At 42.5% G+C, this 144,179-nt stretch overlaps 5 protein-coding genes across 9 annotated transcripts in view; 2 read left to right on the top strand and 3 right to left on the bottom strand.

Annotated features, from left to right (window-relative positions):
* The window catches only part of NPTX2 (neuronal pentraxin 2), a 13,551-nt gene extending 1,928 nt beyond the window's left edge, over window positions 1-11,623 (bottom strand). The window contains exons 1-4 of the mRNA XM_089540216.1: window positions 10,396-11,623; window positions 5,009-5,225; window positions 1,626-1,870; window positions 1-6 (exon numbers count right to left, since the gene is read on the bottom strand). The exon at window positions 1-6 is cut by the window's left edge and continues 174 nt beyond it. Coding sequence (XP_089396342.1) covers window positions 1-6; window positions 1,626-1,870; window positions 5,009-5,225; window positions 10,396-10,839 — 912 coding nt within the window. The 5' untranslated portion in view covers window positions 10,840-11,623. The remainder of the gene's footprint in view (window positions 7-1,625; window positions 1,871-5,008; window positions 5,226-10,395) is intronic.
* Window positions 11,624-50,629: 39,006 nt separating this feature from the next.
* On the top strand, window positions 50,630-91,902 carry BAIAP2L1 (BAR/IMD domain containing adaptor protein 2 like 1). 2 transcript variants are annotated; one of them, XM_089539494.1, is made up of 14 exons: window positions 50,630-51,025; window positions 62,446-62,521; window positions 66,336-66,422; window positions 79,614-79,675; window positions 79,819-79,890; window positions 80,046-80,183; window positions 80,575-80,727; window positions 81,211-81,378; window positions 83,051-83,198; window positions 84,355-84,562; window positions 85,121-85,198; window positions 86,356-86,533; window positions 89,642-89,682; window positions 90,986-91,902. In XM_089539494.1, the coding sequence occupies exons 1-14, from the start codon at window positions 50,975-50,977 to the stop codon at window positions 91,059-91,061; spliced, it is 1,536 nt and encodes a 511-aa protein (XP_089395620.1). In that variant the 5' UTR covers window positions 50,630-50,974; the 3' UTR covers window positions 91,062-91,902. The 2 variants fall into 2 exon arrangements, with proteins under 2 accessions (XP_089395620.1, XP_089395621.1); XM_089539495.1 differs by lacking the exon at window positions 50,630-51,025 and adding an exon at window positions 61,782-61,937.
* An 883-nt stretch (window positions 91,903-92,785) lies between these two features.
* BRI3 (brain protein I3) lies at window positions 92,786-102,283 on the bottom strand. The gene is made up of 3 exons (XM_089539496.1): window positions 101,931-102,283; window positions 97,223-97,340; window positions 92,786-93,174 (listed from the first exon to the last, which is right to left on the bottom strand). Exons 1-3 carry the CDS (start codon window positions 102,094-102,096, stop codon window positions 93,042-93,044), a joined length of 417 nt encoding a protein of 138 aa, XP_089395622.1. The 5' UTR covers window positions 102,097-102,283; the 3' UTR covers window positions 92,786-93,041.
* Window positions 102,284-103,604: 1,321 nt separating this feature from the next.
* Window positions 103,605-133,510, top strand: LOC149306412 (tectonin beta-propeller repeat-containing protein 1-like). Its single transcript, XM_089477121.1, has 25 exons — window positions 103,605-103,695; window positions 106,063-106,295; window positions 106,801-106,983; window positions 109,211-109,333; window positions 109,854-109,979; window positions 110,346-110,520; window positions 110,612-110,712; window positions 111,024-111,125; window positions 111,926-112,071; window positions 112,739-113,238; window positions 114,016-114,161; window positions 114,432-114,587; window positions 115,413-115,562; window positions 116,407-116,564; window positions 117,431-117,558; window positions 118,263-118,365; window positions 122,770-122,866; window positions 123,490-123,569; window positions 124,534-124,590; window positions 125,865-126,039; window positions 126,872-127,007; window positions 127,215-127,307; window positions 127,638-127,744; window positions 128,679-128,798; window positions 129,533-133,510. Exons 2-25 carry the CDS (start codon window positions 106,065-106,067, stop codon window positions 129,725-129,727), a joined length of 3,588 nt encoding a protein of 1,195 aa, XP_089333247.1. The 5' UTR covers window positions 103,605-103,695; window positions 106,063-106,064; the 3' UTR covers window positions 129,728-133,510.
* Window positions 127,727-139,344, bottom strand: LOC149306411 (class A basic helix-loop-helix protein 15-like). Of its 4 annotated transcripts, none has more exons than XR_016271729.1 (3): window positions 139,230-139,344; window positions 138,138-138,269; window positions 127,727-127,844 (listed from the first exon to the last, which is right to left on the bottom strand). XR_016271729.1 is itself a non-coding variant. In XM_089477122.1 (3 exons), the coding sequence occupies exon 3, from the start codon at window positions 136,220-136,222 to the stop codon at window positions 135,698-135,700; it is 525 nt and encodes a 174-aa protein (XP_089333248.1). In that variant the 5' UTR covers window positions 136,223-136,298; window positions 138,138-138,269; window positions 139,230-139,344; the 3' UTR covers window positions 134,656-135,697. The 4 variants fall into 4 exon arrangements, 2 of the variants coding, with proteins under 2 accessions (XP_089333248.1, XP_089333249.1); XM_089477122.1 differs by lacking the exon at window positions 127,727-127,844 and adding an exon at window positions 134,656-136,298; XR_016271730.1 differs by lacking the exon at window positions 138,138-138,269.
* Window positions 139,345-144,179: the final 4,835 nt, after the last annotated feature.

Genomic DNA, 144,179 nt, shown 5'->3' with positions numbered 1-144,179 from the left:
GGCGACCTGGGCAAAAAGATCAATAGAAGTGATCAGGAATGCCAGACTTGCTGCAACCAAGGCACACAGGTCAGTCCTGTTGGTCTTTCTTGGAAGATGGCCTTCTCTGTGGCTACTCCCACATTTGGAGTTCCCTCCTTAAGGAACCTAGGATGGACCTTCCATGTTATCTTTTGAGCAGCAAGTGAAGATCTTTGTTTTCAGTTAAGCTTATGATTTGTAACAAAAGGAGGGCTCCATCTCTCCTCCACTATCCCACCCTAAACACACCAGTCTTAATGCACCAAATCAGGCCAGGCCAAGCTAGATATTGGATGGGAGACCACCATATAATACCAGAGATCTCCAAGTGAGGTGAGCACAGAATCTGGCCTGAACCTCTGCCAAACCTCTTCCGATCAGAGCTGTCAATACTGGTCTAGATATATTAAAGCATGGCTAGGTATAAGGCAGCTTCCTATGTTCAGGGGAGCTCTGATCGGCCACTGCTCCTTCTGGTGCTTGTTTGCTTAAAGCCCAACTCAGGTTTGCAGCTACATATTGTAGAAAATGACCCCCAAAAGCAATTTGAAAGTGGACAAAACTCCCATGTTCTTTGTCCTAAAAACTCATATAGTTGGTCCTGCATATGCAAGGGATCTTTGTGTCTACCCAGTGGTAAAAGCAACACACTCTGCATAAACTCAGAGGAACTCTCCTTTAGCATTGCATATATCCTTAAAGGCAGCGCCTTGCATTCAGATCCTGGAGCCGCACATGAATTACGCCCTGCATATATGTATATTTGCAACTTCACAATGTCTCTTAGCAACTCACTTACAAATCCCTCGGGGATTTAGTGTTGATGAGATAATCACAACATAACAGCATGCCTTGGACATTTTTCTTGCTACAAAGCCCCAAACACACACACACAGTTCTGACAGATTATTTTTTTCAGCTACACTTTTAACAGAACAGTTACTGTTCCGATCAATAGTTAAGTGATTCATGGCCCAATTTTAAAACAGCTGAGCCAACAAGTTGTGCTCCAGTAAAGAGAGCTTCTAGCAGCAGAGCAATATGAGAACTGTGGCTTTCCAACAGAATCAAACAGTTGGCTTAAACTTCGGCATGAGATAAGCAGATCAGGACAAAGGCCTGTCCAGCTCAGCATCTTGTTTCATACAAAAGCCCACCAGATGCAGATAGAGAGTCCACAATAAGTGCAATAGCACCCTTTCATTTGTGTTCCCCAGCAACTAATATGCTGATGCATATTCTCTCTTGTCCTTCTGTCTTGACAGGTGGCCTCTGGGGTTCAAAACCTGAGAAAGCTCCATGTTTCAGTGTTTCCAAACAGTGGTCTTTCTGGTTTTTTGGATTTCAACTCCCAGAAGCCCCAGACAACTAGACCAACAGTCGACAATTCTGGGAGCTGAAGTCCAAAACATCTGGGGGTCCAAATTTTAAGTCCCACTGAATGTTTGGCGGTGGATGCACCACCCCATAGATATAGAAGTCACCAGCCACTAAGGGATGGAACCTGCCAAAAAATAACTTTTCCAAGCCTGAGCTATTTGGAAGTGTCTTTTTAATCTTGGCTGGTCTGGATGTTCCCCAAAGGCATCCTGTCTTTTCCTCACCTTGTCATTGATCAGCAGCTCAATGGGGTTGTTCCCCCATTCGATCAGCACCACTTCATTGGCTTGGCCAGGGACAGCATAAGAGAAAGGCGTTCCAATCCCAGGGGATGCGCTCGACTTCAGCCACAAGCACACAGTGAAGGCGTACAGTTCTGGCAGCGTCTTCTTGATTTTCCCATACAAGTAATTGGTGCGGAGAGGGAGGGAGACTTTGAATGCATCTGGTGCCTTGAAGGCACTGGTACCTAGGGTGCAGATCCAAAAGGAAACATCAGCATGGATAAATGATGCACATAGAGAAACCGTAAGACAGTTTATTGCAGGCATTTGCATTGATTTAGTGATTAGACTTGCTCAAAAAGGGGACCTTTTAGACTTTTCACCCTGTTTCTAGTTGAAAAAATGTGTGTTCTGATTGCAGTTGTGTGTTCTCCAGGCAATTCTCCAGGTTATAGTTTCATGCAAAACGCCTGGGTCTGCACAGTTCCAAAGCACAACCATTAATCTGGTTAACCAAGTTGTGATCCAGATCCATCAGTCCTGGCAATATAATTTAAGAAGGCTTTGCATTTAAACAGTCCACACTACCTTAAAAAATTAAAAATGATTATGCAGAGCGTTCCATGCTATACCTCCCTCGCCATATGCACCGGAAATTTAAATACACAAACTCCAGCCAAGCGTGCCGTTTCCCAGTAATTAAACCTAAGGATCTGATTAAATGATTAGGATTAAGAGTGTCCCCCAGTGGCACCAGGAGTAATCCACAGGAAAGGTTGCACATTTGAGACAGGACACTGTTGCCTCAAGGTCTGTGGAGTCTGCAGAAGGGAAATGCAACCATTAATTAAAAGCAGAAAGGGGGGAGAAATCTCTTGTCTCAAAGGCAAGGAAGATAATCTGGAAGAGGGTGGAAATAAAATACCATCCACCATGTATTTCTTATTTGTTACATTAAGACGCTTCCTTTTCTACAATAAGTTTAACAGCATCGTGCCTGGCATTCTTCTTCCTCCTTCCCCACTCTTGTCTCCTCACAACAATCCTGTAATGTAGGTCAACTTGAGCTTGAAACTGAGAGAGAGAGGTCCTAGAATCCTGAACCACAGGGTTGTGTCATACACACACATACACACCCATATGTGTGTACGACTGGTCCGAAATCATCTGGTGAGTTTCGTGGCTCAAAGAAGACTAGAACCTCAGTCTCCCAAATCCCAGTTCAGTGCTCTCACTACTACAACCCACTGTCCCTCTTCTCCCAATTCATCTCCCTCTTTCTCCATCTGTTCTAATGCAATCGGCTGATGGCAAATCCAGAAGAGAGAAGATGTAGTCCTTTCTTTTACACAACACATGCTTTATCTTAATGGTATCCTCTGCTCCGCCATGCAGTGATGGCCAAGGTGGTATTTCAAAATAAGTGAGCAAAGTGTGGCCCCCCTAATCCCATTTTCATACCCCACAAGATCCCATGACTCTTCCAAATCCACAGCCACAGGTATATAGAGACACACAGTTGCATATAATGCAGTTATCTTATTTTCCTTGAAACAACCCTGTAATGAGTTCTAAAGAAGCATTAAGGTAGAGGAGAGGCTTAGAGTAGTGAATAAGAAGTAACAGTCTTGGCAGTCAAACTGGAAACGACTTGAGAGTTTCAATGCTGTGTGTCAGAGAAACCTAAAGAGACTGATCCATCCACCCAAACCCAAGACTCTGAGTGCTTGACTTCACTGTTTTGTGGATTTGGTCACTGCATGACCAGCATATTCAGTTTAAAGTTCTGGATGCAGGGCCATTGTATCCAGGGCTGTGCATTGCTGTTTAATGCTCATGAATTTGCATTGTGCATGTATATATGCACTGCAAGTTATTCATGTGCATAGCAAAGCATTAATGTGGTGGCATTCTGCAGCCACCATGTCACTCAAGGAGTATTAAGTTACCTTCTGCCATTTCAAAGTAAAATCTCAGCCCCTTATAGTGATGTATATTTCATGACTTCACAGAGAAGGGGAAGAGGAAAACCACATAACCACAGTGGCAACCTCTTCTGCCTCTTCACCAGTGTTTCATTAAACCAACGCATAGGACTGTCTCATAGGACTTGTGCAGAACTTTCCTCCAAGAGGCAGGGTTTTTTCCTACCCACTAGACAAAGGGTGCTGTGTAATACTGTGACACTCGTACACCTACGGCAACAGATGCCTCCCTTTCTCCCATCTTTGGTACCCTTTTAGAAAATAGAAAGCAGTGGGAGTTGGCACCGGCCATCTTTACTGCAAGAGCGGGAAGAAGGTAACAAACTGAAGTTATGATTCACGGATCTCGGCAGCTGCAAGTCGGGGAGGAAGAACTGAGGGCTGCAGTGCCTTTGGTAACATTTCACTCAGGGATGCTATTAGCTGCATAATGAACTTTTCATTGCCGGTAGGTCCAAACTGATGCATTGTGCCCACCTAGACTGAGTGGGTTTGAGCAGATCAATACGCATTGACTAATTCCCTGTCAAGTTGAGTTTTGATTGTTTGACTGGTTATTTCAAAGTGACATCCTGTAATATCTGGAAATATTTAACCTTTCCCAGTTGAGATCTGACATGTATGAGTAGCTCTACCTACACAATTCCATAGCCTTTTGTTGCCCAAAAGCTGTCAAGTCCAGGGATGGGCCCCTACTGTGGTCACTTGGTTGTTGTATGCTTTCAAGTAGTTTCCAACTTACAGTGACCGTAAGGTGAACTTTTGTTCAAAGGAGGTTTGCCATTGCCTTCCCTTGAGACTGAGAGAGTGTGACTCATCTAAGGTCATCCATTGGGCTTCATGGCCACATAGGAATTGAACCCTGGTCTCCAGAGTCATAGTCCAACATGCAAACCACTATGCTACACTGGCTCAGTGCAGAAAGTGGAGGTGATTCAGACAACGCAGAAGTTACTGATCTCAGCTCAGTGGGCAGAAAGAAATAAGGATGTACTCTCACATAAGCATACCTCAGTTAACAAAGCCTCTGATAAAGACTAGATCAGTGACTAAGGTCCAAAACACACTGCAGAAATAATCCAGTTTAAGACCTCTTTAAGTGACCTAGCTCAATGCTTTGGGAATTCTGGGAACTGTAGTATTGCGAGACCTTTAGTCTTCTGTGTCAGAGAGCTCTGGTGCCACAACAAACTACAGTTCCCAGGATTCTCTAGCACCAAGCCAGGGAGATTAAAGAATTATTTCCGCAGCATGTTTTGGACCTTAGATACACCTTGATCTTAGGTTGCATCTGCACTGCAAAAATAATAGTCTGACGCCAGTTTAACTGCCATGGCTCAATCCATGGACATGGATACATACAAAGACATCTACAAAGCTGGCCATTGGGATTATTACCTCGTTCCAACTCAGCCACCCGTTCCAGAAGCGCGTTCAAGGCGGCCTCCGTCTTTTGCCGGTGGGTGGACGTTTCGTTGTGAAGCTGAGACTTCTCGTTCTCCAGATCCGCAACTTTGCTCAACAGCTGCCGCTCCAGCTCTCCCAGCCTCCTCTGCAGCATCTCTCGGAGATCATTCGGCAGGGCTGCAAATGAGACGTTGGCTCGGAGCTGGTGCTTTAGGAGGAGGGAAAGAAAGCAAAACCATATGCCAGGGATTATTATTGCCATTCTCATGCATTACGCTTAATTAGGCACTTGTCGATCATGTGGGCATAAGCATCTCAAATGCCACCATGCCACCATTTTGGGAAAGTTATTTTTTGGACTCTCAAAATCCCCCAGGAGTTGTAGTCCTTAAAAAGCTATGAGCCTGAACAGACAGGCCAAAATAAAGTGGCTTTGGGTCACTTTGGAGGTATGCTGTTTAAATGACACACACATCTTAGGAGGCCAGAAGCTGTGCCAAAGCTGCCCTCCAGTCCTTAGGACTGAAGCATGGCTTTGGTGCGGCTTCTGGCCTCTTGGGACACAGGCATCATTTAAATAGCATACCTCCAGAGTGACCCAAAGCAGCTATATTTTGGCCTGTCTGTTCAAGCCCTATATTTCTTAGATGTATCCAGGGTCTAGTTTCTGAGTGCATATCTAACAGGCAATTTTTAATCTTCTATTTTAATCTTCTATTTTGAAAAGATCAGCTAACTGGAAATAGGGGGGAAACATCCTCCTAAGACCCCCCCCCCCCCCGCACAACTTCTACTAGATTGTGCCAGGATGGATGAAAAAATAATCGGAGCTGGTGGGAAGTGGTGGCCTAGTGGTTAAGGCACCAATTCTGGCGATTGGAAGATCGGAAAGTTGGCAGTTCAAGGCCCAAGTGCTGCATGATGGGTAAACTCCTGTCACTAGTCCCAGCTTCTGCCAACCTAGCAGTTCAAAAGCATGCAAATGCAAGTAGATAAATAGGTACCACTTTGGTGGGAAGGTAACAGCATTCGGTGCAGTCATGCAATATGAAAAACAATGAATAAGCATTGTATCAGTCACAACAACACAAGACACAGACTATTTTAAAAACGAAAGAAAGTCTCATTGCTGCAGACTTCTCCTTAATAATTATAGCTTTGAAATGGTATTACTATGGGACCACCTTCATGGTGACAATGTCTCAAGCCAAAGCAAGGACTGAGTTTTGCATTGATTCCAAAAAGCTTTTAGGTCTGTCCTTCGAACAGATAGGGAAAGTAGGAAAGGAAATATCCACGGCTGTAAACAATTCTGTCTTAGTGAGCCTTGGGAATGGGAAAGAATTATTATCGAAATGTTATATTTGGCTTCATTCTTTCCAGTTGTTTGTGCATTGCGCTGCACCTGAAAGAGCACTGACTTATTAGCAAAAGAACTTGGAATTGCACTTAACACTTCTGATTCTTGTTATTTCCCCTTTAAGCACCAGATGCCAAAGTCACATTATCTGCGATGCCAAGGTTAGATTGCAGCCTCTTAAGCGAGTCTGTTCTTAAACAGGGCACAGATTAAGGAAAAGAAATGAAAAAGCACCGAGGCCGGAATATCAAACCCACAAATCTCTTCTCAATCCCTTCGGCCAAGACATACACAAACACACCCTTTAGTCCTTTCACATTGCTGCTGAAAAGGAAAGACGCTTAAAAACAAAAAGCAACTAGTTGTGTTGACTTTACTTGCTGCACTCGGCGTCTATAACAGAAGAATTGGCTCCAAAGCTGACATTGGAGCTAGAAGTTTGGATTTATTCATTACTGATATTGGATCTCAGCCCATCTCACCATCCATCTCCATGCCTGGCATAAAAGGTAGTGCTTAACATGATAATATAATGACCCCTTATAGTATATGTCAGGAATATGATTAACCTAAGACTTGTGCAAGCTTTCCCTCCCCCTTCTTTTTAAATATACCAGTAACAAAGAAAGCTAGAGGTTCTGGGAAATGACGGTTGTTTGTTGCACGATGGCATTGAGATTTCACATCACTAATTGTACCCTTGATAATCTATTATGAATATATTTAGCCGGTGACAATAGTCCCCTGGTAGAAGAAGCACCTTCAGCTGACAGGAATACCAGAGTTCAAGGTAGAAATATTGAACAGCCATTCATACCGTGAAAGAGAGAGAGATACCGTGAGATGCTGGAGATGCTCTGTATCTAGTAACCTTATCACTGAATCTAAAGTAGCTCCATCGCTTGTATACTGAACTCGAAACAACGACCGAAAATCAGGCTATCCAACATATTGCTTTGCATGCAAACAGCTATGGATTGTAGCAAGCAAAGGTTGCAAATCCTCACAAACAGGATCTGAACCCTCCTTCATAGAGTAATACACCAAACCTTGTTTTCTAATCAATCAGCCATGATAGGTGCTAAGGGCACTACAGATATAATGCTACCATTCATGAGGAGAAAGCGTAAGCTCCCTAGATAAGAACAGCGAGGCTTCTTTCCGCTAGTCCTAGCATGGACAAATGAGGAGGTCCAGGGGCCAACGTCTTGGTCTTGGAAGCCTCTAGGTCTGCAAGAAGTGACCAAAAATAACCCTGTGCAGTGGCAGAAATCCCCTTCTGGTTTTGAGAAACAGATATTTTCAGATGCTGAACAGTAGGGGGATAAGGTAACCTATTTATTTGCCACATTCAACTACATTTGGCTGGGAGAATTGTGTTGTTCTTTTTTGTAAGGGTGGAAAACTGCAAAAACAGGGCCACATGCAGTCCCAGGTTGCCCTTTGCCTGCCCCACATCTAGTCCAAGAGTTTGGACCTTCGTTTAGATTAAATTCAGTATCAGAAAGGTGTGGCTTTTCATTCCCGCCCGGAGCAAAACCAAACAACACAAGAGTGGGATGAACAATACCAGGACATTACAGCCAGCCCTCCCTATCCACAGATTCTTTATCCACAGATTCAACCATCCAGGGCTTGAAAATATGCCAAACATATCTAAATTCCAAAAAGGCCAACCTTGATTTTGCCATTTAATGTAAGGGACACTATTTTACCACCCTGTTATATATTATGGGACTTGAGCATCCAGGGATTTTGGCATTCAGGAACCAAACCCCAGCAGATACTAAGAGCCCACTGTATTTAGTTTAAAACCCATCCTGCCAGTTACCAAGCCTTAAGAGAAGCATTATGATGCTTTTTAGAGTGAGAAAAGGGCTGTATTAATGTTGGGCAGCCACCCAAGTACTAATATCAAGTGTGATCCTCTGGGAAACCCCATGAGCGACAGATTCTGATTCCAGGAGGATCTAGTCCAATATAGGGCAATGGACAATTAGGTCCAAATGGGAAAGCTGAAAGCAGAGCGAGACACTTACAGCCACTTTCTGCTGTTGCTTCCCAGCAAGCGACATTCAGAGGTTCACAGTTTTAAATATGACAACTCCATTTAGCCATTTAATGGCCAAAGCTTTCAGTTTAGATTGGAGGGAGCTAGGTTTAAAGCTCAGGACTGACTTTAGCATCAGCCGTTGTTACAAGAATCAAGAAGGAAGGCTATTGGATTCTAGAAGAAAGAGGGTGGCTCACAAAAATAATAGTTAACATAATAGCCCTTGCAGATTTAATAGAAGTCCCCATTTCTGTTAGGGCTCTTACTCCCAGTAGAAATGTTTAGAGATCGCATCCTAAATCTTAGTATTGTATTTATAGGGATTTTATAGAGTCTGGACTCATATAAGGATTATTTTAATTTTTTTACTCCCAGTGTGTGAAAATGTCAGCTACCAAATTGCTTCCTCCTTACCAAACCCAGGTACAGTGGGATCTTGGTATCCGCTGGGGTTTAGTTCCAGGACCCCCCTGTGGATACCAAAATCCATGGATGCTCAAGTCCCATCAAACACAATGGCAAAGTGAAAATTGTGTTCCTTATATCATATGGCAAAATCAAGGTTTGGTTATTGCGCCTTATATATTTCTGGAATATTTTCAAGCCGTGGATAGTTGAATCAGTGGATTAAAAAAATCTGTCAATGCACAGGGCTGACTGTATACATTTTCACCTTGTAGAGAGCTAGGGTGAAGTAGTGGTTTGAGCACTGAACTATGACTCTGGAGACCAGGATTTAAATGCTGGCTCAGCCATGTAAACCCACTGGGTGACCTTGGGCAAGTCACACTTTCTCAGCCTCAGAGGATGGCAAAGGCAATGGCAAACCTCCTCTGAAGAAACTTGCCAAGAAAACCCCACGATAGACTTGTCTTAGGGTTGTTCTAAGTTGGAAACCACTTCAAGGCACACAGCAACAACAACTATCCCCTTATTAATCGCCACCAAGGTTTCTCTTCCATCTTCCAAGAACCCATTTTCAGGAACACTGAGAGTCCCAGGGTGGCTCTCTAGTCCTCACAGGTCAATATTCCCTGCAAGATATGGGACTCTCTCTTCCTAATGCCAGAAACTACATTTCAGGACCATGCCTAACAGCCACCATCCAATGTGTAGAGAGATTAATTGAAAGAAAGCAGTTGGCAGCGTGAGCTTTCCTAGACTTAAATGGATTCCCTCAGATGGATTTGGTGGATCCACCAAAGGCATCTGAGGAAGTAGACTGAAGTCTATGAAAGCTCATGCTGCCAACTTCTTTCAGTTTCAGCACCAAGGAGAGTCCGCCAGCTGTTCTGGCTGATCCTTCCCAAGCCCCAACCAGATGTTGGGTTTCCTCCATAGAAAAGCCATGTTTCAGCACCATGGATAGTCCCCATGGTTTCCTCTGGTCTTGTCCATTCAGCACCAAGGAGAGCTCCTTCCCTGGGCAACTCCTTCTCTTCTCCATCCCTCCAGGGGCCCCGATCTAACTCCTTTGGCTGCATCTAGATTGCAGAACTAATCCAGTTTGACACAGCTTTAACTGCCATGGCTCAAGGCTCTTTCATTCTGGGAACTGTCGTTTTGGAAGACATGGCGCCTTCTCTCTCAGAGAGCTCTAGTGTCACAACAAACTACAATTCCCGGGATTCCCTAGCATGGAGCCCGGGCAGTTCAAGCGGTATCGAAGTGGATTATTTCTGCAGTGTGTTTTGGAGCTTAGCCTTCCTTGGCAGAGAGCACTCTCCCAATAAACTACAATTCCCAGAATACCATAGCACTGAGCCAGGGCAGTTCAAGCGGTCTCAACCTGGATTATTTCTGCAGTGTGGTTTGCGACCTTAGTGAGAGTTTGAGCCTTCTCTCAATGAGATCACTGGTGCCCCAATAAATTCCCAGATTACAATAGCACTGAGCCAAGGCAGTTCAAGCGGTGTTAAACCGGATTGCTTCTGCAGTGTGGATGCCTCCCTCCTTTCCCCTTACCTCCAGATTCTCCAGCCGGTCCTTGAGGGTCTGCATGGTGCGGCTGAGCTGGTCGATGACCTGCCCAGGGTCCCGAGGCAGATCGCCCATAGTGTCCTTGCCCTTGGCCACCTCCTTCCCTCCTTTCCAAGGGCCCCCTTTGCCCTCGGGGCCCTCCTCGCAGCGGCCCAGCTTGGAGGTCAGCTCCCGGATGGCCTCCCTCTGGTTTCCGATGGTCTCCTTCTGCTGGAGGATGGTCTCTCGCAGCTGGAGGACGGTGGCCTTCAGCTCCTCCTCGGAGGCCAAGCCTTGCATGGGGATCGGGGGCAGAGGGCAGCCCGAGCTGGCAGCCTCCGGGGGCAGAGAGGTGCAGACGAAGCGGCTCCCAGGGGGGCTCTCGGGGGCTGCCCAGGCCCCTCCGGCGGAGAAGGAAGCCAGGGCAGCCAAGAAGGGCAGCAAGAGCATCCTTCCCAGCCAAGGAGGGGGGCTCTGGGCTTCAGGGGAGGAAAGGGATCGCTCTGCAGAGGGGTCTTCTCAAAGTCTGTGGAATCACTCTGTAGAGAGATCTTGGAGATCTGAAAGAGTCTGTGGAATCGGAATATAGAGAGATCTTGGAGCCCCTTAGAGAAGAACTGGATGAAAGTCTGTGGAATCAGTCTGTAGAGATCGCTTGGAGTCCCTAATACTGAAAGTCCGTATCACTATGTAGAGAGAGCTTGGAGCCCCTTTGAGAACCGAAAGTCTGTAGAATCACTCTGCAGAGAGATCTGGCCGCCCCTTGGGGACTCACTGAAAGAAAGTCTGTGGCATCAGTCTGCAGAGAGATCTCAGCGAAAGCCAGAAGTTGGCAGCAGGAGGAGCTTTCTTGGGACTTCAAGCGACTTTCTCAGATGGAGGAAAGCATGGCTAGGATCCGAGTCAGTTCCGTTCTCTCTGGATGGAAGGATGGATGGAGGAGAAAAGGAAGGGAAGGGAAAGCCAACTTTCTGCCTGGGGCTTTCTTTCAGCGCATCCCGGTTGGCAGTGCCTCTTTGCTGAGCTCCCTGGGTGCTTTTGGCCAAGGCAAAGTGGAGGGAGCGCTCTTTAAAAAGCCCGGAGCCCAAGAAACTGGGGGAAGAAGGAGGGATGGAGGGAGGAAAGAAGGGAGGGAAGGAAGGAGGGAGGAGGGAGGGAGAATGAGATCTAGGGCAGCCCAGCTCTGGTTGGTTGGTGGCTTGGTTGGTCGGAAACCTCCCGATCCTCCCTCCTGGATCCCTGGACTGCGAAGAGAGAAGTGCTTAGAGGAGTAAGAGAGGGAGGACCAGGGAGGGGAGGGCAGAGGGGAAGAGGGGAGCCTTCTGATTGGCTGCTGATAGGGAGGGGAGGGAGGGGTGCAAAGGAGGCTGGAAAATGTGTGTGACTCTGATTTGATGCAGGAGGAAAGGCCGTTGAGGGTGGATTGCTGTTCTCTCTGCTTGGAAGGAGGGTTCCCAGGTGGGTGCTGTCCAAGGTCTGGTGCTGCCTGAGGCAAAGATGGAATACCCCTAGGCAGTGGCCTCCCTTGGGTTGGGGTCACTCATGGTGTCTCACACACACACACACACACACACACACACACACACCATTGACCTCCTCCTCCTCCTCCCATTTCACCCAATACAGAATCCTAAGTACTGCTTTTTGGCACTCATGCTACTTGTCAATGGTCATTCCCAGACAGCACTGAGTGTCATGCTAACAGTTGTGACATAAAACACCTAGCAAAATTAATATTAGACCTTCGAATCACACTTGTTTTCTGCTGCTCCAGAGGATAAGATACAGAACAATGGATTCAAAATACAGGATAAGAGAATCCACCACCACATTCAGAGAAAGCTCCTGACGCTAAGAGCTGTTTGACAGTGGAACACATTCCCTCAAAGAAAAGTGGAGCCTCCTTCTTTGGAGGTCTTTAAACAGAGGCGGCATGGCCATCTGTTGGGACTGCTTTGACTGTGAGTTCCTGCATGGCAGGATGGAGTTGGACTGGATTGCCCTTAAGGTCTCTTCCAACTCTATCATTCTATGATTCTGTCTTCATCTCTTACCCATTCACTGTTTATTTCTCTACACACTTTGAAAATATACACATTTGTATGGACACTCCCATAACCACACAGCCATACAGATTCTGGAACAAATAAAGGCCCAAATAGCAATAGCATTTACATTTCTATACTGCTAAATAGTGGACTCAGCACTCTCTAAGCAGTTTACAATCTGTAAGCCAATTGCCCCCAAAAAGCTGTGTACTCATTTAACCAAAATATGAAAGGATGGAAGGCTGAGTCAACCTTGGAGCCCTCAGGATCGAACTCACAACATTGTGGCTGCAGTAGCCACATTTAACCACTACGTAGGACTCCCTCCTATTAATCCCAACTACAGTAGACCCATTGACTCATGGCATTCATGGGATTTACTTAGGTATTGACTCACCATTCCACAACTGATTCAAAAAGCATCTGAGGAAGTGGATTGGAGTCTACGAAAGCTCACGCTGCCAACTTCTTTCTTCCAGTGAGTCTCAAAGGTGCTACAAGATCTCTCTACATACTGATTCTAACTAACATGGCTATATCTTTGAATTCTAACACAGTTTATTCAGTGGGTCTTCTTTGGTTTAAACACAGCTAAGCACTGGATCAATTGTGAACTGGTAACAGGATTTCAGCCAAGGAGTGCAAGTTTAGTGTAAGTCTCTTACACATCCCTAAGGACTAGGCTGGGCTCAAGTTAAACCTGCCTGCCCTCTAGTGGGGAAAGCTACAGGTTCACACTCCTTCATTGCTTCACACAGTTGTTTCCTGCCCCTTGTGGGGATGTGTCCATATGTTGGCTCACCATTCCACAACTGAGTCACAATTGAATGAGGCTTTACTCATGGCAAGAGCCGACTGTATTCAGACTTCAACAGAACTTGATTTTGGACACTCACCAAATGCATGGAGGACAAGCCACAATGCCGAAAGTGTATGTAGAGAGACCTTGTAGCACCTTTGAGACTAACTGAAAGAAAGAAGTTGGCAGCATGGTCTTCCATAGACTCCAACCTACTTCCTCAGATGCTTTTGGAACGCTTGAGGAAGTAGACTGGCCTCATTCCCACTACATCATAAACCGGTTTTCAAACCGATCTGAACTGGTTTAAATGGCCCTTGTTTGCACATGCATTGGATAGATGGATGAGCATTCCTGGGAGCAACATTTCCTATCATCAGAGAGCAGACTTTGCTGTTTGTGAATGCTGGGTGTTATAATCTAACATATCTAGAGGGCATCAAATTAGAGGAAGGTAAAGCATACCTGAACAAGAAGACAAAGTGGAACAGACGGTCACAGACTGAAACATCAGATTGTCCCAGACAGGGAGAGCCAGACAGGTTGGCAGAAGAGGCATCTGAGGACAACTTCAATGGCTAGGTGGCAATGCAGAACGGATCAGAGCAGAGTGGGTAAAAGAAAGCACACTGAGATGCTGCTTTGGAAGGACAGCAAATGAAATATATCAGGAGGCAATTGGCAGTGCAATGTCCCTGCTGTGTATATGAAACTCACAGCCTTTTGCAAGATGTCTTCGAAGAGCTTTGTCAGGCATGGAGATGGCAAAGAGGTGTGTGTGGAGATCTTCACATTGCTGTCAGTTTATGGTGACCATGTGAATTTCATAGTTTTCTTAGGCAAGGAATACTCAGTAGCTGGTTTTGCCAGTTCCCTTTTCTGAAATGCAGCTTACAACTGGTATCCCTTGGCAGTCTCCCATCCAATTGCTAACCAAGAGTAACCCTTAGTTTAGCTTTCAAGAACAGATATGATCTGCTTCCTTTTGGGTACTTAGACCACCTCAGCATAAAACCACTTAAATAAATTCAACCATCATCACCAGGTAGATTGGAGACGATTCTTTTATTACGGGTTGCATTTCATCCTGGCCATGCCTTCTACAAAAGGGGCTTTTAAACTGCTGTGGTGCAACTGCTAATCCTAACTAGAAATTGTGGAATAGCAAGTAAATGCTTACATAAATCCTCAGATAGGCCTATTCTAGTTGGGATTAGAAACTGGAGTTTGATGGTTTCTTTATTCATATTTAAGTTTTAATTGCCCTTGCACTGCTTAACTAAGCTGTTTGAATCCCATTCATGGAAGTAAAGATGGAGAAATCAAAGCAACCAATAAATAAAATCCTGCCATTCTTCCAGGGAGATCATATATGTGGGAGATATGTAGGCCTCCAAATGTACTTGGACTACAACTCCCAACAGCCCTGGATGGCATAGACAGGGGTAAGGAATGCTGTGAGTTGCAGTTCACTAACACTGGGAGGACTGCAAGATCCCTGTTCCATCAAACATGGTCCTGCCATGCACTAAAAGAAAAAGCCAAATCTAACAAAGACAACAAGCTCCTTTTGGTTGCCTAGATCTTCACTTAGGAGGCATTGACGCTTACATTTTCATCCCAAGGCAATTCGGATCTCCGTGTTGATGCAATCCCAGATTCGTGTCCCCACCAGGTTTTACATTACCGAATCTCTCTGTGGCATTTAAACCCTGTCCCCATTTCAAGTTAAAACGGAAGTGCCTCCATTTCCGGGAACGATGCAGCATGATCCAAATCGATTCGGTAGCATAGTCACACTCCCAAAGGTGCGGATCGTTGCGGCTCTTAAAGATGCATGAAAAACCCCAAGTATCGAGTGTATCAGGTTAAAAGTGTTTTTTTTCAGTAGCCCCCACCATGCAAAGTGCAGTTGGGGCATGTATGAACGCCACAAAAATAACCCAGTTTCACATCAGGTTATTTTCATAGTGTGAATGAGGCCTTAGATTAATAATCTGCATTCAATATAGTACACTGCTTGTGTGTGTTGGAGAGGATGCACCTGATGTTTCGGTGCTTATGAACACATACATCTTAATTTTGTCCTTTATTGGATGTTGGGGGACAGAAGAACTCTCCAAACAAATACATACTGTTTTGATGCTCACTGATAATGAGGCCGTAAAGAGAACTAGAGTTCTTCCATTAGCCTTTTTATTATTCGCTCAGGCCGTTTTCATAAAGACGCTGGCAAGTGAAGAGATTCCTTGCAACCATAGGCGGCTCTATATTTCATTACGCGATAAATACATTCCGAAAGCAAGCTTTACAATTGTAGTTGGGAGGAATGGGGGGAGCGGGGAAGGAGGAGAGAAAGAGAAATGCTTCCTGACCCTAAGGGCTGCCTGGCAGACTCGCAAAGTCTCTCCAGCCCACAGAATGGGTTTTTTAATTTTTAATTTCGCATTGACAATCCCAGCCGCCTTCAAAAGAGCTTTGTTCCCTTTGGAAACAGCATTTGTATTCTAGCTGGTGTCACTGGCTCTCTTTGATGCCCGGTTTTAAAAAACGCCTAACCTTGGAACTTAGTGAGAAAGATTTAGGGCACAGATGGGCTGGCAGGGTTGGTACTTTCTCGTTCTTTCGCTCTCTTTTTGCTCAGATGCTGGACGGATCCTACAAAATTATAGCTAGTAAATGCAAGTGAGGCCTGCAACAAAATGTTGCAGTATATCAGGAGATCCTGCATGGCATAGTGGTTCGAGCGTTGCACCACAACTCTAAAGACCAAGGTTCGATTCTCAGCTTAGCCATGAAACCCACTTTAAGTCACACGCTCTCAGCTTCAAAGGGGAGCAATGGCAAACCTCCTCTGAACAAATCTTGCCAAGGAAATCCCATGATAGGGTTGCCTTAGAGTTGCAGTAACTTAAAGACACACAACAACAGCACCAAATGTTGGAGATGACTTAAAGACACATAATGACACAAAACAGCACTGAACTATTATAGTGGTTTGCTTTAACAGACTAAGGGCTATACAGACCGGCCTGTGGGCAGAGTTAATGTCCTGATGCTGGATGCCCTAACTGCGCCCCTATGGTGCCATTTTGGTGCATGCCGATCCAGACAGTGCACGCCACCATGACACACTTCCGGCGCTGCATCCACATGATACAGCACCAAAAGGGCATCACAGAGCTGCACTGCCATGGCTATGGCACCCCTTGGAGGGCACAAAAAGGAACTGCTTTTTGCGGCTCCTTTATGCGCTCTCCAGAGGCCAGATGGGGGCAGTGGCATGTCCACCAGTTTACTATGCAACTGAGAAACAGACCAAGGCTGCATCTACACTGCAGAAATAATCTGGTTTGACACCACTTTAACTATGTAGTTAAGTGTAGTTTGTTGTGACAGCAAAGCGCTGAGCTGTAGCGGATTAAAGTGGTGTTAAACTAGATTATTCCTGCAGTGTGCCTGCAGCCCAGGTCTATGAAAGCTTATGCTACCACTTATTTCACACAGTTAGTCTTAAATTAGGAGATTCAGAATACATTCTCTGCACCTCTTTCCAGCAGGCTTAGAATTTCAACTTCAATTTCATGAAGCTCAAGGGTGTCTATAAAGATTCCTGAGTTGAACTGGGATGTCATTTTTATTCCTCCATGGAGGGCTGCCAATTAAAAAAAGAAAGATCTTGGCGGAGCACAGGAGTGAGATCAAATTCTTTAATGTGCCATTATCAAATTCGCTTCCATTTGCAGATGCTGTTTCACAGGGACCACATTTCCCAATCGCGCAGCCAGGAAATGAGAACCACTGTCTGTCTGAGCAGAATTCCATTTTGGCTTAAAAGCACCAGGCGCCGACAAATGCAGAAGGAACAATTGCATCCGTAGCATTAGAGAGATGCGACAAAGACCACTTACTAACATTTGATAGAAATTTGGGGATGAGATCTGGAGGGCGTTTAAAGGGGGAGGTTATCAAATATTCTCAAACAACAGGCTTTCCCCATCTCACTAAGGACCTTATCACACTAGCGAAACCCCGCACAGAATCAGGACTTAAAATTTTCACACGATGTTCCCATAAAACTGAAATAACATGAAAATAAAGCGAACGTAAAGGGGACAAAAACAAGACCTTTTTTACTTTCGGAACTTCCCGAAAGTAAAACGGTCTCGTTTTTGTCCCCTTTACGCTCGCTTTATTTTCATGTTACTTCGGCTTTACGAACATTAACATGCATTAATATGTATTTTGTTAAATGATTTTAGTAGCATGTGTGCATTAGGCAGGTTTATTTTATTTTATTCTATTTTAACTGTATGTATAAATAAAGCTTAATAATAATAATAAGGTTTTTCCTCCATGGGGCAACCAGCCAATCTGATCAATCCGAATCAAATGTTCTGTCCAGTTGCTCAGTTTACTTTCTTTGGCATTTTGTGTTGGTTTTGTGGTTGTCGTCACAAACATCCTCCAGTCCTGATATATCTAAAGAATGTGAAAACACACACTCACACTGCTATCCCTCTCACGCCAGAAAGAGATTTCACTAATTTCAGCTAAACTACAAAGGGAATACTTGAGAACATCTCTGAGCTCAACCTTCCCAGAGCTTCTTAAACAGCCAAGCTCTTTTCGGTTGAACCTTCAGGCTTCAGGTTGAAACTGCAGGTTAGATTCGCTTTTTAAAAAATTAAGGGACGCTTTGAATTTAGAGTCTAATGACCTGTTTTGTGAAGGGAGGGTTCATAAATATGCATGGACCAGCGACTGGCTAATTGGGGTTTCGGAGACAACATTTCTCTAGCCTCTCCTTCACAAATACAGACAGAGAGACGGAGAGAGTGACCTGTCTGGAGGAGTCTCAGATACTGTAAATCAGACACCATCTGCATCTTTATGAGCAAAAGGATTTAGACGTTTCACCCCGGGTCAAGCTACGGTGAAGTGCCGGGACGTTCTTAAATACTGACATGAGGTGATGTATGTGCCACGTTTTTTAATTTGCAAGGCAGGGGTGTAGCTGCAAATCTTGAAGTGCAAGCAGTTGCCATGGACAGGCTTCCAAAGAGGTTTCTTTTTAACAGAGCCAGAAGAGTCCATCTGCATCAGTGAATTGGTTTCTACCAGGTTTTAGCTGGACTGGTGAGTGCCGAATACAGTTGACCCATGGAAACATGGAGGTGCATCTGAGGAAGTAGACTGAAGGGTCCATGCAGACAGGCCAAAATAAAGCTGCTTCGGGTCACTTTGGAGGTATGCTGTTTAAATGATGCATGCATCCTAAGAGGTCAAAAGCCATGCCAAAGCCATGATCCAATACTAAGGCCTGGAGGGCAGCTTCTGGCCTCTTAAGATGTGTGTGTCATTTAAACAGCGTATCTCCAAAGTGACCCGAAGCAGCTTTATTTTGGCCTGTCTGTAATGGGCCCTGAAGTCTACGAAAGCTCATGGTGCCAATTTCTTTCTTTCAGTTTGTCTCAAAGGTGCTACAAGACCTCTCCGTCGAAACGGCTGTTGAACGGTGAATCAACACATGGGTAGACCTCCTTGACTCAATAGGTCTACGCTGGTTTCTTTTACTTATGTATTTTGTTTTGTCACCTCTGAGCGAACCAGGATTTCTGAAGGAATGTACTGAAGTGATGATGCCAACCTGGCTTTCTTTGGGAGGAGGTTTCACAGTCAGGGTGCCACTGCAGAGAAAGTCCTGTCTTATGTACCTATCGACTCATTTCTCAGCATGGCGGAGACATCTCTGTACTCCTCTACTCCAGGCATGTATTATGTACTGCACTTTGAGTTGCTTCATTCACAGACAGCCACGGCTTTGTTATTCTGGAAAAGGATGAATGGGAAGAGCTAGAAGTGGGCATCTTTCTTCAATGAACACACAGCTCAAGCAATCCACTGTGCTGAGATTTGGATGGACACTCCGGCACACTCTGCAACAGACATAGACTTACTTCCCAACTCAAAAGGAGAGTGGTCTTGAAAGAAGTTGGGCAAAAGGCTTCCTTTTCAGTTGACTACATCAATCAGCTATTGTCTATCCCCACCATTGTTATCTTGCTGGGATTTGCACATCTCTCAGGTCTCTAGCTATGTAGCAAAAGTGGTGTAGTGGTCTGGGTGTTGGACTACGACTCTGGAGACCAGGGTTCGAATCCCAACTTGGCCATGAAACCCAATGGGTGACCTTGGGCAAGTCACACACTCTCAGTCTCAGAGGATGGGAATGGTGAACCTCATCTGAAGAAACCTGCAAAGAAAACCCTGTAATAGGGCCTCCTTAGGGTCACCAGAAGTTGGAAATGACTTGAAGGCATGCAACACACAACATCTCCAGCCACACACTTTCTCTCTTTCCCACCTCTCCAGCTGAGCCATGTCCATTGCCATCAGGAAATTTCCTCTTGTGATGTGGAAATCTGTCCCTTTCCCTCTTATATTGTACAATATACTCTACTTCCTTGGAAGTCTTTCAGCAGAGGTTAGAGGGCCATTTCTTGGGAATTCTAGGTCTATGATTCTTTGTATTTTAATCCTGTCTTCAAATATTAGGTTAACCAGTATTTAAATGTAAAGTAACACCCCCTTCCCTTCCTATTTTGTGAATACTCATGTTGACATTAGAAAACCTCAGAGAAACCATCTGGGCATTGTAATGCTTCACAAAGCCCTACAAGACGGATCTCCTTGCCTCTGAGTTTCGGGGGTCCTTGACCCAGCCTTTATCTTGGTGGAGCTGCCATCTGGCATTTCAGGGACCAGTGAACCATAAATATGGATATATGCAAATCATAACCTGGTTCATCAAAATGAGCCTTTTAAAAAACCAGGAACAACCTTACGCCATAACCTTGAGCCATGGCGAGTGTCTACCAAATGTCAGCACATGGAAGAGTGGCGCAGTGGGTGGTTGTTGCTAAATCTCAAGCACCTGCATTCGTCTTTGACCCTTCGCTTCCAATTTACATATTGCCTCTTTACTCTTTAAACTGAAGGATGAGTCCTTCCACAAAAAGACATTGCAGCCACATGCTTAGTGCTTAAAGGGACCAGAGCAATGTGGGTAAAGTTACACATGTTTCTCTCTATCTCCCTCTGTGCCACTCTTTATTTCTTTCTTCCTCCAACATTCTATCTGACACCATCTCCTTCCTTCCTTCCTTCCTTCCTTTCTCTCTCTCTCTCTTTGCACCCCATCTGTTCTCCCTCATTCTCTCTTCTCTCTTTCTCCCTCTCTCCTACACATTTCATTCCCTTTTTCCTGACTTTCCCCCTCTTTCCCTCTGCCACATTCTTTCTTTCTACTTACTGTCCTTTGCACTCTCTCTCTTCTACCCCCTCACTCTCCTAGACTTTCCTTTCTTTTTTATATCTCTTTCCTCCTCCTTCTCTTCCCTTCCCTTCCCTCTGGAGTTTATCACACTGGGGCTAATTTGGTCATTAATAAAGAGATTAAAGTGCATTTAAAGCATCCTGCAAATAAAGCAAAAAGAGCAACACAGTTGCGCAAATAAAGTAATAGCGGGAATGCATTGTCACTGAAATCCCGAAAGTAAAAATATGTGGGTTAATGCGCCTTATTATTATTATTATTATTAGGAATATTTATATGTATTTTACTTCTTTTATGCCATTTGTCATTGTATATAGTATTTTGTAAGCTGTATTTTGTTGCTCCTATGCCGGTCTGTGACCGTAATAAATATTTATCTATCTATAAATCTTCGAATCCATGAATGAGATCCACTTTTGAAAAACAGCCGTCATGCTCCTGAGTGTTATGAAACCGTCATGTGCCTGTAATGTGTGCGCACACAGGCATGAGTATCTCTTCTGTGCGTAGGAGTCTTCTGTGTAGCAGGTACAGGTTGTGGCATTCTGGTTGGCAAAGTGAGAAATCCCAATGATCAATTGACAAAGAGCAACTTGTTGACTAGATTTCGAAGGCCTGCTATTTTTATTCCAATAATAATGGTGCAGTTCTTGTTTTCTGTTGTGGGGAAACAGGACAAAATGTTCCTCCCGAGATGTTTCACTGGTCCGTCACACTGACATAAATGAAATGCACACTTCATTTATGCGCAGGCCTCTAAACCCTCTTCAGTGCATATGCACTCAGTGGAAGCCAGAGAAAATGAAAGGTGAATTTAAGGGTGAGAAACTAGAATAACATTACAATTTCTTTGGACTTAATGATGGTGCCTATAAAAAACAATTTAGCTCCTTCCCTCGTGGAAAAAAGAGGAAACAGAGAAAAGTTAGAGGGAGGAAAGAAGAGTTCAAACCAATGAGAATCTGATTGATTGATTGATTGATTGATTGCTATGCAGGATCAAAGGTCTTCTACTGCATTTAAAAATACAAAGTACAGTTGAAACATTATTTATACAAAAGTTATAAAAGAATGAAATAGTAGTTCAATTAAAAGCAGGAAATTAAAACAATATACAAACATGGGTCATTGAAAAAAAATTTAAACCAAGAGTGGGGGATTTGTTGAGTTCCAGATCAGACCTCAGAAAAGTTACTTTTGTACTCCAACTTCCAGACTCTGAGGCCACAGACTGACCATGCCAGCTGGGGGAATTGGACGTTTTAGCCCCAAAATAGCTTTTCCAAGCTCATAGCTCACCCTGATCCATGGTTTCAGTTGGAGCATCTAAAAGCACATCCTGAAATGTATCCTAAGAGGTCTCTGTTGCCTGTCACAATAACAACAATATTCAAAGTGAGGCCTGGACAATGCATGGCCCTCCAGATGTTGCTGAACTGTATTTCCCATCAGCCCTTGCTGACTTCCAATGAGAGGGATGCTAGGAGTTGCAATCCAACAACACCCAGATGGTCACACATTCCCTATCCCTGACCTAAGACTAACTCTCTTTGGGGCGCTGCATCATCACCAGATCCTTATTAAGTAAGAGTTCTTTTCAAGTCTGCTATATTAAGTGAAATCATTAGCGTTTGCTGGTGAGTGAACTGCACTGTCCGTTCTCGCCTGCCACACTAGATAACAGTATAACATTCTAATTCTAATTTTAAAGACAGGCTTTTATGTCACATCAAGTCCTTTTTTAATATATATATATATATATATATATATATATATATATATATATTTAGGAACCTGGAACTCTGGAAAACTTTTTCACAGCAGGCATTCGCTGCACCAGGTTTCCATCTTGGTAACCTTGAACCTCATTCACAACCGATGTATCGTTCTTTAACATTTATGATTGTCATTACAAGGGCAGGCAATGCAGGAAATTCAAAGGAGGGTGTCTAGAAATGTTACTATTCATTGATCCTGAATCTTTAAACGATGTAATACAGCAATGCAACTTATTTTTTGCAATCACTACGGTGGTGTAGTGGTTTGGGTGTCAGGCTATGACTTTGGAGACCAGGGTTCGAATCCCAGCTTGACCATGAAAACCCACTAGGTGATCTTGGGCAAATCACACTCTCTCAGCCCCAGAGGATGGCAATGGCGACTCCCCTCTGAACAAATCTTGCCAAGGAAACACCATGTAAGGGTCGCCTTAGGGGTGCTATAAGTTGGAAACCATTGAAGGTGCACAAGAACCTTAGGATTTGAACCCTGGTCTACCAGAGTCCTAGTCCAAAACCTAGACCACTGCATCATTCAGGCCCATAATCCCCATAAAGGTATCACCTACTTGTATCTGATTTTTTTGCTTTTGTTCTTATACCTAGAGGAAGAAAAACATCAGTGGAGATGGGATTTCTCTCTTTGCTGGTCCAGCTATTGGCAGCGGTGGCTCCCATTTCCATTCTGGGTTGAACTCCAAATTATAAGGGAGCTATCCAAGATCATGAACTTCATCTCCAAACTATTTTCAGTCCCATGGAGAGAATCGCAGAACCATTGAGCTAGAAGGGACTGCATTGGTCATGTGGTTCAGCCCACTGTCATGCAGGAATACATAGCTGAAGCATTGCTGAGAGATGGCCATCCAACATCTGTTTAAAGACCTTCAGAGAGGAAGAGCTGAACACCTGCTGAGGCAACCCATTCCACAGTTGAATGGCTCTTACCAACTTAAACATTCTTCCTAATATTCATAGGGAATCTCTTTTCTTGTGAATCTGCCAGTTTGTATGCTAGACTTTGGAGTAGCAGAAAATAAGCTTGCTCCATCTTCTACCTATTGTTGTTGTTGCTGCTGTTGTGTGCCTTCAAGTCACTTCTGACTTACGGTGACTCTAAGGCGAACCTATTATGGGGTTTTCTGGGACTAAGAATGTGTCGCTCACCCAAGGTTACCCAATGGGCTTCCATAGCTGAGCAAGGAATCGGATTCTGGTCCCCAGAAGTATAATCCAATGCTCAAACCACTACACTACTCTGGCTTTCATCTTCTAGATCAGTGGTTCTCAACCTTCCTAATGCCGCAGCCCTTTAATACAGTTCTTCATGTTGTGGCGACCCCCAACCATAAAACGGATAGAGGAGGAGTGTCTCAGTTCCTAAGACCATCAGGGGAAAAGTGTTTTCCAATGGTCTTAGGCGACCCTTGTGAAAGGGGTTGCGACCCACAGTTTGAGAACCGCTGTTCTAGATGAAATCTCTTCTAACATTTAAAAATGGCTATCGTGTCAGTCCCACATTTTTCTCTTCATCTTCAAGCGAAGTACCCAGAAGACGGGACTCACTATCCCACTGACCAGGAAGCCCATGAGATGCCACCATCATCCCCATATGTGATACAGCTACAGCCACTGAAGGATTAAGCTATGCTTTCAGTACAACGTAAAGGAGAGGATCTACTTTTTAATATTTTGAAACGTCTCTGGGTTTTCGTCCCACTGAAAGTGGCTATGAAGGAAGGCACGGCGGGGATGGAGTGGAAGAGCAGAGGAAACCTGGTTAGAATTAATTTAAAACTCCAGTATCTGATTTAAATAATACCAGCACAAGTTCTTTATACTAGATTATGTAAACATTTCCCCCCCTGGTCTGACAAATCAGATTAAATGTTTTTAAGCACTTCCCTTTGCTGAAAGGGGAGGCCATTCAGGAGGGAGATTAGTCTCCAAAGTCAAATGAGGGCTGCATTACAATAAGTCTTAAGTAATGCTGCGTGGGTGTGAATAAGGAAATGGATTCTGTAATGTGGGATTAAAATATTAATGGTGAGGATGGATGGAGTGGTTTCCAGGCTTCCAAAAAATCCCTTTCTGCTGAGCAGCCCTTTGCATGTTTGGACTGAAGGCTTTCATCCTCCTTTCCTCAGCTTTTTATTGCAGTGGATGGGTTTTCAGGTTTTGCAAGGTGAAAACAAGGCATGGGGAGGCATGCATCTGGTTTTAGAGCAGTGTTTCCCAATCTTTGGTCCTCCAGATGTTTTGGACTTCAAGTCCCAGAATTCCTGAGTGCTGGCTAGGGTTTCTGGGAGCTGAAGTCCAAAACTCCTGGAGGACCAACGTTTGGGAAACACTGTTTTGGAGTGCTTGCTTCACAGGGCTTAACTGGAGAGCAGTGTTTTCTAAAACAAGGTGCACGCTCTTCGCATGCCTTGTTCCATCAAGGAAAATCACTGTGCTACTTATATTTGATATTAGGACATCTGAGGAGAGCATACATGATGCATCATTGAACTGTAGAAGGCCTAGGAACCAAGGGACTCAGTCGGTTGTTGAATCGCAGCTCCCACCATCAATGTTAGGCACACTTGCTGGAAGAGATGGTAGTTGCCTAGCCTCCAACATCTCACAGGTGAAAACCAGGACAAATTGTCGCCACGTAACATCACAGCATTGTCAAGATGAGAAAAGTCAAAAGGTATACTTTACTATACTCAAAAGAATATAGTCAAAAGTTGTAGATCAATAGTATCCAAAGGGCACAGGTTCCCTATCCCAGGACTAAAACTGTACTTAATTAATGGGAGACTTTTTAGGGAGGAAGGGAATAAAGGTAAAGGACGTGCCTGTCTAATTTTGAAGCTGTTTTGGAGTCTCCCGCTTTCCTTTTGCTGTGCTGAGATGAAAACGGACAAGACATTATTAAAGACGGACTTTCAGCGAGAGGAACCCTTTGTTTCCCAAATTAAGTTCTCACACTTCCTTTGATGTCCTCAACAACAAAAAAGGCACTTAACTTGTGAGGCTGGCAATGTGAAAATTTATTTAAATGAAATCAGCGAAATGGCAAGCCATTCATCAATTAAAAAGTCATTAACTTGTCAGGCGCCTAACTATTTGTGTTTCTTTGTTATGGAGTTCCAGAGGGATCCGTGTGTGACTCTGTTCCAGCAAAAAAAGGAGACTTGTATCGTCTTAAGACTAGCGCACTGTTATTATGCCATAGTAAATTCCTTAAGTCTTTTAGATACCTTACATCTCTTTGCTATATGGGTTGTTATGATCTCGATGTAAGCTTCTTTCCCAGAAGATCAAGGAGTGATCTTTAGAGATTTGTGGCTTTTCAGTGGTGTAGCTACCAAACGATTGAGAAGAACATTGCTCCAAGCTTAGGATCAATAGCAGGTAGTTCCACTGATCCTAAGCTTGGAGCAATGTTCTTCTCAATCGGCCCCACAAATTTCATAGGATTTTCTTAGACAAAGAAAGGTGGTTTTGCAAGTCCCTTCCTCTGAAATATAGCCTACAATGAACGCCTGGTATTCATTGGTGATCTCCCATCCAACTATTAACCAGGGCTGACCCTGCTTAGCATCCAGGATCAGACAGGATTGGGTGCATTTAGGGTATTTATGGTGTGTGTGTGTGCCTTCAAGTCAAGTAGATACATCAAATCAATGGAAATTAGTTAAGTCTTGACTAACCAAAAGATCACTGATTCAATAGGTCTACTCTAGTTGGGACCAATAATAGGAATTAGGCCAGGGATTGTCAAATGCTCAGGGCTGGTGGCCTACATTAGCCTCCTTTGACATCTCTGGTCCTTTACTGCACACCTTGATTTATTGCATTAAATATGCCCACTTACTCATATATCCCTCTCCAAAGTAAGTGGATCTAGGATTGTATCCTTTGGCAGAATCCTATTATCAGTCTCCACTAGAGTAGACTCATTGAATCGATTAGATTTACCTAATGACTCACCATTCAATGGGCCTACTCTAAGTGAGACTCCCCAACAGGATCTGGGTCTTAGTTTCCAGTTAACGCCAAAAGGTTCCATGAACTTGACCGACGATCTCTATAAACTTGTATTAACATGTTTGTTTGCATCTAAACAAGCAATTCGTCACAGTTCACCAGACACAATTAAAATTCTTTACTAACACAGCCGCATTGGAACGAAGTCCAATTCAGTGTCATTCAGGAAATATGCTGGAACGCCTCGATTATCTATTAGCTTCTGTAAGTCAATATTTTCTGTTGGCCTTGCTGCCCAGATGGTTTTTTTAACTGCATCCCAATAAAAGCTGTTTTAATTATCATAATAAGAGTTGCCAAAATGAGTCAAAGGCTAAAGAATAATGTTCTTCATTAAGCCCTTCATGAATAATTAGGTGATGTTCATGTACAGATATAAGCCTCTGAATGTACTAAACGCCACCAGTGGCAAAACACTCTTACTTTTAAGCATGTCGTTCTCACATCTGTCAAGAAGGAAACAACTTCCACCAAGTGAAAGGAAGAAACTATTTTGTGACTCAGGGCCCATACAGACAGGCCAAAATAAAGCTGCTTCGGGTCACTGTTTAAATGATGCATTTGTCCTAAAAGGCCAGAAGCTGTGCCAAAGCTGTGGTCCAGTCCTTAGGATTAGAGCGTGGCTTTGGTTGGCATGGCTTGAGATGTGTGACTGCTGGTTAAGAAGTGCATCTAATTCTCAGCATTGTGCACCATTGGGCTTCCTGAGAGTAGGGAAAATCTTTGTTGTTGTTGGGTTTTGTCCAAATAATGGTGAATGTTCCTTGCATCCCTACACTCCTGTAATGTGCATTTATACCCAATATGATCCTATTTGTCTCCAATTCAAATAAAAGAACCCCTAAAGCACCCTGGTAATTCCGGGTAGACTATGCCCTGTATCCTTTTTTGAAATGGTGGTGCACATGTATTACTATTTCTATGTCATTCCCAGCCTTGCATCACTACCAAATAATCCGTCATATTGAAATGGAGAGAAAAGGCTTTGGGCTGCTAAGAAAACAATCCCATAAAAAAAGTGTGAGCAAACTGATCACTCACTTGATGGAGTGTTATGAAATCCCCTACCGAGAGAACGAAAGGGAGAGAATTATGTTGCCACCGTATTGCTTGCTGCACACAAGGGTGCATGGTTTATGGGAGTATTAATCTGAGCCGAATAATGAAATCTATAATTTAATATCTATTCATTAAATTAGCATTGGGACTTTTGGGCTTCATGGGGTTCAGTCATTACTGATACTCCTTTTCCTTCTCGCACAATTACTAATATTTCCTCTGGCTAAATTATATCATGATCCATCAAAGCCCTGTATTAAGTATGACCTACATGGAGGCTTCCAGAAACTAAATTGGATGTGTTCCTTGTCAGCGGTGGTGAAGTGTTAAATTATGAAACGGAGGGACTCCACATGACAGTCCCCATAGCTACACACTCACAAGAATCCAAAAATCCAAGCTGATGTGTTTGTTGAACCACAACAATACAGTTCAGTTTCATCTCCATGAGGTAGGTTCTTCATCAAGACTGTTGTTGCGTGCCTTCAAGCCATTTCCAATGCATGGCAACCCAAAGGTAAAGCTTTCAAATCTTGTTGTTGTTCAGAGGAGGTTGTCCTTGCCTTCCTCTGAGGCTGAGAGAGTGTGATGCCACTAATTATTTCAGAATCGGTGCTTGTGTTTTATCGAACAGTTGTGAGCCTCATTCTTCATGTGAAGTCGAAGGCTTTCATGGCCGGCATCCTTAAAAAATGCACCTAGGAGGATATTCATTCCACCATCACTACTGCAAAGGTTTGCATATAAAGCAGTACATATTTAAATGAGCTGAGCTGGGTGTTTTCTTTCAAGCCGGTATTAGGATTCAAATTATGCAGACTTGTTGTTTGGAGACAACCCTCAGCTAAGGCTCTGCCTGCGTTTTTGATATGGCTTCTCCTGTTGCGCACTGCCTGCATCGGGAGAAGGCAAGTTCCCCAGGTCTAGTGAAATGTGTGCCTCCCAAATGACTTGGGAGGGATGCATCTGCATGTGCAAAACCATGCGCAAATGGTTTTTTAAAAATCCTTGACAGCCGCACATAGAATAACATTGGGAGATAGAAGTGGGCAAAGCATATCTTAAAGGCTGCTTGGCCCGTTCCAGTTCCCAAGAGAGGACTTTTTCTAAACAGGACTGGAAGTCTCTCTCTCTCTCTCTTTCTTTCATAGATATGTATTCAACATAGGACCTCTAATTCAATTATACCTATACGTTCAACTCAGTCAAAAACATATTTGAATCCTTTCCAAAGGGCAGGGATATCTACAAAGGTTAACCATCTGTCCTAGAGTAGAGATGATGCCATCAGCAGGGGAGAGCCTTATTTCCGAATTAGCTAAAATGATGTCAGATCAGCCTCGGATCTGTTAATAATACACTCGAAATGTTCCGTACGCAAAGCATGGCTTCTCCTACTAAGCTGCAGCCCTTTGCCCAGATAAAATTGAGTGTAATGCATAAGCAAACAAAGCAAACTGCTCCAATGAAAGCCTGTTAGCCAAGAATCATTGTTAAAAGATTTGTCAATACTGCAGATTACATTATTGCACTACAGTGCAGATCTAGTTTTGTTATAGCGGAAGTTGGTGGGAGTACTTTCGTACAGCTTGCTATAATAAAACCTCTAAACCGTTATCATTAAAATTAATTTATAATACAATATAAAATTACAGCTTTTAAGAAGAGAGTCCTGAATAAGTACATTGATATGCCCAGATAAACCATGGTGATCTGTGTTGTACCTTATGCCATGAACTGCACATCATTTGACCAAACAAACTGGCTTGTGCTCCCCTCTATTTGTTTCTTTCTCTCCCACTTATTTCCAGGCAGCTAGGAAAACAAACTTGGGACAGGTTGCGGGTTCAAGCATCACAACAAGACAGTATTTTTTAAGAGTTCTTTAACCTACAATGCATCATAATATGTGTGGTTTATGGCTAGTTAACAAACCATGGTTTGTTAGCAAAGGAAGGTTTATATATCACAACAAGCCAGATTTCAACAAACCATGGCTTATCATGGTCCATAACTGGTAACTCAGGCAGCTGGGGAAGAAAGGAAATGGAGTAACAGCTGAATAAGAAAGAAGGAACGGGAATCCTGGTACAATCCATCATTTAATCCCAAAAGAACCCCACAGTTTTGAAGTTAGAAGCATTCCAGACTGGATTGGAGCATCTAGTTGGAAATCATTTGGAAGCCCCCTTCCCTGTTTGGCAGCCCTTCCAGACCAAGAACATGCAGAAGATTTTTGGCATTAACGGGATTTAATTGATTTATTTAAACAATTAAACCATTGTTCTAGTCCAGGCTTTGCAGCCAAAAATAGCAGTGCCAATAAAGTGAATGAGAAGTGCCGCAGAGCCTTAATAGGGAGAGATTTACAATAAGGATGAGTATGACAAACTTGTCAGCCTTAATAAACAACGGCCCACAAATTAAATGGTGAAACAGCTTTCACGGCAAACAGAACACTCAAGGAGAAACAGATGAATGTAGGAGGTTTGAGATAAAGGAGCTGTTAACGTCTTTCAGAAAAAGAACCCACTTATTTTATATAAGAGGATAAAAGGACTTCAAACTTGGGGGGAAAAACTTTTGCAGATCCACCTCACTTTCCCAGAACAACATTTAAAGCTAAAATTAAAAGCCAGACATCTGTATTTTGCTCTCGGGGATAAAAAAAAAGCCCACCTCTTTCTATCTCTATCAACCTTGATTCATGGTGACCTTGTGGATGAGACCCATCCAAGACCCCCTGCCCTCCGCTGCTTTGCTAATAGGGGTGAATCAAATGGACAAAATAAAATGGCTTTCAGTGCTTTGAAGGTGAGGCACTTATATGACGCATGCATCCAAAGCATCTAGAAACCAGAACGAAGCTGCACTCTGAGGCTAAAAACAAGAGCAAAAAGAAGCCAGAAAATGCACATCTTCACATCTGCATATAAAACCTCGATGCGAGTGCAGAGCTGTGGCAAAGCAAAGGAATGAAAGTGCAACAAGTCGAATGGATGTAATTTCAACATACACAAACCAGGTCAGCCTTCAAAGGTCAGGGCTCTGGGCAGATATTCAGGGCTTCACACAAACAGAAAGGATGCAGCAGGACTGGCTTAACATATTTTGAAGTGAGATAATGCACATTAACAGCTGAAGCATTCAGACCCCACCTTTAAGTCCAGAATCTAATATGAGCTGCTTGCACTGGTGTGTCTAGGTTTAAATGAGAAAGGTTGAACTCTATTCAGATGCAAAGTACTGGTGAAGCTTCTTTTAATTCTTTACCTCTGCACTTTTCTCAATAACTCTCCTCCCTCCAAAACTGGGTACTTGTCTCCTACAGTAAGTTCTCATGCCTGCTATCAAAAAGTGTTGAGAGACATTGACTTAAAATTGGGTAAAACAGGGGTGAGAATCAAGCAGACTTCCCAATGCCATTGGACTGGAGCTCCCAGCAACCATCGCCAGAAGGCCCAATGGTGAAAAGTGATGGGAAATGCAGTCCAACAACGTCTGGAGGGGCATGAGAGTCCCATTGCTGATACATAACAAGCCTTTCACTTGTTGCTTGGGTGGAACCAGTACTAAAGACAGTAAGGAGATGGGTGAATAAAGACGTGAAATTCAGTAGAGCTCCCTGCCCTTTCAGCATTGCTCCAGGGGAGGATTATAAATTCTTTGGCTGTACAAAATAAAAAAGAGGGTGGTGAAAATATAGAGGAAACCTTCTGAATTAAGTGAAGGACAAGGCACAGGGTCATAAGGCAGTAAAACTGATTGAAAGGGTTAAATTTCAGATTGGAATTTATTGGATAACTTTGGCATGGGGCAGATGTGCCGGAGATTTGTAAAGCTCTCCAAATCCCGATAATTCAGCCATCGGTAGGAACCGCTGAATGGCATTTCGAATTCCTTTGACCATTTCATTTTCATCTGGCTTCACGCTGTTGAGGTAAATGGCTTTATGGGATTGGTTTCCAAAGCCCCATGATCTTATCCTAGGACAAAGTGGAACCTGAATCATTTCGCAGCACAAAGCAGAGTCAGTCCTACTGCAAAAGTCATTTCTTTTTCTTGACAACAAAGGTGCCAGTAAAGTTACATTATAATTACAGCATAATGAACATAATGTACCTTAGTTCAGGGTTACATTAACGTTTGGGAGATCTAGATTGCAATTCTGTCCCCTCAGCCATTGATCGGCTGTAGCGAGGATGCCTGGTCCTGTTGTGACTGTTCAGAAAGGAAACAACTTCTTCTCATAGCATTTTGATGTGTGACAGCAGCCAGACACATCGTCACAGCCATTCAGAGGCGAAGAGGATGGAGAGGCACCTAAATGGTGAGTTCAGCAGCAGGTGAAGAGAATACCAATATTCATGATAGCCACAGAGAGGGGGGTCTGCATCCACACGGCAGAAATAATCTGGTTTGACATTGCTTTAATTGCCATGGCTCCATGCAGTGCAATTCTGGGAACTGTATTTTGTCGTGGCACCAGAGCAGAGCAGCAGAGATTATTTCTTGCAGTGTGGATGCAGCCAGAGAGAGAGAGAACCATCTGTAAAGTGGATATAAGCCTACATATGTGATAACAAGATGCCAGCACCAAAGTGCAGGGAAACGGTGAAAAGGTGGCCTTGACACCCATCATTATGTTGTCTTCATGCCACGTGTTAATGGGCAACTGTTGTTGGTGCCATGTGTTGATGGTCAGCCTCTGCTCACCCTTATTAGTGTCCTTTACAATTAGGCTCTTTCACACTACGCAGTTAGCAGCACTTTCAGGGAACGCTGAGATTTGCAGTTTCGGGGGGCTCTGGAGCTCTCTGGAAGAGAATTATAAATGTCCCCAGAAATGACAAACCCCAGGATTCCCTAGGATGGAACCCATGGAAACTAAAGTGGTTCCAGAGTGCTATAATTGACTAATGTGAAAAGGCTCTTACACCAAACAGCCTTTCCATAAGAAGACTTTTTGAGTGGGCTGTCCTCTATAAAGTAGGACACATGCCTACCCTGTTAGGGAATGAAAAGTCAGCCAATTGCTATGTCATTTTGGTGAACTGAAAAGATGCAAACCCAGATGGAGGTTTACATAGAGCAGAGCTGGGCCTGGGATCAAATTCTGGCCCTTTGGGATTCCCAAGATGGCTCCGTACATTACTTATGACATCAGTATTAGATGGTCTCCCAGCTTTTGCATATATATATATATATATATATATATATATATATATATATTTCCAGTACTTTCCTGCGCAAGATAAAATATAATTGTATATTTTGTATATATTTGTATAGCTGTACATTGTAAGGCCAGATCCTTTTGCCTTTGTCTCCTAACACCACTGACATGTGGTCCTCAGTAGCATCTCTTAAATTTGGCCCACACTCTCAATGGAGAACAGCAGTTCTCAGACTTTGCCTTCCAGATGTTTTGGAATACAACTTGCAGAATCCCTGAACATGGATCATGCTGGTATAGAATACCCAAGATATGCAAGATGTCATTTAAATGCCTATCACATTTTGTAGCGTAGAACTGTAAGTAACCAAAGCAAGCTCCAGGAAAAGAGATTCCAGCTCAACATTAGAAGGGACTTCCTGACATTAAGGGCTGTTCGACAGTGGAACAAACTCCCTTGGAGTGTAGTGGAGTCTCCCTCCTTGGAGGTCTTCAAACGGAGGCTGGATGGCCATCTGTTGGGGGTGCTTTGATTGGGATTTCCTGCATGGCAGAATGGGGTTGGACTGGATGGCCCTTGGGGTCTCTTCCAACTCTATTATTCTATGATTCTATGATTCTATGATTCTAAGCTGATCGGAAGCTCATAAAATAAAATGCACCAATGATCAGGATAATACCAAGAGTAGCATGCATATAATCTTTGCAGAGTAAAGCATCATTCACTTGTAATGCTAGCTGCTATCATACATGTGATACTTATATAAACGCAATTTTGTAATGGCTCCGGTAAGCTATTCATCCTGACGATATTTATATTTCAAATTAGGTGCATTTCAGGGAATGCAAAAGGAGAGATCAGAGAGTGAAATGCTTTCAGCATTTCTCTATTTCCTAGGAACGAATTTCAAGTAAATAAATGGCTGGCGAGAAACAAGCAACTGCAGCCCCAGACTCTTCTCAGCAGCAAATGAAAAATCAAAGGGAATGCATAAGTAACTGCCTGCTTATCTTTATTGCTTTATGTATTTATTTTCATGAGCTGCTACAGCTTCATTATTCATGTTTGCCCATGGTTCATATCTATCCGTGCCTGGATGTGAGCAGAAAACATTAAAGAAGACGAGATAACAAGTGATACTTATGGGGTTGTGCACCAACAGCCTTATTTAGGGTCTTCATTATATTTTGATGCATTCAGGGGAATGCTTGAACATCTGGGGTTGGACTGGGAATCTAGTTCAGGTTATATATGTCCATTTCTCAGGTGACTTCTAAAGGCACAGTACAGGTGCAAATCAGTGTCTGTGATTCAAAGGCAATGCGAAGTTTCAGGAATGGCCAGACCTACCATAAATGTTGGCACTGCCAGCCCAGTACATCATGCTGCCTTAAGCAAAAGACACAGCATTCTCTGTTCTACATACAGAAGCTGCCCAGACTGGCAGCTGAAGTTAGCTTCATCTCTATGGACAGAATAGCATCCATGGTTGCTGGTGGTTTCCATTTCAGTGAAGGAATGAGTCTGCTTTGGGGTTTAGTTCGCTGTTTCACCAACTGGACCATTTTATGTTCTCCAAAAAGACCTCTTTTTTAATGAAACGCACCTTTTTGCCAGCCATTATAAAACATGCAAATAAATGGAGATCTCTTCAGTATGCAGATTTGTCTCCGTTGTTTTGGAACAGCTGGATTAAGTCCAGAGGCAAAATAACAACAATAAATAAATAATGGAACGAAGGCCTGCAATGTGCAATTTGCAGCCTCAGTGTAGTGAACAAACAGAATGGGAGTTACTATAATCTTTAAGAACATGATTACAATACAGTTTCTCTGGATAATAATCCAATCCAACAAGCAATTCATTTTCTGCAAGGACATGCGATTTAACTTCTCTCTCTCTCACGGTGGATTTGTTCAAAATTCAATTTAATCTGACACTTCAGTGTCTTCAATCTTCTGGAATGCTACCAATTTTCTCATTTATTTTGTAAAACCTGAACATTTTGTGCCATCAACATATTTTGATCCTTTTATGACAGCAAAGTACTAACAGCCAAATCACACAACCATTCCAAATAGTATAAAAATGAGCCAAGATCTAGCTCATGTTACCATGTACTGGGCTTGTCATGTGATTGCTTCCAAACTGTGAACCAATCCCCCCCGAAACATGTTTCACACACATTCATAATTCAGAGATGCACTGAACACATTACATAACTGCTATTCTAAAGGGCTGTTCACCGCATCTTGAATGCACTCATTGTACAGTGGGCCCTTTCCATCTATGGAGGTTTGGTTCCAGAGGCCCTTGTGAATGGGAAAAAACATGGGAGCTCAAGTCCATATTAACTGATGGACGGTGACATGCGCATGCTCATGCTAGCACACCAGTGAGCATAATGGCACCATTGGCTAAAATGGGAGAGGACAGTCCACAACAGCTCCAATCCATGGATGGCAGCCCAACAATATGGCAAGCTCACTGTATATACATAAGAGGGGGTTGGATGACATCCACTGCTCTTTTCCCCACATGCTGATGAACAGACTGGATAACCCTCCACTTAAGAAACCCCCATGATAGGTTCGCCATTAGTCGGAAATGACTTGAAAGCACACACAACGCACACGGGGTCTGAGCATTTGGTCTTCATGAAACAGGTCCCTAGGCCTACAGAATCAGAGCTTAGAAATATTAGTTTGGTCTTACCCACACCAGAATTTCCCAGCCAGTATGGCCAACTGCTTTTAACATTTTCTGGCCTTCACCTCCAGGAAACGTCCAGCAAGCATCCTATTAAACTTCAAAACCTGTCTGAAGGTGAAAGAGACACCAATCCGTGGGTCTTTGTTCTTTTTTCATTACTCACACAGGAGCCTTCAGAGATACCCACTCTCTGATCCCTTAACTCAGGGTTCCTCCATACAGCTTTGAGCATGACTATGTGTGGGACTATTAGCTTGTTGTAACTATGAAAACTAATTAGTTGGCCACCTGTCAATCTTCTGCTATAATTAACATTTCCAAATGCTAAAGGACATGATCGTGAGCTCAGGTAACCTGTTCCGATCTGAATGTCTCACCTCGCCCCAGCCGACATGCCAAGATGGGCTTCTCAACACAACTTCTCATTGTTATCTCATCTCTTGAATGTTCCTGAGGCCTTCTTGGGAGAGGGATGTCAACCGCCTGGGAGCAGCCACCAAGATGGCCCTCTGTTATGCTGGTGAAGGTGGTTTCTGATGTAGACAGATCAATACAGCTGCCTGCATTGGATGTGTTTCACAATGGCACCTGCTCTTCAAGATCTACCACCGTTCCAGGAACAATCCATAACATCTGAAACCATTCTTCATTCTCAGCTGCCGTTGCTGGAAAAATTTGCAGTACTTCTGTTCAACATTTCCAAATGTTCCCCTTCTAGGAAACTATCTATGCTGTCCTTATGAAGTCGCATTAAAGCATCGTATCGTCAGCAATGCTGTCGCTGCAACGATTATTGGTAAACACTTCAGCCTGAAGGAGCCCAAAGAACGCTGCTTCTCTATGTGTCTCTGCAAGTGGAAAACAACTATTCCTTTGCAGAGCCATTGAGACCATAAACAAATTCAATCCAAGTAATAGGTTATCTTATTTTTAACAGCTCTCAGCAAAAGACCCGTTTTCAGGATTCAAAGGCAACGGCACAGTTGCATTATAGAGAAAGAAAAAGACTTGAGTGACGAACGTTCAACATTCGGAGGGGAGGAAATGCAAAAAGGGAACACACAAAATACTACCGGAAGGAAAGATTCCTAGCAATCCCTAGCTTAATTCCTAGATGAAAGAAGGCTCCAAAAACCACAGCATCTTAACTAGGTATTAAAACAGGGCCAGCCCAAGATGCTTTGTTGCCCGAGGCAAAGGACAACATACACACACCTTCCACACACAGAAGCAAACTAGACTGCCAGCTGAAGTTTTCTATGACACCAGACAAAATAGTGTCCTCCATGGAGGACAGCAGGCTACTTTAGGAGGTCTGAGGGCTACACAATTCCCATCTCTGCTGTAGGGCTGAATCCCATCACTCTTGTTTTATGGTCACTGTAATTGAAATGCAGCTCTGTCACAATCTCCCAACTGGTAGTAACCTTCTCATCCATCGGAACATATGAGGAGCCACACTGAATCAAATTGAAAGCCTGCGTAGTACAAGAACCCATTCCTTAGTGTCCAACCAGCTGCCTCTGGTCATTGTAAGGCAGAGCAAGGGAAATGACGGCTGTCCAAGTGTCAATGAACTGCAATTCCCATCAGCCCCATTTAGCCTGGGCATGACTGAGCCATGATGGGGCTACTAATTCATCAATATCTGTAGAACCAAATGATGCTAGCCATACTCTTCAAGAAGGGATGAGATCCGTTTGTGATATCACTTCCAAATTTTGTCACACCTCAAATATTTAAGTGGCCTTTTCTAAGCGCTGGAAAGGGCCATGCATGTTAGCTTTCAATGCCCACCAAGGGATTTCCTTTGTCTCTGGAGAAAGCTATCTTTTTCATAGGCCTTTGCTTCCTTCCCCGTCGGCTTCAGGGGGCCAAGTTCTCTTTCGCAGCTCTCGCTGTTTTCGGAGATACTAATTATGAACATTGGCTTCCTCTAGCCCAGAATCCACCGACTGTGTCAAGGTGAGAAATTTGAGGAATGGGAAACGGATAAGATGACGCAAGCAAAGCTTTAAAGATGAACAAAGCTTATTAGTTTCTCACACTTTGTCCTGATCTGCTAAATTGATTCTAGCTGTGAAACTGAAGGGAGTGGAGGAGCTGTTCAAAATCTCTATTAGACAGAGACAGGCTTCAGAAGGAAGTGTGAATCAACAGTCTGCTCAGGCTTAAGCTATCGTTCCCCTTTGGGAAATAAGGCTTTAAAATCCAGCTTGTTTAAAATAATACAAATATTACTTTTGCTCCATCGTTTTTTATGATGACTAATCTACGGCGAGGGCCACAGTTCCTACAATTACAATCCTAAACTGAATTATGAGTCCCAACAGGAGTAGACCCATTCAGTCAATGGGATTTGCATAAGTGTTGACCCATCCTTCAGCGATTAATTCATTGATCATCTTTAGTTGCCATTAGCAATTAGATTTGGGTCTTTCCCATTGCCGAACACTATCCCCCAACCCCTCGACAATGACCCACCTTACATTTAGACAAAATCAGAGAGAAGCAGAGAATCATAGAGTTGGAAGAGACCTCAAAGGTCATCCGTTCCAACACAAGACACAAAAATGAGGCAGTTGTTTCAGATGGCAGTGCCAAGGGAAGCAAGAAGTCTCCTAGCTATTCCCTTCTGTTGGAGGACAGACATACCATGCAGCCTGTCCTATTAACCCCTAAACTAGCATATTGCCATTGAATACGGTAAAGGGTACACTCCCAATGCCAGGATTAAGCTGGCAGTTCAATCAGCTCCACTGTGTAGAACAGAGGAGGGGTGCCATCTTGCCTTATGCCTCTAGAATAAAAATGTCTTGAGGCTCACAGTTCTTACATTAGTACTCAGCCTGTCTGGATGGTACATGTTAACTATACTGTAGCTTGGCCATTATAAGCCTATAGCAGAGTGGCCATGTGTCCTACTTTATAGACAGTAGTCCTTTATTTGAACAGCTCTTGTATTTGTGGGCATATGGGACTCAGAAGTAGGCAACGTCCAAAGGTCCCACCCTCGTCCTTTGCATTTTGCCCTTGCTCTGTTTGAATGGCATCCATTTCAAGTCCAGTTTGAAGAGGAACAACATTGAGAAGGGAGAACATGAGCCTTGAAGTTCTTCTGGTGTGGCTTCCAGTGTATGATGGAAGCCGCATAAGGCGCACCCATGTATGACGCAGGTGCACCGTATATGTAATAATATATATAATTCAATACCAACATTAAAAACCGGATGAAGAGAAGCCATTGGTGAGTACCATTTGCTTTGGTTAATCAACTAATTACAAATCCAGGAACATTGCCTAGCCCTCCTTTTAGTAGCCTGTTTGCAAGGGGAACCTTGTCAAAGGCCTTGCTGAAATCGAGATATGTTATATCCACAGCATTCCCTTCATCTACCAAGATGGTGATTTGATTTAGAAGAGAAAGAGAGAGATGAGATTGGTTTGGCATGACTGTATACATATGGCTATATACATGTCTTGCTAATATATACTGTTTCCAGGCCACAGCTGCATCTGAAAATTCAGAGACGTGTCCAATTGAAAGGAGAAGTCCTGGAAATGCAAATTACATTGACATAAAATGTGGCTTGCACAAATTTCTCCCCAGCAATGTCATTATCCTGCTCCGCATTTCGGACTCTCCCCGCTTTCCATCAGCCAGAATTTTAATAGCGTCGTCCTATTTCATTGCGTCACGCTGAACTTGTAAAATATAAATCAACATCATCATTTCTGCAGAAGCTGATTTGATGAACCCAGGATTAAAGGAGTGAGCAGACAGCATAAAGCAAAACAGGAATGGAAAAAGTTCCAAGTTTCACAGTCTCCTGCATTAAGATTTCTTTCTATCCCTTTGGTACAGTCTTCAAATCAGAAACGGAAATGAAATTCCCCTACATTTGTCCCAGCCAAATTCTTCCCAGGAAGGTAAGTGAAAGAATAGTGTAGGCTACTACTTTCTATAGGTACATCTACACTGTAGAAATAATGCAGATTGACACCACTGTAACTGCTATGGCTCCTGGGATTTGTAGTTTGTAGTGAGGCACCAACATGCTTTGGCAGAGATGGCCAAAGACCTTGTAAAACTGCAAATCCTAAAATTCAATCAGATAGGGCTACAGCACTTAAAGTGGTGTCAAACTGCATTATGTCTACAGTGTGGATGCACCCCATGTTAGTGAAGCAGCGAGTCTGCTTCAGGTTTTAACCTGCACTTGGAAAGGAGTGACCCAAAGTGCCCAAACCCATAAACCCAACCGATAATAAAACCTGGAGAGGATTCACCGCCCCATCAACATGGAGTCACCAGTTGCTATGGCAAAGGGATTACTTTTTTTCCCCTAAGTTTTTCTATTCTATTGCATTCACCGTTGCGGTAAAGGCCTTTCCGGCTCTTACGCTGTTCCCAGGGCAAGTTGAAACTCAATTGTCACATGCCTGAAATGCTAATAATGAAAAGGGCTTTCTGATGATGAGCTCTCATTGTAAAGAGTGCGAAGCCTATTCTCTCCTTGGTGTTATCATCCTCGGGTTCCAGAGACTCCATTATATTCCTGCTGCAGTCGCAAAGAGAAGGCGAGACTGAATCATTCGCCAAGGTGGCAATGGCCCCCGCTAGAGATTTCATGGGGAATCTTTCCATATCAATATATAGATGTGCCACTGCTCCTTCGCTTACAACATTCAGCTCCCTCTCTCTTACTGTGAGTAAAACAAGTTACCAAAGTAGTGTTGAAGCAAATGATGAGCGCCTTTATGGGTTACGGAGAAGGACACCATTTACTGCGAAGGAAACCAGACAACCAAAATAGTGCAAGGTCTGGAAACTATAAGGAGCATCTTAGGGAGATGAGTATGTTTAGCCTGGAGAAGAGACGGTTAAAGGGTGATGTGATAGCCATGTTTAAATATTGGACCCATTGACTACCCCAGAATCGTAGAGTTGGAAGAGACCCCAAGAAGGGCCCTGATCCAGTCCAACCCCATTCTGCCATGCAGGAACTCTCCATCAAAGCATCCCCATTGACAGATGGCCATCCAGCCTCTGTTTAAAGACCTCCAAGGATGGAGACTCCATGTGCATACATGTGCTTATTCCCTTTGTAAGTGCATAAAAATGAATGAATCGGAATAGAAAGAATAGAAATATTGCTTACGAACAGCCTTGGACTCTTACAAAGTTCAGATGTATTCGAAATTTAACTTTCGTGGTCATTCATCTTTCCTTTATTAGATAGGTCTGAGCATCCTTTTAAAAGAAACTTTTAGTTGCTAGGAAACATTATAGCAACAGGAACAGTGATGGAGAACAATTCCTTTTACTCCGTCTGATCTAAACTGGAAAGCATCTACTATGTGAAGAGAGACTAATGGAAAATGACTTTTTGACGGAGTTCCATTGAAAGCAGAGGAATCAAGCCAGTGCTGTTCAATAGCTGATGGAAATGCAGAAACGTCCAATACTCTCTGTTGATGTTTTGGAGAAAGGTTGGAGGGGCTGGAAGCAACATATGCAATTTATGTTCCTTGTACACTTTTTTCCATTAGTGGACCAGAGAGCTCTTTTGAAGATGTTTCCCCTGAAAGTAGCTGTCAATATAACTTGGGAGCAAATTAAAACAACTAGAAGTATTATGGAACAGCACTAGAGTCATGGAACATATTCAGAAAACAGATAGTACCTGCTTTCGCATCACTGTGAGTAGAAGCTAATGCAAGGTTGTTCATTATTATTATTATTATTATTATTATTATTATTATTATTATCGTCCTTTCATCCATCCTCCAAAGAGCTCTCAGTGACGTAAATGGTACTTCCCTGCCTGTGTTCAAAACAATGCTACAAGGATGGTTAGGCTGAGATGCAGGAGCAGCTCCAACGTCATCCATTGAGTAGCATGTCTGATGAGTGGGGTTTTAAATCCATGTCCTAGGATAGTATAGGACTGGGAATTGTATGGAATCATAGGCCCGTTACAGACTGCCAAAATAAAGCTGCTTTGGGTCTCTTTGGAGGTATGCTATTTAAATGATGCATTGGTCCTAAGAGTCCAGAGGTCATGCCAAAACCACACTCCATTCCTAAGCACTGGAGGGCAGCTTTGGTGCAGCTGCCGGATTCTTAGGAGGCATGCATCATTTAAACAGCATACCTCCAAAGAGACCCGAAGCAGCTTTATTTTGGCAGTCTGTAACAGGCCATAGAGTTGGAAGAGACCACAAGGCCATCCAGTCCAACCCCTTTATTCTGCCATGCAGGAACTCTCAATCAAAGCATCCCCATTGACAGATGGCCATCCAGCCTCTGCTTGAAGACCTCTAAGGAAGGAGACTCTACTACACTCCAAGGGAGTTTGTTCCACTGTTGAACAGCCCTTACTCTCAGGAAGTTCCTCCTAATGTTGAAGTGGAATCTCTTTTCCTGCAGCTTGCATCCATTGCTCCATTGGGTCCTGTTCTCTGGAGCAGCAGAAAACAAGCTTGCTCCCTCCTCAGTATGACATCCCTTCAAGTATTTAAACAGGGCTATCCCATCACCTCTTAATGTTGGTGCTGACCTTAGCTCCTCCATTTTTAACCTTCACCATGCAGACCTGGGGGGATAACTTTCATGAACCCTGCATTAGCCAAGGAACAAGTCAATATACTTAGTACATTATGGGAAACGATTGGGACAAGTTTAATAGTGAGATGCAGGATAGAGGGGGGCAACCAAGATATACAAGATATACAAGTTATCTCCCCAGGTCTGCATGGTCAAGGTTAAAAATGTAGATTTGTTTTCAATGGTATTTACTGCACCGTTTTTTCCATTCTGTCACATGGAAGCTTTAATTAATTTTCCACGGAAAAGTATTTATAACGTAAAGGATTTATTAGCCCCTTGTCAACTTTTAGCCACGGAAAATGTCAAGAATGCCTTCCAAGCTATAAATAATCGATGCAATTTTTAGAAGCAATTAAAGAATAGCAAAGCTGGGATACGCAACCGAGTCTCCCTCCTCCGGCGAAGCGTACTTTTTCATTATGCATGTACACACCGGGATTTTCACGGCAGGAGACCTTCATCTCCGACTGGCATTTCCATGCGCCATTGCAATGCCAATTATTTATTATCCCACCCCTTTGTTGTAGTAGCCTTGGCGTTTCTCGTTTTAACGGTAGAGAGTCGTAAATGCTCTCATGAGATGGAATGCCTCTTCTATGCCACCGTACAAGTTCCTCCGCTGATATAGCCATGTTAGTCTGTACGATCAGTACATAGAGAGATCTAGTAGCAGCACCTTTGAGACTAACTGAAAGAAAGAAGTTGGCAGCAGGAGCTTTTCTATACTTCAGTCTGCTTCCCCATATTTCTCCACCAAATGCATCTGAGGAAGTAGATTGCATTAACTGCCCCTGGCTCAATGCTAGGGAATCCTGGGATCTGTAATCTTGGTGAAGAGAAGACATATTGAGCCATAATAAACTACAAATCCCAGGCAGGGTAGATAAAGTGGTCTCAAACTGGGTTATTGCTGCAGCTACAATTGAATGTTTTAATAATAATAATAATAATAATAATAATAATAATATAAGCATACACCTTTTAATGGATAAAAAGAGAGAGAGAATTGGGGGGAGGTCTTAATCTTTGGAAATGCCAAACATTGCTGATCTCAAGTGTTTGGTTTGGAGAAGGGAGGCCCAGGCACCTTTTGCCTGGGAAAAGAAGAGAGGAAGAAGGCACCCAGGTGCATTTAGTGCAATCATCATCATCACCAACACATGAGTCTCCTCTCCATAGACTTCGTTTTGATCAAGTTCTGCCTCTAAAGGACATTCCTAATACAAGGGCGCCATCTGGTGGCACTTCTAGAGCACTGCAGCTTCTTTGAGCTTCCTTCCAACTTCTATGGATCGACCTAGAGAGAGAGAGAGAGAGAGAGAGACCCAGGGGCCGAGCAAGAGATCGACCCAGAGAAAGAGAGACCTAGAGATCTGCAGCAAAGCAAAACCTTTGTAAATGGAGGGAGCTGAAAGGCTCCAATGCTCCTTCCCTTCCTCCTCCTCCTCCTTCTCCTCCTCAGTCCAGCTATAAGGCTTTCCAGCAGCATTGGCATCAATGGAGGGCCATTGTCTGCAGCAATGGACCTTCTGGGAGCCTCCTTTTCTCAAGCCACTGGCCACTGCTTCATCTTCTTCTTCCCTCTTAGGAAGTCAAAGGGCTCCTTGCGACTCCCAAGCTACAACTCCCAGAATCCCACCCACGGATTCAAGGACCATGGGACGAAAAGTATTCCCAAAACTATAAATTCCAAAGAGCAAACGTTGATTTATTTCTTATCTTTTATTTGCCATTTCGTATATGGCACAGCTACCCTTGAATGTTTTCTGAATAATAATAATAATAATAATAATAATAATAATAAATCATACATCTTTTAAATGATAAAAAGAGAGAGAAGGGGGGGTCTCAACCTTTGGAAATGCCAATCCTTGCTGGTCTGAAGAGCTTTGGAGAAGGGAGGCTCAGGCACCTTTTACCTGGGAAAATAAGAGGAGGCCATTCTCCTCAAGTGCATTTAGATGCAATCATCATCATCATCATCATCATCAGCTCAAAAGTCTCCATAGACTTTGGTTTGATCAAGTTCTGGCTCATAAAGAGCATTCCTAATACAAGGGCGCCATCTGGTGGCGACTCTTGAGCGCTGCAGCTTCTTTGAGCTTCCTTCCAACTTCTGTGTATCGACCTAAAGAGAGAGAGAGGCGCAGTGGTCGAGCAAGAGGTCGACCCAGAGAGAGAGAGTCTGACAAGGCGAAGGGGGCGGGGCCAAAGTGGAGCATGCGCAGAAAGGGAATTGAGGTTTCTGCCTGTGAGGAGTCCTGCCAGGAGTTATATTTCAGGCTTCTGGCCAAGCTGAGTCCCAAAATGTCCTCCACTATGAGGACGCTTTCTATCCCAGAAGTAAACTCTCTGCCCAAAAGGAGGGTGACCCAGCTTCCTCCATGGCTGAGAGGTCATCAGAAATGATTCAGTTTTGACACACACACACCCACTTTAGCTGCCAGGGCTCAGTGATAGAGGATGCTGGGAGATGTAGTTTGTTGTGGGTTTTGAGCTGTTGGTGCCTCAGAGCCACCACAACCGTTCCCAGAATTCCATAGCAGCAGCTGAGGGGGTGCCTGAGAAAATGAATAATAGGTTGGAAAAGAGAGAGGAGGGAAACAGAGCAGAAGCTGAAGGGAGAAAAAAGCACAAGGAAGGTGGGAAAGTGTCTCTTTCTGAGGAAATAAAGCCAACTTTTTACCTCAGGAGAGGGGCTTTCCTCTCTTCCCTCCATTTTTTAATTGACATTTTGCCCCTTTTTCCAACATAGGATTCAAGAGAGAAAGATAACGCTGTGGGCTATTCCTTGCCGTAATGAGAAATATTTTGGAGTAGTCTTGAACATGCAGTTGAAGTACTATTAGCTTTTCTAAAGAGTTGTTCCTGGTGGAGATAAAACTGCTAGAACCCGTTTGTTGACTTTATAGAGATAAAACTTTTCTTCCTGGTACTGGGGAAAAGGATTGCTGGAATAAGTTTGAGTTTGCGTCCTTATGCCGAGGTTGAGGTCTTATTCTGATTGGAAACATTTCCTTTCCCTTGCCTTGAGATCTCTCCAGCCAAAATCTTACACACGAAATACTACGCTGCCCTTTGGCTGTTCAGTTTTCAGTTATGATCAAGCGATCCTCCAAAACTGACACTTGCATCTTTCATGGTGTGTAGTAGTAACCAATAGTATATACACAGACACATATCAACACATGGATTGTCCTTTGGAGACTGTCATTATCTGACGCTGCACCTCAACATTAACTGCTGCATCACTTCAGGCTTATCTATTGTTGTAGTTGTTGTGTGCCTTCAAGTCCGTTTCCAATTTATGGTGACCCTATCATGAGGGTTTTCTTGGCAAGTTTCTTCAGAGAAGGTTTGCCATGGCCATCCTCTGAGAGAATGCGACTTGCCCAAAGTCACCCAGTGGGTTTCCATGGCTGAACCGGGATTCGAACTCTAGTCCCCAGAGCCCTAGCCCAACACTCAACACAATGCTGGTTCCATGTAGGTTTATTTGATGGGAGTACATTAATACAAGTCTATATATGTTTCTGAATAAATCTGAAATCTCAACCGTTTCTCTTTACGACTCTAACTAGAGTTGGATGTTCTTCAGATTATCCAGAATTAGCCGATATAGCAAACAGAAATGGTGGTCCCTTGGTATCTGATATGGTTTGGTACCAGGACCCCCTTGGATACCAAAATCTGTGGATGCACAACTCCCATTGAATAGGTATAGGTTACATAGGCCTGTTATAGACTGCCAGAATAAAGCTGCTTTGGCTCTCTTTGGAGGTATGCTATTTAAATGATGCATGGGTCCTAAGAGTCCGGAGGTTGCACCAAAGCCACACTCCATTCCTAAGCACTGGAGTGCAGCTTTGGTGCAGCTTCCGGATTCTTAGGATGCATGCATCATTTAAACAGCATACCTCCAAAGAGACCCGAAGCAGCTTTATTTTGGCAGTCTGTAACAGGCCATACTAGAACATCTTCTCATGGACACTTAAAGTTCAAGCCACAGCACCTTTTGAAAGAATGGTTAAAACCTAACTATTTGGATTAGGTTTGGGAGGATTTTACTGACATCTTAAATGTGGTGGACTTTGCTTCTGTTTGGCCCGGGGTTTATTATTATGTTATCTCTCCTGATTGAATGGAGCAGGCTATAAATCCCCCCAAAAAACAGGTTCTGGTAAAAGCATGCAAAATGTTTACACAATGTCCAGAACAAAGTTAATCGTCTTTATTCTTCTGTCCTGTGCTTTCTTGAGTAGAATGACTCACTGACTCAGAAGTGACCTCTTTCTGGGAGTCGGAATCCTACTACCAGGAGTAATTTCATAGATGGTTTTTTAAAAGGTTTCAAATGCCCTGCCGGTTAGTATCTTCCAAGCTTTAGCTCAGTCCCTGTACACTTAATGGACTTCTTCTCTTATACATACCTCCTCTGAACAAATCTTGCCTAGAAAACCCCATGATGAAACTATAGTTAGGGTTGCCATAAGTTGGAAACGATCAAAGGCACACAACGGCAACATCTGCCATGCATGCTTAGTTCAAAGGGAAAAAAGCACACATCAAAACCAATCCTTAAACTATCTCTTTGGATTTTGGCTCAGTGTTTAATTGTTTTCATTTTTCTCCTTTGCATTACCTTTTGACAGTATTCCCTTTTGCTGAAGGTTGTCCTTAGGACTGGAGCATGGCTTTGGCATGGTTTCCGGATACTGAGGACCATGCATCATTGAAACAGCATACCTCCAAAGTGACCCAAAGCAGCTTTAGTTTGGCCTGTCTGTATGGGGCCATAGTAAAAGGATCTAGGTCTGTGTTTCGGGGGAATTATTTTATCAACTGTCAGGATGCTAAATGTAAACTTCTCTTAACGCTTTTAAGGAAGAGCAGGGCACAAATGCAAGGAATAAGCTGGATCTGTCCCTTCCATAACTGTTCTTTTGCCTTCATCTACATAGGATTATGCACTCTGTTTATTTATCAGTTGTGGTGGCCCTGGGCGACCAGAAAGAAAAGCTGTGTCTCAATCGCTGTTGCATGGTTTTAGGTGTGCCCTGTGTCATGTTCACGTAGCACATAAATCTGAAAGCAATGAAGACAGAAACACCTTCATTTCCATCGAAATAGGCTTTACAGTTCCTGAAACCTGATATCAACCTTCACAGCGATTATGAAAGAGAGTCTTAAGTTCACTTCTTGTTTTGTGGCCCCAGTGACTCACCGCAGCAACCGGGGAAACAGGGAAGCTCAGCGTTTTCGGAGGCAGAGACGGCATATATTTCGTGAATCAATGTCTCCGAATTAAACCATACAGAAATAGGTGTGGTTCTCTTTCTCCGAACGCCCCTGTACGGCGAGTGAATGAAAGGCTGATTCACATCAGCACCAACACATTTCCCCAAAGGTTGCATCCAAGTGTAGCAGGGCACACCACGGTTTTATGCGCTGCCTTGAGGACTCCATGGACCAGTTTCTAATAGGGTTTATAATAATATAATAAAACAAGAACTTTACTGTGCGTGTCGGACACCACAACCACCCACATGAGAAGAGGAAGGTGTAAAATAGCCTTCCATTCACTATTGAACACATAGGAGAAGAAAAAAGAACTACCTGCCCCTCTCTCTTGCGCACAGGTCAATGAGCGCCTGGGTGTCACTGTCTCTCGCACGTCAGTGAACCAGAAAGTGAAAGGAATTAGCACTAGCAACTCAAGTGTGAGAACCTCTCAAGTTTGTTCCAGCCTGGCAAATCATACATCAATTATCTCCCGATAAAAGGCAGGCAGCCTCAGCAGAATTCCTCGACCCATGGCAAGGACTAAGGGACGTTTCCCCTTCAATAAAGCGAGGAAAGAGCAGAGGGCACATGGTTCACGGAGGGTCAGCACATGCTGACAGTGCACTGCCCCATTGCTGAGATCATGATCACAGACCTCTGATTTGTAGCTCATGGCCACTGCCTCGGATCATCTTGCTTTGCCCTTGGCAGTCCTTTCGTTCTCTCAGATATCGGAAACACGGTGTCTTGAAAGAATTCGAAGACATAGCCTTGTTAGTCCAGAAAATCAGTACACAAAGGGATCTTGCGGCGCCTCGGAAGCAAAAGATAGAAGTTGGTAGCATGTGCGTTCATAGACTTGAACCTGCTTCCTCAGATGCATTTGGTGGAGTGGAAAACCCACCTAACCTATATGGCAGTCTGTGTGTGAGAATCCCCATAGGAATGCAAAATTTTGTGGGTTTGGAGATGAGGTGACAAGGCCATTCTTAATGAGAGTCGTGTTTGAAAAACACCAATTTTGAAGTCAGATGCAAGGCCTCTCTACCATGCCACATTTCATATACGATTCACACATGGCTTAATGAGAATCCACATTGAACACCGTGCATTGGTGAAGTCAGTGTTTATATAGTTATTTGTTATTAGGTACATTTAGGTCCTGCTTTTCCTCCAATGAGTTGAAGTAGAGGAGGTGTAAATCTGCCCTCAGCTGCAGTTGTTGCTGATCTTGACATCAAACCATACAGAACCCAAGATCCTGCAGGCATCTCCTACAAACAATTTCCTTTCACGGAATTACTCCTAACTATACAGAAAGAGTCTTGAGTATCTTTACTCAATACTTCTGGCACAATCCTTGTGCATCTGCAATGCCAATGAATACTTACTTAGAAATAAGAACCACTCAACTTAAGCCTCATCTGCACTGCAGTAATCATGCAGTTTCATATCACTTCAACTGCCACGGCTCACTTCTATGGTATTCTGAGGTTTGTAGTTTGGGGAGATGTTTGAGCTTCTCTCTTGGACCACTCTGGTGCAACTAACTACAAATCCCAGCATTCCATAGCATGCAGCCATGACACTTAAAGCAGGGTCAACTAGCATTATTTCTGCAGTGTAGATGAGACCTTAGTGAGATTTACTGCTGAATAAACATGTGCAAGATTGTCCCGCGACAGACTTAGGCTGCAATCCTATATATGTATCCAGCTACAAAACGCTTCAAATGCCTTTGTTAGTCTTCCGGGTGTGTTTTGTGTGTTTGCTGTGACAAACGAACATGGCCAACCCACTAGAATTTGTACTTGCCTTGTATACATTTGGGCTCAAAAGGAATCTCCCAGACAGCATACATACCCCTTGCACTCCGAGGCCTTTTGGCCCCACTGCTTATCTTTTCATAGGCCCACTGCTGATAACAATACATTTCATGCATCTGAGCAAGTGGCCTCTAATCCACAGAAGCTCCTGCACAGTAAATACGTTACTAGATAGTCTGATTCAAGCTTACTCAAAGTTAGTATACCTCATGGAATTCCCAAGTTAGCCTGCAGCCTTACAGTCAGGGCATGGAGGAAAGTTATTACTAAAATGTAATTTCCAGTGAGTTCATCTGTATGTAACACACTTCTGAGAAGTTTTGGAATGTTTGCCAAGGCCTTGCACCACAAGCAATAAAAATTGTTGCATTGAATTGGGAGGCAGCCCAATAGAGCTCAATGGGTTTTGCAGAGGCATACATGCACAGGCTTGCTCCGTATTAGTAGCTTAGCACCCATTTGTGTGTGAGTATCCAAAACAGACCGTGGGAAAGTTACTTTTGGGGATGACAAGTCCCAGAATGCCCCAGCCGATGCAGCCAAACATTTTTCCCATCTCACACTTTGTACGCGAAACTCAACCTGAGCACCAAGTTTTGGGTTAAAGAACAGTAGAGACAGTCAAGGGATGGCCATCTTTTGTCCCAAAGCCTGTGAAAGTTATGGCCTAGTTGGGTTGGGTGGGGCATTCTGGGAGTTGCCATACAGAAAAAGCTTTCACAAGCCAGGCACATAACTATAGTAATAGTACTATGAGAGCATTGTCGAGAATTCTGCTCCCTATAGGAAATTCTTCCCAGGTTTCATTGAAAATTTGATCATGCCACAATGCCACGTTGTGGTTGCGTGTCATTTCCAGCTCACCTCACAAAACTACACCTCCCAGAATTCCCTAGCACTGAGCCAGGGCAGTTAAAGTGGTCTCAAAGTGGGTTATTTCTGCCGTGTGCTTTGGACCATATTTATCCTTCTCCAAGCCATGACACAATGCAGAAATAATAATAATTCAGTTTTAAGACTGCTTGAACTGCCCTGGCTGAGGGATAGGGAATGCTGGGAACTGTAGTTTATTGTGGCCCCAGATCTCTCTCTCTCTCTGACAGAGAAGGCTCAATGTCTCACAAAACTACGGTTCCCACAATTCCTAGCCCAGAGAAGGCTAAATATGGTCCAAAACACACTGCAGAAATAATACACTTTTTGAGAGCTCTGGCTCAATGCTAGGGAATGCTGGGAACTGTAGTGTTTTCAGCCATTGAGCCTTCTCTGTCTGAGAGGGCTCTGAGGCCACGACAAACTACAACTCCCAGCATTCCCTAACACTCAAGGGCAGTTAAAATGGCCTCAAACTGGATGATTATTATTATTATTATTATTATTATTATTATTTCTACAGTGTGTTTTGGACCATAATCTACTTTGAGAGCACTTTAACTGCTTGGCTCAATGTTAGGGAGTGAGTCTTTGTGAGGCACTGAGCCTTCTTTGTCAGAGAGAGCTCTGGAGCCAGGACAGACTACAATTCCCAGCATTCCCTAGCACTCAAGGGCAGTTAAAATGGTCTCAAAGTGGGTTATATATCCCTGCAGTGTGTCTGAGTTTAGGGACCTGGAGGAGGAACCACCTCTAGCTGGGCTCCTCCTCCCTTCAGGGCTGGGGCTGAGAAGGAAGGGAGGAGGAGAGCCTTTGCTGCTCATGCTGCTGCTGCTGCTGAGCCTGAAGAAGGAGAAGGAGAAGGAGAAGGAGAAGGGGCCGGTTCCACAAGTTTTGACAGTTCAGAGGAGGAGGAGGAGGAGGAGGGACTGGCTCCCTCGAAGGCGACGAAGGGAAGGAGCAGAGTGGCTCAGGGACTCCCAATCCCCCCAGATTCTCCTTCTCTCAGCCTGCCTCGCCCTCCAAAGGAAGGAAGGACCATGTCTCGGGACCCCGAGGAAGTCAACAAACTGACGGAAAGCACCTATAAAGTGAGTGGGGCTTTTCACACTGCGGGATTAACCCGCTTCCATACCGCTTTTGGCTGCCCTTGGCTCCAGGCGATGCTGGGGTTCAGGGAATGGCAAGGGAAGATAGGAGAAAATGAAACATTATTATTATTATTATTATTATTTTACAGATGCATTGGGAGCAAAGTGGGATATAAGAAAATAATAATAGTAATAATAATAATAATTTATTTTATAGATGCATTGGGAATATGGGGGGATATAAGGAAATAATAACATTAGTAGTAATAATAATAGTATATAAGTCGACCTCATGAATCTTCTGATTTCCTGACTGCCGTCCCCATTTCTGTCAATCTTGAATTCTTTTACTACACTCATCCCTCCATATTTGCGGATTTGATTATTCACAGATTTGGTTAATATGTCCTCTCTAGGCATATCTAGGTCCTCCAGTGCCACTCTATGGTCAACTTTAACCAAAAGTCACACTGAAAGACCTAGAGATTCCTAGAGAGGACACTCCTCTAGGCGTCTGAAACTCCTCCAGCGCAACTCTATGGCCAGTGTCTGTCGGACTTTGAGCACAGAGTTGCGCTGGAGGACCTAGAGATCCCTAGAGAGGTGTCCTCAAGTAAAAACAGGGTGCTTTTGTTATTTTAATATGCTTTTTCCATATTCACGGTGAATACAGAGAGACAAGTGTATTTCTATTTCTTCATTGTCGAGGTTGAACTTGTGAAGGTCCTCGGTGGTCATTAGTTTGGTTTCCTTTATGCTCAGCATTAAGCCTGCCTTTGCACTTTCCTCCTTGGTCTTACTTAGTAGTTGTTGCAGGTCTGGGACTTTTCCAGCTAGTACTAAGGTGTCGTCTGTGTATCTTAGATGGTTGATATTCCTTCCTCCTCTTTTCACTCCTCCTTCGTCTGTGTCCAAGCCTGCTTTTCTTATGATACGTTCTGAATGCAAGTTGAACAAATGGGGTGAAAGGATGCAGCCTCTTCTGACCCCTTTTGACAATTGGGAACCATTCTGTTTCTCCATGTTCTGTTCCGATAGTAGCTTCTTGTCCTGAGTACAGATTCTTCACCAGGACTATCAGATACATTTGCCTGGGAGTAAAAAAAAAACAACAGCGAATTTTGTTGGACGTCGTTTGGAACAAAGGTGGGAATTTTGTTCAACCTTCCCAATGTTGTTGATTTCAATTCCCAGCCTTCCTTACCTGGAGTGGTCAGGACAGCTGGGAGTTGCAATTCCATCCGGAGGCCTGAAGAATTCCCACCCAAAGGATTACATTATTATGACTGCTGGGTTTCAGGATCAAAAGAATAAGTGACTTGGCCACCATAGGTAGAGCCACCACCCCTGTGTAAGTAAGTGCTCCACACCTACTCTGTTGCCTCTGAATTGTGTAGGCAAATGCCTACTATCTATAGCAGAAAGGAATTTACAACTTGAGTTTCCCTCTTGACCCGGTCCACAAAAATCACAGGGACACAGTCTACAGAAAGTGGCTTTTCAAAAGCACCTACAAGGGATTGATGCTTTGCCTATTGCTCCAAGTGCTGGCAATAAATGAGATGTTTCATTGCATATTTGCTATTCTAGCAGCAGGGGCAAGCAAAGAAATTTTGGAGCATGCTAAGACAGAGGAAAAGATGGCACTTTATATTCTGTTGTTGTTGCTGCTGTTGTTGTTGTGTGCCTTCAAGTTGTTTCCAGCTTATGGTGACCCTTGGCAGGTTTCTTCAGAGCAGCTTTGCCACTGCCATCCCCTGAAGCTGAGAGAGTGTGACTTAACCCAAGTGTGTTTACATGTCCAAGCAAGGATTCAAACCTTGGTCTCCAGAGTCATGGTCCAACACTTAAACATCACACTAATATTAGGAGGAAATTAGTATGGATTTTTCTTTAATCGACTAAATCAGTATTGTTTTTCTTAATCAGGTAAAACCAGAATAAAACACAGTTGAATAAAAACTGATTTCCGAACAATTAAAAAGCACTCAGAGGGGCTGAAAAAGGGCAGCATCCCCTTTACAAGGTCCTTCCTCAATAGCCAGTCGGTTGCCAAAAGCCTGCCTGAATAACCAGTGTATTTGCCTGCCAGGAAAGGACAACAAGGAAGGATCAGCCTGGACTGCATCTCTGTGAATGTTCCAGATACACCCCATAAATGCAAATATGGACAGAAGAGGTGGAATCATTAATGCTTATAGTCCATTGTCTGCTCTGACACTGGCAGCACTCTCTAGGAACTTAAGTGGGAGACTTAAGTCAAGGTGTTTTAAGAATCATCTGCTACGTGATCCTTTTAATTTGAGATGTCAAGGGCTGAACCTAGGACTAATTCCACAGAAGGCACCTTTGCACAAAGGCATGATCCTTCTTTCTTTATCAAGTAGTTGAAGCCCAAACTTTCACTCCAAGATGGATTGTGTTGCCTTCACTGCTAAGCCTTGGGTCCTCTTCTGTGTAGTCTGACTGATCTCATAAGAGGGATTCTTCCCCATCCCTGGATCCTTTCAGCCTCAGATGCCAGGTGTTAAACCCCAAACATCTACATGCAAAGCATTTGCTCTATCGCTGACTGATCGATAGCCCCTCCTGTACCAAGTGAGTCAGCAGGCACATTTCAGTGTGTGGCTTGGCATGCCAACTTTACACATGAAGAGAGCTGACTCACATGTTTATATGTGCAAGGGCATGTGAGCACTCAAGCGGGGTGTGGTAAAGAAGCCTTTTACCTCTAGCTGCCCAAATCATTTCTGTTCTGAACCTGCGGACTCACAGTCAAGTTGGTAAAATGGCAGATTTGATGTATCTTTGGAGGATTTAAAGGGAGAAGTCTAATTTATGTGGTGATTTCAATTGTCACAATTACAAGGTGGAGGTTATTCCAGAGTAACACAAAATAGAAGGCCACATTCTCAAGATCACTTAATGTAAATTAGGTAGCCATTAATATCATCTCTCATGCTTAGTGACCATAATGTGGGTTGTTTTTCCGTGCAGTGGTTGCTTCTAATCCATCTTATTTATTATGAGTGCTTGACAAGGTAGTGACAGTTGTTTTGTATTTGTTAAGGAGAAACTCAAGAGGTTTGTCATGTGTGTGTGTTCATATAATTCTTTATCATCATTCGGCTCCAGGTAGGAGCCAAAAACTGGAGTCAGATATTGAAAGGACAAAGAACTCTAGTCTTAATATTGACTTATCTGAAGAAGTGTCTACCTAACATAGGGGCTGGCCTGATAAAGTATGGACCTGTAGTCAATAGAAAGGTTGGATACCTAGAAATAACATTAGAGTGCTTGTTAGAAAGAGATGCTGCTCCATCAGACACCTCTTTGGCGTAGGACATGGGGGTCCTTAAAGTGGATGGGACGAATAATCTATGAGTAGTTTTATGTCAAGGTCAGGTGTCAGTGTAATGCTGAAATAAGAAATCTGTTTTAAAGAGGAGTTGCCAGGATGTAGAATAGTAGGGATGCTCAGAGAAAAAAAGAGTGAGTCAAAGGATGGAGGATGCCAGTATACATCTGTGTAGGGAATCTGCCTTCCAATTCAGATGGCACAGTATTTTTGTCAGGGATATAAACAGCTAGGGCTGGCATGGTTATGACTGTCTGAGCTTTGGACTACAAGTCTGGAGACCAAGGTTTGAATCCCCACTCAGCCATGGAAACCTGCTGGGTGATATTGGCCAAGTCACATGCTCTCAGCCTCAGGACAGACTCACACTGAGCAAATCTTGCCTTGCAAACCCCATGATAGGTTTGCCTTATGGTTACCGTAAGTTGGAAATGACTTGAAGGCACACAACAACAAATACAAACATCTGAGAAACCTGCTTAGCATTGTCAGCATAATTCTACGGGAGACTCTGGAGGGATAAGAAACTAAATAGTATCAGTGTATGTTGTGCTTACATCAATGCATCCAAGGCAAGGGGATAGTGCTTTAGTGTCATATTGTTAAAAGAATTTAAATGGCCAAGCAAAATGGGGAAAGCGCACATGCTGATGTATGAGAATAGTAGCTTGTTGTTAACTGCCCTTGAGTTGGTCCCGACTCATGGCGACCCTGTGGATGAGACATCTCCAAGACCCCTTGTCCTCCATTGCTCTGCCTAGATCCTGTAGATTCAGTCCCATGCTTCTCTACATGAGTCTATCTATCTGGCGTGGAGTTTTCCTCCCTTTCAACTCTCTTCTACCTTCCCTGGCATTATCATCTTTTTAAGGGGTCATGCATTCTCATGATGTGGCCAAAGTACAACAGCTTCCGTTTCGTCGTCTTGGCTTCCAGGTTTAATCTATTCAAGGACCCATCTGTTTGTCTTTTGGGATGTCCACAGTATCCTCACCACTCTCCTCCAGTACCAGCTCAAATGAGTTGATTTTCTTCCTATCAGCTTTCTTCACTGGCCAGCTCTCTCATCCATAAATGCTGATGGGGAATACAATGGATTGGACGATTGTAACCTCAGTGCTCAGTTGTATAGATTTACACCTTGGGATCTTATCTGGTTCTTTCATGCCTGCCCTTCCCATCCCTAGCCTTCTTATCTCTTGACTTCAGTTTCTGTTCTGATCATGATTGATCCAAGGTACAGGAAATCTTTAACTATTTCTTTTTCCTCACTATCTAGCTTGTATTTATATAGATCCTCAGTAGTCATTATATTTGTTTTCTTCATGTTCAGCATTAAGCCTGCCTTTGCACTTTCTTCGTTGACCTTCCTTAGTAATTATTCCAATCATATGATGTTTTCCACTATTAGCCTGGTGTCATCCGCATATCTTAGATTGTTGGTGTTCCTTCCTTCTGTCTTCACTCCTTCTGAGTCCAGACCTGCTCTCCTCAACTTAAACATGAGGCTGACTTCTACTCTGCTTCTACAGACTAACGCAGCTATATCTTCGGTATATTAGTACAGCATGTGTATTGCAGTGAGTTGTCAGACATAGTTATATATGACTACATTGAATTTGTTTTGGCCTTAGGCCATAACAAGATAACGTCGCCATGAACAATAAAGGACACAATACCACTATTAAAAACAAAACACAGGGTTTCAGCAGTATAGATTCAGATCAAAACCATCATGTGTTTAATATTCAATTACCTAAATGACAGTCAGTTGCACAAACACTACAATAATTTATCTGGATGTTTGTTAATGTCAAAATTGGAGGGTCTTTTTTTATTGTCACACTCCTATTGCTGTTCATTAATACATGCTCTGTTTTCTGTTGCACAACTTGCAAGTTCTTCATATGGCGAGAGGAAAGACTAGAAGTGAATTAACCAGCTTCCAATGTCAAGAGAGATGGTCATTCCACTTCTCCCAGAAAACCACAAAAAACAACAGAAGCTGTGTAGTCTGTGTTGTCTGACAGCTGGAATATGCAGACGCAGCCATTTCTATCATCTTGCGTCCAACTTTCCAGAGCTCTTGGCTGTATTTTTCTTCTTAAAAGTACATAAGACAGGGATGATCCTATTCCTGCATCCACTCAATATAAAGAAAACTCGAGTGGTCGTGCCATATGCTGTTTGAAAACTACCGAGTTCCTTTGTACCATGAGAAATCTGTTTACAAATAATAATAATAATAATAATAATAATAATAATAATAATACAGTAGGATTGGCAAGAGCAGAATCCCATTCTTTCCCAGCTCAAGCTCTTATTGCCAGGTATCAGGACTTAAGATACTGAGCCATTTGGAAATGTTCACATGGGGACAGGATCGCTCTCCTGTTCTTATCCCATCCTTAACCTGCCCATGACTGCAATGGCATGAAAGGCTTTCAGATTGTAGCGCCGATCCCACCACTAACCTGTCATTAAAGTGGCATTGCATTAACGCAAACTTCCATTAATTCAAACTACCGGACAGTGTTGCTTTAATAACAGGTGAATCACGGGATAATGATGAGATTTGCACGACTTCATCTGAAAGCCTGTTGCTCGATTGCTGTCATTCACGCTTCCCGGATGGGATAAGCTTGAATGCCATCTGAAAGTCCTTCCCACAATCGCATGGGAAAGCTGGGAACATGATGGGACAGCGACGGGACATCCCTCATCTGATAATCTCCCTTGTCTGGTGCCCAGCACATATGGCACTACCAATGCCATGCTTTTGCATGGGATCACCCAATGGTGACAGCACTATAATGGACCACTCTGTAGCTATTCTGCTTCTAGACTGTTATGGTGCTTTCACTCAAGCACTTTATGAGGGGTGGGATAGCATGGTGGTGTCTGGGAGGGGTGACAATAGGTGCCAATGGCCTTGCAAATGTGATTGACCCAAAAGGCACATTAGAGGCACGGTGTTCTGATCCCACAAAATCTGAAGTCAGCCTAGGATTAGGGCTGATTGTGTTGAACTATTTTGTGCCACACACAATACATTGTGCTGGGCAAGCCACTTTTATTTCCTCAGTTTCTGGAAGGAAGGAAGGAAGGAAGGAAGGAAGGAAGGAAGGAAGGAAGGGATAGAAAAAGCTGGAGTTGGTGGACCTGTGAAGTCATGTGGTTTACATATACTGTACAACATATAGTACAACAGTATATGTAAGCGTCTTTAAATTCCAGGTATTAAAAAGATTTAGGAAAACTGTTTTAGGAAAAATTGTGTTTGCACTTGACCTCATGATTCCTTCTCCACACAACCACAGTAGTTGTTTGCCTAAAATAGAATCCATTTATTGGATTCCCATCAGTATATATTTATACACATTGCATAACATTCTTGAATATACTTCCACAATGAGAAGCACACATGCATAAAGAGCCTACTGTTATTGCAGGATTGGTCTCAAGGTTCACTTTTATACAAGAAAGAAAGCATCTTCAAAACATTTAAATGTATGCCATAAGCCAAAGTCCATTTGACAGAAATTAACAATAACCATAATAACATGGGTATGTTAATATCCAACATAATTTTGTACATAAACTTGTATTTATACAAAAGATAAGCAACATGCTGTTAACTTATACTGTATTATAGTTGATATGGTTACAGAAATTATGCATTTTACATACATATATATATATATATATATACATATTAAATGATATATCCATTAAATGATGTAGGTTGTTACTTTCAGAAACTCAGAGATAATAAACTAATTTCATTTCTGAACTATATTTTTTCATATCTAGGTCTATATTAATGGATGTGATGATAATTTGCCAGTTTTCACCCATCTTATGGCCTGCTATGCAATAAATGATTGATATACTGTATATTTAAGTTCTTCAACATGTTTGAATAATGGAAGTATATCTACTCCCTGCTGGCAGGTTCTCCAGCAGGTATTTTTAGGGTGAATCTGCTTGCTAGATACAACATGATAGTATTAGACAATAAATACTGCAGTGCCTATGATTTTATATAAAAATATACTTAATAAACTTCTTTGCAAACAGTTAGTAGCGCAGTTTAGTTAAAGTGCCTTTGTAAGCTTCAGGATGTAAATATATAAAGCAGGATGTAAGTCTTATGGCTTATACATTGTTGATCCCTGCTCAACTTTGTTGAACTAGTCATGTTCTCATAGATAGAGTAAGCCATGCGTTAAAGACTGGAAATGAAAATGTTACAGTATCTCATTCTTCTAACAGCTTTTGTTTGGAAAGTGAAAACTGTTTTGGGGTGCATTTTTTAATGTTCAAAGAGGAGGAAGAATGGGTGTCTATAAGTACATTTTATCTTTTGTGTGAACATGTATATGTTCATTTGTGTTTATATATAATGTAAGTATAACTGCAAAGCAGAAGGCTTATTCTGCCAGGTCATTTGTATCAGCCAGATTTGTTGTTGTTGTTGTTATTGTTGTTGTGTATTTCTCACCCGACGATGACCTTAAGACAACCCTATCACAAGGTTTTCTTGGCAGGTTTCTTCAGAGAGGGTTTGCCATTGCCATCTTCTGAGCCTGAGAGAGAATGAGTTGCCAAAGATCACTGAGTGAGGATTCATACCCTAATCTGCAAAGTTATAGTCCAACACTCAAACCACTATGCCACATGGCAAACTGTTTATGCATTCGAGGAAATAGTTATGTAAGCCATCCTGAATGTAAGACAGGGATAGGGAAGAAAGGGGGAATCCAGCAACACCTTTAAGACTGATATATTTCAGCATAAGCTTTCACAGATTCCAGTCCACTTACTGAAGAAGTGGAGTGGAGTCCACAAAAGCTTATGCTGAAGTGCATCAGCCACAAAAGAAAGCGTTCTTCCACAACTCACTCTTTGCTGGAACTCTTTGTTCTCCCGAATTTTCTGATGTTATAACTATTGAGGTTCTCAGCTAAAAATTTCAATACTAGCTCTTTTGAGGATTAATCTGTGAAGGGCATTTGCTCTTCTTGGTCTGTTTTGTAGAGGTTTCTGGGGAGCCAACTCCAGAGAGCATTGAATGGGGCAGTATCTTTATTTTTGTGGGATTTCTGGACATGGTTTGTATGTGAGAGAGGAAGGGAGAGGACGAGAGGGACAGAAATAGAGAGAATTAATATACGTTGTCCCTTTGTTTTGGTAAGCTAGATCTCTGTTGCAGAGATCCGGATCTTGCCCATGGTGGAATGCAGCCCTTGAGCAAAGCTTCTAATCCTAGTCTGCAAGGTCATAGTCCAATGTTCAAACCACTACACCATGCCCCCATTCCCAATTCTTTGGGCAGCGTTTCTCTCTCTTTTTCCATTTTTCTCTCATTCATTCTCTTCTATGCATACTTTGTCTAAGTACATTCATCATTTGCGTTCTCCTTCGCTACCTCTCTGCCGCCTCAGTTCTTCTCCATTTCCCCATCCAGAATAAATCTAGAAGCCATGATTGGAACGCATTCAATTTTTATTAACATTGTAAATTGCATCAAATTCAGTGCCACTTGTTTCTGAATTAGGCAAGCATCGATAGGATTGCCCAATTGGTACCTACCTATCATTATTGTGGTCTTTATCATCATCACTTCCCTCTTCCAATAATCTGTTGTGGTTATTTGTTGCATAATTATGTTTGTGATTATAATTGTTTGGAAATTAGAAGGGTGCTTGGATCCTGATTTTGATCCATCATTCAAGTGAGGCATCTGTGCGCTCCAAAATATCATTGTAACTGTCCCGCATATGGTTAACCATATAATGCTCACAGTATTCTGAGATGAGATACTAAACAGGTCGCAAAACCAGATTCCTCAAAGTGATTTTGACACCGATCCACCTTGATCATGGAGATAAGCCTTGTGTTTACTAGTCCTCTATAAGAGGAGAGAGTGCTAGTCTTTTTGTTTGAATACTAAGCACCACAGCATTTCAACATATCGGCTTGTCTGCGCTTGTTTTAAGTGACCAAAAGGATAGAACAAAAGTCATGTTAAAACTATGCTGGCAAAAGAAATCAACAAGAGAAAAGGAGGAAGGGCCGAAGTATGTGTATCGCTAATCCGAGTCTTCCTAACATTCAGAATTCTTATGCACATTAATGTAAAGATGAGCTAATTGAATTGTTTAACAATTTAAAGATGTACATATGTGCGAAAGACATTTGGGACTTGTGCTTGAGCCTTTCAAAAGAATATGATCTAATTAGCAAGGTATAACATTTAAAGTTCTTCCATGGTACAACCGTAGCCCAGAAAGTCTCCTTAGGAAGAGAAGCCCAAGGGTATATAGGAGGTTTCCATGCCATTGGAGAACCATTGAGATGGAGAAGGTGTCATAGGCAACTATGGCCCCATACAGACAGGCCAAAATAAAGCTGCTTCAGGTCACTTTGGAGGTATGCTGTTTCAATGATGCATGCGTACTAAGACTCCGGAAGCTGCGCTAAAGTTGCGCTCTAGTCCTTAGGAACTTGTCCTCCACCATGTATTTCTGTATTTCAGTATTATAGTGATAGGAATTTACTTGCATTAGCAATGATTGAGTCAATCTAACTCTGCAATATTTAGGTAAATTATTATTATTATTATTATTATTATTATTATTATTATTATTATTTGAATCCTGCCCTTTTTTCCAGAACTGGAACTCAGTGCGGCTTCACAATATTAAAAGAACAATACAATTAAAAACATAGAAAAGAGGTGCATTAAAAAATTTAAATCATTACAATGTTAAAATAAATAGCTATTAAAAGAATAAAATACATTTTAAAAAGATAAAACTGTATAAAACATTTTAAGATGAAACAACAGTGTCTCTTCATGTGTGGTTTTGTTTTGTTTTTACATTTGGATGTAGGACTCCATCACTTTAGATGTTATATATATATATATATATATATATCCTAAGAAACTTACATTATTAATAGTTTATCAGGTATTCTAGACATATTAGACAATGGATTTAAAAGTTGGATTTCAGTAATTTGAGTTGTGTCAATCTAATTAATCCATTATTTTATTAAGATAGGCAATTAAACCACATCAAAACCATGCTTGAAACCTCCTCCGACTTAGGATGCATGCACACTGTAGGCATAATGTGGGTTGACACCACTTTAAAGCTTTAGCGAGTGGTATCAAACTGCATTATTTCTACAGTGCAGATGCACCCTTGGCCTTTATTTTGCAACTGTCGCTATTTGGAAGCCTTTTCCTGCATTTCTCTTTAATCCAGTGGCGATTTTTCCTAATGATAAAGATTTTATATTTGTGAAGATATCGCTTGGATCGTGCAGCTATTAAATGAGCAATATTTTATTTCAGGGACCAAAGAGCATAAAACTAGTTCTGTCGGATCTGTTTTTCCTCAGACAGCACTCCCTCTCAGCAAAGCCAATTGCTTCTGAAACAAGAAATATTGCTTTGGGAGGAGTGATGACTTAACAAGTCTTATTCATTCAGTGGTTTTGTTCTGACGGAGGAGACTACCATTTGCCTCTATCCTAATAACAGTATGTATTTCAGTTGTCTGACACCTGTTTAAGGATTTCTGTTTAAGCAAAAATTATCATTAGAGAAAACCAGTTTGGCTTGATTGAAGCAACAAAATTTCAGACAAACATTCTGAAACGTACCTTTCAAAAACCGACAGCATTACATTTAGAAAATGAAGCACTGGAGATAACGTATTATAGTATTTGATGACCGCATTGCATCCACATTGCTCCCATTTTCTACAATGCATTTGATTTGAAAGAGAATATCACATAGCAATATGGAAATATAAGAAAAGTAGCATATAAAAATTCAACAGTAATAAAGTAAATCAACATTAAACTTCCAAGATGAGTGTCAGTGAGCCAGAGTAAGACGCACCACGGCACTTCGGTTTATCTGAATGCATCTTGCCATGTGTTATCTAAGTCCTTATTATGGGTCATTTCGTTGAGCTATATATTTATGAAGGTCCATGAAGAGGTTTAATAATCCCTCTCATACTTTCTTGTTGTCTTTCACCAGAATGTTATGGAACAGTTTAATCCCGGGCTGCGGAATTTAATAAATCTGGGCAAAAACTATGAAAAGGCTGTTAATGGTAAGTCTCCCGTACTTCTAAATTAATGTATTCATTTAACAGATCTAATATTATAACTGTATTGAAGTATGATGTCTTCCTCACAATTAATTTCCTGCAGAAGTTATTAACCCATCTGCTCTTGCATGCCCACATGTGTATGTTTTGAATCAGTTAGATTAGCAGAAAGAAACCAAAATCAAGCCCACAATCTTACATAGACTCAACTATGCTTAAACCTGCTTATTTCATAGTGGTAGAATTCAAAGATATAGCCATGTTAGTCTGTAGAATCAGTATGTAGAGAGATCTTGTAGCACCTTTGAGACTAACTGAAATAAAGAAGTTGGCAGCATGAGCTTTTGTAGACTTCAGTCTACTTCCTCAGATGCATATGTCTATCTTTTTTATTTCAGTTAGTCTCAAGGGTGCTACAAGATTTCTCTATATACTGCTTATTTCAGTGAGCTTCAGTCCACCATTCTAGTTCCAGTGTTCAGATGTGATACAGTGCCAAAATGGCACCACCCATGTGCAAGAGGGAGATGTCATCATGCTCAAAGGAGCATTGAGGTTTGCAGAAGTACACCAATCTCCTGGAAGGAACCTTTCCAGGGGCAAATCATCCCAATGAACCAGGCACATAAACATAATCAGTGGCCATAGGATACTGATTTAAGATGGAGAGGTGGCAAAAGAATATTTGATGTGAGAGGATAGAATAGAATGCATTGGAGGTGTGCATGGCTGCTTAGCTGTGACAGTCAGCACCACTCAGTTTGCACAAACTGCATTTACTTTAGTAGCAGTGGTGCCAGTTTTTCTTCATTAGACCAATACTTGTCACAGTAGCTTTTCTCTACTTCATTCAGATGGACACTTTACACCCCATTGGAGGAATGTTTCTTTTAGAGATGGCCTTGTTTGGAATATCTATGACTTTTCCTCATTTCCCCCCATGGTACAGTCTGGAGCCAAAGTAATGCATTGTCAGAAGTCATGTATGTGGCTTTCGTCCAAGGAGCCTGTGGGACATATTTTTCCACTCATATTTTTTGGAAACTAGTAAATTAAAACAGGATGAGAGAACCCAGTTTGTCTTAGAAATCTCCATTTATATCCCAGTAGATTTCATTTTATTTATATCCCACTAGGGTTTTGTTTTTTTAACTATAAGCTCTGCAGTTAAATATTACAAAGATGTGTTGAAACGCAGTTTATTTTCATACCTAAATATAACACGAACCATTTCCATTATATGTTATATGTCCAGAGTTGATGTGCAGCCACTTCAGTGCACATTATATCTGGCTATGTGATGAAAGAGTTTTGCTCTGTTACACATCCAGAACATAGTTCAGTATTTAATGAGTCAAGTAATATTTTCCATGCCCCTTTTTGCCCATTGAATAGCATTCTTCAGGCATAAACAAGAAACCAAAACCTCACTTCTTAACCACCAATAACATATATTAGTTTTCCTTAAAATGACTACAAACCAGGGACTGATGTTTGGTCATGTGAACCAAACATCCGCATCCTGCTTCTGCATTCAAGGAAACTAATGTACCTCTCTTGCTTATTCAGAAGTTGGTTTCTCTGTGATCAGTAGGGTTTGATTCCCAAAAGATCTGTGCATTTAATTATTGTCTTAACCTATTTGGAACATACTTTCCATTTTGCCTAGGGCCACAGGCTGTTTTCTAGCTTGGTTTCCTTACGATAAAATTAAATCTGGATTTTAAATATGACTTTGCTCTTGTTAATTGCTATCAATTTGGCTTCAGTTTATGCCAATCCTGTGAATCTGAGACTTCAGACACACCCTGTTAGTAACAGCTGACTCAGGACCATGGCTTCCTTGATTGACTCTATCCATCTGTAATATGGTCTTCCTCTTTTCCTTCTGCTTTCAACTATACCAAGCGCTGTCATATTTTTGAGTGAGTAATGTTATCTCATGATATATCCAAAAGGGCTGTTCGACAGTGGAACAAACTCCCTCGGAGTGTAGTGGAATCTCCCTCCTTAGAGGTCTTTAAACAGAGGCTGGATGGTCATCTGTCGGGGATGTTTTGATGGTGATTTCCTGCATGGCAGAATGGGGTTGGACTGGATGGCCCTTGTGGTCTCTTCCAACTTTATGATTCTGTGATAGCCTCAGTTTAGTCGTTTTGGCTTCCATGGAGAATTCAGGCTAAATTTACTCTCAGATCAAAGTGCTGCTCATTGTGAAAGTCCGCACTATCTGCAGAACTCTTCTCCAGCACAACATTTCGAATGAATGGGTTCTCATCCTGCCAGCTTTCTTCGCTGTCCAGCTTTCACAACCATAGATAGAAATCAGAAATGCGATGTCACGAATGATCCCAACTTTGGTATTCCTTGAAGATCTTATCTCATTCCATCATAGCTGCCCTTCCAACCCTAACCCCTTTTCCCCCCAGAAATAATGCAGTTTGACGCTGCTTTAACTGCCATGGCTCAATGCTATGGAATTCTTGGATTTGTAGTTTTGTGAGATACTGTATTCACCTTTCTCTGTCAGAGACCTATGGTGCCACAACAAACTACAAATCCCAGGACTCCATAGCATTGAGCTATGGCAGTGAAAGTGATGCCACATAGCATTATTTCTTTTTACAAAAGTGATGTTAGAGATTATTGCATGTGCTTCTTACAAAGTGGCTGTTAAATCTAGATGTTGCACTTCATGCTCTATTTTACAGATCTTTTTTTCAAATACCTGGTGCCATTTTTTTACAGTATAATAGCATATTAGCCTATATAATTATTGGCATCTCTCCAGTTGGAAATTCGCTTCCGTGTCCCATCTAGAAGAACAGGTCTTGGTATTTAAATTATAGATGCAAAAATAGCCTGGAAATCATTAACAGGAGAGGAAAAAAACCAAACCCAGTGATACCTCATATATATTCATGTTTCCTTGAAAAAGTAGCATTGATTGTCAGATTATTTGGACCAGAACTATGCAAGAAGAGAGAGAGAGAAACGAAAGATTATTTTACACTTCCCTTCTAGTTCTTTGAAGGGATTTTAGTTTCTAAGGACTTTATCGCATGTGTCTGCTGTCACACCATAAACATGCTTATTTTAATAGAAGTACAGTATACCAGTTTTGCATCATTTCTTTCCCACACATTCTCTGCATTGGCTCTTTAGTGCTGCTTTGGTGATCCATGGCCATGCAATCTGATTTCATAATGGTAGTTCTCTAAGGTTTGAAAGGTGAATAAGTCACCAGTCTGGAATTAGATACAGTTATTTACGTAGGCTGTCCATGTACTTTGATAACTATCTTGTAGCTGTTTTCTGTACACTGCAAGTTCATGTACAAAGAGGGAGGTAAAATCTGTGTTGGTACATTGGAGGCAGTGATTTATGAGTCTCCAGGCAGTCAGACAGTAGACTGTGATTCATTTTGACTGTCTGAATCTGAGTCTCATCTCACTGGAAAATAACCAAGCAATAAGTTCATGCTGGGTAAGTATACTGATCCCATCAGGGTCATTCTAGTACCACCTTGGTCCAAAATGAAGCAGTTATTAGTTACTCCCACCACTGTATGCCATTACAATGATAAGCTGCTGAGGGAGAATCTCATTACTATTATGTCCATTTTGAACGGTTTAACGGAAACCACTGTAAGTCATATGAAGCATAGCTTCCAAAATCAAAAATCACATCTATATGCTCTGTCTTACTATTAATAGTCCTTGAGGTAACATGAGGCTAATTAATAAAATGAATAGTTGATCAATAAGTTTGCTGCTCTATTACAGGATGTATCTAATTTCTTTACCCCTTTCTGTAGCTATGCTTGTTGCTGGAAGAGCCTACTATGATGGTGTTGCGAAAATAGGCGACATTGCAGTTGCATCACCTGTTTCTAAAGAATTGGGTAAGTAATACCAGATTATTCAGATGCACCATGTCATTTTTCTTGATTTTCATTCTTGAACTACTGTGAGATCCTCTGAATTTCACAAATGAATCTAATTTGTGGTCAGTTCACTATATGGCCAACTGGACTTAACTGTACATTGTTTATGAGAATACTCTGAAGCTTTACTATTTCCAACCATTCCTAAAATGCTGTTTCTTTATCTATGTTCATGAAAGATGTAGTCAGTGTAATCTATTTTTGTAGATTACCATTGCTGTGATCTAGCACATCAAATAGAAGGATGGAAGAACGCATCTCCCCTACCCAGAATTCCCTAGCACTGAGCCAAGGGAGTGAAAGCGGCCTCAAACTGGATTATTTCAACAGTGTGTTTTGGACCCTAGAGGCAGACGTGAAAACTGAAATTTGTTCAGCCAACTAGGGGTATATTGATCCAGTTTTTCAGCTAGTTGTCATTCTGATATTGGTCTGTAGGGGTATGTAGGGTGAGAAACAGGCTTGGGATTGTACATACCCTCTGGACCTCCACAGACTCAAAGTGAGTCCTGGAGCACTTCGACGTCATTTTAACCTTGCTTGAAGCCTTTCCTTGAGTGAGGCTTAGTCATTTGCAGTCGCTTAAATTCTTTGTTTCCTTCTAAAAGGCGTCATTGTGTGACTTTGCTATTCCGCCACTCCTCTAGGTCGAATAGCAAATGTAAACAGCAACAAAGCAAATAAATCGTAATGTAGTCACCGTATTTGCTTTGCAAGTTAGTTTTCAGCAGGACTAGCTCAGCGTAATAAGAATTTTAACATGCTGATATGACTGATACGCATCAGTCCTTCGAGGTTAGAAGAATAGCAATAAAACGGCTGACAACTATTTATTGTGCTCATGCTAATAAACTTTGTGAGCAAAAAAAAAAAAAAATTCTCACAACTTTGTGAGCAAAAAACAAACAGGTTTCTGGCTTCGAGGACCTTAAAGTCTATATTTGGACAGCAAGGAAGACAATACGAAAGAGATGAGCAGGAAGAAGAGGTTAGGCAACAAATAACTAAGTCGTTTTTTTCCTTTTGACTAATTGAAACTTCATCCACATCCGTGTCTCCTGTTTTGCCAGAAATGTAAAGCTTTTCGTTGGGATGTCCCTGGGATCATTTTCTAACAGAGGACTGAAAAATAACCCATCAAAGTTCCTGTGAAAACCATTTTTATGGTCATTGAAAAGATGGTTTTGGACTCCTTCCAGTTTAATCACAGATAAAGTGCTTGCTGTAGAAATACAAAAGGCACAAAAGGTCAAAGAACGCTGGACGAAGCACTGAAATATTTTTAGCCGTTTAAAAAAGTCCTTGAGACATTAATGAAACAGTCCTCAAAAGTCAGAACTTCCAAAGCCAGAACTTCCAAACCAGTATTTAAAGTAGAAGGGTTTAAGGAACTCTCTTTCTTTATTTATAGCATTATTTTTCAAACTACAACAAAGAATTTTAAGGATGCTTATCAACACCGTTAGAATCTATTTTATATTTCCCACCTATTTGGGTAATAGATAACCTGTTTTATGACCATGTTCTGGTTAACTCCAAACCAGACTACTGCAACAGGTGAGAGTTCCTTCTAAAGGTGGTCCAGAAGGTTCAGCTAATGAAAGTACAAACACCCAGATTCAATGAAGTCTAGAATATCTGTGCCAAGGGAATTGTGCAATACTACGTCACCTGCTGCTGAACAGAGATGGACAAAGCTGAGAGGGATCACCCCAGCTCCAGCCCAACCAGGTCTCTGTGATAGATGCCAAGTAGGCATGACCATCCAGGCTGAAGTCCTGAATAGCAGAGCTGTCTTCCCATTCACTGGCCTGGCATTCACCAGCAACATTTTTAACCCATGGATTCTGCTGCCAAGACTATCCAGGTTCTTTATGTTGGGGTACAGTTTAGGGACAACTAACACCTATTCCTTCAATTAAATTATAACTGTGAAGTCGAAGACTATCATGGCCAGCATCCATAGTTTTCTGTAGGTTTTTTGGGCTATGTGAACATGTTCTGGAAGAATTTATTCCTGATGTTTCTCCAGCAGCTGTGTCTGGCATCTTCAGAGAATGCTGGCATGGAAGAGAGTGTGGTATATATACTGTTGGCTGATAGGAAGCAATATACATGTCGTCGTCACATTTATTCCTGATGTTTCGCCTGCATATGTGGCTGGCATCTTCAGAGGGTGGTGGCATGGAAGCGTGTGGGGTATATATACTTATGTGATCCTTAGTTGGGAGGAAGTGATTTACATGTTAATCTGTGTGTTGGTCTGTTGTTGAATGGAAGGCCTCAGGGTGGGAGGACATGCGAAGTGGATGTGTGTCTATTTCAGTGATGGTGAACCTTTTAGAGGCCAAGTGCCCAAATTACAACCCAAAACCCACTTATTTATTGCAAAGTCTCGTGTCCCTCTGGCTTTCCAATAACAAACTCTGGCAAACTCTGTGCTGGGGTGATGGCACATGTGGCCACAGAGAGGGCTCTGATTGCCACCTCGGGCACGCATGCCATAGGTTCACCATCACTGGTCTATTTAATTCGCAATCCATTACCTGCGGGGAAAACCCCTGACCCTGGGTGATGTTCATTTGCATGTGTTGAGTCTTGATTTTAGTGTTTTTCATGACTGGTAGCCAAACTTTGTTTTGGCATTTAGACAAGCTTTAAATACCTTTCTCTTCCAAGCGCTCTGTGGTAATATTGCATGTGCTGGCACAATACATTTTTTAAATAATTCTGGGTGTTGTTGTGACGTGATCATTTTTCATTTACAGATTGTCTCTCATTTCATCTGTACATCGCCTTAGAGGGCATGGGAATGAATAACAACTTTAAAAAGCTACAAAAATATAATAAAAATATATAAAGTCCCCCAGTAGATAACACTTGGAAACTTAAAACTACTGTAGTTGAAAGAGAAGAGGCTTCAAAATATGTCTGAACACCAATTAAGACAATAATTTTACATTCTTGAGGCAAGGAATTCCAGATATAGGGCGCTTCCCCAGAAAAGGCTCTGAGCCATGGCACATGCAAGGAACTATATCAGCTAATCTTTAAGGATGGGCAAATTCATACGGAAGGAGACAGTTCTCAGGTAGCTTGACCTTAAGCCATATAGGGGTTTAAAGGTAATAATTAGCACTTTTAATTAAACCTAGCAATGAACCAGTAGCCAATGCAGTTCATAAAATAAAAGAGATACGTAACCCAACCAGTTAGTCTACTTAAAATTTTCACTGCAGTCTGCTCTAATTGAAGCGTGGATTTCTTATGTGCTGTCTATATATACCAAGCATTCGGTTTAAAAATTCTCATGCTAATGTGTGGATCAGAATACGGTTCTAAAGTTGATTTTGCAGTTTAAACACGTCCTTTGCACTATTTTGAGACTCTTGGGCCTGTTACAGACTGCCAAAATAAAGCTGCTTCGGGTCTCTTTGGAGGTATGCTATTTAAATGATGCATGTACCCTAAGAATCCGGAAGCTACACCAAAGCTGCACTCCAGTGCTTAGGAATGGAGTATGGCTTTGGCGCAACCTCCGGACTCTTAGGACACATGCATCATTTAAATAGCATACCTCCAAAGAGACCCGAAGCAGCTTTATTTTGGCAGTCTGTAACAGGCCTTAAACTAGCAAATTAATTTGGAAGCAAAATGGAATTATTACTGAAACACCTGAACATAACATAGACTAAGAATAAACCAATTCTCCCATACCTAATTTAAAGCAGTCTTTGAAGAACGTTTTAGTGTGCAAATGTACCCATACTGAAGAGATGGACCATATACTTTTTAAGTGGCTGCAACTCAAAATGAGCGAATGCCGCATAGAAGATATATATAAATGAACTTTTCTGTAGCATTTCTATCATTCTATTATTCTCACAGTGACTTCTTCAAATCAGGTTAATTCAGAAAAGATACTGAGTTATTAGACACAATTGCAATTTGAATAATATTAATCTGCTCAAAGAGGCTAATGCGAAAACTTTTGCCTTGAAGCGTTTGCATAGGTTTCTGCTGATTTCTCATTACAGTCAGCCCTCTGTACCCACAGATTCTGCATCTACAGAGTCAGTCGACCAGGGTTTGAAAATATTCACACAGAGACAGAAAAAAGATCCAAAATTCAAGCTTCAATTTTGCCATTTTATATAAGGGATACTATTTTATTGAAACGCCTTTCTTCCTGAGCTCCTTGTTGGACAGCTCTCCTGGTAAACAGAACATGTCTACCCTTGGTAAGGCAGGACTTTTAACCATGCAGTAGGAATAGAACAGTATGGAACACTGTCTGAACTTACATCATATCTTAAAAATTATGTTTCACTTCAGTTATAGCAGTGCAAACCAATATCTCTTTCAATAGCCATTGACATGAGTTCTTCTGATGTGGTCACTATTGATTCTGCTCCCACACTGAAATCTGCTCAGTATGGAATGTGCATTACAGATCAGGTTAGTGGAAATATACCCACAAATCATATGCAAAATGGAATAACATCTTCCTCATTACTAGTTCTGCACAGTGTAGTAGCTTGCAGTAGGAAAGCAAAGGGCTGAAGGTGGTGTGAGATTTGCCAACAGGGTACTGCTTGGCCCTGGATGACCCACTGCTGGCATTGCACTCTAAATCACTACCAGACGGAAATCGATATAGCATTTGCTTCAGTTTGCTGTTTGAATCCAAAGATTGTCTGCACATATGGGACGCTGAACTCCTCTAAGTATAACAGAAAGTCAGTGAATAGCAAGTACAGAACATATTGAGGAAAATGGGAGAAACTTTAAACTTTCTTTTTGGGGATGGATACAGTGGACTAGAGAGTGATGTAGTGAGTGGATACTGGACTATAATGGACTAGGATACTGAGAGACCAGGATTCAAATCCCCACTTGGCCATGGAAACCCACTGGGTGACTTTGGGCAAGTCTAGCCTCAGAGGAAGGCAAAGTCAAACCCCCATCTGAACAGATTCTGCCAAGAAATACCCATAATAGATTCACCTTGGTTCATCAGAAATGACTTGAAGGCACCACAGCAGTAACAAAATAGAATAGCACAACATGAGGGGTTTCTATAATATTGATCTTGCATGGTAAATTAGTATTTAGAAATCTGTGCTTCTAAATCTGTGGTCATATTTCCATTTTCCCAGTGTCTTATAATTATTGTTCAACCCTTTAAGAGATTAAGGTTTCAATTTCAGTTCTATAGCCTTTTGGGGGGAAATCTACATAGCAGTGAGGGCTCTAAAGACACAACCAATGACACATTTGAGTTTTCAGATATACTTGGTGTGTGATGCTGCTCTTGTGAGAATGGAGTCATGTGCAAGGAACTGGCTGCGTCCAGCAAGAACACACAGCTCCCTAAATTTGTTCTGCTGGTATATTTGCAGTGAATAATACCTACTCTGAACCACTGTTTTCTAAACAACATAGTATGGTCTTCTGTTCGGTTATTAAATACTACGAAGCTTCCTGGTGACGTCTTTGGAGTTCTGTGAGAAAGCTGAACTTCTAGTACATTAATAGCAAGTTACATAATTGTTTGTATTTTAAACATTGTATTTTTAATGAATTTCCTCGTGTGCTTTAGCCTTTGAAGTATCCAAGCTGCTATGCTACAGCAATGGTGCTTTGTCCTTTGAGCCATTATTTTGTAACGGATCATAGAAAGCCAGCATGGTATAGTGGTTTGAGTGTTGGACTATGACTCTGGAGACCAGGGTTCAAATCTCTGCTCAGCTATGGAAACCCATTGGGTGACCTTGGGCTAGTCACACTCTCTCAGCCAAAGGGTTGCCATGAGTGAGAAAGGATGTGAAGGTATACAACAACCACAAAAGTCAATGAAAGTTTTTCTATATAGAAAACAATTACAAAGATATGAAGCTTTTCTGAAACTCTTCTCTGCACTTAATGTATTTATAATCACATATTTAATAACACTTATACAGATGACTCATGTTAATCTATTAATAAGAAAAAGAAATTGTTATAAGAGAAAATGAATGTAAAATCAGCCGGAGGGATGAATAAAAGAAACAGGCAGTTGAGGGGGAATAGGGTCCAAGTTAAATAGGAAAGCAGAATGGGAGAAGAAATGACAGGAGATGAGTAAGAAGGCTTTGAGAGGAATGTGTTGCAGGGAGGACAAATGTATATAATGAAAAGCTTTCTTTGTGCAGAGCCTCTGCATCAGCAAATTCTGCCTAAAATGGGGAAGAGGGGTTGAATCATAACAGGCTCCTGAGTCAATGTCCATGCTTCACTTGAGCAAAGCTGAATTGTAACTTCCACCTTCAAGGAGATAGCTGTGTTGAATAACTTCACACAGTTTCCAGAGGGGATATTAATAATTGCCAGCTAATGATATTAAATTCTTCTACCACCATCACCAGCAACAGGTTCTGAAAGCGTTTCAAGGGCCTGACACCTGTGAGTTCTTGCTGCAGTCAAGCATTGTATTAAAGCTTTCCCATCACCCTTCTGAAACAAATGAGAGTTTTAAATCTGAAATAGCTTTCCCTGTGGTTGCTTCTGACCTTTCGGAATAATCTGCGGCTGAAAGGAGACCTTACAGTCTGTCAGGATAACCGAAGAGTGAGTCTATCACCTTTCCATTAAACCAGAATTAAAATGACAACTTCTTAAAGATATTACTGTGTAGTACTCTAATTAATCCGTCCTACTATACTCCTGCTTGACATATCAGCATTACAAGGGATGTGAATTATGCACTACTATGTGCTTTACTTTCTGATGCTATTAACTGGATTTTACTGTATTCTGTAGAACATTTTGAGCAATATGATTAGAAGGAATAAAAATACAATCTTACGTCTGATTTATCCGATATCTGACAGACTTCATTGTAGTTGGTGAAGCAAGATAAGTAGTTTTGGGGTTCTTTTCAACATGTTATCTTTTAACTGCATATATTTAATGGACTTGGATGTGGTGGTTGTCTATTAGACACCAGTCTCTCTTCACTGAGCTAGATTTTCAGTTGCATTCAGTCCCTCTCATTGTGTTGGATTAGTAGGATGCAAATGTTTTTCTCTGTTCTAAAGGTAAAGGTTTTTCCTTAACAATATTGGGCCTGAACAGACAGGCCAAAATAAAGCTGGTTCGGTTTACTTTGGAGGTATGCTGTTTAAATGACAGATGCATCTCAAAAGGCCAGAAGCTGCACCAAAGCGGTATGGCTTCCGGCCTCTTAGGATGCATGCATCATTTGAACAGCATACCTCCAAAGTGACCCAAAGCAGCTTTATTTTGGCCTATCTGTTCAGGCCCATCGTCCAGTCATGACCGACTCTGTTCTACCTACAGCATTTTACCTACATACTCAAAACATTGGAAGCATTGCTAATTTATTACCAGATTCCTGTGCTGGCCGTCACATTCTTTTGCTTAGTCTGCAGTGTGCAAAAATGTTTCAGGTGAGATTAACATTACTACATTTGAATGCCCTCTCATTTTAGTGCCCTAATGAGAGAAGGAATGTGGCAGAACAACCCTGCTGGAGAGAGGCATTTACGTATTCCCCCTCCCCAACGCCTGTGGGAATTAGGCTCCAGAGTTTTGATTTTCAGCATCAAGATTCATTCCTTATCAAGCTGATTATCTTAAGCATCATGAAGAAGGAATGCCAAGATTTTAACTACATCCTGTTGATTATCTGCCTCTTTACTATGTGGATTCTATGTGGATTCTACCCAGCACAACAGTCCATGTACTTCTGGCTTGTTTCGATAACAACAGATCTCTGAAGAAGCAAGGAGCTTCTTACCCTGCCATGAATTGTTGCTTCTTTTAGCTAGCTCTACATTTTTATTCATTAGTATCCTCCAGAGAAATTGGAGGTTAATGTCTTCATGGATAGAGAGGCAGCAGCACTGTATTATCTGCCAGACAATATGTAATAAACAGTATATATTAATAGGGTCTAAAGTTTAAACTCATATCGCAGTATAGCATGTCGAACAAGACATGACAGTAGCCATGCGTTTGAATCCCATTTTTGGCATTTGCTGAAAAACCTGACATCCAGAGGTTTCAGTCAGCACTGGAACCTACTTATACCTGTACATCATGCACAGTATGTTTTGTTATCTTTGGTGTAAGGGTGGTGGCCCTCTACAAAGTAATGTTAGGGACATGCAAATTGGGGCATTACTCGTGAATGCATTCTGATCTTCTGGTTTATTTTCTGCAGTCACACCCACACAAATGGATACTGGCAGAAGCTTATGTACACAAACACACACTCATCATGGCAGAATGCATCTGCAGTCATATGCGCAATGACATACCCTCTGGGAGGGAAGAGTTGACAACATCTCTAGTGGGTGTGTTCTTAGTATTCATAGGACATGCATCTCTTTGCCTCGGAGGTGTTTTCTCTCACTGACATTTATGATGAGTAGTCCGTGGCCCTTTTTAAAAACTTGACTGTGTGCAGCATATGCTACCAGTTGTGACAAATACCATATTCCAACATTCTTTCTATAGCCAAGCAGTGCTTTGAGTAGAGGAATGGTCCAAATATAGCAAAGGCACTTAGCATGCGGAGGATTTCCAATGCTGCATGAAAAGACATTCTGGCAACCTGGTAGCAGCTCATATGCCAGCTCATATTAACTTTTGCTGAAAGAAACTAAAGTTTCATTGTCATGAATTGTACAAAATCAGTTTATATTTTAACGTAAGAGTTTACAAATCTCTTCAAAGGATTCATAGACTAATGAGGACTGAATTACACATGATAGCAGAGATCCATTTGTTTCGATCCAACCTGCCACAGTCACCTAAAAAATACAACTGAACGGAAAGGGTTTAGCGTGATCTCTCCCTCTGTGCCACTCAGTGCTTAGATGACTTCCAATGCCAGAATGGAGCTCAACTACAACAATTCATCTTCTTTCACCCATTTACACATTTTGTTTGAAAAACCGAACAAACACATCACCTGCTTTTTTTGTGCTGGTAGAAAACCTGGATTTAAACAAATGCCTCTGGAACAACCACATTTCGTTTGACTCTTGAAATGCATGTATTTTGAAGACAGTTAACCATTGTAGAATTTATGTCTCCCTTCCCTCCATCGGTTCTGCATTTTTCTCCTTCCTTGGAGGAGAGATTCCATCTCTTTAGAGGCTCTAGAAATAGCCACTTTCTAGATATTAATATCAAGAATTCATGCGGCTGGGCATGTCTGTTTGCTAAATATGTTTCAGCATATCTATTTTACATTGGTGTTCCACCACTAGTTGTACTTTCCTGTTGTGTCTTATTTATGCACAAATATCACATGAAGTAGAAAGGAGGTGTCTGTAACCTGACATTTCCGCCTTTTTTGATACGTCAGGAGCACTCCAGTGCTGGAAGCCATGGCTCAAAATCAATGCAATGAGGTCATATATGTTTTGCTTTGACTGGCTCTTATTGAACAAGCAGGGACCTGTCCACTCGAGCAAACGTCTTTTACCAACCCGCTTAAACAAAGTCCAGGTTTTGGGGCATGTTCAGGCCTGTGGTTGGCCAATAATGAGATTTACCTTTTGTTCTTGAGTTTCATTTACCTTTGAAGTATGCAGAAGCAATTTATTCATTTAGGCTTTGACAGGGCTAGCGTGGCCTGTGTTGGAGCAGTTGATGCTATTCATTGGATCTAAAACATCATGCATTTTTCTGTGAAAGGGAGTGAAGCTGAAGCTGAAGCATGGCAGGGAGAGACAACAACTTGTGGTGCGCCATACCATAGGATAACCCCCAGGTCTCAGGAGTGGCTTTACAAGAGCTGCCACAAACTGCAATAGGAAGAGGAGCAGAAAAACCTGAACACGCATAGAGTTCTTTGCATTAAAGACTTTGTGTTAAGAATTATTTTAAACTTGTAATATGCATCCATTTATTAGCATAGAATCATGTGGTGTTGTGTGCCTTCAAGTCTTTTCCGACTTCTGACGACCCATAGGCTAAGCTGTCATAGGCTTTTCTTGGCACGTTTCTTCAAAGAGGGTTTGCCATTGCTCTCCTCTGAGGCTGAGATGTGTCTTGCCCAAGTTCACCCAGTGGGTTCCCATGGCTGAGCCTGGGATTTGAACCCTGGTCTCCAGAGTCATAAATCAAAACTCAAACCACTATACCATGCTGGTGCTCAAGGTGCAGAATCATACCTGGAACAAAAAGGTAATCCATAGTAATTTCTGAAGAAAGCTCATTATAAATTAAACAGAAATAGCATTTCTCCTTCCTCATTGGCACTTGTTTGCCTTCTTCTCACTGGCATTTCCCCCCAGCATAGATCATACTTTTAGGAACGACATGCGGCGGTGACTTGGCATGTTTGTTCTTCTTTCCCAGTTCTGACCGAGTGTCATTAAATCGATTAGACACAGCTAATATTTTAGGAGGCACTGCAGTTGTTGCTCAGGCTCAACCAAAAATGCCATGTGGCCTCTTGGCCTGGTTTAAAAATAGGAAAATATGTTTTCAATGGGCTGAGCAATGCGTCCATCAACACTTTAATTTCCAAGCATTGGGGACTGAAGACAATAAAGCCTCCTTTCCAACCCTTTGGCATTTTCTTTTTGTCATTCACATTTTTAAAGTTAATTTGCAAATTCCTCCAACTTACGTGATTGTTTTTTTGAGTTGAATAAATTCCTCCACCCATCTTTGCCAACTCATGAGGTATCTTCTGCTTAGGAAATCAGTCCAGACAACCATGAAAACAAAATATGCAGTACTTCCATGTGTGAGCAGTATACTTCATTCTCTTTCATGGGCCTTGGCTAGGGATGGGCAAACCCTAGCAATCTTATCTAGGGCTAATTTTCAACACCTAGACTGGCCACTTACAATATGCAGTTGCAATATGCAGAACACAGTGTAAGAAAAGTAGACTTGGACAAAGAAGAAGGAGGAGTGAAAATAGGAGGAAGGAATATCAATAATCTAAAATATGCAGATGACACCATACTATCAGAAAACTTCTCAGACCTGGAACAACTAAGAAAGATCAAGGAAGAAAGTGCAAAGGCAGGCCTGCTTTGCAAGTGGAAAAACACTCAGAAGCGGGAGAAATGATCCTGATATATGTATCAGATGCATACGGTCATTAATTGTTTTATATGATTGTATTGTCATCTTGTTTATGTAACATTCCACTATCACATATTATTTAACATTGCGTACCTGTTTTTGTCCAGTATTTTCTGAGTTATTAATACCCCACTTTCCCACCACAAGTCTATAGTCGAAAGAGAGAATCTAGCTCCGTCCGTACTGCTGCGTTTTCCTGGCTGCAGTGCATAAGAGAGAGAGTTCCTGTTGCAAACAAAACTGCCATACCATACAATGTTTTTCTGTAAGCTTTGGCTTAATAACGTGAGTTTAAAATTCTCCAGATTTGCCAACTGTGGAAATATTTGACATTTACATAAAAGAGCCCAATTCTGCCCTGCTATTTACATCGCACTGTGTACTGAAATTGCTATGGTTTCATTGTCAAAATATTGACACTGGCACAAGAGGAAATAGGTGAGCCAAAGCCGGTATCTGCATTGTGACAATGAGACTCTTAGCGGGGGTTATAGAAATGGGGGGGGGGGGGACACATAAACAACATAATACAAAATACATAAGCAACCTCAGATGTTTGCTTTCGTCTCCCAGCCATGTTAGACCTTCAAATCAGTTTTCAGGAAATGCACCCAGTTGCTCTGAGAGCGAAGTCAGTCTGAGCGCTACTGAGACCAGAATAACATCTGAAAGTCAGGTTTTCCAGTCTTGACCCACCAGGTGAATGAGTTGTTTTATTGAACATTTACACGGTCGTGGCAGGAAAAGCCAGAGGAAGGGAGTGTCCGAGGGTGCGGAGAGTTGAGCCAGAGCGCAACCTTGTTGAATAGGTGTCAGGACTTCAAGTTCCCAATTCTCTCGCATTAATCTTTCCAAATGTGCCAAGTGTTGGTGGAGTGTGTTGCTGTGGCAGCAAATTCTCCAAAGCATGTACTGTCTAAGCCAAACTAAAGAAAGTTCTTTTAAATAGTTTGCAGGGTCTGAATCTTACTCTTCACTTAACCAATCTGTTTTACATTGTCGATTAAGTTTCCGTCGTTGCTTCGTTACGTTTTCAGATATGCACATACTTAAAGCTAACGAAGTTAATGGTCACAACCGGGATCCTCGCCAGAGTTGCTCACTCATCGTTCCCATTTAAGTAGGTGGAACTTGCCCATTAATAAACGCCAGCAGGATTACACCCAGCCTAATCCCTACTTTCACCGGCAACCTAGGTTACAAATATTCTTGTTTTACAGGTGGAGGACCCGAGGCAGAGAGACTGCCAACTAATGTGTTAGATGAGGAAAGGCAGGTATAATTTAGACCTCAACAGTTTGCTGCTAAAACAATAAGGAATATGGGAGGAATGCACTTGAAAAAGAGGTTCAGTGACATACTTCATATCATATATATACTTAAATATAAATCGACTTCATGTATAAGCTGAGAGCAAGTTTTGGAGCTAAGATTACGGAGCCGTGGATAAGTTGAGAGTAAAACTTAGGGACAAGAGCAAAGGATCTATGAAAGCTCATGCTGCCAACTTTCTTTGTTTCAGTAGTCTCAAAGGTGCTAGATCTCTCTACACATAGGAGGAAATGTATTTGTGGTGAGCAGTGCTTTGGGCAAGTTGTTTACAGCAGGAGAGTTTGTGACTCTTCAAACATGTTTGAACTGTGTACTCAATGGAAATACGGATGAGAAGGAGAATCCCAATTGTATGAATGCAGAGTATGAACAAACCCAATCAGTACATGGGATTTTGGGGAAGGGATAGCCAACGTAGTTCTACTCTGCTCATAGTATATTCAGTTAATATACATTTCGTGTGCATATAAAGAGCTATTGTGTGTGTGAAAATATATTCATATCAAATAGCTATTGCATTTAATTGAGACCAAATACTGTTGACTTGAAAGATAGTTTTGCTCTTGGTAACAAGGGATTTTGAATGACGTTCCGGATATTCTCCACACTGTAATATATTGTTTTACTGAATTTCTCCCAAAGTCTTCATCACCAAAATGCTGTCATCTCTAAAGTACACTGAATTTTGTTTGTCAACAGGTCACGTTCTCATCGAAATTTCTATTGCACAGAAGAAACTAAACGACAGGCTAGATGAAAGTGTAAGTACACACTTCTTTAATAGTATACATTGTTTCATGCTTAAAATAAAAAACCATTTACCACAGTTTTAAAGCTGCTGCTACTACTATTAATTTTTTATGTGTTTATTAACATTTTGACTGCCGTCTGTTTACTCCTAAAGTTCAAGAAATTCCATAAAGAGATTATATCTGAGCTGGAGAAAAAAACTGAACTAGATGTAAAATACATGAATGTAAGTATATTAAATTTGGATATCAGACATTTCTGGCTGGGGGGGGATTAATTCAGGAAGATTCCTACTAGTTGGGAATAGTCTCTTTTAAGGAATAACTTAAAATAGAGTTTCTGGTAGAATGGTTTTATAGAAGACCTCGATTTGAATTTCAGGCAACTTTGAAAAGATATCAGAATGAACATCGAAGCAAATTGGATTCTTTGGAAAAATCGCAGGCTGAACTGAAGAAAATTCGGAGGAAAAGTCAAGGAGGAAGGAATGCAACAAAATATGAGCATAAAGAAACGGAAGTGAGTATATACTTCTTGTTTTCAGTCTCACCTGCCCCATTTATCCAAGAGCAAGGGATGTATCCTGATGTCTCAGAATGATGTTCTCTTAATTTACCACACAGATAATAATATTTATAGATATTTTGCATATCAGCAATCTTATATCCCTTGGAAGGAAAAAGCTAACTGGATATTCTGTAGATTAATAGACATAGAAGGGAATAAATGCATTTTAAAACCAGGGATATTTCTATCATTTGCTCAAGATCAAGAGTAGACAAAATCATTGTTGGATGCTCTTTTAGACTAGATACAGATGAGATGTTACAGCTACTATTAGAATCAAGTTGTGCCGGAAGAATGTATCCGGTTTACTCTGTCTAAATCTGTATTTTAATACTTTATTTAGTTTTTGGAAACGGTCAGTTCTCGACAAAATGATATCCAAAGATTTATTGCTGAAGGCTGCAGAGAGGCTCTACTTGAAGAGAAAAAAAGATTCTGCTTTCTGGTTGACAAACATTGCAGTTTTGCCCAACATATGAAGTATTACCATGTGGAGGTGAGTATGAGAAGAGAATCACAGTTGCCAAATGAAAATGAGAGGATGCTGAAGCTATAGACCTATATGGCCTTTAACAGCCACATTGTTTTCATGGGCTATACTTTATCGTCTATGATAAGAATGCCCTATTGATAATGGTATATGAAAATGGGGGATATAGTACCTGCAAAGCAAACTCAAAACACATTGCATAAGACATGGCAGTTTTTTGTTTGTCACCCTTACTATATAATGGGAACTTATACAACACCGACATTATTATTTTTCTTGTACAGGGACTTGAATTTGAAGCCCTACATTGCTTTGTTTCCTGTACTGAATAAAGCAATATGTTGCTGCTGCCGTGTGTTGACACCCCCATAGAGTTTGACAGAAACCTTGAACTAAATATATCTGAATTCATGGATCAAAGTCACGGTGTAATTTATTGCCATTTTAAATACCGAATCTGAAAAGTATATACTTTTGTATTGCTTATAGTGCTCAGAGTTACTTAATGCCAAGTTACCTGGATGGCTGGAAACCTGCAGCGATGCTACCAAAGTGCCAGAGAAAATCATGACTATGATAGAAGAGATAAAGACCCCTGCCTCCACTCCAATATCTGGAACGCCTTTGCCATCGCCAATGATAGAGAGAAGCAATATGGTAAGGAATTCTGCTTTATGTGGTTGGGGCAGACAGGGCATTAAGGTGTAAACAAATCATTATCTTAAGAAACTACTTGATGGAATTATTTCTAAAGCAGCACCTAAGACAAATTCTGAAAGTTGTGTTTTCATACTATGAGAAGCAAGTGCATTGCAGCATTGGTCTTCACCTCCTGGGTCAGAACCCACAAGTGGATTGCACCTCAATCTGGAGTTTATCAGACAAGGGAAATTGGAAGTATAATCCAATGGCAATCTGAACGCAATCATGGAGTTTAATGTTATTGCGTGATAACCCACTACACACAAATTCAGGCAATGGGAAGTCAGTCTGAGCGTAATCATGGGGTTTCACGTTATTGTGTGATAGACTGCCACACACAAATTCAGACAATGGCATGCTATTTTTCGGCAATGGGAAGCCAGTTCGAACGCAATTCGCATTCACGTAATTTCGCTAAACTAGCGACTTTACGTGAATGCGTTCTGGCCCCACTTTCTTTTCATTCGAAATTAAGAGAAATTCCTCCTGTGTGATAAACTCCTTTGAGGCTGCTATTGCCACTGATACAGCTGTCTGTTCTAAAAACATTTTTGTAGTGAGGAGTAAAAAAGAGGTGAGTGACAAGATTCAAAAGGGGATAAGGCTCAAGTATTAAGATTTGTGGAGGAGGAAGTCCAGGAGATGCATCTTTCCATTCCTGCTCAACAAGCTGCATCTGCCCAATGCCTCCCTTTTTATAATTATTAAGATACAACAAGTCTATAGTCCTCTCCTTTTGTAAAAATAAAAGTGTCTCATGTTTTTGGTTGGACATACGTCTGGAAAATGTGTGCTGAGCTTTCCCCCTTTTCTGCTCTATTGTACGTCATTTTGGCTGAGCCTTTGCAACCGGCATTCCAGCGACATATTTGAACCCACCAAAATAGCAACTTCATTTCTAGCCATTAGACCTAGGCCTAGGATCATAATCTTTACTTAGGAATGGATGGAAAGCCTTGATCATCAACAAAGAATTAAAGTCTGGCAACATACATATACATTCCTTCTTTTTTAAATGCTCACTTCAGTAAACATATAAAAGGATTAAAGAACATAGCAATAACTTTACTGGATCAGACTCTCTCCATATTTCTGTTTAACACAGTAAATGCCACACATGGAAGACATGAAGAAAACATTCAGCTCCTGTTCGTGCATATTGCTTCTGGAATTATTAATCCTATATTATAGGTTGAATATCCCTTAATAACCCCATGATAGGCTCACCTTAGGGTTGCCATAAATTGTAAACCATTTGAAGGCACACAACGATAACAACAACAACAAAGATTGGCTGTCATCCTATTAGTCCCAACTAGAATAGACCCATTCAATCAATTGTTGAGTGGATAGTCACTTTTTAGGTAGATCCTATTGATTCAATGTCTACTCTAATCTGGATTAACCACCGGCTGTAGCCCTTATTTTTCTCCCTACCTCAAACTTCCATACATTATTATCTGCCATCGAGTTTAAAAACTAAACAAAACAGTTGCTGATATGTTCAAAGAAGAGTGTTCTTCAGCTAGCTAATGCTGTTTGCATTTGTAAAGTAAATAGCTGTTGCCATTTTTAATGGCATTTTTTTAAAATGGCATTTCATGGCATGTTAACTTTGTGTTTTTAGGTTGGAAACAGCTATGATTCACTTCACAGAAGTTCCCCCAAAGTGCCCCCTGCGCCTACAGGGAGAGCCTATACTAGTCCTTTGGTGGATATGTTTAATCCATCAGTGGCGTCAAAAGCATCTTCTGAGAGATTAAACCACACAACAGGTGGGATTTTTGTGTATGTGTTCAAGTGGTTTGTTCGTAAGAATATAAGTATTTTAATTGACTTGACTTATGCCTTAGAAAAAGATGTTGTACAAATATTACCCTGTTGAATCCACTTTAGGCTACAATCCAGTGTGTGACTACTTAAGAATAAAGCCCACTCACGCAATATCTTTTGACATGAGCAAATAGACATAGGATTACAAACTTGTTGCCATTCCAAAAATATGCATAGGATTGCACACTGAGCAACCTTGACTAAAATCCTTGCCATTCCAGAGTCATGGCATAGACCTATGTTCATTTCAAAGCTTAAATGATGTTATTAGTCAAACGGTAGTTTAGAAAATGACTACCTAAGATAGAAAACAAAAGTAGTTTGTCATGATAGCACTTGGCTGGGAGAGTTGTATACTTTAGGCTACATAACTGGATAGTCTTCCATCCAAAATGCTTATCTGCGTATTTAAAATTAGATGTTACAGAGGAGAAGAAGCTTAGCAAGTAGACCTTCTTTTCATGGCTCATATATTTGAGTTTTTACTGCTTTTACAAATAAAATCAGAAGTCTAATACTTTAAATAATTTGGAAGTTTATGGTTTAAGGAAGACATTGATCTGCAAGTTAAGATCCTCATTAAACTATAGAAGGGGGGTAATAGGATTTATTTTATTGTGTTATTTGTTTTTATGATGTAAGCCGCCTCGATCTTATAGAAGCGGCGGGACAGAAATAAATAAATTATTATTGTTATTATTACTATTATTTCCTGTTCCATTTATCTAGTCAACTTTACAGTCAGCCCCCCATATCTATGGATTCTGCATCCATTGATTCAGCCATTCACAGCTTGAATATTATATATATATATATATATATTCCAAAAAGCAAACCTTGATTTTGCAATTTTATATAAGGGACACCATTTTAATACTGCACTGTATATAATGGGGCTTGAACATGCAGACTTTGGTATCCATGGGAGGCCCTGGAACCATACCAATTGCTCACTATATTAATATTATTCCATATTATTTTAAGTAGCTATTAATCATAATTAAGCCTAAATTGCTTGATTTTAAAAGGTACAGGAAAAACACTGTGATGATGACTATGATGTTCCGCTTACGCTCTTTTTTCCTTCTTCTTAATCAGATCATGCTGATGATTCCAGTTTATCACGATCAACTTCTGTTGCCACAGGACTAAACATAATGAAGAGGCAGAAAGTTAAAACCATCTTTCCACACACTGCTGGGAGTAACAAGACTCTGCTTAGTTTTGCACAGGGAGATATCATCACGCTACTTGTGTCTGAGGAAAGGGATGGCTGGCTGTACGGAGAACATGATGCTACTAAAGTGTAAGTTAGGCTGCCACTTAATGAGGCTTACGTCTGAATAGATTTGCATATGCTTAAATTCATCTTCAGCAGACCCCAATACACTTTATGAAAGTCAACATTTTGTCTACTTACTGTATATTACCATAGAATCGTAGAGTTGGAAAAGACCACAGTCCAACCCTTGTGCCATGCAGGAATTCTCAATCAAAGCATCCCCAATATTGTTAATGGTGTTTTAATATCCTGGAGCTTTTTCATTGTAGGAAAGTCTGAGAAGTGTCAGAAGACAAAAGCATGATGTTGGGCCAGTTTTGTAATTTTAAAATCATAATTAAGAACATGTAATATACTCTGAAGCCCACAAACAAGACGTGATGACAGTAGACCTTTCTGGTTGCTGTTTCACAGCAATGGCATAGAGAACTGTGTTGCTTTTGAATCTTAATGAAGTATATTAACTATCAACTATTGACGAATATCTCTTATTCCATACAATGTTTTTGCTTTAAAAAGTATACTTTACATCTTCTATAAAACAGTGACTTGTTGCAATTTATTGTTATTGTTCTTTTCTAGGAAAGGATGGTTCCCATCATCCTACACAAAGCCACTGGAAGAACCTGTTGAGGAGACAATTCGTGTCCCTGTGCCAAGGTAATATTATTTTAACTAAGATTTGTATCAAATCTTTTAATGCTTTCTCAAGCTGTGTGTTTTTTAAAACACACAGGCATTCAACATGGCCTTGTTTTATACTATCACTGTGCTTTCTTGGCACCATGCTTGCTTGCACATGACTCTACATGCAGATAACTTGTCCATGCTCATGGAATCCATTGCTCTCTAGAACATGAACAATAGAGTAATATTTAGCTCAAGTGTGTTAAGGAAACTCTTTCCCACTGTAAAACCCTGACTCTGGAGGACAAACCGCTTTCTGTGCAGTAGAGCCAACTCAGAACATAGCAGTCCAGCCAAAACACAAAGAGGCAGACATATGTAATGCCAAATTGTTTAGTCTAACTTAGGGTGGGCAAGCTGTGATCTCCAGATACTGGACTCCAGCTCCCATAACCCTTCACCATTGGCTTTATAAGCTAGATCATTATGGGAGCTGTAGGCAAAAAACATTTGTCGGACCACATTTGCCCACTCCTTGTCTAGGTTGTAGAATACCAATAGACAGAAGATAAGATGATAAGATAAGGCAAAACATTTCCAGAAATTGAGTTTTATTGAGCAAGTATAGCAACTTTAATCATAGAATCATAGAGTTGGAAGAGACCACAAGGGCCATCCAGTCCAACCCCCTGCCATGCAGGAACTCTCAATCAAAGCATCCCCAACAGATAGCCATCCAGCCTCTGCTTAATGACCTCTAAGGAAGGAGATTCCACAACACTCCGAGGAAGGAGCGTGTTCCACTGTCGGACAGCCCTTACTCTCAGGAAGTTCCTCCTAATGTTGAGCTGGAATCTCTTTTCCTGGAGCTTGCATCCACTGTTCTGGGCCCTGTTCCCTGGAGCAGCAGAAAACAAGTCAGCTCCCTCCTCAGTATGACATCCCTTCAAGTATTTAAACAGGGCTATCATATCACCTCTTAAACTTCTCTTCTCCAGGCTAAACATCCCCAGCTCCTTAAGTTGTTCCTCATAATGCTCTATGGTTGAAGGCTGTTCCAAAGACAGTTTTCAGAGCAGATAGGGTAGTTTAGAAAAGCAAAAAAGAAGAAGACATTCACAGTGAAGTTGAACTGACATTTTTTCTTACTGGGTTGAGTAGACTTTTCTTACTGGTTTGTATTCCTTTAGTCCTGCACACATCCGAAGCGTCAGCTCAGTGAACTTAACAGAGAGAAGTGGAGTTGTCCTTCCACCAGCAGACTATTTGGTAACTGGACAGACAAGAACAACTTCAGAAGCAAGAGTGGAGCCTTCAAAAAGTACTACTGTTAAAAGTCCAGCGGCCAAACCAGAAAACATGGCACCTGTGAGTTTTGAATATTGCCTTCTGAAGTTCCATTTACTTGTCTACAAATCCCAAAGTGAGATGGAAATAATTGCATGAAATATGAGGTTACATCCACCTTGCCTTTGTACACTTATTTGCATGATAGTTACTACTATTAGAAATTAGCCTACAGAGATTATCTTCAAAACACCTTTGGAAAAATGCATATTACATTTAGTTTGATGTTTCCTTTTAAATGGCTTCAAACGCTTTTTCTAAGAAGATCCTTTTTAGAACAAAAGCTCGTATAAAGAGACAAATTAGATGCTGATAAACTCTATATGCATGCAATTCATAATCGATTTTCTCTAAAGTCCAACTTTCTATCAAATTAATCGTTCTATAGAATTTGAACTTAAGTTATTTTACCTAAAATAGAGAACCAGTAGGGCAGAATTAAATAATTAACAGTTACAGTAATTGGAGGGAGTTTGTCATTGCCATCCTCAGAGGTTGAGAGTGTGTGATTTGCCTGAGGTCACTCAGTCACCTTAAGGGTCACCATAAGTCAGAAATGACTTCGACACACAACAACAAAAAGATGGGGAAACAAAAAACCACAGCTCCTTTGGCACATGAGAACTAGCTGTATGGTTTATCTGGATCCTGGTTGTTTATTGGGAACTAATTGCAAGTGGTTTCGGTAGGATTAATGTGCTTAGGATCATAGCATTAGTTGCAATTTAACTTGCTAAGTATTGGCAAGGAGATACTAATTTGACCCAGCAGCGGCTCTTGCAAGATTGCCCCGGCAGTCTTTACTGCATACTTTTATACCACAAATATTTGATTAAGCCAGGTATACATTTAAAATCCCCTGCAGACATCTGTACAAAGAAAATGTTTTTCACAGGCCAATGGGAGAACCATGAATTCAGCAGATAATCAGATTCCCCAAACGCAATTCTCAGGATGGCACTAAGGAACAATCCACCACATTGAAAAATGCTGTTTTTAAGCTGCTCAGTACCACTTTGCTGTAATGAGATTGTTTGCAGGGAAACGTATTGAGATTATTTGTATGCGTTGATTTATAGCGTTAATTCAGTCTCATTTCTGCACTGTAGGTAGTAATAAGATGAGGTCTATACTGATATGTATATATGTGGGGGAAGATAATGCCGCCTGTTAAAATACCATAGGTTTATTTCCTTGCTCACGCTGTGTGAAATTGACAGCATTTGCAGCTGAACAAGAGAACCACAGTGCCACCTTCTGTTCCCAGAAAGATGAGGCACATTATGCACAGAGTATGAAACTGACATAGCAGAACTGAAAACTACATCACTCATAATTGGTTAGAATGGGATAATCACCCCATATTCAACCAGTATTCTTTAGAAATTAGCCTAGTTATTAATTGTTGTTGTTAGCTGCCTTCAATCTGACCTCAACTCATGGAGATCTGATGGTTAAATGCCTGTCCTGCAGCCACAAGGTTGAGAGTTCGATTCCAAGCATTCCATCCTTTCGTAGGTCAGTAAAATGAGTACCCAGCAATTGGCTTACAGATTGTGAACCGTTTAGGGAGTACTGAGTGCACTGATAAGCAGTATAGAAATATCTATGCTGTTGCTATTGGTCAAAGCAACCATGACATAGATGTCTCCAAGTCCCCCTATCCTCTATCTCTCTCCTCAGGTCCTGCAGGCTCAGGCCCATGGTCTCCCCAATTGAGACCATGGCATGCGGTCTTCCATTCTTTCTTCTTCCCTCCACCTTCCCCAGCATCATTATAGTTTCTAATGAGTTGTGTCTTCTCATTATGTGGCCAAAATACAACAGCCTCAATCTAGTCATCTTGGCTTCCAGGGAGATTTCAGACTTTATTTGTTCTAGCACCCAATTATGTGTCTTTTTAACTATCCACAGTCTCCTCAATACTCTTCTCCAGCACATTATTCTCTTCCTATCTGCTTTCTTCAGTGTCCAGTTCTCACATCTGTACAAGGTAATTGGGAATACAGTGCCTTGGACAATTCTAACTTTAGTGTTCAGCTGTATATCTTTACACTTTAGGATTTTGTCTATTTCTTTCCTAGCTGCCCTCTCTATTCCTAATCTTCTTCTTGACTACACTCTCCATTCTGATCAGTGTTTACCGAAAGTCTTTAACTAGTGCAATTTCCTCATTTTCTGGGTTGAATTTGAGTACATCCGCCGTGATCATTATTAGTTATTAATACAAGCCAGGAAACATACTGGCACAAACAGTACGAACTACTTCATGCATGAAAGCTTTCACTACACTTCCCTTTCAAAATAAATCCACTCTCTAAACTTGCCAAGAAAACCCCATGATAGGTTCGCCTAAGGGTTGACATAAGTTGGAAATGACTTGAAGGCACACAATCACAACAACAACGTTGGGAAGCCCTTCAAAGCAGCTTCTTATTAATGTGTCAGGATCTACTGTTGGAAAAAATATACACAGCACAAATGCATGCCAAAGGGTATGTAAAGACCTTTTGCTCACATACAGAGGTGTTGTTCCCATACAACGGATCCTCTAGTTAAATTGTAAGTTGTCTTAAAACAATCCTGAAATGCCCATGACAGCTGAGATTCTAGGAGCTGTAATCCAAAAGGTAACTTTTCCAAGCTCTGCAACGGATGATGCACTTTCTCTACTGTGCCGCTTCATTGGAACTTTCTGTGCTTGAAAATAGCAGAGGGATAGATTCCAGCTTAAAAAGTGAAGTGATACATAAAACAATTTTGTTTAAAGTTAATTAAAAGCCTAAACAAACAAAAGCTCTCAATCTTTTAACAGCACACTCTTTCTTGTGTTGGTATAATGTCTAAGATGCCTCCGTGGAGATGTATCATTCCAGGACATCCTAAGTCAATCCAACACAATGTAAAACGAAAAATCGCCAATATTCAAGACCCATTGACTTGTTTGTATCTTTCTCATGTGCCTTGCTTTAGCTTATTCAACTCCCTCCTTGCTGACACCAATGAAATGGCAGCAACAGGAAGCAGTAAACTGCCCTTCACAACAGATCTACAGGTTTGACTGTCTGAATAACCTACCAACACCCATATTGTTTCCGGTATTAATCATAGTTTTGTTTCCTTTTTCAGAAACCTGACATGAACGGCATTGTCAAACCCCCTTTCCTAAGGTAGGCTTCCTTCTTTCAGCATTAAACATTTATAGTGCTTGGATAATGGTCATTTTTGGTTAGAGGTTATTAATTCTAATAATCAATTCTACTTTTTTATTGACTCGGGGAAGAACTCAGACTAGCCCTTTGATTTTTAAGTAAATGAATTATTTAGGTTGCCATTTTGTTCCTTGGAAAGCAAAGATAGATTGCAGAAGGGACAGGGCAGCAATGAATGCAGGCAGGGCAAGCTGCAGAAACTCCCCATATGACTAGCTTGTAAAGCTGCTCACATGGTTTTGGTTCCTATGGGCCTTGCTAATTTTATTTAAAGTAAGCAAAACCCCCAGTACTAGCCTCCTGAACGGCACATACTAGGACCATGCTAATAGTATAGTGAACATGTGGAACTAGGACCCATGTACAGATTCCCATTCTGTCATGAAACTCATTGGATTACACAATATTTATGTTACAAAGGTTACAGAATGATTTTCAGGCAACCTCACAAAATATACCATAATATGCTGTGCTACATGTAAACTATAGGCTTATCTACCCTAAAGGCTCCAGATCTTATCTGATTTTGGAACTAAGCAGGGTCAGCTCTGGTTAGTACTTGGATGGGAGACTGCCAATAATAGCAGGTGTTGTAGGCTAGAGAACTGTTTCAGAGAACTGGCAAAGCCACATTTGAGTAGTCCTTGCTTGACAAAACCCTATGAAATTCATAGAATCACCATAAATCAAAAGGTGACTTGAAGGCACATATACACACACACATTTATGTAAACTACGGTATAACACGGTTCATATAACATCATTAAAGCAATACATTTATGTTACTGAAATTTGCAACCAACCTCTGTTCTCATTGCTGCCCTACTCCATCCCCAACAGCTACCAGTAGCCCAACAAAACGGCTACCAAGAGAATCTGGCATCAGATGATAGTTACAAAGCGAGGGGCTTTCTTCTTTGCTGTGCCATGTTCTCTGAGTACAAAGTGATGGTCACTGACAGGTTTCCAGACAAGAAAGAGACACTTGTACCCAATGGGAACAAATTCAGAGCCAGTCTGTCACACTGAAAAAGACATTCCCTACAATTCCCTACATCAGATTGCTGGAGAAACACTGATCTAAGTTACAGAAACAGCAAGAGGGATGAGATGGCAATGATCCTCAGCCTGGCTTTTGGTTCTTAAAGCTCCAACAACCCTGATATAAATAGCACCTCATTTGTAAGAATCTTAAACATATTAACAGCATATTTTATGCTTGTCTCGGATAGTTATTTTGTGTGTTTTCCTTTTACTGCAGTGGAGAAAACCCTTTTGCTACTGTCAAACTCCGACCAACAGTGACCAACGATAGATCGGCACCAATACTCCGATGAGCAAGATTAAATACTTTTATCTTCCTTTGTAAATTACAGTTCTTTAGCAGCATGGTTTTTAAAATGCTGTATGACATTTTTAAAGTTTATTTAAATGTAATTAACGTGTACAGTAGGAAAGCGTGACAAAGATTTCCTGACTTTAAAAAAATGGTTGCTTCCTCCATCTGCTGATCATCGACGGCTGAGATGCTTGAAAACCCTCTTCATTTTACAGCGTGCCTTCAATAGGAAAATGAAATTGCTAAGAATAGGGAAGAGGTTTGAGTACTGTCATTACCAGCGCCATTAATCTTTCTTCCTCTATGCCAGTTGTATGGTTCATTTTATGGGTAAGTTCCGATTTAAATATGCTTGTACTGTTTACATTGATACAAAAATCTTAGCTGATTTTTTAGATAGACATGCCGTTTAAGAATTGCCTTAAAGTTGTATAAAGTAGTATTTTCTTTACACAGGCGGCCCACATATTACACAAGGGATCTATTCAGTACTATTTACTATTTGTCTGTAAAACTGGGATCCTTTTTCTTGTACCTGAAATGAACGATGAATTGTTCTCTGTAGGCATTTTCTGGGTCCTCCAGAGCAATTCTATGGTATGCTTCTACAGGAGGACCTACAAGTGCCTAGAGAAGTGTTTTCTCTAGGTCCTCCAGTGAAACTCTATAGTCACCATAAAATTGCATTGGAAGGCCTAGAAAATGCCTAGTGAGAACATAGTTTGTCCAACACATGAAAGTAAACCTGTGTTAGATGAGCGTGTAATACATGGGCCGCCCGTATCAGTTTAAATGAATGTCTTAGGGTTGCAGTCGGAATAAATATTTATCTTTTCAGCAATCAGAAAATGTTATATTCTTTAAGACGGTTTGCAGTATCTCAAAGCACAACGTAACTTATATCATTGGTCTGAACAGGATTCTATTTAATAGGACGGTTAATACAAATTTTGAGAGACGAATAGTTGTGAATAGAAAAACTAGATATTCCTTTGCTGTACTGTACAGTCCTTTTAAAAAACAAATGCACGATCTTAGCTTAAATCTCTAGGACAGAGTCATAGAGCGATGAAGACTTACACTACATGCAAATACTGTAAATATTTCATTACCGGATAGGACCTCTATCCAAGGGAGTGAGTTTGTACCTTTAAAAAGTAGATCTATATACTTCTCAGAGCCTCATAAATGAAGTGGTGGATTTTTCTTTCTACGTATAAATCTTAAGTATACAGATGATGTAAGACCACCCTCCCAAAAAATTTGTAGATCTAATAATATTCCAATTCCACCTGATTAAAATTATCTTTCCAGGCTAGAAGGATGCTATTCATAGTTGTGTGAAGAGTCTGAGTGAACTGCTATGAGAAAGTGCTTGTTGTATGTCCATAAGCACCACAAACAGCTGTATGCTTGCTTAAAACTGCTGTATTTTCCAACACTTTGTACAGCTGCAGAAACCAATTGGTGTAAACCATCACCTGTTTTGAGGACAACTTATTGGAACTCAGAATCAATAAACAATGAGATGAAACTGGTGGTTTGGTGCCAACTTCAGATGGACTGTACCTGCTGTTGTTTTTTCATACATTTACCCCACATGCATTTGTTAAATAGAGAAACCTGCTCCAAAGTGTGTTGAAATTATCAGATCGAGATTTCCTTGTGGCACAATAGTATTAGTGGTGGTTCACAGACACTTAAAAGTTGGGTCTCACTGTGTGAAGTTGCAAAAAAGCAGTTTTATTTAAATTTCCCAAAAAGTTGAATTTAAGACACAAAACTAGGTTGAACCTGTGCCTTGCGAGAGACATGCCTCTAGATCGGTTTTGCATGCAAGAAAAGTGAGAGGGTAAATCTTATCGTACTTTTACAAAATCAGCTCTGAAGCATCGACATGATTGTATATGACATTTACATTAGAAAAAAAGGTATTACAATAGTTAATTGCTTCCAACAGCCTGTTTCTATTGATCCCTTAACCGAACGCCGCGCCGCAGTTCGGACATCTTCGTTGCCTCAGTGCAAGACAGAAGAGAATCCCAATAGGAAAAAATACAATGGCACAAAGCACACCGAGACAGGTGAATGTGTCTTCCAACACGCCAACTCTGCAAAGGTAAAGAAGAAATATGCAGTTGTTATTGCTGCTGTTACATTTGTTTTTATCCCATCTTTCCCCCAGTCTGAAGCTCAAGGCAGCTTACAACAATTAAAAACAACATAGCTTTAAAAAAGGCAAATGCAAATGCAAGTTTAAAATACCATTAAACTAGCAATAAGATCAAAACCAGTTTGATTTACATCTTGATCTTCTCCCTACTCAGGATGCAAGACAGCCTACAGGTTTTAAAAAACAGGGTACATTATTTATACAAAAGTTTAAATAGAACTGAATAAAAAGTTGAATTAAAAGTTTAAAACAAGTTTAAAACATTTAAAACAATACAGAAACACAGATAATACAGTACACAATACACAAACACAGCTTGGTCTTGCAGGCTATTTGTCCAGAAATGGTGCTGGATTTCCCGGTCCAACAGAGGTGACCTCCATAAAGAAAGCAAGTTTCCAAAAGTGTTCTGATGCCAAGTGAGATTTATTGACACACAGAGAGAATTTGTCTCTTTAGTACCCATCTTTCTCCTGATATCCCAGGAGAAATATAGGACTATGCACATGCAATGTTTTTAGACTATCAATTACTGGAATTTCATTGGGGAAAGCATAATTTCTCCCTTCCCTCCTGCAAATATAGACACCCAAAATGCACCAGAGAGAGAATTCAACGTTTTCCTTTGAAAGCAAATCTTAACAACAGAAGGACAGCAGTGTTGATTTAAACAGAGGATGTGTTTTGGCAGTTGCTAGGGCAAAAATGTCCAAAAAAAGAAAAACTTGGATGACCCCCAAATGCAGAATGAAAGTGTATACTTCTCAGACACCCTTGTACTAAGCAAATTTAAAGTTAGGCATAAGGACCCTAGGGGTCAAAAATGCCCCAAAATACCTTCTAGGGAGAATGGAAGGCATTTTCTCCACGTTTAGAGGGTCCTGTTGGGCCATTTTAGGCCCAGGAAAGGCCTTTTTAAAAATGGGAAATTAACCAGAAGTGACTTCCAGTCCTTGCCCATTTTGATAAAAGGCCCAGGAGAACCTAAAAACATGATAGAAAGGTCCTGTCTGGGGACATTGGGGGGCATTCGGAGGTGCACCCTCCAAGATCTCCTTGGCAGGGAATGGGCCCTTTTAGCCTCCCACAGTTGCTCACCCTTGATTTAGATCATCGCTATTTTCTTAATTACAGCCAGCCCTCCATATCCACGGATACTTTATTCATAGATTCACCCATCCACAGCTTTAAAATATTTCACAAATATATAAATAAGAGATACCATTTTACTATGCCACTGTATTTAATGGGACTTGAGCATCCATGGATTTTGGTATCCATATGGGTATTGGATTCAAACCCCATTGGATACCAAGGGCTCACTGCACAACAATATAGTATGTTGTGTCCTTAGTTATGTAAGTTTCCCAATGAATTTTAGGGAGGCTGGTTTTTTTGGTGCCTCCAAAACTAAGACACAGGCAAAAGGTTGCTTCTAATTTGAAGAACAAAGCCACTGGCAAAGTCCACACCACTTTCCTTATGTACCTATCAGTAAAGGTACATAGTCTGTGTGATGGAGTCCTTTATGTGCATGCAGATACCCAGCGGAAAGATCAGAGAGGCTCTTGTCACCCCATCCCTTCTCCCAGCCCCACAGAGCCTAAGCCAAACATGGTACTGCTATAGTTTGAATTTCTAGGCCAGAAGCTTTAATTACACAAAGATTGCCACTGCTGATTTAGCCCCCAGTGGTACATTTTGACTGCCCTGTGATAGACGGAGCATTACCTAGTAGGATTTCTCATGCGAGTAAGCAATTTGCATTTCAAACATTACGTACAGATCTTTTGCTTTATGCAAGTTACCTCTTAGGAGAGATGAGGGGGAGGTGACAGTAATAGCCCTCGTTTAAAGACATGCTAATCTTAGCTATAAAAATAAAAGAGTTTGCCTGGGGAACCTAAGCAGCTTTCCTTTGGGTTAAAGCCATGACACTCCCAGGTGGTCTAAAAATAGGGATTTATTTATACCCCAAGCAGCAGCTCATTTGTAAGCTGGACTATGGCTTCTTGAAGCGATTCTGACGTTTTAAGCACCCAGGGGCTACAATTTTTTAATCAACTGTTAATTGTCCTTCAACAAGTAAGCGATAGTCTCTCACAGTTAAGCATCTCATACACGGAAATAACAGCATGCAAGAGGAGTAAGGCCAAGAACAAGCTGCACTGGACTATCTGTACCCAAGAGGCAAAAGACACCTTTCCTCAACAACCTTCCCCAACCCCTGGACATGCTGACCGGGGATAAGGGGAGTTGCAGTCCCACTGATCTAGACAGCAGTATGATGGAAGGTGGACTGCTCTACAAGATTCATTTCAATACTGTTCCTCCATCCTTTTCATCACACCTCCGATGGCTATTTAATGAAGTAACCATAACTAGCTTGTATTCCTCTCCGGGACTTTCATTGACAGCCGTCACATTAGAGAGGCACACATGCCTAAGTCATACTAGACGTATGGGATGAATTACTTGCCACAACACGACAGACATATTCCGCTGACAGTGGCAGAAGCGGACTGGCACATATGGCAAAGGCTGCCCGTTGTGGTTACATACTGTACATGGCTCACAGTGCACTGAGCACTACACAATGGCACCCAGTCACTGACATGACTTGCATAGATTTGCTATTCTGCATGGGACTGCATAGTGTAGGTACAACATATTTCTACCTGCGGATATTTATTTTGAATTGAGGGGATGTTGAATTGCAGCCACAGTTTTATAGTTCTCAGAACTGATCAATTCAGCCCCATAGAAAATTTGAACTTGGCTCTTTCAATGTCCAAATTAAATCCCAATGCAAAGCAGCAGACTGTGTGTTTGCACTTGGGATTATTCACAGCCCAGCAGTTCAAGACAGATTACATAATAAGAAGTGGTGTAGTCCAAGGTTTTATATGGCATGTGGTGGGAAAAGATACGAGATCAGGGCCTTCTCTCTAGTATCACAACAATTCCTTCCTTGGGGAAGTTCACATCATTACTTGCTCACTGACTTTTGGACAGTTCTTCCAGGGTTTTGCCTCAAATAGCCCTTTTGCTTGTTGCTGCTCTGCTGAGCAATAGTACTGCTAAATTGGAAGGGAAACAAAATGATTTCTCAATCATCAAAATCAACGAAATGATTTCTCAAAATTGTGGGCCAAGGAGCGAGTGGCCTGGCTAAGGAGGAGCCAAGAGCAAAAGGAACACATAGACAGAAACTCTTGGCTATGGGGAAATACTGCTCTGCTCTCAAATACATGCAGAAACAGACCCATGTGCATGGTCACAAGCATATGACCCAATGGTGGAGGGGGAGGGAGAAAAAGGAAATGCGTTTCTATTTCCAGAAAAGCAAAAATCTGGCTCAGGGATCCCAGCCTTTGTATTTTGAGAAGCAGAAATCAAGAGAAGAGCAAGTTTCTGGCAACTGTGGCTGTCTGAAGAACAGTAGCTTTTGTTCTGAATACCACAGCTCCAGCGACAGGCAGACAATGAAGGACCCAAAGAGCAGTGCTTTGGCTTCCAATGTTCTGTTAAAACAAAGCTCTCCTTTGCCAATTGGGAAAAAAAGGCCACTTAAACCTCCACTAATGAAGGAGCGAAGACCAACAGAAGCACCAAGTCACCACTTATCTTAAGAGGAATGTTTGTACTTTCTCAAGATCTTGCTCTTCTAAGTGGATGGTAGCAATGGCGCTTAAGGAGCCCAGGCCTGAGATCGCCTGGTTTGCAACAGGGAACAAGTCTCAATGTTTCATTCCTTTCAAATGTGAAATTGGGAGGGGATCGAGACCCACAAATAGTTTTGGGGGCTGCATGCAGTCCCAGGGCCAGATGGACTATTTCATCTTAAAAGACTGAGAAATTACTTTCCTCTCTCACCTTCCTCTCTCCCTCCTTCATCTGGTTATTCATAAACCTCGAGTAATATCTGGGAGACTATTTTGAAGAGGGAAGACACACAAAAGGTATAAAGAAGAGAACTAGTGTACCTGCAAGCTGGGCAGCCGCCAACAACGACAACTGACGTGGTGGGAGGGGGCTGCTGGATTATTGTGTACGTTGTGTTGGGGTAGTTATGTGGAGACGGACCTGGAGGAATGACATATCCTGGGTGGGGAAGAAGAAACGTTGAGAAGCACATGTTAAATCGAAGCGTTACCAATATGGGGATGACGCACAACACTGGACCATACTCCTTTCATTAGCCTTACAAACACTAGGCCACTGTCCAGAAAGGGATGCCTAAGAAATCTGGAGGGGATCTGGCTGAAGCTACACAACTGAAGTACTACAATTCCACTTCAACAGCCACAACGCATTCCTATCTAATCTTGGGATTTGCAGTGTAGCTCTATGACTCTGTAGGCCAAGGTTTGAATCCCCGCTCAGCCATGAAAACCCACCTGGCCAAGTCACACTCTCTCAGCCACAGAAGATAGCAATGCCAAACCCCCTCTGAGGAAACTTGCCAAGAAAACCCCATTTCAGAATTGGGGTGGCAACAAACCCAATTAAAATCCATCTCAATTCCAGGTTATAAGGCAACAAAAATAAGGAAATGTAGAATAGTCAAATGTACAGCAAGGTCCTGCGCAGACATACCTCAGTTAAAAATGCCTCTGACAATGAAACGCCTGTTTAGTCTTTTTATGCCCATTCAGTCCTGACCCCTTTTCTTTCTCATCCTCTGACTAGCTGGAATTTTTTTAGTGGCCTCTGCATTAGGAGGATGGTGAAGGAGGACTTGAGAAACCAAGGGTTTTGGTGTTGGTTTGCAGTAGTGTGTCTACAGTAAACAGTGCGATAAAGCTTGAGCTAGAAGAAAATGTAGTGCTGATTTAGCAATTCTACGGTAGGCATGTGATAGGGATGTAGATGGAACATGTCTATGACTGGGAGGGTAAACAGCAGCTGCCTTGAAAATCCCCTTAACAGAAAAACAAGAGATACATTTTGGAAGAAGGCTTCAGTCTCCAAAAGACTCACAATGTTTTTGTGTAGTTATGCCAACAATCTGACCTAGTTGTTTCATTTCACATGTTCACATTGTCAGTTTTGGATGAAACGTCTGCAGATTCACGTAGGTTTTTTTTATGGTATAGGAACGTATCCCTATTCTTTCCATGCTATTTCCACCTCCGGTGCCCAATCTTCTGTTTTAAGAAAAGGAAGGTTTGGTACATATTTACTTCATTGAACCTGCAAAAGCATTAAATAAGGTGCTTTCCTTCTTTTTTGCAGTCTGTTAATTTCTCTTCAAGTGACCAGATATAGCCAATGTGGCTCATTAAGCTTTGCAAAGTAGTGTTTTTTTATTCCATGTCATACCAACTCCAATGTAACAAGTGTCCTCTATAGCATCAATGAATACAGCATGCTGGTCACCACAAACAACAGCACACTGCTCCTAGGCTTCGGACCTCAGCGTTCAGGCCTATGAATTATTAACCTTAAAAATATGATTAATTATTAACCTTAAAAGACTTATTATTCCAGTGCCACTAAAACAGGAAAGTGGGGGGGACACTAAACCAACTGTAACCCTACTGAACAAGGATCCCACTTTCCAACAGACTCCAAAAACATCCCACTTAAAGAGTGGGATGGCTTCAAGATATCTAACAGATATGATGAGTGTGGTACCTCTAGTAACTGAACTGGTTGTGAATCTATACCGCCTTCAACTGCCATCTATTCCAGAACTAATATTTTCTTTAAGAATGACATATTTTAAACAAGGTGTTCTTATATTCACTCTCCCACGCTATTTCTAAAAGCTATGTAAGTGGCTAGACTTTTTGTTAAGACACTGCAGTATCGCACATCGTTGCAATTGCTGGCCTTGATTTCCTTTCTCAGTTCTTTTATGGGAATGAGTGGTTACTCAAGGTTTGCAAGGGAACACTAGAACCTCTCTGGAAACTAATGCTTCTGCAGAGGCCAACCGCCTTCCTCCCAAACGCACTCACTTTTTACCATTCAAGCCACAAGTTCTTGTTTCAAGGAATCACTGTTTGCCCCACACTCCAGCTCCTATTTGATGCAATGGAAATGGACAAGCGTCACCAGAACCCCCGGGCGATGCGCGATGCCTGCCACATTGTGAGAAATCACCATAAAACCTCCCTTCTCTTTCCTTTTGCCTGACACTATGGCATCATTTTTAGAGATTTTTCTGACCCCAAGGTGCCAAAACTGTATGAAAAGGCAGTTTCCCTTCTGAATTAGTTCCCCAAACCAGGATTTCCAGCTGAAAATAGCAAACAGAAGTGTTGTGGCGTCACTTTCAGGTCCCCACAATCCAGCAAAGTGGCCCATAGAGGGGCAAAAGGATTTTTGTATTGCCCATCTCTGTCGTCAAAGAAGAAAATCAACTCATTTCAGATGCATTGGAGACCATGGACGGCTAAAAAGTCAAATAAATGGACCCTAGAAGAATTCAAGCCTGAACTCTCCCTTGAAGGCAAGATGACTGAACTAGATGGAACTGAGACTGCTATACTTTGGATATATCAGGAGAAAACAAGATCCACTAGAAAATACAATAATACATGGTAAATTAGTAGGCAATAGGAAAAGAGGAAGACCACACTGCAGACGGATAGACTCCACCAAGGAATGGCTGCCTTGAGTCTGCAAGACCTAAGCAGGGCTGTTGCCAATAAGGTGACTTGGAGCTCTCTCATTCATAGGGTTGCCATACTGTCTAAAAAGGCCAATGCCATTCTAGGCTGTATCAATAAGAAGTATAGCGTCTAGATCAAGGGAAGTAATAGTGCCACTCTATTCTGCCTTGGTCAGGCCTCACCTGGAATACTGTGCTCAGTTCTGGGTACCACAATTCAAAAAGGATGTGGAGAAACTGGAGTGTGTCCAAAGGAGGGACACCAAAATGGTGAAGGGTCTGGAAACTATTCCTTATATAGAGAGCTGGGTGTGTTTAGCCTGGAGAAGAGAAGGTTAAGAGTCGTGATATGATAGCCCTGTTTAAGTATCTGAAGAGGTGCCACACTGAGGATGGAGCAAGCTTACTTTCTGTTGCTCCAGAGAATAGGATCTGGAGCACTGGGTGCAAACTACAGGAAAAAGGATTCCAGCTCAACATTAGGAAGAACCTCCTGATATTAAGGGCTGTTTGACAGTGGAACAAATTCCCTCGGAGTGTAGTGGAGTCTCCTTCCTTAGAGGTCTTTAAACAGAGGCTGGATGGCCATCTGTCAATGGGGATGCTTTGATTGTGAGTTCCTGCATGGCAGAATAAAGGGGTTGGACTGGATCAGGGCTCTTGGAGGTCTCTTCTACAGTTCATGATTCTAAGTCAATCCGGCCGCTCCCAAGCTGTGGACCTCCTTTCCACTCAGCTCCCTCTCTGTTCTCTTTCCACCAACAAGCAAAGATCTTTCCAGTCTACACTGCAGAGGAGGACATTCTCCCATCAGAGAAGAGTTGTGGTTGAAGTGTGCCTTTGAGTCGTTTCCAACTTACGGCAAACCAAAGGTGAATCAATCCCAGGGTTTTCTTGGCGAGGTTCGTTCTGACGTTTGCCAGGGCTTTCCTCTGAAGCTGAGAGCGTGTGACTTGCCCAATATCTCCCAGTGGGTCTGGGTCTCCATGGCTGAGCGGGGATCCCTGGTCTACCAGACTCCTAATCCAGCACTCAAACTACTATAGTGTATCAGGAGAGAGGTTAATAGTTTGGAGCCTACATGGTGTCTCCATGCCCAGTGCCAGCAAACAATGCAACTTTGGAAAGACTCAGGTCTGAAACACGCTGCAAAAATAATCCACTTTGAGACCACTTTAACTGCCCTGGCTCAATGCTAGGGAACTCTGGGAACTGTAGTTCTGTGAGACATTTAGCCTTCTTTGTCAGAGAGCTCTAGGGCTAGAATCAACTACTATTCCGCAAGATGCTCTAGCACTGAGCCAAGGCAGTTCAAGTGGTCTCAACCTGGATTATCTCTGCAGTGTGTTTTACAACACAAGTGAAAACTGTAAGACCTTCCAGGGGTTGTTGAACTGCAGCTCCCATCAGCCCCATCCAGCAAAGCCAGTGGTGAGGAATGCTGGGAGCTGCAGTCCAGTCAAAGTCATAAATCTATGCTGCTTGAGTAAAATGACTGCTACCTGCCTTGCAAGCTTCTGGAACATGGCAATGAGAAGCAATGGGCACGGCCATCTCCCAAATGTGAATGGATGTCAATGGTGGCTCAAACATATCGTTCCCACAAAGGCTTCCACATTGCGAGGATCCCGAATGAAAAGGGGTTGGCTTTCCTCTGAACCCACATTGCCAAATCTTAACTGAGTAAACAGAAAGCAAGCGCCCAAAGGCGCTCCCAAAATGCCTTTCAATGGCAGGAAAGACAGCTTTGGGGAGAATCACTGGCATTGTGTAACTGCCAGGGAAATCAAAGGGGGAAAATAGGCCCAGTTATTAGTATTAAAGGCTCTGGTGCCACAGCAAACCACACCTCCCAGAATTCCATAGCCCAGTTTGGCCCCTTTTAACTTGTTGTCTGACACTTCGCTATGGAATTCTGGGAGCTGGAGTTTGTTGTGGCTTCGCTCCGCTCTGGGCCCACAACAAACTCCAACTCCCAGAATTCCATAGCACAGTATCAGACAACAAGTGAAAGCGGCGCCAAGCCTCCCTCGGAAGGGCTCCCCTGAGTCCTCCTCCCAAAGGGCCTTTACCTGCCCCGGGTCCGGCGGTGGGGAAGGAGTAGGGCGGGGGCGGCTGGAAGCCCGGAGGCGGCCCTGCGGGGATGGCTCCGTAGTTGGCGGGGGCGCCGTAGTCGCTGCTGTGGGCGCTGGGGCTGTAGGCGGGGGGTCTCTCCTGCAGGAGCGGCTTGCTGTCCATCCTCCTCCCGCTCAGGAGCCCTGCTGCCTGCCGGCCTCCCTTTCCCTTTCCCCAGCCCACTCCGGGGCCTCCGCGCCCAGCCTCGCTCCCTCTCCTCCGGCCGCCAGCCTCAGAGAGAAGAAACGAAAGAGACACAGACTCAGGAGAAAGCGTGCGGCGCCCAGGCAGCGGTCACGAGACTCCGGCTCACGTGACCGAAAAGGCCACGCCTAAGCTTGCCTTGTCGGCTCCTCCCACAGGTTCACGTGACCGCAAAAGCCACGCCCGCCTTGCTTTCTAGGCTCCTCCCGTCAGACTCACATGACCGCAAAGGCCAAGCCCAAGTTTGCCTTTAGTCTCCACCCTCCAAGGCTACGTGACCGCAAAGGCCACGCCCACCCTGCCTTCTCGGCTCCACCCACCAGGCTCACTTGGCAACTAAAGCCACGCCCACCCTGCCTTCTCGGCTCCACCCACCAGGCTCACTTGGCAACTAAAGCCACGCCCACCCTGCCTTCTCGGCTCCACCCACCAGCCTCACTTGACAACTAAAGCCACGCCCATCCTTCCTTCTCGGCCCCACCCACCAGGCTCTCTTGACAACTAAAGCCACGCCCGCCCTGCCTTATCGGCTCCACCCACCAGGCTCACTTGACAACTAAAGCCACGCCCATCCTTCCTTCTCGGCCCCACCCACCAGGCTCTCTTGACAACTAAAGCCACGCCCGCCCTGCCTTATCGGCTCCACCCACCAGGCTCACTTGACAACTAAAGCCACGCCCATCCTTCCTTCTTGGCCCCACCCACCAGGCTCACTTGACAACTAAAGCCACGCCCATCCTTCCTTCTTGGCCCCACCCACCAGGCTCACTTGACAACTAAAGCCACGCCCATCCTTCCTTCTTGGCCCCACCCACCAGGCTCACTTGACAACTAAAGCCACGCCCGCCCTGCCTTATCGGCTCCACCCACCAGGCTCACTTGACAACTAAAGCCACGCTCACCCCGGCCTTCTTAGCTCCACCCACCAGGCTCACTTGGCAACAAAAGCCACGCCCACCCGGCCTTCTCGGCTCCACCCACCAGGTGTATTTAGGGGGGAGCTCTTAATATCATTCTAGGTCCTATCATAAGAGAGAAACCACTATCGCGAGAGTAAGCGACAATGGTAGTTCTTGACTAAACGAGATCTCTCAAGTCTTTTAAATTAATATGATATTTGGAACTTCGCATTGATACTGTTTTAGAATTTTATAATATGTCATTTTTGTTTTAAACACGAGACACGCATCTGGCCCGCATTCCCACGACGCATAAACACGCAATTGGAGACGAGACTTTCTCTGAGGGGAGTCAACGACTCAGCTCAGCTGCCTCCTGTCCGGGGGCGGTGGAAACCCCGGATGGAACGCCGCCTGGGCACCTGATTCCCCCGCCGTCCAATAGGAAGCGAGGGCCGAGAGCTTTCAGCCAATGAGCGAGAGGCTCCGCCCAGCCCGGATTTCCTCGTCTCGCTCGGGTCTGGCATTTGGAAGCGACGCTGAGGGAAGAAGCAACTAGGCTCTTGAGGCGCCGGGGCTGCAGGAGCAGCAGGGACTGCGCATGCGTGGATTGGAGCAGGTACAAGGAGGGAGATGATGATGCTGGCAGAGGCCTCAGAGGAGCAGTTCCTTTGGGGGGGTCCTGTCAATAGGCGCCTGTGGCTATGAATGACAGCTTCCCTATTCTCCATCCTGCTGCTGCTGCTGTTGTTGTTGTTGTGTGCCTTCAAGTCATTTCTGACTTATGACAACCCCCAGGTGAACCTGTCATAGGGCTTCCTTGGCTTCTGCAGGGTTGTTGCTTCGTTGTTGTTGGCCTTGTCATCCTCTGAGGCTGAGAGAGTGTGACTGGTCCAAGGTCACCCAGTGGGTTTGCATGGCCATGCCAGGATTCGAACCCAGGGACCAAAACATACTGCTATTATTATTATTATTATTATTATTATTATTGCAGTGTTGTTATATTGTTATTATATAATTAATGTTATTAATTAATAATCATAATCCTGCAGTGTTATTGTTGTTAACAATAATTATTGTTATTATACAATCATTGTTATATTGTTAATATATAATTATTGTTATTATATAATAATAATAATCTTGTTGCATTATTAGTTTTATAAACAATAATTAATTACTGGTAATATATAATTATTGTTATATAATAATAATATTAATCTGCAGTGTTGTTATTGTTATTAACAATAGTTAATTGTTATGTAATTGTTTTATTGTTTTTATATAATTTTTGTTATATTATAATAACAATAATCTGCTGTTTTATTATTGTTATTATGTAATAACTATTGTTATTATATAATTATTATCATATTATTGTTATATTATCATTATATAATTATTGTAGTAATAATAATAATATAATTATTATTTTTATTCCTACAGTGTTATTATTATTATATAATTATTGTTCTATTATTATTATTCTTACTAACATTTATTTACAGAGCAAGGATCAATCTGTAAAATAGTAATTGCTAACTAATGTACAATGAAGACAAGAAGAACACAAGAGAGTAATCCGCTTTTATCAGCCCTAGGCTGAGTGCTAGGGAATCCTGGGAATTGTAGTTCATTGTGGCATCTGAGTCCTTTGACAGAGAAGGCTAAAATGTCTTACGGAAACTCTGAAGTTCCCAGGATCCCCTAGCATTGAGTCGGGGCAGTTAAAGCAGTTTAGGACATTGGAGGACCTAGAGATTTGGCATTTGTAGCTCCTCCGGTGCAGTTCGATGGCCAGCCTCTGGCAGAATTTGACCATAGAGTTGCCCTGGAGGACCTAGAGATTCCTAGAGAGGTCTTCTCTCAGGTAAAAGCCATAGCGTTTTTTGTTATGTGCGGTTCTTCCATATTCACACCAGCGAATGTGGAAAGGACAAGTGTGAGTGTATACACACATATATACATACATACACACATACATAGAGTCCTATCTAGTCTAGATTTATAGATAGATAGATAGATGGATAGATATGAACAATTTATAATTCCACCTTTACTTCCTGGAACTCAAAACCATTTGCATCCTATCTCACCCCACATTTATCCTCAAAACAATCCTATCTGGCTGCTCTCCTACTTGGATATATAGAGGATATACGTCTCCGTTGGAGTAGAATGTATATATATTTGTGCTACAGCAGTACACCTGATGTGACATGTTTTGTAATTTTGCTATATTTTGGTCCTCATGTGCCATAATAAATTCATTCATTCATACACACACACACACACAGAGTCCTATCTAGTCTCTCTCTCTCTCTCTCTCTCTCTCTCTATATATATATATATATATATATATATATATAGTCTGTGTGTGTATATATACAGAGAGAGAGAGAGAGAGAGACTACCTGTTTAAGAGCAGCCAGATAGGATTGTTTTGAGGATAAAAGTGGGGTGGGATAGGATATAAACTGTTTTGAGTTCCTGAAAGTAAAGGTATTTGTTCTTGTTGCTAGCTACCCTTGAGTTCCCTGGACTCATTATGATCCTGTGGATGAGATATTTTCATGCCCCTCTGTCCTCCTCTCTCCTGGTCTTATAGATTCAGCTTTGGGGCCTCCTGGTTGAGTCTATCCACCTGGCTTGAGGTCTTCCTCTCTCTCTGGTGCCTTCTACCTTCCCTAACAATATTGTCTTTCCCAGTGATTCATGCCATCTCATAAATGTGGCTCAGGTACGACAGCCTCAGTTTAATCATCTTGGCTTCCATTCCTGTGAAGCTTAATGAGACTCATTGCCAAGTACGTTTGTGGGGGTACGATTGCAGTTTTAACCACTATCTTTAGCAGCCCTCATCATTCAACATTGGGGCAGAACTGACAATAGAAAAATGGCCTAACCTCCCTGGAAACTGAATTTGGCCAGTGTAAACACACAGCTTCTTCCCTGCCAACTCTAACCCTCTCCTTTTGCCTTCCAGCCATGAACGCCTCCAGTTCCCTTCTCTGGGCTGTTGATATCTTTGGCCGAGTCTACACACTTTCAACCACTGGTCAGTACTGGGAGCTCTGTAAAGATGGGGAGCTGGAGTTTAAGCGGGTCTCTGCCGTCAAACAGTGCTGCTGGGGGATCGCTTGCGACCATCAGGTTTACGTTTACGTCCATTCCAACGACGTGCGGATCCGCTACCAGGAGGAGACCTATGAGAATCAGGTATGTAACAAAGGCCCCATACAGACGGGCCAAAATAAAGCTGCTTTGGGTCACTTTGGAGGTATGGTGTTTCAATGATGCATGCGTCCTAAGAGTCCAGAAGCTGCGCCAAAGGACTGGATCATGGCTTTGGTGCAGCTTCCAGACTCTTAGGATGCATGCGTTTCTTAAACAGCATACCTCCAAAGTGACCTGGAGCAGCTTTAATTTGGCCTGTCTGTATGGGGCTTTAATTTCTATCCCCATCTGTTCCCCCAAACTGGGATTCAAGATAGCTACATTGACCTCATTAATCTTAAAACCCACCAGATGCCTTAGACCAGTGGTTTCTGACCTTTGGCATTCCAGATGTTTTGACGTCAGCTCCCATAATTCCTGACTTTGGGCCAAGTTGGCTGGGATTTCTGGGATCTGAAGTCCAAAACAAACAGAGGACCAAAGGTTGGGAACCACTGCCTTAGGCCCACTCTAAGGTGATGTGTGATCCTTGTTCCTTCTCAACCAGCGCTGGAACCCTGTGATCGGCTTCTGTGAGAAGTTACTGCCCAGCGACCGCTGGCAGTGGAGCGACGTGAGTGGGCTGAAGCATCAGCAACTGGAAAGCTTTGTGCTGCCATCGCCTCACTGGGAGTGGGAGTCAGACTGGTATGTGGATGAAAACTTTGGAGGGGACCCCACAGAGAAAGGGGTAGGTGAACAGTATCGCAAAGGGATATGCATGTTGCAAAGGGACAGGGTGGGATGTTGAGGGGGAGGCGTTGCTTGTTCATAGAGTCATGCTTGCTTCCAAGGAGGGTGGAGAAAGAGTAGGACAGATTCTTAGGCAAGAGATACTCAGAGGTGGCTAGTGGGGAGAGAAACCAGTATCCACAAAGGTCACAGATTCATCCCGTGGTACACCTCAGGGTCACTGTAAGTCAGAAATGACTTGAAGGCACACAAAGACACGATATTAAAACATTAATTTTCAAGCTATAGAGTCATTTGAAAACATTAAAGGTAAAAATACAGCACAAGCACACACCCAGAAAAACGCTCTTCGACACAACCAGTTAGTTATCAAATACTGATAACAGTCATGGGTACAGCAGTTCTATACACCTCCTATTACTTTTCTTCTTGATTTGAGTCCTGCAGCATAGATAATTTTTCTTGGACTCTTCTGTCCCTTAAGAGGTCATGCACTCTTCTTTCTTGACTTGGCAATAGAGTACACATCAGATTAATTCCTGGTTAATCTGTTTAAGCGCTACAGCTGTGAGTATGCATGTGCCTTTAATTCGCCTGATGACTTACAGTGACCCCATGAATTTCATAGGGTTTCCTTAGGCAAGGGATACTCAGAAGTGGCGAGCAGGGAGTGAAACCAGGTCCACAGTCTGACCATAAAGGTCCCAAATTCATCCTGTCTCCCTTCTGACTAGTATTCCTTTTGAATGGCTTGGGGATATAAGTAGAATTCAAAGATATATCTGTGTTAGTCTGTAAAATCAATATGGAGAGAGATCTTGTAGCACCTTTGGGACTAACTGAAGAGGTATAGCTGGGAAAGAGGGCAAAATGAGAGCTTTGACTCTCCAAATTATAACTCTGTCCCACGGAAATTGTCTTTCAGTCCCCAAATTATAGCACAGCAGTAACATAAAATGTCAGTATTGAGAAGTACAGTTTAGGCTTCCAAAGAAAAGGAGCAGGCAAGGAAATGCGAACACGGCAAATACAAGAGTTAAGGCTTCACTCTCTCTGCAATGCTAGAAATGCTATTTCATTGGGAGGGGCAGTTCTTTCATTTTGCCACCTCCCTGTAACTTCACCTGGGATGGTGGCAGGGTTATTTGGGGATCCTGTGAAACAGACAAAGGCCTACAAGGTGGGATTTTCCCTTTCCTGATAGATAATGATCAGGTAGGTGGATCTGTATACAATCCACTACCCCCTGACTCCCCCCCAAAAAAATTTTTTTTGGGAAGCTCATATTGTTCCTGCCTCCCTTAGCTTCCAATGACAGAAGCTAAAGAGGCTGACAAAAACTAGAATGCAGCCAATCTACCTCTGACACACGAATTGAGATCCCACATTAGAGCATAGCTTCACCCAGGCAGTTCTGCATCTTCCCTTGCTTCCCACCCCAAATCATTTGTCAAGCCTTAGGGAGGGTAGTGGATGAAGGAAGGAGGTGATTCAGACCATGGCTCCATCCACACTGCAGAAATAATCCAGTTTGACACCATTGCCATGGCTCAATGATATAGAATTCTGGGAATTGTAGTTTTGTGAGACATTCCACCTTCTCTGTCAGAGAGCTCTGGTGCCACAATAAACTACAATTCCCAGAGTTGCATAGCATTAAGCCATGGCAGTTAATGTGGTATCAAACTGGATTATTTATGTAGTGCAGATGCAGCCCATGAAATACTAGCTAAACTTAGTTTGATGACTAATAAAGGTACACTCGCAGATGGAGTGCACCTTTCTTTTCCTTCCCCCCAGGAGCCCACTGTAGCCATATATTCATGAATTGCTCTCCCTAACTCTCCTCCACTTCCCACCAGTAAGAAACACCAGCATCCCCTCCCAGGGCATGTCACTTGCCAGGGGAAGATTTTAGAGGCCACTTGTAGCCAGGCCAGAGCGTCCTTAGTTTCTGGCATCAGATGGGTTCTGGTACCTTCAGAGGATTTAGATGTATAAGACATATAGTGAAACTTAATGGCATAGCATATAATTTTGGACGCTTACTTGAGATAAAGAAAACTCCAAAGTGAGTGACAGGTCTGCCCTACATGGCAGGTTATAAACAATGCTAGGTCAGTGGTTGTCTGCAATAGTTTGCAACTTTGTTCTTTGAATGTTTGGATCTTGACAAAAAAGAAGAATATTTTTGCCTTTGACACCTTTTAAATTCATATTTTAAGGGCTGGACATATGCCATAGACTTCCCAGCTACTTACACCAAGGACAAACGATGGAATTCCTGTGTGCGACGCCGAAGATGGATTCGGTACAGGAGATACAAGTCACGCGACTCATGGGCAAAGGTGTCTGTCTCTCTTTTCTCTATTTTCCCCAATTGTCTTAAATATACAATGTTAGCTCAAGTCCTGAATGGAAACGAACTCATGGATGCCTTTCGGCAGGGCCTTTTTCAGTGATAGGACCCCAGTTGTGAAATGTTTTCTCCCACTATTTGCATCAGGCCCTAGTCTTGTTATACTTTCAGTGCCAGATAATGAAAATGATTTGAATCTTTTAGTCTTCTAAGTTATATTTCTTATTTGGTTCTTTTTTATTGTTTCCCATTGGGCTAGGAAGAGCTTCAGGTTGAGAGTGGTGTTAATTGGAATGGTATTGGGGGGAATTTTCTTTATATTTTCCTGAGTTGCCTTTCATATTTTGGCTGAAAGACCATCTAGATATCTGAATATATTGTGACTGTTCACAGTCCAGTGTAGAAACAAGTGTATATGATCCTTGGCAAGTTGGGTGGTACTGAAAGCAATAGCCAATTTTGACCGGAGAGAGATGCTAAAGTTTTATTTCCTTTCTCTGCTGCTACAGATTCCATCCAAGGAAGACCCCAAGCAACTGCCAGACCCTTTCAGCGATCTCTCTGTTGGAGGATGGGAGATTACAGATGAGCCGGTGGGACGGTTATCAGTTTGGGCTGTCTCTTTGCAAGGAAAGGTATGGAGATGTATTCATTATATTCATCATTCTAAAAGACTGAAGAGATCAAGGTGCTGCATCCACTCCAGCATTGAAATTCATTGGGTAATCTTGGGCCAGTTGCTTTCTTTTTTTCATCCTGGCCTACCTCACAAAGTGATGATTGTAAAGATAAAATAGTGAGGAGGAGATTCATGTTGACCTCTTTGAGTTCACTGGTGAAAAGGCAGGATATAAATGTAACTATTAAAGCAAAAGATAACATAAAAGTAACTGAACCAGGCACTATGTACAGTACTGAACTACTTGTGTTCTTCTATACACATGCTTTAATTCTTTACCAGTAGCAATTTCTGACAGTTCCCTTCTCTCCCCACCCACCAGATCTGGTACAGAGAAGATGTCTGCTACAACAATCCAGAAGGTTCTTCTTGGACTTTAATAGCTACTCCTGGTGAAGCTGTGCAGATCAGCTGCGGCCCATATGATCTCGTCTGGGCAACCCTTTGGGAGGGCCAGGCAATTGTGAGACATGGCATCGACAGAAACAACCCCCAGGGCAAGTCATGCTTTTGGTCTCAGAAAAGTATCTCTTGTTCTTCTGTGGAGCACAACAAGGGTTTAAATTGTTCATTTCTTGTATCTAACAGGACTTTCTTGGACAGTTGTGGAATCTCCAGTCCAAGATAACGGAATCCTACACGTCTCTGTGGGTGTGAATGTGGTGTGGGCAGTTACCAAAGACAGAAAAGTAAGTAGATTGGATCTACAGTTTGTTGTACGTCTTCACTTAACACAAGGCCAGCCCTAACATTAGGCAGAGACAGTGTTGTTGTGCAATTGCAAAATATTAATGCATAATAGAACAGTAGAATTAGATTTGGAATGTATTTTAGTGGTTTCTAGGCCAGTCCCCTGCTCAGTTCCTAACAGAGTATGTTGTATGACATATTACAGAAGTATGAAGATTGCTGTTGTGAATAAATTTATTTCAGTTGTGGAAATTGGAGGTAACTTTACTGGAAGAGCTCAGTGCTGATCTTGGTTTATCCTCTGTCACAGGTCTGGTTCAGAAGAGGTGTTAACTCACATAATCCCTGTGGCACCAGCTGGATCGAAATGGTTGGTGAAATGATGATGGTGAATGTGGGCTTGAATGACCAGGTGAGGCTTTTTTCCGAAGAGTAAGGATGACAGTAGACTGGGGCAGGAGATTGGAAGAGATGAAAGGACAAAGCCTACAGGAGACATAGAAAATGTTCATAAAATCCACTGTCTTTTAACTGAATATAATGAGCATAATTGAACTAATCATGCTGTAATATTTAGATTGTTGGACTAGAACTTAAGATATCATGTTCTGGTTGACACTGAACCATGAAATTTCAGGGTGACCAGGGAGCACTTTCCTGATTCGCAAAAGTAACTGCATTCTCTTTCACTTCACAATTATAGCACTCTGAAACCATTTTAACTGCCATCTTTGCATCCTATAAAGTCCTGGGAATTGTAGTTTGGTGAGGCAGTAAAATCCTCTGGCAGAAAATTCTAAATATTCCTCCCTAAACTGCAGATCCCACGATTACATAGGGACCCATGGGAGTTAAGGTGGAATCAAAGTGTAGTTGTAGTGTGTGAAAGAGACCAAAAAAAGTTGCTTTGCAGTTAAATAATTGGAAAAAATAACACCTCTGGATGCTAAACATTGTGGATATGAGATACAGAACACACTCTCATCCGGAGTGTCATCACCCAGAATATGCAGTAGCACTTGAACCATATTTAGTGAAGTGATACTGATAACTATCAAAGCAGCTAAACAATTATAATTAGGAGTGAAGCGCTCCCTCAGTCATTAATCACAATATAACACAGCTATGCCTTAGTTAATTATAACTAAGTAGTTGGTTGTTTTTAAAAAGTTATCCCAAGTCCTCTCACCCTTTCTGTCTCCCTCCTTCCAGGTCTGGGGCATCAGCTGTGAGGACCGAGCCGTTTATTTCCGTCAAGGCGTCACGCCAAGTGAGCTAAGTGGGAAGACATGGAAAGTGATTTCTTGTAGCCGAGACAGTGACCGATCTCAAACTGGCAGCTCAACAAGCCTTCTCAGGTAGCCATGAACACAAGAGAGTAATTGAAAGGTTTAGAGAAAGGAGACGTGATCCTGAAATGTTACTGGAGTGCTTTAAACCTCTCAAACCGGGGAACTATATGGTAAAAACCGTAGAGAAGCCAGCCTACAACTGGCAGAAAGGTGATTGTATTTGTGGGATTATGAAATAGAATGCTGATCCAAGAGTGCTGCTCACTCTTAAAGAGATTTTTTTTAAAATAATCTCTTTTATATATGAAATTGTTTCTGTTTTCTTTGGTTTTATCATTGTTAGCCATTGTTAGCAGAAGGTAGGGAGGAGGAGAGCCAGGGATTTCGTTGTGAGCTCACTGAAGGAAAAGTGGAAGTTGTAAATAATAACAAACACTTTGCATCTCTAGAGCCAGCTTGCTATCGTGGTTTGAGTGTTGAACTAGGGCTTTAGGAGACCAGGGTTTGTATCCCTGCCCAGCCATGGAAACCCATTGGGTGATCATGGCCAAGCCCCACACACTCAGCCTTAGAGGCAGGTAATGGTAAATTCCTATGAACAAATCTTTCCAAGAAAACCCTGTGACAGGTTTGCCTTATGGACAACATAAGTCAGAGTTGATTTGAAGGTAAACAGCAACACTACATGTCTATTCAGAAGATCTTTGTCTTCCTCTGCCCATCTTCTCAAAAGTGCTGGCTGCTTCTTCACGGATGACATCAAAGAACAAGCAACCTCCATAATCCAGACAGATGGAGATCATCCTTCTGATACTGAAGCACCTCTGGCTCTAGAGGAAGCTGCGTCTGGGGATGACAGTAATAGTGGAGCCCACCAGGTAGCAAATTCAGGTGAAGATGCAATGGCGTGTCCCATAGTCTCTCCTCTTGATGAAATTGCTCCCGCTTTAGAGAGAAGGCTCAAAGATGACCCAGAAAAACCCATCTCTGATCCAGAGTCTCATCCTGCCGAATTGCAGTGGAGTAACATTGATCTCAAAGAAGCAAACAAACCTCCTGCAGTGTCTGCCAGCATCTTTGCTGAAACGTCCAGCCTGTCTTCCTTTGGAGCATTATCAGTTGGCATGGAGGATCATTTTGTGACTGATGAGCATCCATTGTGGGCCTGGGTCTCTGGTGGAGCCTGCCTGGTTGATTCACACAGCCTGCTGAAGTGGTTTACGGTACAGTCAGGTGTGTAAGATTTTCATTAGTCTTATATACATGGAGGGGAGCACTTGAAAAAGTTGCTGTTGGGGAGTGCAGCTCCCAGAATATCCTAACCAGGATTGCCATTGCTCCTACTGATTGTGAAATTGTGGGAGTTGCATTTCCAAGAGCAATTTTTCCAATTGCTGTTTTCCAGGCTCTTGGAAGGGGTTTACATTTCCCTTTCTGTCCTGCTTTTCCTCTTCTCAGACTTTTGGCATCCAGATTAAGAGTACTGGCTTGGACAATAGTGGAAGGAATATAGAAAGCCAGGTCAAATCATTGGTTGGTCTAAGGCTGCTGCCACACTGCAAAATTAATGCAGGTAGACACCACTTTAACTGTCATGGATCTGTGCTATGGAATCCTAGAATTTGTAGTTTGTTGTGTTACCAAAGCTCTCTGACAGAGAAGGCGAAATGTCTCACAAAACCTCAAATCCCAGAATTCTATAGCATTGAGCCATGGCAGTTAAAGTGGTGTCAGACTGCATTAATTCTACAATGTAGATGCAGCCTAAGCCAATATTCTCTACATTGATTGAATGCACCTCTCCAGGCAGTGAATTTCACGCTACCTATTTTCTGATACTTTAAAAGAAAATTTTGGTTGTGCTGGGTATGAACCCAAAATGCAAAACAAATGCCCACCCTTTAAACTACTGCCCTTTCCCAAGGAATATACCCCATTATGTACTGATAAGCAAAATTGATGTCCTCTGTTATCTAACGTTTGACCACCAACTCCTCCTTTCCATTATAGCCTTGTCCTCCTCTGCGCAGTCCCTCTCTCTGTCCATCACTCCAGCACAGACTGCCGTGTGGCGGAAACAGATCTTTCAGCAACTCTCAGAAAGGACCAGGAGGGAACTGGAGGATTTCCGACACTATGAACAGGCTGTTGAACAGGTAAAGTCAAGAGGATGTCTCTTTTATGGGTAGAGACTAGACTCCAAAAGTAACAAATTTTAAGGGATTCTGAAGGACCTCAGAGACCAGTTTATCACAGGTGTGGGATAGAATTATGTTTTGGTTTTGGTTTTGTGGAAAATTTTCCACATGTTTTGTGTGTGTGTGTGTTTATCCATACTTGTCTGGAGCTGTTCTATGGCAGATAAAATCATACCATGATGAATCACCTTCCCAAGTGTTGTTCATTGTTCTTTTTTGCCTTTCCAGTCTGTCTGGGTTAAAACGGGCACTTTGCAATGGTGGAGAAACTGGAAGCCTTACAAATGGGTGGATGTGCGGGTGGCTCTGGAGCAGTTCACCAGCAACGATGGCACTCGGGATAGCATCCTCTTCATCTATTACATGCACTATGAGGAAAAGAAGGTATACAACCACAGTGACTGTATTTATGCATAATACCAAACTACCGTTTAGCTGTGTTTGTTCAAAAGACCACCAAAGTGCAGGTCTCAAGCTCTTCCCTATCCTCCTCCTCCACAGACTGAAGGACAAGTAAACACTTACTCTCTTGTGTTTTAGCCCAGAGGTGGGTGACCTCAGAGATTTTTGAGATTTTGCTGGAGTGAAACCAAGCCCAGCCTCCTTGTTATTATTGTCTGCCCTCTAGTCATTTCAAAGTTATGTCAGCCGTAAGGCAAATCCATCACGAGGTTTTCAAGGCAAGATTTGTCCGGGGGTGGGGGGTTGCCTTTACCTTTCTCTGAGGCAGACTTGCCCAAGCTACCCAGTGGGTTTCCATGGCCAAGCAGGGATTTGAACCATGGTCTTAAGGGTCATAGCCCAGTGCTGAAACCACAACACCTCACTGGCTCTCATTTTTGTTGTTGTGCTTTCAAGTCATTTCTGACTTAACAGCAACTGTAAGGTAGACCTGTCACAGTGTTTTCTTGCTAGAATTGGTTCAGAGGGGTTGGGGTTTGCCTTCCTGTGAGGCTGAGAGAGTGTGGCTTACCCAAAGTCACCCAGTGTGTCTCTATAGTTGAACAGTGATTTGAATCCTGATCTCCTAGTGTCCTAGTCCAAGACTCAAACCACTTCCTGTTCACATTTATTGTTCACTTTTATGATCCCATGAGGCCTGTGGGTTGCATTTTGTCCGTCCTGATTTAATTGGTCTCCTCTAGTTGGAACTAATGATAGGATTTAGATTATGGGTTTATGGTGTGTGCATATGTGTGTTTTTCTCAGTACATCCATGTGTTTCTCAACGAAGTCACCATCCTGGTTGAGATCCTGAATGAGGCCAAGCATTCCTTTGCTTTGTATACACCAGAAAAAACAAAGCAGCGTTGGCCCATCCGACTAGCCGCTACCACTGAACAAGAAATGCATGACTGGGTAAGTTAGCAAGCTGTGGTTACATTATTTAAAACAAAAAATCAATGAGGAATTGTAATTAAGGTACCAAAGACCTAATATTGGGGGCTTTGGGGGGTAAGTAGGGTCTTTTGATCGCATGAGAACAGAACTTGGAAAAGTCGCTTTTCTGTGTGGGCTTTGGGAAAGTTTTAAATTTTTTGGTTTAAAACTCCCTGAAGCCAGTGACCAGAAGCCAGAATTCAATACCATTGATCCATGGCAGTTAAAGTGGTGTCAAACCAGATTATTTCTGCAGTCCATATGCAGCCAACGATCCACACCAAACAAATGGGCTGACTGTTAACATGTAACAGCTTTTCATTAGCTGCTCCCCTCCAGAAATGTTTGACTGCAGTTCTCATAAGCATCATTCCATGTGGCCAGTGATTGGGGATGTTTATCTAGAGCAGTGGTCCCCAAACTATGCCCTTTAAAAGATTTTAGACTTCAGCAACCAAAAGCCTCAGCCATGTTGGTCTGTAGTTTGGGATTCTGGGAGCTGAAGTCCAAAATCCCTTAAAGAGCACAATTTGGGGACTATTAATAGAGGATTCTAGGCTGGGAATCTGTGGTGTATAAGGATGATGAATGACCCGTCTTAGATACTCATTTGTGCTTCTCAGGTAGAGGCAGCTGTAGAAGTGAGCTTTGGGTGTTTTCAATGACTGATAATATTCAGAGTTCTGCCTATTCCCCATTACCAGAATTTGGAATAGTTTGTTTGAACTGCTAACTGGGGGATTCTGGGAACTATTGTCCAAAAAAATGGAAACTTTCTGAGTTTGTACTGTTGTGAGAACGTTGTTTCTTTCGTGCCTCTCAGCTAGCTCTCCTGAGCATGTCTTGCTGTGAAAGCCGGCAGATCCAGGGCCCTCCGTCCCATCAGGCTATCTGGTCACTGACCTGCAAAGGAGACATCTTCGTGAGTGAGCCAAGCTCCAACCTGGAGGCTGCTACACACCCAATGCCATGTGACCAAATGTAAGCAATCTTTCATTGAGTCTCCTATCTGGATGGAATAGCTTTTTGGTCAAAGATCTCTGGAAAAGTTTAGCACATGATGCTGATTTTGACTGACAGTGAGGTCAGGAGAAGATGAGAGTCCACAAGCCATTCCCTCAGTATAGTGGTTCTTCCCAGCTCAGAAACTGAACCTACAACACTGTGATGTAGCATTATATCAGTGTAAACAATAAAGGACTTATAGTCTAAAACATCTGTATGACAGCAAGTTGCCTTCCTCATTAATGTGTTGGACTAGAACCAAAGGGTCCCTCATTAGACTGATATATTTATTTGCTAATTTTAATAGAATCATAGAACTAGAATAGGCCACAAGGGTCATCCCATCCAACCCTCTGCCATGTAGGAAGGCACCATCAAAGCACTCCTGACAAATGGCCACCCAGCCCTGTTTAAATCGCACTGATTATAAAATGATAATAGTTATACTTTTATCCTACCATTCCTTCAGTGACGCCATGAGAGAAGATGTGGCTCTTGTCCTCCTTATTTTATTCTCACAACAGCCCTGCAGGGCAGGTTAGGCTGAGACTGAAAGTGACTGGCCCAAGGTCACTGAGGAAATTTTACAGCTTAGTGGGGATTTGAACCTTGATCTTCCAAGTTGCAATCCAGTGTGTTATCCACTACACAACATTACCTCTCAAGTCTCTACCAAACCCAGAAACTCACTTGGTGACCCCAAGTCTCCCTCTGTATCTCAGCTTAGCCTCACAGATCATTGTAACAATAAAAACTTGGGGAACAAGACCCATGTGTGCACCCTCGAAAACTTTCCAGGATAAAATGTAATATGCAAGTATTTATGACCCATGCCTCTGTAGGTTCTGGCGCCAAATTGGTGGGCACCTCCGCCTGATCGAAAGCAACAGCCATGGCATAGTCTGGGGCATTGGCTATGACCGCACAGCCTGGGTCTATACTGGTGGATATGGAGGCAGTTTCTTCTCAGGTAAGAAATATTTCTTCCTACGGATTTCCATGCAGCAAAGTGTCTTGAAGTTTATTGGCCAAGTTGTCTATAGTCTGCCATAACCTCTTCTCTGCTTCTTTCATTCTGTCATTTACTCATTGAGTACAGAGATGGACAACTGTGATCTTCCTGTTATTTTTTGGACTGCATCTCTCATAATCCCAAATCAATGTCTATGAAGGCTAGGACTAACAGAAGTTGTAGGCCATAAAAATTCTGTAGAGCTACAGATTCCCAATTGTAAAAAGGGATAGTCAGCTGTCCTGGGGTGGGAACTCTTGTGACCCACAAGGGATGATGTCACATCAATTCCAGTTTCATTTGTGGCTAAAAATTGGCCCTTTTTCTGGGGCGAAGGGAAGCGGCAAGGCAAAACTACGCATACCACCACATTTAAAGCTGTTGCATGGTTTCTGGGCTATTTTAGGACAGTTTCTCACACATACAGCTTTTTCACAAAACTGATGGAGATAGGTGGGGGCTTTGCCTTGGGCACATTGGGAATCACAAGAAGGTGTACAGAACCACAGGCATGGCCATAGACATTACTTTTCTCACCCCTATGGTAAACATCCTTGAAATTTAATAAAGATTCCTTTATCAATATTTTAAATAAGTAAACCATGAAGAAAATGGGAGATGCCTGGGAAACAGTGAGCAATTAATGGTTCTGGGTCTTGCAGGTTTGGCAAGCAGTGGTGATAATATTCACACACAGTCGGATGTGAAGTGTGTCCATATTTATGAGAATCAGCGATGGAATCCTGTCACTGGGTACAGCAACAGGTGAGTGATTTTTGTTAATTGCCATCAAGTTAACTTGAGTCTTGCAGAGTCAGGGCAGCCATGGCTTTCTTGACTGACTTTATCCACCTGTAATGTACAGTGCGCCTGTGTTATATGCGGCTTTCAGCATATGCTGAAAGCTGTGAGGGAGCCGTGCGGAGTGCAAGGGGTGGCACGTCCCATTCAAATGAATGGGGTGTGTGCCCAAGGCGTGCACCCACCGCCGCACCGCCGCCGCATGCATGAACCCCACTACTTTAAGTGGGGTTCAAGCATACGCGGGGTTTTTTTAATGCGGGGTGGGGGTCCGGAACAGATCCCCCACGTAAAAAGAGGGCGCACTGTATTTTTTTCTCTTTTCCTACTGCCTCCCACTTTACCAAGCATTATCATCCTGAGTCATATTGTCTTGTGGTTGTTGTTGTTGTTGTTGTTACCTGCCCTCGAGTCGATTCCCACTCATGGCGACCCTATGAGACATCTCCAAGGGGATGAAGGGGATGCTGTGTGGGCTCAGGCCCTCCCTGCCGGGTACTCGGTGAAGGACCAGCGCAGGTTAGGTGGGCGGGGGGGGGGGGAGTCGCCTTGGTGCATAGGAACACCGTACCCCTCACCAGGAACCACCTCCGACAGACCACCTATATCGAGTGTATTTACCTGACCCTAAAGGCTAGGGACAGTCTAGGGATTCTGTTAGTGTATCGGCCACCCCGTGCATTAGCGAACTCCCTTAACGAGCTGACACAGCTTGTTGCTGAGCTGATGTTGGAGACACCCAGGCTTCTTGTCCTGGGTGACTTCAACATCTCCCTCACGGCAAGCTCTGTTCCACCTGGTGCGGCTCGGGAATTCATGGAGACCATGGCGGCCATGGGCCTGTCCCAGCTGATACGGGGTCCCACGCATTGCGCAGGTAATACTCTCGATTTGGTCTTCTGTTCGGAGGCGGAAAATCCGTGGGTGGAAATAGCTGATATTTCCCCCTTGTCATGGACGGATCATTTCCTGGTGGAGGCGAAAATCAAGGCTTCTACCCAGATCCCCCCCGGGGGTGGTGGACCGATTAGGATGGTCCACCCTCGAAGGCTGATGGAACCTGAGAGGTTCCAAGAAGCCTTAGAGGGGCTCACGGTTGGAAATGACGGCGACTCTGTTGATACCGGTCTCTCTCGGGCTATACACAGAATCGCTCCCAAGCGCCCTCTCAGGCCCGCTTCCAAACGCAAGCCCTGGTATACGGAAGATCTCCGGGCGAGGAAGCGGGCTCTGCGACGGCTAGAGTACCGTTGGCGGAAACACCTTCGCTTAAGCGACAAGACTCTCCTAGACCGACTGTTAGAGGACTATGGAGAGGCAATACGAGCAACAAAGAATTCGTTCTATGGTGCTCGTATTGCGTCCGCGGAGTCGCGTCCAGCAGAGTTGTTCAGGGTGGTCAGGGAGCTAACTCAGCTCCCTCCCGCCCTGAACCAGATCCTTGAACCCTCTAAGGCCTGCTGCGACTTATTTAACGACTTTTTCGTGGATAAAACTTCTCGTATAAGCGAAGGTCTGAACGCCGACATTATCGCAGAACCTAGGGTAGAAGTGTCCGGAGCCTCCGTAGACTGTATTATTCTGGATCAGTTTGAGTCGGTGAGTACCGAGGATGTGGACAAGATCCTCGGAAGTGTTCGGAAAACAACCTGCTCTCTTGATCCCTGCCCCTCATGGTTAGCGGCCCAGGGGGGACCGGCGGTGACACTTTTGTTACGCCGGATAATAAATACATCTTTCAGGGATGGGCGATTTCCATCGGATCTTAAATTGGCCATAGTAAGACCGATCCTAAAAAAGCCCTCCCTTGACCCCCTGGTTCATAATAATTATCGGCCGGTGTCGCTGCTACCATTCTTGGGGAAGGTGATTGAGAGGGCGGTTGCGATTCAGCTTCAGGGGGTCTTGGATGAAACGGATTATCTGGACCCATTTCAAACTGGCTTCCGGGCGGGTCATGGGGTTGAGACGGCCATGGTCGCCTTGGTCGATGATCTCCGTCTGGGCATTGACAGGGGAAGCGTGTCCCTGTTGGTGCTCTTGGACATCTCAGCGGCTTTCGATACCATAGACCATGGTATCCTTCTGGGGCGCCTGGCTGAGGTGGGAATCGGGGGCACTGCGCTCCAGTGGTTCCGCTCCTACCTCTCTGGGAGGTCCCAGATGGTGCAGCTGGGGGACGTGTGCTCCAGTGAGCGGGCCCTTAAAACTGGGGTCCCTCAAGGAGCCATTCTGTCCCCCATGCTATTTAACATTTACATGAAACCGCTGGGAGAGATCATCCGGAGACATGGGGCGCGGGGTTATCAGTACGCTGATGACACCCAAATTATTTTCTCTATGTCTCCGACTGATGCAGTGACCGGGGATGGCGTCTCTTCCCTTGTGGCCTGTCTGGAGTCAGTAATGGGCTGGATGAGGGAAAACCGACTCAAACTTAATCCAGAGAAGACGGAGGTACTAGTGATAGGTTCCCCTGGTCCAGGAATGACGGTGGCTCCACCTGTCCTGAATGGGGTCACGCTCCCCGTGAAGGACTCCGTGCGCAGTCTGGGGGTGCTTCTTGACTCTTCCCTTCACCTGACTGCTCAGGTGAATGCGACAGTCAAGAGCACCTGTCATCAGCTTCGGCTGATTCGCCAGCTGCGCCCATACCTGGCCCAGAGGGACCTTGAAACTGTTGTACACGCTCTGGTAACTTCGAGACTGGATTTCTGTAATGTACTCTACATGGGGCAACCCTTATATCTAACTCGGAAGCTGCAACTGGTGCAGAACATGGCAGCACGGCTGGTCACTGGTGCTCCCAGGACCAGCCATATAACACCCGTGCTTAAAGATCTCCATTGGCTGCCCATTCGCTTCCGAGCACAATATAAGGCGTTGGTTATTACCTATAAAGCCCTAAATGGCTTGGGTCCAGGATTCCTGAAGGACCGCCTCTCCCCGTACATTCCGCCTCGCACCCTCAGAACATCCGGGCAGCAACTCCTGAAGGTGCCTGGGGCTAGGTTGGCTGCTACGGCCAGAAGATCTTTTTCCACAGCTGCCCCAGCCCTCTGGAACACGCTGCCCACGGAGCTCCGCTCATCCACCACCCTGGCCCAATTTAGGAAGGGCTTAAAAACCTTCCTATTTAATCAGGCATTCCCCGTCTAAGACATCCTGTGGGCCTCCCTCCTCTCTCGTGGCCGTGAGGTTGGGCTAAGGGGGTTTTTATTGTTTTTATGGACTGATAATATTGTGTTTGTTTTTAACTTTGTACTCTGTCTGCACTTCGGTGCACTTTGTTAGCCGCCCTGATCATTCGGAAGGGCGGGGTATAAATAAAAATTTTATTTATTATTATTATTATCCCTATCTTCCACTGCTCTACTCAGGTCCTGCAAGGGCATGCTCATAACCATCCTGATCGAGTCCATCCATCTGGTCTGCGGTCTTCCCCTCGTTCTACCCTCTACCTTTCCTAGCATTATTGATAATCTTAGCTTCCAAGGAGAGCTCTGGTCTGAATCCGTGTAGATTCATGTATCTGCAAGCAGATTTCAACCATTTTCATTTCTCATGGTCTCAGCATCTCCCTCTCCATGTGGTACACATTTCATGCTCTTAGATATAAAACCTAGAAAGTACCATAGTTCACCACATGAGGGTGCATTTACAAAAACCTGAGCGAAGGTGGCATGAGGATGAGGACATAATGCCCAGGAGTTGCGTTATAGCAGAGATCAGCAAAGTGCAGCCCTGTTATTATTTTAATTACTACTTACTTTATTTATTTACCATATATAGTCAACTATTAGTCAACCTCATATATAAATCCAAGGCAGGTTATGGGGCCCAAATCTATTCTGCTATCAAACAGCTCTTACAGTAAAGAGGTTCCCCTAATGTTGAGGCCAGATATCTCTTTTTTTTTTTTTTTGTAATTTGAATCTACTGGTTTTGGTTATATTCTCCAGGGCAGTAAGAAACACACTTGCTCCATCTTCAACACAACATCCCTTCAAATATTTAAAGATGGCTATTATGTCACTTCTCAGTCTTTTCTTCTCCAGCTTAAACATTCCAAGTTTCTTCAATGTTATTTTGTGTGCAGAAAATGCGGCAAATAATGTTTTGTATACAAATCAGCAGTGTGTAAATATTACAGAGAATAAATCTCAAACGTGGGAACAGCCACCAGAAAGGCACACTCTTGCATTCCCACCATACATATCTGAGAAGGTAGTAGGAATGAGAGAAGAGCCTTCTTCAAAGATATTTGACCCCTGTTCGGCTCATGTTGAAAGATACGGTCTTCCATTAGATCTCTTGGTAACCTTGTGTAGAACCAGTTATCCACATTGTGCATGTTTTCTCTTACAGGGGCTTGCCCACAGATCGGTATATGTGGAGTGATGCATCTGGGTTACAGGAGTGCACAAAAACAAACACTAAACCCCCCTCACCCCAGTGGTCTTGGGTAAGTTTTTTTAATCTTTACGGACGCTGCCGTTTATAGAAAGGGCCTTATTTTGGTAGCATGAACTTGGTTGGGCTCAAATCCATCACAGCCCTTGGTGGTTGTGGCCAAGCTATAGGCATTTAGCTTTCCTCCCCATGGTTGGTTCCTGTGTCCAACATTGGTGTTCTTTTAGATCAGGAGTAGGCAATTTGGGTGTGGGCAGGGACTGTTTGAGTCCCTGGAAAGGCATTTCATTTTTACCATAGGAAGTAACTAGAAATGACATCCTATTTGCTTCCTCTTTTTAAAAAAGGCCTCTCCAGGACATAAAATAGCCTGTGAGGCAAGAACTCCTAAAGGGTTTTGCGGGGCAAAATAATCAACTACAGGAAGGTTTAGTGCCCCCCAAAACTAGACCTGTCTGGTTACATGTGGCCCGTGGCCCATGCTTGACCCACCCATGCTTTTGTGAGGCCAACCAGCGGATCCCCAAATCTAGTCACTGCCAGTTGGTCAGCCCATAAATGTAGGAGTTTACCAGTTTGCTCTGATCCATTTCATGCTTGTGGAGGGTGCAGGGGAGTGAGGGCTGTGAATTTTATTCTGTGTCTGATTTTTTGCATTTTTGGTGTACTACCCAGGTGTCCGACTGGTACATAGATTTTAGCATTTCAGGCGGCACAGATCGGGAAGGCTGGCAGTATGCAGCTGACTTTCCAGCGTAAGTATCTCTCTTCCTCTCTCAGTTTATACCCCAACTTTCTCCCAGGATGGGAGCCAATGCAGCTTGCAAAGTTTTAAGATAACATTTTTAAACTTGGTTTAAATTTAAAGAAAGACAATTCTGTTAAAAGGCGCATGGCTAAAGTAGTTTAAAATATATTTCAGAGCAAGGTTCGAATTCAGTTTCACATCATCTTAGGGACCACATTCCAGCAGTGGGTTGAGTGAAAGATAAAAGGGGTGGGATCAAAAATAGCCATTTTTTTAAAGTAAGTGAGTTTTAGGAGAAACATTTCAAGCTTTTAGAGTAGGGGACAAAAACATACAAAACATCTGGGAAACCACTGAGTGATGGATATTATGTGGAAGAAGGCATGGTGATATGAGGAACTCTAGAGAGCTGAATTGGGATTTCAAGAGGGCCAGGTTTGGTCCCAGGGCCTAAGAGTCCAGACCTCTATTCTAAAATAAATAAATATTGGATCAAATGTGTATTATGTAGGAACCAACCAAGCTCTTGAAGACTGATTTTAAAAAATGGCATCAATTTACATTAAAAACAAAGATCAGCAAGCAAGGTTATTAAACAAAATGCACAACACAAAAAGGCCAAAACGTAACATGCAAATATATAAATAAATAAGAGGACCCGTGTAACCAAAGATGTTTCAAGCAAGCATATGTCTCTTCTGTGGCACATTAATATCACAATTCAGTGATTTGGTAAGTATTGCCGGGACCTGAGCCTTGTCTGTCTGCCTGCCAAATAAAATGAAATAATCATGGAGCAATGCTGTCTCATATCTGATGAAGCATACATGCCCCTTTTCTCCTCCATTGTAGGATCAGCTTCCTCCAAAAGCTGCCCTTTTTTTGTTTGTTTCATTAGAGTTGAGGAACAAAAACATTTTTCTTCACCTGTTGGATTGCTTTCAAATTGGTGTCTTCTCTTCTTCCGACAGGTCTTATCACGGTAATAAGACAATGAAGGACTTTGTGCGGCGGAGGCGTTGGGCCAGGTAAAACATTGCATGTTCTTTAGGTGCATTTCAAGCATATCTGGCTTTGATTTTTTTCCTTCCTGTGCCTCTTCTTTCTTCCAGCTATCCCCTGCCTTTCAAACAAGAACATGACACCATTCCAGGGACGTATCTGTTTTAATTGCTACAACATCATTACTAATGAGAAAATCTTAGTTACTCAGATTCTTTTATCCACGGATTCAAGCATTCATGGCTTGGAAATATTCAAAAAAGTATAAATTCCAAATAACAAACGTTGATTTTCTATTTTATATAAGGGACACCATTTTACTATGCCACTGTATTTAATGAGACTTGAGCATCCACGAATCTTGTTATCCATGGGAGTCCAGGAACCAAACCCCAGCAAATAACAAAGACTCACTGTGTTTTATTTTGCTGAGAAGGAAGCTTAGATAGACTACAGCATCCTTCCTCCGGTTTCTCTTTTAGCTTTTAAGAGAGCTTGTCTTGAGATTTCAGTATTCATCCAGGCCTAATGTTGAATCATACTCAGTTTGTCTTCCCCTTGCTTATGTTAATCAGAAAAATACACATTCCTTAATTAGCTCCATATTTGACTTATTGCCTGGCTCAGGCACTGTTGGAGTGTAGTAAGCTTGAAAGAGCCAGTACCCAGTGTTAAGAAAAGCTCCTCAGGCATCAAACCGTTTGAATACCCAGAAGGTTCTGATGGAGCTACAGCTGGGTTTGCACTCAGCCTCCAAAGCATTCCCTGCCATCCTGCACCCCCATGATAGGGTTACCTTAGGGTCACCATAAGTCAGAAATGACTTGAAGGTACACAACAACAACAACATGAAACGAATGGGGCAAGTATGCCAACTTCCAGACCGTTCACGCTACAACATTTTTATAGCACAATGATTCCACTTTAACCGCCATAGTTCTCTCCTGTGGAATCCTGGGGTAGACAAATAGGGGAGGGACATTCAGAATTCTCAGCCAGAGAGCTCTAAGGCCTCCCCAGACAGCAAATCCTGACAGTTAAAGTGGAATCATAGCGCTATAATTCTGTAGTTTGAATGTGCCCCAGATCTTCAGGATGATGGGGAATGCTAAAACTGGGGAGCCACCACCAAAAATACCCTCTTTCTCATTATCTTTCTGAATAACGTTGTTTTGGAACTGTTGTTTCATTGTTCTTCCAAACACTTTCAGAACCATCACCTTGTGAGATATTTGGGACTATATCTGAAAGCATAGGAAAAGTCGATTCTTCTCTTCTTTCTCTCTCTTGTCTCCACTAGGAAATGTAAAATAGTCACAAGTGGGCCATGGCTGGAAGTCCCTCCAATAGCCTTGTGGGATGTCTCTATCATTCCCCTGACACCTGCTGCCAAGGAGGAGTCTGTCGCTCTCTGGGCCATCAGTGACAAGGGAGATGTGCTGTGCAGACTGTGTGTCACACCTCAGAACCCAGCTGTAAGAATCCCTTCTGTCTGTCAGAAAAAGGGACCCAAGTTCCTTTTCAACATCAGTCCTCATTTGCATTAGTTTAGTGCCATATGTGTTTGTTAAATGTATCTTCCTGCTTTCCTCCCACTCTGCCTGGCTGTGCTCCTTCCTGCTCTGTTATCTTTGCAACAAACCTGTGAGGCAATTCAGGCACAAAGAATGCGAATGAGCCAGTAAATTTCTTGGCTCATTTCTTGAACGTGGATCTCCCAGTTTTCCGTTCAGCTCTTGGAGTCTCATGTTTCATTCAGATGTGATCAGATGGAACAGTGTCTGGTGGAGACAGTTTGAGGGAAATAAGGAACCAAATTGGGGGGGGGGGAGTGATGCTCACTAGGTCAGTGAATGAAGACCTTGCTAGGTCACCTCACCCATCAAGTCACCAGGTGAAATAGGAAACACATCTTAAAAAGATGGGTTCCAGGGACATCTTCCTTGGGCAACTCTGGGCCTGGATATTTTAGGAGATAGCCTTTGACTATGGCCAATCCAGGTGTTTTGGGCTGGAATGCGCATAGGTCCCTCTTGCTATTGGCCATGGTGGCAGAGGCTTCTGGGAGTTGAAATTGAAACCTCCCTTAGTTAAAACCAGTTACATTCATGGAAAAGGTCACGTAGGATTTTAACACTGACTCCTTGATCCTCAAGATGTGATCACTTACCTTTGCTTGCTGTAGGAATCCCATCACGGATGAACATAATGCTTTACTGTGTTTGGCTTTCTCAGGAATCCCAAAACTGGCTGATGTTTTATAACATTGTTTTCTTTGTCTCCCTCCCTGCATCAACACACTTTTAGGGAGCATCCTGGCTACATGTGGGGACAGACCAACCCTTCATTTCAGTCTCCATAGGGGCATTTTATCAAGTTTGGGCTGTCGCTCGAGATGGCTCCATATTCTATCGTGGATCAGTATCTCCAAAGAAGCCGGAAGGTAAGTCCTGTGGACTGATGTGAAAGCACATAACAGCAGGGAAACAATGTAAGAAATGGCTTGGGTATGGGGAGACATTGTGCTGTGTGAACCTTCTGTGTCTGGATACTTCCCATGGTTTGCCTATGAAGACACTATCCAAGCCAGTCATAGTACTGTATTTTGCATTTTTAAAAATGGCTGCTGACTGTCCCTATCCCAATGTAGGTGACTGCTGGTATCACATTCCTTCTCCTCCAAAGCAGAAGTTAAAGCAGGTCTCTGTGGGGCGAACCTCTGTCTTTGTAGTGGATAAAAATGGTAAGAAGCATGTGTTCCTTTCATTTTATAGGTTTCTGTGAGTGGTGTCATGAGTACCTTGTGCATTTCTTTATCCAAATTGCCAGGGGCTTTACTTTTAATTTTTTTGAGGCAGCAAAAGACAAGGAATTGCTGAATAAAATCTATTTTAATTTTTTAAAAAATGAAGCAAGAATTGAGCAATGTCCTTGTCCTCATGTATTTATTTTTTAATTATTTATAATGATTATTAAAATATTTCCAACCGGTTTTGTGGAGCATAGGCCTGCCAAGGCATTTTGCAAAAAGTAATGGAAAATTCACATACTAGTATCATGATGTCTTTTGTAGGTAACTTGTGGTATCGCCAGGGCATCACACCAAGCTACCCTCAAGGAACAAGCTGGGACCACATTTCCAACAACGTCCGGAAAGTTTCCATTGGCCCTCTGGACCAGGTCTGGTTCCAATATGGAAGTACCTCTTAGGTTAAAACAGAAGCGTATAAGATCAGTTTGTTTAGTAAAGGCTTGTTGCTACTGGTCTTTTTGTCTGTTCCTGTAAGAAAGAGAAAGAGGGATTGGGAGGGGTGTAGTGGCAATATTAATATGTTCGCTGCCATTTCATCATGTGGGTCTGAATAGCTTAATGTAGATTCTTGTAATTGGGTATACTTCCAATTAGTGCTACTCTTCAGGAAGACCAGAACAGTCCCCAGATTTGACCATCTTTGTCCTAGCCAGTGTGACTGTGAAAGGTTTTCAATTATTATCCAAGCCAAAACATTATGGAGGGGAGGGATGGACGGAGAGATATCCTAAAGCAGAGATCAGTGGTGTTTCTCAGCCCAGCCAAGTGATTTTAGCACCTAAAGCAGATACTCCAATCCTCTCCCAACATCCCTTGCTTTAAAAATGCAACAATAAGAAAGAAATAAGGTAACACTACTGGTAGCAATAATAGAATCATAGAATCGGAAGAGACCGCAAGGGCCATCCAGTCCAACCCCCTGCCATGCAGGAAATCACAATCAAAGCATTCCTGACAGATGGCCATCCAGCCTCTGCTTGAAGACCTCCAAAGAAGGAGACTCCATTACACTCCGAGGAAGTTTGTTCCACTGTCGAACAGCCCTTACTGTCAGGAAGTTCCTCCTAATGTTGAGGTGGAATCTCTTTTCCTGCAGTTTGCATCCATTGTTTTGGGTCCTAGTCTCTGGAGCAGCAGAAAACAAGCTTGCTCCCTCCTCAATATGACATCCCTTCAAATATTTAAACAGGGCTATCATATCACCTCTTAATCTTCTCTTCTCCAGGCTTTGTACAGGTGACAAATTCTGTAGAAGAGGAACAGGGCATGAATGACTGATCCAATCTTCTTCCTGCTTTCTAGGTCTGGGTGATAGCTGACAAAGTCCAGGGAAGCCATAGCTTGAGTTGTGGAACAGTCTGTCATCGGACAGGAGTCCAGCCAATGGAGCCAAAGGGACTCTCCTGGGACTACGGCATTGGGGTGAGCACTGTGTACCCCCAGACAGTAGTTTTAGCACTAACTGGAGAGGATTCGTAAGCAGAATATTCATGCATATTGTCAGGTCAGCAACCTGAGAATCATTAAAAAGGTACAAATGCATAGTTCCATTCTCTTAAGTATCAGGAAAAAATGTCAGTTTGGGCAGCAAAGCTATGTGGGTTTCAGGGACTGACTGAGCAAGGAACCCACTGTACGGGTCCAGCACTTTTACCCTTTTTGTGGGTAGGTTTCTTCAGTTGACCAAACTGTGTCCTATGTACGCATGCAAATCTGATTTCTTTTGCAATGTTGTGCATACTTGGATTTGCTTTTGCTGCTTGTGTGTCTTCTCAAACAAGCTTCTATAGGGAAAAATTACCGCTTTTCAGGTTTACCTATTAAATCACGGACACTGACTGCAATCCTATATGGCTCAGTGTAACATAGTTTTTTCTTTGCATTTTTAATATTCCTGAAACAGTCCTAAAAATAATAATACTCCTAAAACCAAGGTGAGAATGAATATATTATGCAGTACACAGAGGCTGGCCTGCACAAGTGTAAGTTAACCCTGAATATATAATAAATGCATTCAGTAAAACCTCAAAACTCACTTCCCATTTCTACATAATGTTTTGTCCTGTTCCAGGTTGTTTATGTGCTTCAGGTTGCTGCTGCATTGATGTGTTTTCAATCTGTACTTAAACTAATATCTCGTGTTGCTGATTTTGTAGGGAGGATGGGATCACGTCACAGTAAGAGGGAATGCAATGGAAAACACCAAGATCGTATCCCAGGAAACCTCTGTGGAGCATCCCAATGACCCCGATGAATTAGCAGCTGTGGGAAACGATGAAAGAGATGTTTCCCTGTCCACCGTCTTAGTGGATGCAGCTCAGGGCTTGGACAGAAACGCCGTTCAATGTTAATATGCTCCATTCTCTAAATTCTAGAGGAGTCTAGAGAAAGAAGACAAGGGGGAGGGCAGCAAAAACAGGTTGCTTTTGGTCCATGGAACAGATGTTGCCCAACTCTGCTCTGAAGACTGACCAAAGCCTGTGCTTTCTTTCCATGTTCCACTCCGTCCACGCACCCCGATAATGTAGATACTGTGAAATCCCATCTGGATGTGTCTGTGCAATGTGAGTGGAAAAGGAAGGAAATTGAGTTTTGTGCATGCTGACAGTACAATCCAAGCCTTTGTTTCAGGAGGCAGGGGCATTGGGGCTGGATACCCATGTTCAACCCCCTTGAAACAATTTGAGGTTTGTGCCATCCCAGCTGTCGACAGATCAGGCCCTAGACATGTTGTTGGTTGAACTGGAGTTCTCTTTGTGAATGTATAGAGGTGAATGGGGTTCTTTCAACCCACAAAACCTCCCACTTTAATTTATTCTCTTTAGAAGTACCGTTTAGGCACCATGTTGCCTATAGCCTATGGTGACACTGGATTTGTCTGAATAAGTTGAACCACTGTTACACAGCTGCTGTGTAAATTGACACTAATGTGAAGAAGTCTTTTTGATGGGGAAGGGGCATTGATGTATTTTTTCCCCATGCAGCTTTCCATAGCATTCTCTGCCCCCCAAAAATCCATTAAGTAGTATCACTGACACTGGGAAACTTGACATGTGAGAGCAGTTTCTCAGACAGTGAAATGACCATCCTTTTCTAGGTTGATGTGCCTGGGTTTGAGCCAGTTAGTTAGTTATACATAAACACCATAATATCTTTTTCCTCCAACTCAACAGTACAGATGTAGAATCCACACAGCAAGATTCAGCAGAGTGAAGCGAAAGGTAAGCTCCTGCATTAAGCAGGCATAGAGCTCTACCTATTCAGTTCAATTTCCATCTCCATATACAGTGGGACCCCGCCATCCATGGACTTACCATCCATGGATTTGAGCATCTGCGGACAGCAAGTGCTGTGGTCCCAAATGGTGGCGCTTGCACACAGCCCTGCCACTATTAAGGACAACAGGACTTGAGGTCCTGTGTTTTTTGTATCTGTAAGAGAGGGGATCCAGAACTGGATCAATTGCACTTTAATTTAGACTCTCTTTTTCAGAGAGAGAAAGAAGGAAAAGAAGAAGAACCCTAGCCAGGCAAAACAGTTAAGGTTTTTAGATTGCACAGGGTTCCAAACAGCAAAGGGTGCAAATCTATTACCATGACTGCATTTGTTGGATAATGCAGATGAGGGCCATAAGTGGCCTCCTGGCCATTTTTGTAGCTTCCCAGTCAACCCCTACCCCCCAGTTTCCTCCAAATGGCAATCAAATTTAGGTAGGAAACTGGGGAAAACCCTTTAAAACAAGCAGAATATGCTTGATTTGAAAGAGCTTTACTGCTTTGTTGCAGGAACCTGTGGCATGAGGATTGGGCATTGATTCCTAGACCTGGCCAAGCTGCCCACTCTTGTTGTAATGGCAAAGTAACTTTGGGAATGGATGTATTTGCTGAACACCTGAGCTTAGCAAGGGAGACAGAAAAAACGTCTGTAACAGGACAGGTGAAGTTTGGAATATGAATTGCCATCTGTATGTGATCAGATTACATCTATGGGCCTTATGTTCACAAGATGAGAGAATTTAAGACTGTAAGAGAGCGAAGGCCAGCTTTATAGGGCAAAAGGGGTCCTCTTTCTCTGGAATGCTGTGATACCTTTACCAGCCCCCATCAAGCGTCCGCATTGCAAAGGTGTCCCTTTCCTTCGTCATCCCTTGTGAATGTATGTGAAGAGTTTTAATATAAATTAAATAAAAGTGTGGCATGGTTTTAGACCCATTCTTGTATTTGAGGTCAGTCCATTAATGTTTGCACGTCCTTCAGTTTTAGAGCCAATGTATGCAAACTTACTTGCTGCCAATTAAAAGCCAAGTTTCACAATCGAAAGTGAATCGAAGATTTCTTTCTGAGCAACATCGTTCGCTTTTAGCAAGGCTGATGGTTGATAGGGCTGTTTTGGCGGGGGAGCTATTAAACTGATCTGTCTTGTATGTGTTTCATCCTGTGTTTATCAAACAAGAGTTGTGACGATCAGACTCGAGTCAGTTTGAATGCAGTGTCAGCCTTTTCCAACCTGGTGCTGTCCAGATGTCTTGGATAACACCCCACATCATCCCCTGCCAGCAAATCTTTTTGTTCTGTTAAAAGGCCAGACATCGTCACTCCCATGTCATTTACCTAATTGAATAAATACTTTGCACTAGCACTGGTACACTTGAAGGAATAAATAGTCTCCTTGCCAAAAAAAGGGAGAGAGAGAAAGATCTCCTTTTCCCAGTGGCACGCTATTAAGAAGCAAGGCGTAACAAAAGGCAGTGCTGGTGTTTGCTCAAAGTAGGTGTACACTTCAAGAAGCACAGTCTGTTCCAGTTTTTAACTGTTGATTACTTTGCCAAATGCATTAACAATTTCCCCGTCCCTCAGTCTTTGAATGCAAGGATGCTATTAGGTAAGAAGATGTCTTTTCGGGGCTTCTTTGGGAATAGATTCCTGCCTGTGACAAAGCATCGGCTTCTCACATTTCATAAAGCCAACTTTGTGAGGCAGAAGATGGGTATGCTCTTCAAAACAGCTTTGGAACCTGCTTGGGACACAAAAGAGCTGAGTTCAAGTTCCCCTTCCTATCTAGTTTGACGTAAGACTTTGCCAGCACAGAACATAAGAACATAGTGCATCCTAGGCTGGAGAGAGGAGGAAAGCGGCCACATTCTGCAGCCGCATCAAGCTTAATACCCCATTGCTTTCAATGGGGCATAACTGATTCTCTCTCTCTCTTTGGTGGCTTGCATCCAGAATTGGTTGTGAGCTGATCAGATATGACATTCGCACTGGAAAGACCATCAGCATACAATCTGAGGTTCTCTTTGTGCATGAAGCTAAGACAGTGCCTAGGAAAGACGATCAAATGCTGGGTGGCAGGTCGTGTTCCCTGCCGAGCCGATTAAACCGTTTTGCCTGCAAGTGAGGGCAGCATTGTTCATGTTCATTCGTGGCTAATAGCCTTTATCCTGTTCTTCCTCAACGATGCGGCTGATTTGACTTTGATCAAGGGTGCCTTTGCTGTAATCTCTCGAGAGTAAACAGTGCTGACCTTTCCACGCGATTCTTCCTGCTGGTCTCCCTGCCCAGTTTGCTCTTTTCCAGCACAGACGTCTTTAATGCCACATAAGTCCTCCATCGTCAGTGCAGAACTTGAAAAGCAATGCTTTTGGAGAGATTGTTGGCTCCTCAAATCCTGCAGCCAACCTGAGGGATTATGGGAAACATTAACACTAACATACACACCCAGAAAGCTGTTTTCCCAGTTCTGGACTGGGGGACATGCTCATCCGAAGGCACTTTATGGCCAACAGATCTACTGGTACTTACCTAGAGCAGATCCCTTAAGTCAGCGGTTGAATGGCAAGTTAATACTTCTGTCAATCTGTTTGATTCCATTAGTCTGCTCTAATGGGGACTAAAAGCAGAATTCAGATCTTTGTCAGTGATGGACACAAGCATCTGCAGTGTGTGAATGTGACAAACATTCATGCATAATAGATTGAAATATCACCCTCTATCTCCTTAAATGTATGTATAATTGTAATTTTAAACACATTTTCTCCCATTATAATCCTCATCCAATGTCCCATTTCAATTGGGATTGTCAGTCTAGGCCATTGCCATCATAACAATTGTTGTGTAAAGTCGTTCTCCTTCTTCCTTCGCAAAGAAGCCAGTGTTTGTTGACTTTGCAATTAAAGTGCTTCAGAAATGGTTTAGCCTTTTATTTGTCTTTCCAGAGGCGGCTAGATTTTTTTCTGCTTGCAATAATAAGGATTTGGTTTTTTGGCTTTTCGCACAGGCAACAGATTGAATAGCTTGGACCCAACCAAAAAAGAACATTTTAATGCCCTACAAGCATGTTTGCTGTTAGGAAGTTTCCTCCATCCCCCAAAAATGCCTGTATTTGGACATCAAATGAGATTACCCTTTAGATCAAAGTTTGTGTGTGTGTCCCTTCAAGTCACCTGTTGCCCCATTGGGTTTTCTTAGGCAATATATACTCAAAGGTGGCTTTGTCAGTCCCTTTGTCAGAAACACAGCCTACAGCACCTGGTGTTCATTGGAGGTCTCCTATCCAAGTACTAACCAGGCCTGACCCTACTTAGCATCCAAGATCAAATGGGATTTGGTGCCTTGAGGGTCTTTTGGACCTAGTTTACAAATGTTCTAGTTTGTACAGAGGGTCTCTCTGTTTTGGTGCAGAGAAAGAACTAGGTATTTTCTCCTCAAATACATTCCTCTCCCTCTCTCCCTTTGAACTAGGAAAATTGGGGCTGGAGGCCTATGTAAGGAACCCCATCGGAGAGTGGCATAAATCCAGCATGATGTAGTTGTTGGATTATGGCTCTGGTGACCAGGGTTTGAATCCCCACTTGGCCATGGAAACCCAATGGCTGGCCTTGGGCAAGTCATACTCAGGACTATTCTGTGTTGGCAATTCAGAAAACAAAGTACAAAATCGACAGAAGAGTGGTACCTTTATTGGCCAACCAAAATGTGTTTTGTGCATTTTGGTTGGCCAATCAAGGTATCGCTTGTAGGCAAGTCACATTGTCACAGCCTCAGAGAAAGCAAAGGCAACCCCCCTCTGCATGAATCTTGCCAAGAAAACCCCAAGATAGCTCACCTTAGAGTTGCTGTAACTTGGAAATGACTTGAAAACAAGAACAACAGGTTAACAAAACTTGTTTGGAGCTTGCGTCGATCATTGGCAATAATGGGCTCAAGAAACTGAAGCGCATGGAGAGCGGAGGAGAAGAAAGCGACGACAAAACTAATTCTCTTTGCTTTTAATATTGCCTTTAATTATTTTATTGTATTTCACAGTACTATTGCATCTTTCTTTCCAAAGAGCTTCACATTGGCTCAGAATCAGTTTAAATAATCATGCCCTCCATTTAATCAAAGAGGTTAAATATATATCCACAGAATCTCTTATTTGATCAACTGCCAAAAAAAAAAAAAAGTTATACTCGGTGGTGGTAATACTAGTATTATTTACAGTTTATAACAAGACAGCACCCTTCAGGCTTCAATCTGCTAGGTGTTGTACTTAGATAAATACTACAGGTCCTTTCTGAATATCACATATTCAGCTCTAAGGTACATGGATATGATGAACAGCCCAGTCATCAAATCAGAACAATAACTGAACAAACATATAGCTGAGTTAATCTGTAGAATCAGTATATAGAGAGATCTTGTAGCACCTTTGAGACTAACTGGAAGAAAGAAGTTGGCAGCATGAGCTTTTGTAGATGCATCTAAGGAAATATAGACTGAAAGCTCCTGCTGCCAACTTCTTTCTTTCAGTTAGTCTCAAAGGTGCTGCAGGATCTCTCTACATACTGATTCTAAAGACTAACACAACTATATGCTCATGTAACACACAAGGCTGCCTTGCACCAAACTGCCCTCCCTTCCAGAACCTTTACACAACACAAGAGCTTATGGTCCTGCTAATTGTATGAAAGGCATCTGATCCAATTTCACCCCAAATTTACAACAGCTCCTCAGAAGATGCCAAAGCTACAGATGCTGGTGAAATGTCAGGAATAAACTCTTCTAGAACATGGCCACATAGCCCAAAAAAACCACAAAAAAACTATGGATGCCGGCCATGAAAGCCTTCGACTTCATAGTTCATATGGAGATGCAACAACATTATGTATATCGCCTTTGTATATTCTATTTACCACCGTTGGAATCCTTCAGCAGAGCAACAATTCCATGAAAGCAGGCAAGGAGCATAAATCTGGGCCTCCTTAAACCTTGTGGTGGGGGAAAAGTCTTGAGAAGTCCTATTCTGTTGCTGTTGAGCACTTTCTAAGACCCAGGCTACCTTCAGCTCCCTTGTCTGAAGCTGTGGATCTGGGTGGAGTACTTCTGAAGCTGCTCCGTGGGCTCATCGTCTTCCCCGCATTGCTGCTGATAGTGTTCATACAGTTTGGATCGGCTGCCAGAACCGGGGCCCGCGACAGCAGGGAGATGCCCATTGGACATCCGGAGGATCGTCGAGGTGAGCGATTTAATATAGTTCTTGGCCAAGGTGAGCGTCTCGATTTTGGAGAGCTTGTTCTCTGCCCTGACGTGGGGGATGACCTCCCTCAAGGCCTGGAAGGCGTTGTTGAGCTTGTGCATGCGCTGGCGTTCGCGTTCATTGCTCTCCAGCCTCCGCAAACGCCTGTCCTTGCTGCTCCAAGGGAGATCTTTTGCAGATTTAGGGGTGGCCTTCTGGGTCTCTTTATTCCTTTTCTCTTTGCACCGTGAACATTTCAGAAGTTCCTCTCTGCTCCGAGTCGTTTCTTGGGGCAAGGGATCCTCCTTGGCCGCCTGCCGGCATTTTGCCCCTTTGCTTTTGGCCTTCATTGTTGGTGTAATCGAAGGGACCAGATCTCACTTGGTTTATCTCCAGACAAAGAAGCTTCCTACACCAACCAAGGGGCTGTTTTGAAAAAGAGGACATCAGATGGGTTGCCAACAAAGCCAGCAGTTCACCCTTCTCAGAGGCCAACTCAGTTGAGGAATAGAGTATGGTATAGGAACCACATTTTTCAACATACTTCAACATGTAAGATACCTTTTAAGTAGAAAATGGGAGGACATAGAGAAGAACCACTCCTTCCACTGTGTTCTATCCTATCCTATCCTGTATGTAAATCCCCTTGAATCAGCAAGTCTACTCAAGTTAGAACTAATAGGATTAATAGATGCAATTGATCCATCTGAGGAAGGGAACTGGAGTCCACAAAAAGCAATGCTAGAATGAACTTTTTCCTATCAAGAGTGCATCTACACTGGAAAAACAGTACACTTTGACACCCCTTTAAGTGCTGTAGCGTCATTCGACTGAATACTTGGATCTATAGTTTTGCAAGGTCTTTAGCCGTCTCTGCCAGAGTGCTGGTGCTTCACAAAACTACACATCCCAGGATTCTGTAGGATGGAGCCATGACAGTCAAGGGGCTGCCAAACTGCATTATTTCTGCAGTGCAGATGCACCCCAAGTCTACAGGAGTCCTTTATATCTTTTTATCCTTCCACTGTGCTTTATCATTTTAAACTACGTTTTAAATTGCTTTGAGATGTTATTGATAGTGGAGTTCCATTATCTGCAGACTAACATGGCTATATCTTTGAATTCAACTGCTATTCCAGTTTTCTTGTTGCTTTCTCAATTTACTGTGAGCACTTTAAAAGTTCCCAGCCCCTTTTATCTCTCTGGTTGTGGCACACACACAGGAGAAAACTCAGGCTCTAATCTTCTTCGGACTTTCTGCTCAAAGAACTGGGCAGTTGCCCAAACAGTTGGGATCTTTGTGGCTTGCAAACGAAGGTCTCCAAGACCTCCAAAGGCAAACATTCTCCCAGTTGCACAACAGTCCATAGCGATGCCAGAAAGATGTGAGGACACAGCTCTGCTCTCCCTACATCAGTCTTCTAGAATATGACTTGGTTCCTTCCATAATCCCACAGATTTACAGCAGTGTAAACCTATGCCAGCTCTCAACAGAATTCACCTCTGTCTGAAGACAAAAAGTTCCTTGGTGTCTCCATAGTCACAGCCAACACTCAAACCACTAGGCCACACTAGTTCCAAAAGGAATAGATTGGCAGAATCAGAAGAACAAATTTGACATTTATTTTGCAGAACTGGAGCCATCATGGCTATAGTAACCCATAACGCTTCTTGTAAACCAAGCCTCTAAAAACTGTTCCAAGTAAAAACAATACAGTGGGCCTTTGGTATCCGCTTGGTTTGGTTCCAGGATCCCATGGATAACAAAATCCGTGGATGCTCAAGTCCCATTAAATACAACGGCCTAGTAAAAGGGCATCTCTCATATAAAATGGCAAAATCAAGGTTTGCTTTTTGTAATTTATATATTGGTTGAATATTTCCATGCCATGGATGCTTGAATCCGTGGATAAAGAATCCGTGGCTAAGGAGGACCGACTGTGCTATAAGGGGGATGCGGAGGGCAGACAGGGCTCCTCCACCATTGAGCAAACCACACTGTTCCCTAATGGCAGCAAAAGACATCTGGGTGAGCAAGCCAACCTCTGGCCAATGCCAGCATCTTTCTTTTGAGAAATCAAACTCCTGGGACCCATTAAGACAAGAGTCCTTCTGGAAAGAAAGATTAAGTTGCTCAAATAATTTGTCTCTGTATATTTTCATCAGCCATTAGCCTAAATAAATAAATAGGCATCAAAGTTTTGAAGTCATTCTACCTTCCAAGTCCTTTGACGGAAGACAATGACCAAGCTCTGGATACTGTACCTAGCAATCTTCTTACTCCTCTGGACTTCTTCCTTTACATCACTGGTTCCCAAACGCTGGTTTTCCAGGTGTTTTGAACTTCATCTTCCAGAAGCCCCGGCTGGTTTGGTCAACAGTCAGGAATTCTGAGAACTGAAGTACAAAACGTATGAAGAAACAAAGTTTGTGAACCACTGCTTTACACGATAATGTCTTAAATATGCAACATGTGAATGCCAAGCTTGCACATATATGTTCAATACACCCAACCTGCAGTTACAAACCAAAGGTCCTGCTTCCCACCTTCCGGATGCAAGACTTGAAAAAGTTAGAGCTAGCAATGAACACTACTAAACCAGTATAAGATTTAAATATTGGTCTCATTTGAAGAATACTGATAACGTAATAGCATGAAGAATGAATATTTTGGCAGCTAGTCAGAATTATAGTACAGCCGGCCCTCTGTATCCACCAATTCTTTACCCACCGATTCAAGCATCCACAGCTTGCAATTTTATGCAAGGGACACCATTTACTATGCCATTGCATTTAATGGGACTTGAGCACCCACAGATTTTGGTATCCAGAGAGGTCCTGGAACCAAAGCCTAGCAGATAACAAGGGCCCACTGTATTCCATATAGCTTTTGGTTTGTTTGTTTATGAAAAACCTGGCTTTTAAAATAATTTTAACCTATTTTTAATTAACATCTAGGGTTAGCCGTGTTGGCCATATGGCAAATCCAATAACGTCCGAACAATACCTTTATTGGACCAACCAATATGCACAATTACATGTTGCAAGCTTTCGAAGTCGGGCATGAAGAAGGCAATGTGACTTTGAAAGCTTGCAACATGTAATTGTGCGTTTCGGTTGTCCAATAAAGATATCATTGTCGGATGTTATTTTTAATTATTATTTAAAAATAAATAAATGTGTTGCACATTACTGTAGCAGTCTGAGGGTTATTAATTAATTAAAAATGCAAATATTAAGACATCATGTTCTACCATTAATGACTTCCATCCACCCTCATTCAGCTCCCCAGCTTGCCACAAGGCTTTGATTGTGATGCTTCCAAGCAGAACGTCATAAAATGAAGCCAATGCCTACCTAGTGATGGAACAGTTGCAAGCAGCATCCTTAATTCCTCTAACCTAGCATGGACCAGAAATGAGAAATGACCCAGCGGCACGAAAGTGACCGGTCTCCAGGACTTCAAGCAGTTCTTCTGGTTCCTGCAGACTGCAAACTCGAGCTGGGACACGTCACTTTAATGGACAAACAGGTGAGAAGGGTGGAGTCTGGCTTGGACGAGGCTTCTGCAAATAAACCACACGGATGAGTGTGTGTGTGTGTGTGTGGCGGTTGCAAGATTGTGACAGACAGTACGGCTGTGCCATGCAGTTGCACCATTATATACAACGTTAGCAAGGATTTCAGTGATCCTGGCATTGCCCCCTTCTGTTGCACAAGAGAGGTATGTTATGGTTTCTTCATCAGTCAAGGAACTCAGGATGTCTCTCTCCATCCCCTTTTCTCGCACAAATCCCCTTTTTGTGGCAAGGGAATATTTTCCACCAGTTTGGGAACGAGGACCCTTTGACTCACTAGATGTTTTGGCTTGCAATGCCCATCAGCCCAACAGAGCATAACAAAATGTCGTAGCCTAAAACCTTTGGATGACCAAAGGTTTCCCATTCCGGCTTTTATGTTGCTTTCTCAATGTATTATAATCAGTGCATGTTGAAAGGTTTTTGCATTCTCTTTCCCCCTTAGATAGATAGGGATTTCCTGCATGCACACTCCTCTCTTTCTCTCATTCAAACTAACCATGTGATTTAGGTCACTCCCTCTTTGGGACTAACAGGCATTCTCTCAAAGATTTTCAACTGAACTGTTGCTTTTTCATCTTCCTCCTCTCTCAACTTTCTTTGGAAAGAACTGGATTCATATATAGCCTTTTATGTATATATAGATTAAAGCCAGTAGTAAACTTTTGTTTGAAGCACGAGCTGCTTGTGTGGGTTTTTTGGAGTCAGTCTCAGTTCTTAGGGAAGCATAGTTTGACAAAAGCACATTTCTGCTGCTCTGATGATTTAAAGCTAGACCTGAACAGGCTTGGCTTTGACATTTTTGACATTTAAATATGTGTATTCCTTAAAGGCTGAAGCCTTGGGAAAAGTTCAATTACCCCACAGTGCAGCATTGCAGCAAAGCATACAAGGTTTGTGTTTGCACACACTTTGAATGGAAGTGTTTTTAATTTAGGAGGACAGAAATGTTAATTCAAGGCTGTCCTGAAGAAGCCTATTGTCCCAATTCTCTTCACCTTCAGGTTCAATTTCTTACCTGACTTCAGAGCTCCAAATGGACTACAGGAACTTGCCTGATCGACTTTGATTTGTCCTAATGCTAAGGTCTTCTTCCAACAGGATCCAGATAGAAATAAGCACACAAATAGTGGCTCAGGGAATAGAAAACTATAAAGATGCTCTGGCACTGGAAATTCCCTGCCAAGGCCAACGATTAGGGGCACTGTGCCACTGTACACCGGTTGCCAGCAACCACAAACAGGAGAGTGTTGTATGGAGATCCTGTTTGTGGGCTTTCTGGTTGGCCCTGTGCATGCTTCCTTAGGTTTTGGCATACCCCAGATATGCAAATACTAAACATCCAAGTTACAACAGGCCAGACATTTTAAAAATACAAGGCACTAAAACCATCCACCGAAGTGAAGACAGGCCTGGTCAAAGGCAAACCATTAATATCCCATTTAAAAGGAGCACTGAGCCCAAGCACAAGGGTTTCTTGTTGTTAGCTGCCTTCAAGTCAATCCCACCTCATGGCGACCCTGTGAATGAGACGTCTCCAAGTCCCTCTATCCCTTATGCTCAGATCCTCAGGATCAGGCCCATGGTCTCCCTGATAAGAGTCTATCCATCTGGCTTGCAGTTTTCCTCTCTTTTGACTTCTATCCACCTTCCCCAGCATCATTGTCTTTCCCAATGAGTCCTGCTTTCTCCTGATGTGGCCGAACTATCAGTTTAGTCATCTTGGCTTCCAGGGAGAGTTCTGGTTTGATCTGTTCAAAGATCCATTTGTTTGTCTTTTTAGCTGTCCACGGTATCAATACTCTTCTCCAGCACCACACCTCAAATGAATTAATTTTCTGTCTATCTGTTTTCTTCATGGTAATAGGGAATACAATGGCTTGAACAATTCGAACTTTAGCTGTACATCTTTACATTTTAGGATTTTGTCTTAGTTCCTTCATAGCTGCCCTTCCCATTCCTAGTCTTCTTCTGATTTCTTGACTGTCGTCTCCATTCTGATCAGTGTTTGATCCAAGATAGGGGAAATCTTTAACACAAGAGTAGCAAAACATTCTAGCAACTAGGATGCAAGAGCTCCTTGCTGTTCTACTGCAAGTCAATCCAAGATCTACCAGTTCATCCCTATCCACCTTTCGGCATGCTTCCATCCTTAAGGACTGCCTTCTGCCTCCCAAGAGTCCAAAAGGGACAGGATATTTTCAGCTGCAACACCCAAATTAAGGAATAGCTCCCTCAGAGAAGCCCACCTATCTCTGACTTCAAGTTCACTCCACTGTTGTCGCAAAACACAGCTTTGTAAGGCAACCCAGTTTGGCTTCTGCTGCTTTAATAAAGGCTGATCCTCCTTTTTCTGTTCTGTCTGGCTACCCATCTTTTGTCTCTGTGTCAAAGACAATCTGGGTCTTTCATTCCCATACTGGCAAAAAGACAGGATATTTATTTTAAGGAATGTTTAAAACAGATCAATACAAAAATTAACATGTAAATCACTCCTCCCAACCTAAAGTCACACAGTACATATATATACCCCATTCTCTTCCATGCCAGCATTCTCTGAAGATGCCAGCCACAGATGCTGGCGAAACGTCCGGAATAAACTCTTCTAGAACATGACCAAATAGCCTGACAAACCCACAAAAAACAATGTTTAAAATTGCTTCTAACTGCTGTGAATCGTGAAATTGTAAGAAGTGTGATCATTTAGTTGAAAACAAAGGGAGAACGTTGAAACTCCAATGGAGGAAAGCATTTTATCAGCACTGCTCAATAGAAAGGCTAAAGCATAAAATATAGTACAGCCCCAGAAAATGAAATATGATCCTTAAAAGCAACTGAGATGTGAGGACAGCTTTAAGAGCTTGTCTACTGTGTTTGGTGGCCTCTAGCGGGACTAAGAACAGCTAAGGGAAATCCAAGGGACAGCAAAGGGAGGAAAGGAAGCAGGAGAGGATTTGTGGTATTCCATCTGAATGTGGGCCAAACCTCAAAACCAGTCAGCCTGGTTGCTTATGCTGCCCTCGCCATGCTCAGGTTTATATATACTTATATACTTATAGGCCTGTTACAGACTGCCAAAATAAAGCTGCTTCGGGTCTCTTTGGAGGTATGCTATTTAAATGATGCATGGGTCCTAAGAGTCCGGAGGTCGCGCCAAAGCCACACTCCATTCCTAAGCATTGGAGTGTGGCTTTGGTGCAGCTTTCAGATTCTTAGGATGCATACATCATTTAAACAGCATACCTCCAAAGAGACCCGAAGCAGCTTTATTTTGGCAGTCTGTAACAGGCCATATTTATTTATACCTCACTCTTCAGCCAAGGCTATCAAAGCGGCTTACAATATGTTCACAAGGACTTATATTTCCTGCATCAAATAAGAAATGTGGAGGATGCCATCAGCGGTAGCAAGCTTACAATGGCTAAGATCAGATGGCAAGAAAGCATCAGACACTAGGTTTATAAATATATACCTTTATTTTGAGTATTAAATAAGGTTCTTTAAATTACAAGCAGTCTTGAATCACACTAGGCATGATCAATGTACAGTAGAAATTTTACAGTTTTTCAAATTTACATAATTTAAAGACAAATCCGACCTGAAATCTCACAAACTAACTAACATATTGCCATAAACTGCATACCTGCATTAACTTCCGACAGGAAAACCGCTCCCCTACGATTTTGTTACATCAATTTCCTCATTTACAGATAGAGCATACATTGTATATACACATAAATCAGTACCACTTACCATTATAGGTTAACCCCTACCGCTGTGCAAGATCAGACAATCCATTCAACGGAACCGAACCTTTTTTAAAGTCATTCAAGTTTCATTTGGAAAATAAAACAAAATAAAAAACGAAACACAGGCTGGTGGCATAGAAGACTTTCTCATTATATATATCTATCTGCTCTCTCTTGTATGCATGTCCTCCACAATTTCCCCATGAAGATTTGATCATTTTACGGATTTTGTTTTACACAACTTAAAGCTTAAGTTAATTTTAACGCACCATTTAAGGCTATTTCTTATAAGGCTAATACATTTCCAATTTTGTCTTCCGATCCAAATAGCCATTTTGCCACCAATGAAATTTTAGATGAGAAACTGTCGTCCCCCCTTCTCTCATTCTCTCTCTCTCTAAAAATGTCTGAATTCATTCCCCCTTTCTCTCTCTCTCTCACACACACACAATTGCACACTAATCAATCTAAAACACTGATTAAAAAGTAGGCTCCAACGGTTCTCATTAATGCTTCCCCAACCATTTTTAAAAATCAGCCCGTTTCCAATGAAACCGTGGCTTTGCCCCTCTCCCTTACGTGTGAAACTTGAATTTAGTAATTCAAATTCTCCCCGTTTTGCTTCCCTCCCCACTACAAAGACTAGGCCAGCCTTTCCCATATAGTGCCCTCCAAACGTGTAGGACTGTAACACCTACCCATCACATCTAGTGCGCCATATTTACTGCACTTCCATACACTTGGATCCCTCCCCCTCGAGTTAAGTACGTTCGTCTTTCGGCCTGATCCCATGGTTGTCTTTTTAAGCAGCATCTCTGTATGAATAGCAGCAGAGAGGTCCTGTTTCGATATCCTATTCTCCCCTACCTCTCCTGGCTAAACCTCTCTTTGTGGGGAATGAGGAAAAGCTCAGCTGCCCTGGACTGACAGGGCTATTCCTGCCTCCAAGACTCATAAACCAGCCAGAAGGAAGTACGTAT

This window comes from Sceloporus occidentalis, unplaced genomic scaffold (assembly GCF_023333645.1).
Source record: "Sceloporus occidentalis isolate IW3139 unplaced genomic scaffold, rSceOcc1.0.p SCAF_10, whole genome shotgun sequence".
Lineage (NCBI taxonomy): Eukaryota > Metazoa > Chordata > Lepidosauria > Squamata > Phrynosomatidae > Sceloporus > Sceloporus occidentalis.
Note: the sequence above shows the minus strand (reverse complement) of the source record. Positions and strands in the feature narration are given on the sequence as shown.

Excerpts from the sequence above, each read along its gene's own strand:
- BRI3 (XM_089539496.1), bottom strand. The coding sequence starts at position 102,096 with ATGGACAGCAAGCCGCTCCTGCAGGAGAGACCCCCCGCCTACAGCCCC. Across the intron at positions 97,341-101,930 it reads CACCGCCGGACCCGGGGCAG|GATATGTCATTCCTCCAGGT; the intron begins GTAAAGGCCCTT and ends TTCCCCACCCAG. Across the intron at positions 93,175-97,222 it reads GGCGGCTGCCCAGCTTGCAG|AGTTGGCGTGTTGGAAGACA; the intron begins GTACACTAGTTC and ends TTACCTTTGCAG.
- BAIAP2L1 (XM_089539494.1), top strand. The coding sequence starts at position 50,975 with ATGTCTCGGGACCCCGAGGAAGTCAACAAACTGACGGAAAGCACCTAT. Across the intron at positions 79,891-80,045 it reads TAGATGTAAAATACATGAAT|GCAACTTTGAAAAGATATCA; the intron begins GTAAGTATATTA and ends TTTGAATTTCAG. Across the intron at positions 83,199-84,354 it reads GAGATTAAACCACACAACAG|ATCATGCTGATGATTCCAGT; the intron begins GTGGGATTTTTG and ends CTTCTTAATCAG.
- LOC149306411 (XM_089477122.1), bottom strand. The coding sequence starts at position 136,222 with ATGAAGGCCAAAAGCAAAGGGGCAAAATGCCGGCAGGCGGCCAAGGAG.
- LOC149306412 (XM_089477121.1), top strand. The coding sequence starts at position 106,065 with ATGAACGCCTCCAGTTCCCTTCTCTGGGCTGTTGATATCTTTGGCCGA. Across the intron at positions 112,072-112,738 it reads AGCTCAACAAGCCTTCTCAG|TGCTGGCTGCTTCTTCACGG; the intron begins GTAGCCATGAAC and ends TCTTCTCAAAAG. Across the intron at positions 118,366-122,769 it reads GTCACTGGGTACAGCAACAG|GGGCTTGCCCACAGATCGGT; the intron begins GTGAGTGATTTT and ends TTTCTCTTACAG.